We start from the raw sequence: 144179 nt of genomic DNA, 5'->3' as shown, positions 1-144179 counted from the left end.
CTTGTGAGCAAAAGTACGCTAAGTGGGATTGGGGTGGGGGATAAGGTGAAATAATCCCAAATAATTACATACTTATTTCTTCCACAGTTTCAGAACGATACCTTGATCTCATGAAATCTATATAGTTAATTCAATCAGAAACTTGGTTATCCTTTTCAAAGAAGCAATCAAGTAAAGCAAGTCATTACAGCAAGCAGAAACCCAAATCAAACTGGGGTAAGCAGTGGAGAAGATTGATTGGCATATGAAGTTGAGGAATTCAGAGATAAGTTCAACTTCAGGCACGGGCTGCCTGTGGCTCAACTTGCCACACTGTTGGCTAACCCAGGCTGGCTCTCTTTGTGGCTACCAATAAACACTGAGTGACTCACTCACTTATCTACATGCAGCAAATAATTGAGAATTGTTTCACACCCACTCTCTAGAGCTGAAAGATGGAAGACACTGATTGCCTTAAACCAATTATAGATCACCTCTTTTACTTGACAATAAGCCTTTCCACTCAATTCACATGGGGGGCACTGTTACCAAGGGAGAAGGAGAAATGTGTGTCATGCAGACAATTAGCTTATAGCTACCATAATTCAGAATCTTTAGTGGTAGAACTTCAGAGAAATATGTCTATGGGGACAAAAGATTACCTGCCAGTGTGTTTCTGGGGATTATCAATCAGTGCTGGGATGGACTTGGCCAGAATGTCAGAGAGAAGACAATATGCAAGATGTTATGCATGAAAACTTGGAGATAGTGGGATTTTAAAATATATATACACATTTTTAGGGGGCTAGCATTGTCATGTAGTGGGTTAAGCCACCACCTACAACTCTGGCATCCCATATGGGCACTGGTCGGAGTCTCAGCCTCTCTACTTCTCATTCAGCTCCCTGCTAATGGCCTATGAAGTCAATGGAGGATGGCTCAAGTGCTTGGGCTCCTGTCCCAACATGGGAGATCTGGATGAAGCTCCTGAACCCAGCTCCAGCCATTGTGGCCATTTGGGGAGTGAACTAGAAGACTAAAGATCTCTTTCTGTCTTTTCCTCTTTCTGTCTCTAACTCTGCCTCTCAAATAAATAAATCTTAAAAATTATTGCATTTGCCAGCGCTGTGGCACAGTAGGTTAATCCTCTGCTTGCAGTGCTGGCATCCCATATGGGTGCCAGTTCTAGTCCCAGCTGCTCCTCTTCCAATCTAGCTCTCTGCTGTGGCCTTGGAAAGCAGTAGAGAATGGCCCAAGTGCATAAAAAAAAAAAAAAAAGACCATTGTAACCCATAAGCTGTACTTTGGAAATTTATATTCATTAAATAAAAGTTTAATTTAAAAAAAATTATTGTGTTTAATTTTTAAAAAGAGTATCTATTTCTAAATTTTTTATTTATTTGAGAAACAGAGAGAGCTCACATTTGCTGGTTCACTTCATAAATGCCTTCAAAAGCCACTTCAGAGCTGGGCCAAAGCCACTATCTGGACACTATCCAGGGCTCCTATAAGCGTGTCAGGAACCCAGTTACTTGAGCCATCAGTGTTGTTTCCCAAGGTTCACATCAGCAGGAAGCCGAAGTCAAGAGCCTGAGCCAGATAGTAAACCCAGGTACTCTAACGTGGGAGTCTCTAAATTTGTTGACTTTGTAATATACTTTCTTTAAAAAGCATATTTTGAGTCCAGTGCCATATAAACAGCTGTTAAGAAAGGTTAGCCTTGGCCGGCGCCATGGCTCAGTAGGCTAATCCTCCACCTGTGGCGCCGGTACTCCAGTTCTAGACCCGGTTGGGGCGCCAGTTCTGTCCTGGTTGCTCCTCTTCCAGTCCAGCTCTCTGCTGTGGCCCAGGAAGGCAGTGGAGGATGGTCCAAGTGCTTGGGCCCTGCACCCGCATGGGAGACCAGGAGGAAGCACCTGGCTCCTGGCTTCGGATTGGCACAGTTCCGGCTGTGGCAGCCATTGAGGGGTGAACCAACAGCAAAAGGAAGACCTTTCTCTCTGTTTCTCTCTCTCACTGTCTAACTCTGCCCATCAAAAACAAAAAGTTAGCCTTGACTAAACAACTTTAGGGTGTCACATGTTGCAATTGTGGTAGTGGGTCTCCAAGAATGACCCCTAATGAACCACTCATGACTACTCTTGGCTACTCCTGGTAGCCATGCTCTTGATGTGGCCCACTCCCCACTCTCACATTGAATCTGGGGTGGCCTGGGAACTTATGTTAGTCAATAAAATGAGAGAAATAACCTTGTAATCCTGACCTTTTAGATGACTGAGCTTAAAGTGGTCTTCCATTTTCTCTTTCTTAGAATATTTACCTTTGGGGGCTTTGAGCCACCATTTCAGTCTGGATATCATGTTGGAGAGACTATGTAAGGAACAGGGACTATGAGACTGGAGAGAAAGAGATGCAGCTGGCAAGCATCCCAGGTCAATCTCCAAATAACTCCAGTCTCATCCACCACCCAACTACAACCTAAGTCAAACCAGAGAACTGCCCAGTTGAGATCAGTCAACCAACACAAACCTAAATATACTAAAATGTTTGTTGTTTTAAGTTACTAAGTTTTGGAGTGTTTTGTTACATGCTACAATAGATGACAGAAATGAAGTTCCTAACAAAACAGGGAGTAAGATACAAATATTTCAGTGTTTGATTTCTTGTTTGGATGTTTCCTTGCTTTGCTTGGTGCCATTTATTAACTTACCATGTGGGGTTTTCCCTATGGAAATTTTACTATAAAAGCCCAAATCTTGGGGCTGGCGTAGCTAGTAAAGCCATCACTTGCAATGCCTAGCATCCTACATGGGCATGTTCTGGCTGCTCCACTTCCAATCCAGCTCCCAGCTAATGGCCTGTGAAAAGCTGCAGAACATGGCCCAAGTGCTTGGGCCCCTGGGAGCCACATGAGGGACCCAGGTGATGCTCCTGGCTGCTGGCTTCAGCCTGGCTTAGCCCTGGCCTTTGCAACGATCTGGGGAGAAAACCAGTAGATGGAAGATCAATCTCTCTCTCTGTCTCTCTCTTCCCCTCTTTATAACTCTTTTAAAACAAAAAAGAAAAAAGTGTGTGTCTTCTTATCTAGTAAGAGAGATGAAACTTCTCTTGAGATCCAAATCTTTATAACCTATTTTTTGTTGTTGTTTTGTTTTCTGTCTCCCAGCATTTCTTCAAAACCTCTGATTGCAATTCTCTAAGGAAGCAATCCTTCTACTCACAGTTCACGCTAGATCTACTCTGGCTCAATTGGTGACTATGGGACATAGGCATAACCAATTGGAGCTTCCCTTACACTAGTCACAGTGATTGGCTCAGGGGATGACAATGATTCAAGGTAATCAAAATAAATTTAACTTTCTGGTCAATTGAACACATACAAGCATTTATTTTCTTCCTTCTTTCCTTCCTTCCTTCCTCCCTCCCTTCCTCCCTCCCTCCCTCCCTCCCTTCCTTCTTCTTTTCTTTATTTATTTGAAAGTCAGAGCTACAGAGTGAGAGGGAGAGACAGAGAGAGAGGTCTTCTGTTCACTGGTTCACTACCACAATGGCCATAGCTAGGCCAGGCTGAAATCACAACCAGGAACCAGGATCTTCTTTGAGGTCTCCCACAAGAGCAGCAGCAGCCCAAGCACTTGGACCATCTTCTGCTACTTTTCCCATGCCATTAGCAGGGGACTGGATCAGAAGTAGAGCAGACAGAACCTGAACCGGTGCCCACATAGGATGCTGGTGATGTAAGCAGTGGCTTTAACTGCTATGCCACAACTCTAGCCCTCAAGCATTTTCTTTTCTACTGAACTTGGAGTGAGCATCTAAACAACAGAACTAAAGCTTAGACATTGTACCCACAAACCCATGCATGCTGGGCTACAGCCTCAACTTCTTTTTCAAAGGCCAGATGTGTGTACTCAACAATTTGCTTAATAGTTCCATTTAAATGTTAAATAGGTGTCATAACTTAACATGTCCAAAAGCAATTCTTTGGAAACATCACAAACATAGGTTTTGAATTGTTTTTTCCATTCCATAGAAGATTCTTTCATTGACCCACTTTCTTTGACCAGAAACCATGATGTTACCTTTTATTTTTTCTCTTCCTTTCACATCACACATCCAAACCATCAGGAATCCTTCCCAATGTACCCTCAAAGAATATCTAAAATCCAATTATTTCTCATTGGCTTCACTAGGTTTTTTCAATCCATTATTTCTTCTTCCCTCGATTATTATAATAGCATGTATTATATATCTGTTTGCTCATGCCTTCTCCTTTCTCTAGAAGGTTTTGAGTACACCGATGAATGTATGAATGTAAACTCATTAAATGGATTTTTTAACACAACTATGGGTTTATTCATTGTCCTAAATAAATGTTGTTTTACTCTTTATGCCTATAACAATGAATTATACATAGCATGTGTTCAGTAATTATTTATTGATTTGATTAATAAATATACACAGAAAAGAGTAGCCAGATTATGGAGAGAAACAATAGTTTGAGCTCCCTGATTCAAGTGAAGCTGAAGCCTTATCATTGAATTCTACAACTACATGGTTGGGCCAGTTTTGAGTTGAATTTCCAGGAAGAACTTGCAACTGAATGAATTTTTTTTGACAGGCAGAGTTAGACAGTGAGAGAGAGAAAGAGAGACAGAGAGAAAGGTCTTCCTTTTGCCGTTGGTTCACCCCCCAAATGGCTGCTACGGTCGGCGCACTGCACCAATCAGAAGCCAGGAGCCAGGTGCTTCTTCCTGGTCTCCCATGGGGTGCAGGGCCCAAGCACTTGGGCCATCCTCCACTGCCTTCCCGGGCCACAGCAGAGAGCTGGCCTGGAAGAGGGGCAACCGGGACAGAATCCAATGCCCCGACCGGGACTAGAACCCCGGGGTGCTGGTGCCACAGGCGGAGGATTAGCCTGGTGAGCCGCGGCGCCGGCCCTGAATGAATCTTGAAACACTAACTAACTAAAGGTCTCTAAGCTTCTTTCTCAAGCAGCAAAAGGCAAAATTATTACTATTTTCCCAACTTACTTTTTAGGTTTTTTTTTTTTTTTTAAGATTTACTTATTTGTTTGAAAGGTAGAGTAACAGACAGAGAGCTATAGAGAGAAACCTTCTGTCCACTGGTTCATCCTCCTATGGTGGTAATGGCCAAGACTAGGACAGGGCAAAGCTATTAGTCAGAAACTCCATCCAGGTCTATCACATGGACAACAGAGGCCCAGGTACTTGGACCATTATCTATTGTTGTACCAGGATATTAGCAGAGAGCTGGATTGGAAGCAGAGCAGCCAGGGTTCAAACCAGGGCTTCAAGGGCGAGTGCTGTGGTGCAGCAGGTTAAGCAGTTGCCTGCAGTGCCCAGCACCCCATATGGGCCCCAGTTTGAGCCCCGGCTGCTCCACTTTGATCAAGCTCCTTGCTAATGTGCCTGGCAAAGCATCAGAACATGGCCCAAGTGCATGGACCCCTCCACACACATGGGAGATGTGGAAAAAGCTCCTGGCTCCCGGCTTCAGCCTGGCCCAGTCCCAGCCATTGAAGTCATTTGGGAAGTGAACCATTGGATGGAGGAATTTCTCTCAGTATGTCTCTCCTTTTCTCTCTGTAACTTTGCCTTTCAAATAAATAATTTTAAAAAAAAATCTTATGAAATACTTTAAAGAAAAAAGCAGACAGTTGCTTAACCCACTGTACCACCATGCCAGTCCCCTTAGCTACTTTAATAGGGCTGTTAACATTTGTGAGGCTCAAATGAGTTACTGTATGTGCAAGTACATTGCTGACTTCTATATAGTTCTGCACATGGGTGAGCTATCATTTCTCACAATTATGTGAATAGTTTTTTCTAAGATTTGTTTATTTGAAAAGCAGATTTACACAGAGAGAGAGAGAGAGAGAGAGAGAAAGAAAGAGACAAATAAATAGATCTTCCAACTGCTGGTTCACTCCCCAAATGGCTGCAACAATGGGCTGTGCCAGGCTGAAGTCAGGAGCCAGGAGCTTCTTCCTTGCCTCCTATGTGGGTATAGGGGCCCAGGTACTTGGGCTTCTCCCACTGCTTTCTCAGGCACGTTAGCAAGGAGCTGGATCAGAAGTGGAGCAGCTGGGACTTGAACCGGTGCCTATATGGGATGCCAGCGATGCAGGTGGCAGCTTTACCCACTACATCTCAGCTCCAGCCCCCAAAAATAGAATCTCAGCATTAAAAAGAAATGTGGACTGGCAAACTATTATTCACAAGTTATCAGAAAGCCATTCTGGTTACACAAATGTTAACTCAAAGACAAGATACAACCCAACTCCACTCTGAACTCAATGGGATGATGGAAAACTAAGAAGAAACTGCTTTACAGGTTTAAAAAATGAGGATGGTGGGGTAGGGGGCAGTGGAAAGGACTTTGAGACAAATAGGCCCAGTCCTCCTTCTTTCCTAGGAGAAGCCAAGAAAATGTCAGTTCTGTGTTCAAGGTCACACAACTACTTTTAATGGCAGTGTCAGGACCAGAAACCCAAGTTTCTTGACTTTTAATCTCATACTTTTTCCAACACCACAAATGCAAAATTTCACTCTTCTGATGTTTTTCTCCTTGTTTTTACTTCCTCTAAATTTTTAGAGATAAATTATAGTTTTGGAGATCAAATTTGAAGTCTTTTCCATTGCAGGATTTGACCTATGGAACAATTTGTATTCAGAGGAAGGAGAGAAAGAGGAAAAGACTCATTCCAATATTCTTGGGTTTTCATGCCCAGAAAATCTTAGAAGTTCAAGCCATTGGCTGCTTTCTATTTTTCAAAGACCTGAAACACTTTTTCTTCCAAAGTCTTTTGGCTTTAAAAATCTTTAAATTACATTGTTCTTGCATCCATTCTGAAAAGCCTTTTCATAAACACTGAACTATGTAATAAAAGAAGAGGAGGAAAATCAACTTTCAAAGTGTAAGGAAAAGACATCCACAGTACTGTGCGAAATGTGAGGAGGACATTAATGAGTAGAAAAAAGAGGACACAGCCAAGTTTAAAGATCTGGAATCAACTATTCATGGAGCTGTTTCTAGGATAAGGATCAGACCTTGGTAAAATTATAAAAGTGGTGACATAAACTTTGGTACCTTAGTCTTATTTTCTGTTACTTTTCAAGAGCCATCATCATCAGGCCCTCCAGGTTCCCACCTGTGACTCTCAAGTTCTTCATCCCATTTGGAATAGAAAAGGAATGTCAAGAGATCTGCAGTTGTGTGCAGATTTGTAGCTCACAAGATGTACTTCTGAGTCACTCATACCTTAGGGATTGCCTCAGCCACAGGGAACTATCTCATCTAAGGTGTACCCCTGCTATGGTTTAGATATAATTCATATTATATCTAACTTGGTCCCCAGTGTGGGGTGTTGGGAAGTGGTGAGAACTTTAAAAGGCAGGGCTTAGCAGAAGGTCCTTAGGTTGTCAGAGGCACTGTTCTTGGAAGAAATTATTGAGTTCTCATAGGACCTTGAGTTGCTTCCTGAGAGAGAAAGGTTATCATAAAAGAGCAAGAATGGTGCCTCTCGCTGCTCTTGGCTGCCTGTTTCATCATGTAACCTTTCCCTGGTTGTGGGATCCCACAACACGATCAGCCAGAAACAGAGAGCTGCCTGATCTTGGACTGTGAGCCTCCAGAAATGTGAGTTAATTAAACCTTTTTTCTTTATATTGTACCTAACTTCAGGTATTCTGTTATAGCAACAGAAAATGGACCAATATACTCTCTTCCAAGGGCAGTCCATGCTCATTAACTTATCAACCCCAGTGGTTTTCAGCACAATTCTGAAGGCCCATTATGGCTTCTGACATTCCCATGAACTGGTTGAGTCTATCATTAGCCCCACATCACAGATTTGTCTACCTCTGCTCCTTCTCCTTCCTTTCTTTAGGCATTGAATTCAAGAACATTAGCCCAGGAAACATCAAGCACACTCCACTCCACCTTAGGGTTTGCTTCCCAGAGAACACAGGCTATGGAATGACTCCTCATCTCCTTGTTTCAGCTACACTGGGAATTCCTCAGCTCCTAAATGCCTGATGGCACCTCTACCAACTCTCCCCAGAACTAACTTGACAACTTGTTTTCTGTTGGTCACACTGCCAGGAAATGCCCTCCAGTTATTTGCTAAATCCTACTAGTACAGGTTATATATTTTGGATCGTGAAAATAGTACCTTGGGCTGGGGTAAGGGTCACACCTCCTGTTTGGGTTAGATGAACAGAAATATGGTGGTAGCATACTGAGACAGCTGTTGGGTCTGCTGAAATGGGGTGATCACATTCTAAGACACAGGATATGGCATGCTACCCTGTCTACCCTGGCACCACTGAAAAGTGTGTGGGTGAGCCTTTGAACTGCTGAATCATTGCTAAAATACCAGAGGTCGCTAGAGAATTGGTGAAGTCTCAAATGAGATTCACAAGGCAAATAGATATATAGTTTTTGAGGCTTTGTTTTTTTCAAAATTTCCTACTTTTTGTACAGATTCATTTACATTTTGGCCTTGTTACAACTCCCCAACATTGTAGATACATGAGGATGCTTGAGAAAGTTCATGGAGAATGCATATTATTTTTGAATTCAATTTTCCTACAAAATTTTTGAAGTACCCTCATATATATACTCACATTACTTTATTCTTTTCTTACAAATATTTAATTTTTAAAATTAGCATATGGGGCTGGCACTGTGGCACAGTGGGTTAATGCCCTGGCCTGAAGCGCCGGCATCCCATTTGGGCGCTGGTTCTCGTCCCGGCTGCTCCTCTTCCAATCCAGCTCTCGCTATGGCATGGGAAAGCAGTAGAAGATGGCCCAAGTCCTTGGGCACCTGCACCCCTGTGGGAGACCCAGAGGAAGCTCCTGGCTCCTGGCTCCTGGCTTCGGATCAGCACAGCTCCGGCCATTGTAGCCAACTGGGGAGTGAACCAGCAGATGGAAGACCTCTTTCTTTGCCTCTGCTTCTCTGTAACCCTGACTTTCAAGTAAACAGATAAAATCTTTAAAAAAAAAAATCTCAGGGGGGATCATTGCTTCTAAGTGGTTGGTCTGTGCTCTACCAAGAGTGCTTTAATAGGATTAAGCTCTAGTTGTCCACAGTGGTAACAAACACATGTTTTTTGGCTTCCTTCCCTTCCTAGTCTCACTTCTCTACCCTCCCATCCCATCTCCTGGTATCTCATCTCCATCAACACACAATTGCCACCCATATTCCTCTCAGGTTCTGCTTTGGGGAGAGCTGAAATCGTTACATTTTCTAATGCCTGGTGAACACAAACTTCTCTATATGATTTGTCTGGGATGGAGACATTGCCAAGTTCTAATTGACTGAAGTATCTAAACTCAAGTCATCAGTGCAGATTTACAAGTGTAAAATTTGTGCTAACTCATTTCGTAAAGTAATATTGTCAAGTTCTTATATTTATTCCACATACAATTGCATTTATTTTTCAAATAATTCTCTGAAAATGTCATCTTCAATGGATTCTGGAGATAAAATAATAAAGCATCTCTAAATTCATAGCACTTTTCTTTAAAAACAGCTAAAAACATGCATGTTTATTGAAGCAGTTATATGAACAGGATTAGTATAAATGAAGCTGGATTATATTTCCCCACAGTGACTATCAGTCCTAGAGGATGTGTTGCAATAGAGAAATGTCTACAGTGGCTTTGAGAGGCTCTAGCACTTGGGACGATACGAAATGAGATGACTCTTAATGAGCAAACCCATGAGTCTAATAACCAACAGCACCCAACATCAGGCTATGAATGGCAACTGCAGGCCCAAAATAAAGAGAAAACACCATATGTTCCCAGTATGGGAAGACTGCTGTGCCCCACTGGTGTTATCGGCAACACCTGCACTCCCAGCTGGGGAGCATTACTTAATGGTGTCATCTTCAAAAGCAGAGGACAGAAAACACAGCACAAAGAAGAAACAGAAATGTGGGCAGCTGGGGTTGGCAGTTTATTAGGAGGCCCCTGAGCTTAAGAAGCTGGATTGGAGCCAGCATGTCCTCTGTTTCCTGTGCTGGTGTTCCTAGGACACATCCTGGCAGCCACCCATCCCTTAGCAAAGATGTTTGAGAACTCCCTCCTTCGCGACAACCTTATCACTTCTTTCCCATTCTTCAACTCATCCCCAAAACCACACAGTTATGTTCACTTAAGAAGAGGCAGTGGCTTATAATAATTTCTATTTTGTGGCTATAACAAAGTGACAGAGACTGGGCAATTTAAAAAGAACAGAAATGTATTTCTTACCATTCTGGAGGGTAGGAAGTCTAACATCAAGCAATTGGCATTTGGTCTGCTGAAGGCCTTGCTGAGATGACTTCACATAGCAGAGGGCAGGAGGGCGAGGTAGCTAACACTGTGTGAAGCCTCTTTTACAATCATTTCCTAAAGGCCCCATCTGTAAATAGCATCACACTGGCAACACCTGAATTTTGGAGACAACACAATTAAACAAAATTTGTATTTTCCTTCTCCATTGGCTCAATTTCTACTATTATTCATAGTCTAATAGATTATTAGAGTTGCAGACCTTCTTAAAAATACAAAATAGAATTGGAGCTAGAGATAGCAAAAGTGAGCACAAGAAGGAAAGGAAGGGGGAGAGAGACAGAGAGAGAGACCATGTTCATTCTTGCAGCAAGCCAGACATCCCAAAAGCCCTTAAATGGTAACTGGTAAATATTTAACTCAGCACCTTTAAATCTCAAGGCGGGGGGGTTGCCGGCGCTGTGGCGTAGTCAGTAAAGCTGCCGCCTGCAGTGCCAGCATCCCATATGGGTGCCAGTTCGAGCCCCGGCTGCTCTACTTCTGAGAGAAAGCGAGAGAATAATCAGGTGAAGGTGGTAAAATTCCCAAGTTCCCAATTGGGAAATATGGATGAAGTGCTTGTAGAAGTTATTTATCCTATTCTTGCAACCTTAATCTTTGAAAAATACTAAAAATCATATATTAAAAAGGTAAGCTAAGGCCGGCGACGCGGCTCAATAGGCTAATCCTTGCTGCAGCACCAGCAGTCCGGGTTCTAGTCCCAGTCGGGGTGCCAAATTCTGTCCCGGTTGCTCCTCTTCCAGTCCAGCTCTCTGCTGTGGCCCAGAAGTGCAGTGAAGGATGGCCCAAGTCCTTGGGCCCTGCGCCCGCATGGGAGACCAGGAGAAGCACCTGGCTCCTGGCTTCGGATCAGCAAGAAGCGCTGGCTGCAGCGGCCATTGGGGGGTGAACCAACAGAAAAAAGGAAGACCTTTCTGTCTGTCTCTATCTCTCACTGACCACTCTGCCTGTCAAAAACAAACAACAACAACAAAAAGAGTACTGCTATAATTATGTATAATTATGGTTGCAGTTAAAAGCCTATTTGTTACCAAGGATAGAACATTTTAAAACTTTTTAAAAGCTTTTCTTTACTTTCATTGACGTCAGAGTCACATAACATAAAATCAATCATTTAAAAGTATCTAAATCAGAAATATTTAGAAATCTGAAAATGTGTACAACTACCATTTCTATCTAGCTCCCAAACATTTACTACCTCCAAAGGAAACCCTCTACCTACTCAGCAATTACTCCCCACCTCATCTTTCTCTAGAAGCCAGTGTTCTGCCTCTTTGACATTGTTGATTCTGGACATTTTACATAAATGAAATCATTCAATATTTTTAACTTTTGTGCCTGGCTTATTTCACATGGCATAATGCTTTCAAGCCTCACCCATGTTGTGGCATATAGCAGAGGTTTTTTTTTTTTTTTTTAAGATTTATTTATTTATAAATAAGAGGCAGAGATACAGAAAGAGAAATATTCTCTCTGCTGGTTCACTCCCCAAATGGCCACACTGGCTGGGGCTGGGCCAGGGCAAAGCCAGGAGCCTAGAACTCCATCCAGGTCTACCACGTGAGTAGCACAGCCCCAAGTGCTTGAGTACTCTTTCACTGCTTTCCCAGGTGCATTAGCAGGGAGCTGGATTAGAAGTGGGGCAGCCAGAGCTTGAACCAGCACTCATATGGGATGCCAGCATTGCAGGTGGCAGCTTAACCCACTGAGCCACACACAACACTGGCCCTCGGATCATTTTTTAGGGCTGGATCCTATTCCTTTGTATGTATATACCACATTTCCTTTACCTTGTCATCTGTCAGCGTATCTATGGCTGTTTCTACCTTTTGGCTACTGTGACTAATGCTGTTACAAACATGGGTGCATATATATTAGAACATATAAAATCTTAATGCTTGTTAATGTCTATTGATGACTTAAAATATAAACTTACCTCTGAAGCGTACCCAAGCTTAGCCTTCTCAGACACAGGAAAAGTATTTTGTGCTTAAGCAATTTTGGATTGGGTTTCTTATGAATTGAAAGAATTCTGACTATAGCAAAATTGTAAAATATTTTTGAAAAAGCAATCATTTGGTTCTATGGAAAAAATCTGCTCATTAAGAATACCTTTTGGAAATGAGACCAAGTAAAATTTTCTGAAGTTCAAAGCTCTCCTGTCCCCAAGGAAGCTTGAAATGAATAAGAATTGGAAACATTTCTGAACTAGTAGAATGAGCTCAATGGAGCACAGGACATTCTTGAACCATGTCTACCACCACAACAGTATAATCATAACACACAGTCTTGAACCAGAAACTTTTTGTGAGAGCCAGATTTAAAGAAATGCATAGCACTTTAATTACAAGATCATCATAATTTTAGAAACCCAATCTTTCCTAAATCAACAGGTAATCCTTTTTAGCAACTTGTCTGAACAGAAGTCTCCAAGTGCTCATGCTACCTTTTATTTCTTCTTTCACCATTTGCTTTCTGCCATCCATCTTTCATTTCTTGTGGTTAGAAGAATTATAGCATTTTCTTTTCCAAAAACTTCTAGGAATTGCCTTAGGTTTACTTGGTGAAATCTTGCACCACATACGCTTCTTCATAAGAATATTTTTTCTTCTCATTTCTATTGAAGAAAAACCAAGTAATGAGAGAATTTGTCTGCTGACAACCTATCTTTCATTTAAAACAAACTTTCATTGCTTTCAGTTCATTTTGATCTTGGGGTCCTTGACTGTCTTGGTTAACCAAGATACAAGTTTGATCTGAGCTCTATCCAGCCCCCTCTATATAACCAGTGTGGTGGATGGACAGTGGAGTTTGTATGTCCTTCTGCCTGTCACTCTCTCCACTGTTCCCTCAGGGTGACTGTGGATCAAACCAATCAAATTTCTGCTTCCAGGGGTGGGTATTTGGCCAAGATCTCTTTTTTAAAAAATATTTATTTACTTATTTGAAAGGCAGAGTTGAGAGAGAGAGAGACAGAGAGAGACAGAGAGAGAGAATCTTTCATCTGCTGGTTCACTCCACAAATGGTCGCAATGGCCAGAGCTGGGTTGATGCGAAGCCAGGAGCTAGGAGTTTCATCCAGGTCTCTTATGTGGGTGCAGAGGCCCAAGTATGTGTTGCATCTTCCACTGTTTTCCCAGGTTCATTAGCAGGGAGCTGGATCAGAAGTGGAGCAGCTGGGACTATAACCATCACCCACACTCACATGGGATGCAGGTGCTGCAGTTGGTGGTTTTATTCACTACGCCATAGCACCAGTCCCTGGCCTAGATCTTAAAGATGCTGTTTGGGATGCCTACATTCAGTATTGGAGTATGTGGGTTCAAGTCTGTCCCAGCTCTGCTCTAATTTCAACTTCCTGCTAATGCACACCCTGGGAGCAATAGGTGGTGGTTAAATACTTGAGTCCCTACCACCAATATGGGAGACCTGGATTGAGTTCTAGGCCCCTGACTTCTGCCTGGCTCAGCCCTTGCTGTTGCAGGCATTTGGGGAGTCAACCATCAGATAGAAGATCCCTCTCTCTCTCTCTCTAAATTAAAAAAAATGCTGTTTCCAGAAATGTGATTTTGGTACAAGATATTCTAGTTCAATGTGTGCTGTTTGCTTTAAACTGAGATTAATTAATTTAGGAATTATCAGTAATTTGGGGGATTTGTGTTTTGCCTTACAGCCAGTAACTGGTGATCTGAAAAGTAAAAGGAAAGGAAAAAGGAGAGGAAAAGACAAAGAGGAGAGGGGGTAGATGAAGAGAAAGGAAGGAGGAAAGGGAAATGAAGAGAGAAAGAGAGAAAAAAGAGGGGGAGGGGAGGAGGAGGGAGGAGAAAAGGATAAGAGGTAGGGAGAGAGAAAGAGATGGAAGGAGAGCAGGAGAAAGAGATAGATTTTCTTAGCTTACATAACTGAAATGACAGAAATTTCATTTCAGGTGAGACTTGATCATGTGGGTCAAAGATATTCCAAGGACCTATTACTTTTGCATTTCTTCAGTATGCTGAGGTCACAGTGGTTGGTGGAAGCCCTCAGAGCCATGTGCCTGTTTTCTGTCATCCAGAAGAAAAGATCTCACTGCAGTTCAAAGAATCATCTTGACTGTTCTGACATGAGGCTCATGCCCATCTCAACATCAATCATTGTAGCCATGGAGGTGGGGAACTGGATGGACTATATTTTCTGGATGACTCTTTCTTCAGAGTCAGAGCTGGAGTTAGCCGCCCATATCCAAACAGATCCCCAAAGAGAAACCTTGGTAAAGAAATTATATGTTAGGAAGGGAATCAATGAATATTTATCATGTGCATCTTCCAATTTGGTCAGAAACTTCCACATCTTTATAATTCCTCCTCTTTTTTGAATATTAGCTTGATTTGGACTCTGGCAGTTACATCCAAAGAGTATTAACTAAGAAATCTCATTAGAATAGTTAAAAAGAGAAAAATTAGCAGTAGCCTGAGTTTTAGAGGAGAGGCTGAACAGAGTGGGTTTGCATCACACACTTAGCTCATGCAAAAAGACAGTAACAGCTTCAGTTGCTAGGTGGATCTGCCCTTTCTACACTCCATTTGGCATGGCAGATATAAGTAGCTCTCCCCACAGCCAGTCTTGGTTCTGTGTTTCCTCCCATGATGTGAGCATCTTGCCAGCTATGATATAATTCCAGCACACATTTCATAAAAGATGCTGTACATTGACCTCTACTTTCACTAGCAATCAACAAAGGGAATGGAAATGGTTGGGGGAAAACTGGCCAAACAGCACATTCTCCAAGATGGCATGTTTCTAAAGGACTTTAAAGATAACTTTCTTAATGGACTTCCAAGAACATTTTTCTGAAAGGTTTTTTTGTGGAACATTTTGCTCATTTATATGTAGGATTCCGCCATACCTGACATAACTATCACGAAGATGAAGCTAAGGAAAACAATCAATGGAAGAAATAGAGTGTCCTTGTGTTTATGAATATGACCAGTTTGATGGTTTTGCCCATATTGACCAGTTTTTTAAAAACTATTTGTTTGAGAAGTATAGTGACAGAAAGAGAGAGAGAAGAGAGAGAGATCATCCCGTCCACTGGTTTACTCCCTAAATAGCCAAGTCTGGATCAGGCCAAAACCTGGAGCCTGTAACTCTTTCCAGGTCTCCCACATGGGTGGCAGGGACTCAAGTATGTGAACTGTCATCTGCTGCCTTCCCAAGCACATTAGCAAGAAGCTGTACCAGAAGAATAACTGGGGGGGCAGAGGAGGGACGGTGCTGTGGTGTAGCAGGTAAAGCCACCACCTGCAGTGCCGGCATCCCATATGGGCACCGGTTTGAACCTTGGCTGTTCCATTTCTGATCCAGCTCTCTGCTATGGCCTGGGAAAGCAGTAGAAGATGGCCCAAGTCCTTGGGCCCCTACCTCTGTGTGGGAGACATGGCTCCTGGCTTCGGGTTGGTGCAGCTCCGGCCATTGGCAGACAATTGGGAAATGAACCAGTGAATGGAAGACCCTCCCCTCTCTCTCACCATCTTCTTCTTATTCTTATTTTTTTAAAGATTTATTTATTTATTTGAAAGTCAGAGTTACACAGAGAGAGGAGAGGCAGAGAGAGAGAGAAGTCTTCCATCCAATGGTTCACTCCCCAGTTGGCAGCAACGGCCGGAACTGGGGCAATCTGAAGCCAGGAGCTTCTTCCAGGTCTCCCACATGGGTGCAGGGGCCCAAGGAAGGACTTGGGTCATCTTCTCCTGCTTTCCCAGGCCACAGCAGAGAGCTAGATTGGAAGTGGAGCAGCCGGGTCTTGAACCAGCGTCCATATGGGATGCCGGCGCTTCAGGCCAGGGCGTTAATCCACTACACCACAGTGCCGGCCGCTTTGCCTCTTCTTCTCTCTCTGCATAACTCTGACTTTCAAATAGATAATCTTAAAAAAAAAAAAAAAAGAAGAAGAAGAAGAAGAAAAACTAGGCTCAAACCAGGTACTCTAATATGAAAGGCAAATGTCCCATCCGGCATCTTAATTGCACCATAACATTCACTCATCTCTACCAATAAATTATTAAAATAGACTCTAGCACACAGTTAAAACTTAATAAATATTATAAAAGGAATGATTCAATATATATAATCATATATATGTGTATATATATAAAATCACATATATATAGATAGATAGACTAATTCACCAAAATGGTCATACTTAGTGTAATAATCTAGACCCAACATGCTTAAATGCTGTTTAGGATATTTAACAGAGAGAGGTGTCTTAACTTCAAATGCCACTTCTGCCACGAACTATTTGCGTGATCTGAGAAAGGTTACATAATTTCTTTGAGTCTCAGGTTTCCCCACCAGTGAAATGGAAGAATAAATGTGTACTCTACTTGTTTTCCAGAGTTATTAAAAAGCTGTGGCCTGGGCTCTCTGAGGCAGCCTCTTGACGTTTTTTAGGGCAGGATAAATGCTATACAGAAGGAAAAATATTCAGTGTGGAAAATTGTCAGAGCCTCCAGAGATATTCAGTGGACAGTTTATCCAGCCTAACAAACTCTTGGAAGCTAATATAAAATCAAGTGCAGAAATATAACCCAACAGAATTACAGATTCTCCAGCATCTCATAGTAATCCTAATGGAGATGATATTTTTAGTGCTATTTTGCCAATTCCCAGCCTATGATTTTTGACCCAGAAAGCTTAGGGGAGGTAGAATTTTTGAAAAAAACAGTCTACTGTCCAGAGCGAAGCCTAATTCTAAGTCTCCTAATAAAAGCGATGCTGGGAGCTAGCCATCCAGACCCAAACTTCCCAATAGAGAAGGTAAATACAGTAACACAAGCATGTAGTCTATCTTAATGGTGTGATGTGCACTGAAGTAGAATGAGGCTTAGGTTGTTCAGGCAGAGCTTAGTTCTGGGACAGAGAACCTCCTTTCCTGGTTAAGTTACTTTGTATTTTAAATCTATTTTTTAAAGTTTTTTTATTTATTTGAAAAGTAGAGATACAGAGAGAGAAGAAGGTGGGGCAGGGGGAAATATATATATATATATAGAGAGACAGACAGACAGACAGAGAGAGAGAGTCTTCCATTTGCTGGTTCACTCTCCAAATGGCTGCAATAGCCAGAGAAGAGCTGATTCAAAGCCAGGAGCCAGCAGCCTCCTTGGGTCTCCCACGTGGGTGCTTTCCCAGGCCCTTAGCAGGGGGCTGGATCAGCAGTGGAGCAACCAAGGACTTGAACCCATATGGGAAGCTGGCACTGCAGACAGTAGATTAGCCTGCTACACCACAGTGCCAGCCCCATAATTTAAATATTTTAAAGGTATATCTGAAGCAGCTGTTGTGGTACAAGGAGTTAAGCCATCGCTTGAGTTGCCCACAGTCTTTAGGAGAGTGCCTGGGATGCAGTTCCATGTCTACTTTTGATCCAGTTTCCTGCTAATGTGCACCCTAGGAACCAGCAGATGACTTGGGTACTTGGGCCCTTGCTACCCACGTTAGAGACCTGGATGGAGTTCCTGGTTCCTGGCTTTGTCCTGGCCCAGTCCTGGATGCTGTGAACATTTGGCAAGTGAACTAGCAGGTGGAAGATCTCTCTCTCTCTCTCCCTCTCTCTCTCTCTCTCTCTCTTTCAAATACATTTTTAAAATAAATAAACTTAAAAAAAAAAAAGGTTTATCTTTTCTGCATCATCCTAAATCCTATCTTCAGGTAGCCACATGTTTCTCTCAAGAGTCTGACAAGGCTTGGGGCTAGTGCTATGGTGGATGAGTTAAGCCACTGCTTGTGACACCAGCATCCCATACTGGAGCACCAGTTTAAGTCCCAGACACTCCACTTCCATTCTAGCTTCATGCTAATCTGCTTGGCAAAAGCAGTGGATGCTGATCCAAGGTACTTAGGCTCCTGCCACCCATGTGGAAAACCTGAATGGAGTTCTAGGCACCTGCACCTGACTTCAGCCTGACCCAGCCTGACCCAGCGTTGGCCGTTGGGGCCATTTGGGAAGTAAACCAGTGGAAGGAAGATCTCTCTCTTTCTCTCTCCCTCACTCCTCTCTCTGTAACACCAGCTTTAAAATAAATAAATAAATATTTTTAAGAGTGTGGCAAGGCTTAGGAAGCAGCTGACAACTCCTCTTCCACCCTGTGAAGGAATGGTTTTCCTCATTTTCTGTCTTTCTGGGGAACGTGAATAACATAGGTACCTCCAGTGGCCTGACACACCCTCTATTGGAAGATACTTGGCAGAAATTGCTGAATACGCTCACCACAGACGCATCAAGAATGTTTCCACAGTACTGCTTGTAATTGGCCCAAGGGGAAATTCCATGACTTTGTTCACTATTGCTTTAGCATCAGAAAACTATAGGAAATTAGATTAGTTACAGAATCCAAGAGATTAACTGAAAACTCAGCTCAATGGATTTATCTGTTCCTCAAATGACTTGTACAATTTTCTTGTGAAAATTTAATGTTTTCAATAAACCCACATCCTGTGTTTTGGGTAAGATTACCAGCAAAGTTGTTAAGAATTGACATCATTTAACTGTCTCAGAAAACACTGGGTAGAAAGTGACAGAAGCTTTCTCAAGCTAACTAAGGTAAAAATGGACGTCACAGATCAAATGCAGTGATCACCGATCACCGCTGCACAGCAACCTCCCTTCTTTCCCTGCAGTTTCTTGGTAGTTCATCTCTGCATCCTTTGTGTATCTGTTCCCTCTCTTGCTTCTCTTTGATGCTTGATTCTTCAATTGCTTATTAGCCGACAGGTCATCAGTTAACCCCAAATGATAACTTTGGCTTGCATCAAAATGGCCATCCAGCTTGGATGACTGACTTTATTTCTCCCTCCTAGGAGATATCCTGTAAACACTCAATAAATATTAATTTACTTGGTAGACACTCAAGAAAAATAAATTCCCAAGAATCACTTGGTAGACACTCAATAAATACTAATTTTCTTTGCCCCTTTAGAGAACAAACACCATTTGAGCAGAAAGGAATCTTTGTTTGACAGCAGGCATATTCTTTTCCTTGCCCTCCACATGTATAATACTTCCAGTTGTGTAAGGCATACTTCCAGAAGACTTAGGAAATTCTAAGACCAATTTGGCAAATCTGCAAGATTCATGCAAGTCACCATTGTTTCTTAAATCAACATATTCTTGTGCCTGTGAAAATGTTTTCATCTTCATATCCCTAAGGTTGCAATTTATTATTTTATTATATGCTAGAATAAAGAATAATAAAAAACCATTCAACCCTCTACTTTAGGTTAGGAGCTCTGGGTTCCCCTTTGTATAAGCTATGCTACAGATAAAAGCCTTCAATTTATAATTGGGATTGAATTGAAATGGCACATGCCTAAAATCTAAATGCCAAACTTTCTTGTGGCAAGAGGTGGGTTCCTATGGAAACATGCAATAGGATGAGTGACCTTCAGCATAGTTCCAGAGATGACATGTATTACAATTTGCACAAGTCCAAGGACTAGCTCTTGCGGTAATACTCCTCGCATTCCTCATCTCTCATTCCTATTCATTCTACACATATTCTTCCCTCTTCGATGCCTAGGATGCTGACCTTTGCTGATCATAGTTGCTTGCAACAGTTTTTTTTGGGTTTTGTCAATGGGAGCCACTGGTAATACTGCCCTTAGATCCAGCTAACAGTGGCTCCAGCCTCATCCTACAGAGCATCACACATAGGCACATTCAAAACTATTTAAGAATGGACACATGGGCATTTCTGTCTCTTGGGAGACAGCATTATCATCTCTGTAAAAGTACTTGGAGTTTAAAAGAATTTGATGGTAGGAATAGACAACAACCTTTAACTTGTGGAACTCTTCCTCACTCGTCTTTGCTTTTCCAAGTACCTTTGGTCACATTGCTTCTCTGAACTGGCATTAATGACTCTAGACATTATTCAGCTTTGGTGAGGTTTAATGAAGAACAACAAAGAGGAAATTCTCTGCTTTTTCATTTGGCTTTGTTAGCATCCAGTGCTTTTTGGGCTTCTCATTTAAAAAGGAAGAAGAAGAAAAAGAAGAAAAAAAAAAGAGGTAGATATTGCTTTGGTCTACTTAACCCCGATGTCTTTTCTTCTTCTGGAAATAGAACCAACCTTCCTTTCTCCCACTGACTTACTGAGGTTGGGGATCGAGGGAGTGAGGTAAATGAAATCACCTTACTCAAGCTACACCAATCATGATCTCTGCCCCCAAGAATAGGCTACTTGGATAGAGTTGCCAAGATATGAGATAATTATTTCTGGGATAGCTTGGAGTAACATCCTTGGGAAGTTTCCAAGCTAATGTTGAGTGATATTTCTAGAAGCACCTGATTCCAGTCATTTGACCATTGTTTAACTCTTCCTTAAAATGCAAGAGCTGTGCATTATCCTAACAATGAAACTCTTCATTTATTTATAAGCCTTGAGCCTTCACTGACCTGAAAATGAGGCTAAGCTTGGCCCAACTAGGAGTTGGAGAGAATCAGCATAATCAGGAGATAGGATAAGACCAGTAGAACCTCTGTCCCTTTCAAGTTGGTCAGAGTGGAAAGACAGAGATATCAGAACACCCAATCATAGCCAGTCTTTGCAAAGGTCTTTCAGCCAAAGCAATCTGTCTTCTTAGTCACCAAATGTCACCAGTCAAATTATATAGACCAAGAACCTGGAAAAATCTACTTATGACATATTTCTACAACACTCACCTCTACAGTGGTAGAAACCTTGGCTATAATGTAGTCTATATGAGTAGTTTCAAGATCTAAAATGCAAGTAAAGTTTCCCTTTTTCTTATTTTATGCCATTTGACAATATTAAGATAGGACCTTAAATGAGTTGGTACAACACTGTCACATTTGAATTGGGATAAAAATTATCTCTAGAGGAATTACCAATGGAAAATCATGTTTGCAGCTAATTCCAAGAAAGAACTTGCTAACATTATGTCTAATGGAATGAGTTGGTGGGGATGTGGAGAAGAAAGAGGATATTGGGGCTGGTGCCATGATGCACTAGGTTAATCCTCTGCCTGCAGCACCGGCATCCCATATGGACGCCAGTTCTAGTCCCAGTTGCTCTTCTTCCAGTCCAGCTCTCTGCTGTGGCCTGGGATAGCAGTGGAGGATGGTCCAAGTGCTTGAGCTCCTGCACCCGCATGGGAGACCAGGAGGAAGCACCTGGCTCCTGGCTTTGGATCGGCGCAGCTCAGGCTGTTGCGGTGATTTGGGGAGTGAACCAACAGAGGGAAGACCTTTGTCTCTTTCTCTCACTGTCTGTAACTCTACCTTCAAATAAATAAATAAAATCTTTAAAAAAAAAAAAGAAAGAGGATATTTTTTGAAATGTAATAGTAATCAAGATATATTTCATTAATATTTAAAAGTACTCTATGAAATATGTAATATTAATATCACTGTATTAAAGGTAAAAAATCAGGCCTTGAAGAAGTTAAATCATTGGCCACAAATCACTTATAAGTAATAAGTGGCAGCACTGGGATTCAAAACCAGGTTGACCACAGCCTGGAGTTCCATGTTGGACACTTCAAAGCTGGTCTTGATTTTTATTGCATTTCATATATCTAGCCTCCCACCTCTGCCCTCTTCCCCAAAGAGTAAAAGAGACAGAGAGCTAACAAAATTAATTAACAAATCCTAATGAATTAAAATAATTCAACAGTACATTAGGGTAGATATTTGCCATAGGGGTTAAGATGACCTGGGATTCTCACATCAACACACAATTCCAGTTTCTTACTAATGCACACCCTGGAAGGAAGCAAGTGTTGGCTCAAGTGGTTGGGTTCCTGCCACCCACACTGGAGTCCCAGCCTGAGTTCCCAGCTCCTGGCTTTGGCCTGGCCAAGGCCTAGCTTTTGCAGACACTTGGGAATGAACCAGCAGATGAGAGATAAGAGTCCTCTATCTGTCTGCTTATCTTTCTGTCTCTATCTCTGTCACTCTGTTGTTTCAATTAAAGAAACAAACAATTAAATGTTTAAAACTCAATGGTATAAAACCAGTGAACCACAATACCAACTATTGTCTAGGTGCACAGACATCTATTGAAGCATTTACCCAGTATCTCTGTCTTAGAAACTGTGCAGAGAAAGGCCTGGCTGCCACTGACCATAACCAATGAAGCAAGCAATAGATACAAGGTGAGCCTTAACTTTGTCCACAATCACATTGACTCTGTAAACTTAGAGACTGGATTATTTTTCAGAATAATTGTATTTGATTTTTATTATTCAAAGCGATTTCAAACTAACAGAAAAGTTGCATGTCAGTACAATGATAGTTGTTTTTTTTCTAAACCGTATGAGAGTGAACCAACAACATTATGACCCATCTTCCCTGGACAAGTTATCGCTTCTTTCTTTCAGACAAAGACATTCTCCCATGTCATCAAAATTCAGTCAACAAAATCAGGAAATTAACACTGAAATGATGCTACCAGTTGCTCCTTAAACCTTAATCAAATTCTAACACTTGGGGTGGACATTTGGCACAGCAATCAACCTGCCACTTGTGATGTCTGCACTCCATATCCAACTGCCTGGGTTTGAGTTTCCGCTTCACTCCCAATTCCAGCTCCTTGCTAATGCATACCCTGGGAAGTGGGTGATGGCTTGAGTAGTTGGGTTCCTGCCACTCCCACCAGGATGGCCTGGATTGAGTTCTGGCCTTTTAGCTAAGATGCCCAGTTCCAGCTGTTACAGGCATTTGGGAAGTGAATCAGCAGACAGAAAATCTCTGTCCACATCTCTTTCTGCCATCCAAATAAAAACAATAAATACATGTATAAAGAAATTTCCACCACTGTCCAAGTAATATTCTTTATACCAAAAAGATCCAGTTCACAATTTTTTATTAAGTCTATTTTTAATTAAAACTACGGCTATCTAAAAAGTTTCAAAGTAAGTGATACCCAGAAAACAAAGTCAGATAAGCAGATCTCTAGGGAAAGTAGGCCTCTCCTCCCTTCTGATCCCCGAGGAAGTCTTATGCATACTTAACACTGTCTCCTATACATAAACACATACTTGTACATTGTTGAGGGCATATGTCTAAACCTCTCTTAGATCAGGGAAAAATAAGATCAGATGAATGAATTCATCCCTTAAGAACACTGAGTCCTGGGTCTTGCTTTGTGTCACAGTGGGTTAAGCTACCGCCTGTGACACTGGCAACCCCTATGAGTGCTAGTGCAAGTACCCACTGTTCTACTTCTGGTCTAGCTCCTTGTTAATGCACCTGGGAAAGCAGTAGAGGATGGCCCAGGCAGTTGGGCCCCTGCCACTCATGTGGTAGACCAGTCTGGAGTTAACCAGGCCCAGCCCCGGCTGTTACAGCACTCTAGGGAGTGAACCAGCCTATGAAAGATCTCTGTCCTTTGAAACTCTGTCCTTCAAATAAATCAATCTTAAAAAAAAAAAGTGTTATGAATGCTTCATTCCTGAATGCTGAGTATCCACAAGAACTTTATTGCTTACTCTCAAGAAACAGATGTTTAAAAATTTCCAAGTGAATACATTTTCCTGGAATTTTAACAAAATGTCATTGTTCACTCAAAGATGAGCATTCTATTGTGAATTATTTTAACATTTTATTTTCTTCTTTACAGACATTGAAGATCCTTTGTCATTTAGTTGTATCACATACTAGGTATATCATCCAGATTATTCCCTAAGTCATAAACTAATAGTATAAAAATTGTTTCAGGGGCTGGAGCTGTGGCATAGCGGGTAAAGCCACCACCTGCAGTGCTGGCATCCCATGTGGGCACTGCTTCAAGTCTCAGCTGCTCCACTGCCGATCCAGTTCTCTGCTATGGCCTGGGATAGCAGTAGAAGATAGCCCAAGTCCTTGGGCCCTTGCACCCATGTGGGAGACCTGGAAGAAGCTCCTGGCTCCTGGCTTTGGATCAGCACAGCTCTGGCCATTGCAGCCAACTGGGGAGTGAACCAGCAGATGGAAGACCTCTCTCTCTCTCTCTCTCTCTCTCTCTGCTTCTCCTCTCTCTGTGTAACTCTTTCAAATAAATAAATTAAAAAAAAAAAAAAAAGAAAAGAAAAAGAAAACTGTAGTGGAATGAGAAGGCTATGCCAAGATGGCTGCTTGGCAACAGAGTCTGCCTGGCAACAGGTTGTGATTGGATGGTTTTGGAAACCACATGACAGAGGAGTCTACCTGGTGACAGGCTGTGATTGGATGGCTTCAGAAACTGCCTGGCAACAGGGTGTGATTGGTTAGGGCATAGACCGCCCCTTGTAGCAACTAAAATAAACGAGTCTGCAGGCTGCTTGCCTCAGGCCTGCTTTCACCTGACTCCCGGGATCTGTGTGGTGACTCTTGCTCCTCCTCCCAGAAACGAATCCACTGCAACAGAAAATTATTTCAAAAATTATATTAGCTGGTTTACAATATTAAAAAGAAAATTTACTAAGCTGTTCTTAAGTTTGTATTATATACAATAGTATAAACTTATATATACAATAATATATATTTACCTTAATGGCATCCAGGCAAAAAGTTCAAAATTCATTTCTGAGCCATAACTAGAAGACAAAACTTTTAAAAATAACATTTAAGAGGCCAGTGCTGTGGCATAGTGTGTAAAGCCACCGCCTGCAGTGCTGGCATGCCACGTGGGCGCTGGTTCGAGTCCCGGCTGCTCCACTGACGATCCAGCTCTCTACTATGGCCTGGAAAATCAGTAGAAGATGACCCAGGTCCTTGGGCCCCTGCACCCACATGGGAGACCCGGAAGAGTCTCTTGGCTCCTGACTTCAGATCTACCCAGCTCTGGCCATTACAGCCATCTGGGGAGTGAACCAGCAGATGGAAGACCTCTCTCTGCCTCTGCCTCTCTGTAACTCTGGCTTTCAAGTAAACAAATAAAATCTTTTAAAAAAAGAACAGTTAAGTAATGGACCTGTAACTTAAAATGTGGAACACTGTTCAGGTCATCTTACTCCACTTACCCTGGGCAAAGGGGAGTAGCTTGTCGGTATCAATATGAGTGGAACAAAATGGACAGAATAAAGGAGAGGTGAGTGAAAGAGAATTCTGAGGATATTCTTTTTAAAAAAAAAAAAAGATTTATTTATTTACTTGAAAGTTAAGAGTTACACAGAAAAAGAAGGAGAGGCAGAGAGAGAGAATCTTCCATCTGCTGGTTCACTCCCCAAATGGCTGCAACAGCCGTAGCTAAGCCAATCCAAAGCCAAGAGCCAGGAGCTTTTTCTGAGTGCAGGGGCCCAAGGACCTGGGCCACCTTCTACTGCTTTCTCAGGCTATAACGAAGAGCTGGATTGGCAGTGGAGCAGCCGGGACTCGAACTGGTGCCCATATGAGATGCCAGCACTGCAGGCTGCGGCTTTACCCACTACGCCATAGCACCGGCCCTCTGAGGATATTCAAATCCTTGCCAGAGTGCTGATTGCCTTCTTCACTTTGGGTTCTTACTATGAGACTCTATAGGAGCCTTATAATAATCATTCACCCTCATGTGTTTTATATTTTTGCTTAAAGTTTCAGTTGGATTCTGTTTTATGCAATGTTCCCTAAGCAATGGATAGGGAATTTGCAGTTCAAACAAATCTGAAGGAATACACAATTCTTAGGTGGTTTCTGATACTGTCTGGGCTCTCCAGAAAAATTCTAAAATTGTTGTAGACTACAAGTCTAGAAAATAGATCCAAGTGGAAGAACACATGTAAGTCCAGTCATCGCTTTCAGAATTTTTATTTAGTTAAATAATGAGCTGCTGTCAGAGTAAACCTGTTTCATTTATTTCTTTTTTTAAGTGATTTATTCATTTGCTTAATCAGTCAACATTTTTTAAAAGGGTGTTTATTTAGAAAGGCTAAACAACACAGAGAGAGTGAGTGAGAGAGAGAGAGAGAGAGAGAGAGAGAGGAGAGATCTTCCATCCTCTGGTTCACCCCAAAAAGGTCACAACAGCCAGGACTGGGGCCAGGCCACATGCAAGAGCCAGGAATTCCATTCTGGTCTCCCACATGGGTAGCAGGGACCCAACTACTTGGACCATCTTCTGCTGTCTTCCCAGGTGCATTAGCAGGAAGTTGGATTGGAAGCAGAGAGCAGTCTGGATTAGAACAGCACTCTGATATGGGATGCCAGGGTCATAAGCAGCAGCTTAATACACTGTGCCACACCACTGTCCCTGTTCCATCTAAAAATAAAAATATTTGTTTTTTATTTGAGAGAGAGAGAGAGAGGGAGAGAAAGAGAGAATCTTCCATCTTCTGGTTCACCCTCCGAATGTCTGAATGGCCAGAGGGCTAGGCCAAGTCAAACAGCAGTCTGGAAATCAATCTGAGTCTCCTACATGGGTGACAGGGAGTCAAGTGCTTGAGCCTTCACCTGAAGCCTCCCAGGGTGAGCATTAGCAGGAAGCTGATATCAGAGCAGAGCTGAGACTTAAATCCAGACACTGTAATATGGGATGTCCCAAGTTGCATCTTAACCACTGATCTAAATACCAGCCCTTGTTACATCTTTTAGAGTTATTCTACATATTACAAAAATGTCTTTCTTCACTAATTCTTAGTTAAGTTCAATAGTTCCTCCACAATTGTTTTTTAAATGTCATGTACTTTATGGATCATTTCCTGTCATGTTCATCAGATGAACTTTTTGAAGTATTACAAAATATATTACGTTTTATTGGTACAAAAGAAAAGACACTGCTAATTGATTTTATTTTTTAGTAAAAACAAGTTCAAAAAACTCATGACAGTCTACTCAAGACAAAAGCATGTGTAGTAATGATTGATAATGACTCAATTTCAATTTTAAAAAATTAATGAAAACAGCTCAGAAGTCCAAAGCAGGCATTTCTCACAAGTTTCTCTAACAAAATACAATTTGTGAGTGTATTTGTTTTGGCACTGTCAGCAGTGTGGAGTTTTTTATGTCCACATTTTGGCAAAATTTGGGTAATGTAGAACCCACACTTAAGGTTGGGCACAGATTCTCAGTTACACTTTTTCATTTTCCCCTGTGCCTGATTTTGGCTTTCTCTTGGCAACTGTTACTTCATAAGCTTTTAGAGAGAGGTGATAATGTGAACCTAGAGATGCTGAAAATAGTTTGTAACTCTAATGCCAGTAGGGCTTACAGAACAAAGGTTCCCAGTTGCTTTCTAGGGAGGTTTGTCTCACTTCACTTGACTCATGTCCACTTCCAGAGATCTGGGAACCTTATAGCACTGAGCACCTTATTCCAGCAATTTCAAGTTGCAGTCATTTTGACCACAACATTTCTTTGAGAATACAGAAACAGTCTTAAAATGCAGTAAGAGAGTCCACTAACACTAAACCCCAATGCTATTACATTTGTCTTTGTATTAACTAATGTCTTTGTAAATATATATATATATATATATATATATGGAGAGAGAGGACAACAAATAACAAAGACTTGAGAGAATAGGGTCTCAAACAAAATAAGATTTAATTTTTAAATATTTTTATCATGTAACTGCTTCAAAAAAAAAGGCAATAGAATAATGACATGTTGGTTATGCTCCACAAAGACCTCAGTGATGGCAGCTCCTTCCAGTTTACTACTCCATCATCCCTAGATAAGTGTGGCTTTGTCTTCAGGATCCAAAATGGCTGCTAAAGCTAAAGTTCTAGCTATTACATTTGCATTGCCAGCAGAAGAGTGAAAGGCAGTAGGAAGTCCAGAGGTAAAATTTCTACCATACTGACTTCTGAGGAAGATTCCTAGAAGCTATCATTTGTTTCCACATCACGTTGCAAAGCAGAATGGGTCAAATAATCTTCATTTACAGAAAGTCCTTTGCTCAAATATATAGCTCTACGGTTATGGAAAACGGAGAGGACAAATATATTTCTCATGAATAGTTACTTGCAGTTTCTTGGGGAGCATGCATAACCTTTCTCCTCGTCTGACTGGCTCAGTGATCCCACGTACTATGTGGAGAGTTTTCTCTGATGACCTAGGGTGTTACGTAAAGTCTTGTTAGCAAAGAAGAAAGATTCACTAAGGTAATCTCAAATATATTGAAGCCTTTACTGTAATATACAATTGTTCTTTGGAATGCCTGGGGGTTTATTCTAGGATACCCTGTGAATATCAAACTTTGTGTATGCTAAAGTCCCTTCTACAAAATGGCATAGTATTTTCACATAACCCACAAACCTCCTTCTAGTATATTTTACAACATCCCTAGACTACTTACAATATCTAATGCAATGTAAGTGTTACATAAATAGTTGTTATATTGTTTGGAGATTAATGACAAGGAAAAAAAAAAACCCTGTACATGTTCAGTACAGATGTAATTTCTTTTTCCAAATGTTTTCTAACAGATGTGGAATTCATAGATACAGAGAGCTGACTGTAACACATTTTCAAAAGTTGGGGATAGATTTTCATCAAACAGGTTTTAACAATACAGGGGTACTTCAAAGAGTTCCTGGAAAATGGAATTAAAAGAAGTTTATTTTGATGCAAATTTTTTGAAATCTGTGAACATGAGTATTTCCAGATATGCATACTCTTTCAGAACTTTGCCCCTTACCATAGGGAATAGATTTTATGATTCCCTACCCGAGAAGACCTTATCACTGCCTCAACTAGCAGAATGAATGGCAGCAGTTAACAGTCTGTGACTTTTTAGGAGAGTTCATAAATAGCGATACAGTTCCCATTCCCTTTGGAACTCAGCCATCATGCTCGCAGCTGATAGCACTAATTTGAATGCCACATCAAAGGACCGTCTTGGAAGCAACCCTCTAGCCCTCAGGGTGGCCACCCCAGCAGATGCTATGTGAGAAATAGGTGAATCTCCCCAACAAAACCCTATGTAAATTGAAATTCTCAAGAAAATAGATGATTGTGGTTATTTTAACCATGATATTTTGGGACTATAAACATGGATAACCAGAAACTTCAAGACTCAAGGAAATTATTTTAAGATTTATTTATTTATTTGGAAGACACACAGAGAGAGAGAGAGAGAGAGAGAGAAAGAGAGAGAGAGAGAGAGAGAGAGAGAGAGAAGAATCTTCCATCCTCTGGTTCACTCCACAAATGGCCACAACAGCCAGGTCTGGCCTAGGCCAAAACCAGAAGCTAGGAATTCCAACCTGGTCTCCCACATGGTTGGTTGGGACCCAATTACTAGGGCCACCTTCTATTGCCTTCCCAGGTATATTATCCGAAAGCTTAATGAAAGCAGAGCAGCCAGGACTCAAAATGGAATGCCAGTGTCACAAGCAGCAGCTTAACCCACTGAACCGTAACACCAGCCGCCAGTGAAATTTTCATGATCAGGAATAGCTGGACGTCACAGGTACTGGAACATGAATATAGGAAGAGGAAGGCCTTTCAGGATCTACTATGGTTCAGGTGACTAGATCATGTTGGTATGTTTGGGTATCAGTCAGGATCCAATTAGGGGACAGAAACTATTTAGACAGAACCCTCTACTAATGGGCAAAGCTGAATGAGTCCCTTTCTTCAGGGCAGAAGTCCAGTGCCTATTGCTGTTTGCTTAATAGGCTGCACTGTGAGGAGACATAGAAGCAGCACATTGGTGGGACTTGCTGGGCAACTGACTTTTGCAGACAGAGAAGAAACTTTCCTCAAGGAGTTGGATGCAGCCAAGAGCGACAACTGAGTGAAAACAAAGTTTGGTTCCTCAGAAAGATCAATAAAATTGGTAAGACTCTATGCAGACCAACTATCACAAATAGATGTTTGATTTTGTCAAAGAAACTAACGAGCTAGATAGAGAAATGTATCATATTTAAGATTTGGAAAGATCAATATTATTAAGATTCAATGATTGTTTACAATCATTGTTGACTACTGTTGAGAATCAATGTTTTTTTTTTCTCACACTATTTGTTGCACTCTTTATTTACTGTAGGGTTAATCTTATGAATATAAAGGAGAATGAAAATATATCTTTGTAAAAATTAAGAGTGGGAATAGGAGAGACAGGAGGAAGAAGGGTGGGAGTGTAGGTGGGAGGAGAGTAGAGTGGGAAGAATCACTATGTTCCTAAATTTGTATATATGAAATGCATGAAGTTTGTATACCTTAAATGAAATTAAAAAATAAAAATAAAATTGGGGAGATTCCAAAAATAAGAGTCATTAAAAAATAAAAAAGCCACCAAAACTACCTTATTTGCTGAATTGTGTCCTTTTATTATCCTGAATTTCACAACCAGGAATCATTTGCGAAACCTAGAGTTGTTGATATAGAGTAGTTTAAAAAGTTATTTTCCTTTATCTGAAAGGCAGAGGACAGCATTGTGACACAGCAGGTTAAACTGCCACCTGGGTCAATAGCATCCCATACTGGCATATAGTTTCCAGGCCCACTTGCTTCACTTTCAATCCAGTTCCCTGTTAATGTGTCTGGAAAAGTGGCGGATGATAGCCCAAGGGCTTGGGTTCCCTGCTGCCCACATTGGAGAATGAGATGGAGTTCCTGGCTCCTGGTTTCTGCTTGGCCCAGCCCAGTTGGCAGTAGCCATTTGGGGAGTGAACCAGCAGATGGAGGATCTCTCCGTAACTCTTTGAAGTAAACAAATCTTTAAAAAAAAAAAAAAAAAAGCAGAGAGAGAAAATCTTTATTTGCTTGTTCACTCCTCAAATGACTGCAGTAGCTGGGCCTATAACTCCATCTGGGTCTGCGTATGGGTGGCAGGACTTAATCACTGTTGCCTCCTAGGGTTACAACAGCAAGAAGTTAGGTGGAAAGTTGAACAGTTGAGACTCAAGCCAGGCACCCAGACATGGGATGAGTATCTCAAGTGACAGGCTAAGTTGCTACTCCTCAATGGTGGCTCTTTGTTTTCATATTTTTTCTAAAATATCAACTCTTTGAGAAAAAGAGTCAGGGCTGTGTATAACTTACATGTTCAACTTACTTGTTTTAATTATATGCCTGACAAGTGAAAGAAGACTATAATTAAATGCAGTGATTTAAAAAACAGAGCTCAAAGACAACAAAAAAAACCAAACCAAACCAAATGAAACCAACAAAGGCCTCAGTTTCATAGGAACCTTAAAATCAAACTCTTGAGTAATCCCCATGCTATGATTAATGAAATGGCTTGATGAGAACAAAACTTGAATATAATGAAGTATGAAACATCACAGAAATGTTTAGACTATTCCCATAAACATATTAAGATTCATAAAAAATTTAAAGATTCACGACATTTCAGTGCAGAGTAAACATGGGAAGTTTATAGATATATCAATAAGAACACCATTTAATTTGGCTAAATAAGCTAACAATGTCAGTGCTTCACAATTAAATCATAATTCCCTGTTGAGACATGCTGTATTTTTCTATTATAAAACTAGTTTTGTATAATGACCAACTTAAACATTTTTTCTCTTCCCATTTCACAGACTATTTATACTCTCTTCATAATTTAGTTATCATTCACTTTTTTTGCATACTTTTACTCTTCAGTTTACATGTCTATACCAAAATTGTCAAGTTTATTTTTTTTTTTCTCTCAGCACTCTACCAATCAGTTCATCATACAGGTCTTCTGCTTCTTCAGCACTCTTGTATATTCATCATTATAAGCTAAATAATTTATTTTCACATTAAATTCTTTTTTTGAAGATTTATTAATTTATTTGAAAGGCAGAGTTACAGAGAGGCAGAGGCAGACAGAGAGGTCTCTTATCCGCTGGTTCACTCCCCAAATTGCTGCAACAGTCGGAGCTGAGCTGCTCCAAAACCAGGAGCCAGGAGCTTCTTCCAGGTCTCCCACGCAGATGCAAGGGCCCAAAGACTTGGGCCATCTTCCACTACTTTCCTAGGCCATAGAAGACAGCTAGATCAGAAGTGCAGCAGTCGGGATTCGAACTGGGGTCCGTATGTGATGCTGGCACTGCAGGCAGCAGCTTTACCTGCTACACCACACCAACAGCCCTAAGTTTATTATTAACCACAAACCTGACCAGGTTCCTCCCACCTGTAAGAATTTTATAATTTTCTCCAAGTGATCATTCTGGTCTTATTTTCATTTACATATATATATATATATATATATATATATATATATATATATATATAAAATCAGATATTCCTGTTCAAGTGGTTAGTTAACAGTTTAAAGAATCTAGACCAGATGAGACCCAAAAGTGTTAAGGCCTTGAAAAGGTGTGCTTCATTTTCATTTTAAAAATAATTAAGATTTCCTTAAACTCTACAGAAGGACATTCACCCTTCCAAAGCATTCCAAAAATGTCAAGGACAGAAGAATTTTCTGTTGCTACAAATAGAAAAGCCACTGCAAAACTCATGAACATTTCAAATGTAATTATGAGCAACACAAACCTGGAACCGCCTTTATATGGTGTTGTCTTCCAGAATCAGTCAATTCATATTATTTTTCTTAGTTTATTTGAGGTGTATAAAATAAACCAGCGTTACACAAAATTTTTAAAAATTTTGAACTTTTATTCATAAATTACTTACATCAACAAACACTGAACATGACAAACAACATGGCTTCTTTTACAGTTAGAAAAATAAATAATTTTAATAGCAATCTAAATCTGCCTTCTGTTTCCACAGAAATTATTGTATTACACATATAGATTTTCAGAATGTTCCTGACCTTTACACTGACTTAAGAATAGATACTGCTCTATTTTTACATAGAATTCTAAACTGTCAAAACCAATTCATAGTAACTTTCTACTAGGAGGCACTGAACTTCATAAAAAATACAAATTTTATAAATTTACTAATTCAGATAATTTGGTTTATTATGATTAATCCACAAAAATATAAAGTCCAAATGTGTCAACTAAAAACATGGTAAAATAATCATGTATAAAGACAAAAATTTACTATGGTGAGAGTAAGATTAGATTCATATTCTGGAAAGGTAGCTTTGTTCCCAATATTCCTTGTACTATTTCTGTATACTTTAAAACAACACAATCTCAATCCAAAAATGAGTAATATCCAGTTATTTGACTCTTTGTTTTTTTCTTGCTTGAAACTGCTCTGTTTTGTTTTTTACAGATTTAATCAGCATTGACAAGGCAGGATCAATGGACTTCTTTTGTGATTCTTTTTCTTTCTCACTTTCTTTCTTCTTTAATGCTTGGGTGAGTTCTTGTTCTTTTTGTTCTCTTTGCCGGGCTTTCTCTTCAAGGATTTTTTCCATAGCTTTTGTCTTCTTGAAATTAGGATCTGAGGGATCCAAATTGAACAAGTGGGAAGTATACATTGCCTGAAACCGTGCATCGCTAACATTCACCTGCAAATCCAAAATAAATAAATTAGAAAGGTAAAATTAGTAAACCCAAAGGCCAGAAAAGGGGTCAGATATACAATGCCTGAGTTGTTGATTATATAAAATTTAAATCTGAGCATTCTGCATTTTTCATCTTCAACAGTTTTAAGGCCTATCCATGGACCATAATGTATAGGGCACACTGTTCTTAACACACAATGACAATTTACTTGAAAGGGAACTATATTGTGGGTCATACATGCTGTGACCTGTAACTATAATGATCACCTGGAATGAATCAATATAGAAGTAATTCTCATGGCAGTGTCTCCCCATGTTTGTAGGGTGAAACTGATTTCATAACAGCATAAATATGCCGATTAGGCACATCCTGCTGGAGTTTCTCACAAAGTCACTGCATTCGGAGCACATTTTAAGAAATTTTAACCTTGGTGCCAAAAACAAGTAGCTACTGAGAGTGATTCATAGATTAAAAGATTTAAAGACTATGACGGGAAAGAATCCACCTCTGAAGCCAAGGTCTGGTCAGACACAAGCCCCAAATTTATCTTCCATCTCTCTAGAAAAACATTGTGGTTTCACATTTGAAAGTGTACACTTCACTCCAGTCAGGCTTTTGAGTGTTTCCGAGCACAGGCGTGAACAGGAAGAAAGGGAAACGTGCATCCATCTGGAGGCAGAGTGTAGCTGCTACCTAGTTATAGTGAGACCAGCAGACATGATACCCAGAAGAAAAAAACTCATGGAAAAATTTTTTAGGCATGATCATTAACATGTTCAGGCATATCTTGTAACAGGATATTTGATTACAAATCACTCTTTGATATCATATTCTCCATTCTTTCAATAATTTCACACACCTTCTTCTGGGTCTGTTCTGTCTTAAACGTTGGAAGTCATTATCAGTTCCTAATAGCTGTTTATAGTTTTTCTGCAGAGTGCTCAAACTCATGCATTGGGTTTTTGTAGCCACTAGGAATATGTACTTAGCAAAAAAGAGGAAAAAGGAGTGAGGGAAACAAAAAATATAACAAAAAAACAACCATGGGCTACTGTGCTGGCCGCTGTATGCAGTGAAGGCATGCCCAGATGTGTCTTGGGTTTGCTTAGGCACACCTTTCTCAGTGTGAACATCACACTAACACATGTGGTTTCAACTTCAAGAGCGACATATTTTTGGTATAACATGACTATCAAAATATGTTTTATGTTTTATCTTTATCTGGTGCTCAAGAAAAGAACCAGTGATTTGATCCACTCTAGGGAGGAACTGGTGACGCTGGACTAAAAGATGGTAGCTTTTGCTCTACCATCAGCCCTTCCTAAGATGTTTTCAAGGGCAACTAATTATACTCAGTTTCCAGCTCTAGAGCTAACTTTAGATTCAAATCCAGCTTTAAGAGGCTAACAACTTGTATCCCTGGTTACCTCAAAGTCGTCCTCCAGTAATTCCTTCTTTTTCATAAGCTGTTTTTTCTTCTTTTTGCTCAGATTCTGGTGCTCCACAATCTTGTCATAATTGAAGTGTTTTTTGCTGTCCTCCTCCTCATCCATCATGAGCAAAGCCATTTCAGCCTTAGAAGAAGAAAAAGCTCAAATGTACAATGATTTTTTTTTTTTTTTAGACTTTGTTTATTTGAGAAGTAGAGTTACAGACAGACAGAGACAGTCTTTCATCCACTGGTTCACTCCCCAAATGGCCACAACAGCTGCAGCTGAGCAATCCGAAGTCAGAAGCGAGGAGCCTCCTCTGGGTCTCCCACATGCGTGCAGGGGCCAAGCACTTGGGCCATCTTCTACCGCTTTCCCAAGCCATAGCAGAGAACTGGATTGGAAGAGGAGCAGCCAGGACATGAACTGGTGCCCATATGGGATGCCGGTGCAATAAAGGAGGCTCAGCCCTCTGTGCCACAGCACTGGCCCCTACAATGAGTTTTTCCACCAAAGAAGAGCCTGGGGCACAGATATCTCTGTAGGAAGGGAGACTCCATAACTAAAGCTCCAGTGTAATATCTGGCATCTGCAAGCTGACTGCAGATTGCTGAAACTCATAGCAATAATTTAGAATCCTTAAAAGTGACATCACTGAGAGTAGGCGAGGAGTGTAAGTTCATATTTAAAAATGAGACCACAATTCAACTAGTGTAACTTGGTTAGTAGGCTGTAGGAACAAGATTCCCCAAATTCCTCAAAAAAAATTTCTTACTTTCACTTTCTCTTTTTTAGCACTGACAGTAAATCTACCAAATGATACTATTATCTATTTTGTGATGCAAATTATACTCTCTGAACGTGTACCATTTTAACGAGGATTTCTTTTGCATTTTTTGATCTTAACTTTTCCAATTTCAATGATTTTTTATAAATATTTATTTATTTACTTGAAGGGCAGTTACAAAGAGAGATCTTCCATCAACTGGTTCACTCCCCAATGGCTGTGACAGCTGGGTCTGAACCAGGCCAAAGTCAGGAATGTGAAACTCCATCAGGGTATCCCATGTGAGTGGCAAGGGCGCAAGTCTCAACCCATCTTCCACTGCCTTCCCAGGCACATTTTTAGGGAGTTGGATCAGAAGTGGAGCAGCCGGACTCAAACTGGTGCTCTGATAAGGGATGCTGGCATAGAATATCAGCAGTTTAAACTAATGAGCCACAGTGACCCAATTTCAAAACATTTCTATGAAGGTAGTATTTTTTTTTTTTTTTTTTTGGACAGGCAGAGTGGACTGTGAGAGAGAGACAAAGAGAAAGGTCTTCCTTTTTGCCATTGGTTCACCCTCCAATGGCCACCACGGCCAGCGCGCTGTGGCTGGCGCACCGTGCTGATCCTATGGCAAGAGCCAGGTGCTTCTCCTGGTCTCCCATGGGGGGCAGAGCCCAAGCACTTGGGCCATCCTCCACTGCACTCCCTGGCCACAGCAGAGAGCTGGCTTGGAAGAGGGGCAACTGGGACAGAATCTGGCGCCCCGACCGGGACTAGAACCCAGTGTGCCGGTGCCGCAAGGCGGAGGATTAGCCTGTTGAGCCACGGCGCCAGCCATGAAGGTGGTATTTTAATATTTATTCTGAAATGTAGTATGTTTCCCCTGGATAGGTATTTTCAACTAACCAGGGGATTAAACGGGAACCCTCTAGAATTAAGAAAATAACCATATATACCAAAGAAAATATAGAATAAGCTCCCAGACCTTTGTGAATCTTCTAATATTACCATTCAAGACTACTTTAATTTCCTTTCAGTCTGTCACTGGCACTTGCAGTGGCAATGGCTTTCTTAGAGTTATTTCTACAAAGGAATTTTTTTGGTTGCCTGTGGGTAACTTTATGAGTATTACCATATATACAATGAATGGAGAATAGAACGGTCCACAAAGATGCAGAGACTGAGTGTTCACTCAGGTTCACACCTAGACAGTGATATAAACATCTGCAACAGGGCAGTGATTTTACTTACTTATTTATTTATTTCATCTACTTGAAAAGTAAGGCATAACAGAAAGAGAGACAGGAAGGGAGAGAGGGAGAAAGCCTTTATCAGCTCGTTTACTTCCCATATGTCTGCAACAGCCAGGGCTGGGCCAGGCAAAAGACAGGAACCCAGAACTCCATCCACATGTTCCATGTGAGTGGCAGGGGCCCAAGCACTAAGGCCATCCTCCACTGCCTTCCCAGGAGCATCAGCAGTAAGTTTAATTGGAAGTAGAGTAGCCAAAACTCGAATGGATGCTCCAGTATGGGATGTGGGTGATCTAAACGGCACTAAACTTGCTGTGTCACAATACCTGCCTCTTAGGGGACATTGCTGACTTCAATTTCTTATCTCAATAAAAATAACCGTGGATCTCTGCAATCACTAAGTCATAAGGATCATGGCATTTCCAAGAAAGACTTAATTTTGGTTATAGAATTTATGTTGTTCACAATAATAAAAAGAAATTAGCATGCAACAAGACATAATAGAGAAGTATGTATTATAGAGAACAGCTTCAATTAAGGCACCTGATATTATTTTTAGGTCTACATAATAGCTTTTCTATTTCAACTATAGTAATAACTGAGCATCTCATAATAATGAGTCACTTTTCTCTTAATCATAAAGGTGCACAGGTTGAGACCGATTTTAACATTGTAATAATTGGAAGAAATGATGTTCTGTAAAAAGGCAACTATGCTGTCAAAATATTAGTTATGTACCTTATAATTTATTAATAAATTAAATTGTTAATATCATTTATTTTTAAAATTTGGAACAGTAGAAACTCATGTGTATGACTTAATTTAAATTCTACATATCAATTATCCACTAAGCACATAGTAATCATTTCATTTTACCTTTTGTTTCTCCAGTTCAGTTTCTTGCTCTGGAGATGTGTCATCTTTTGGAGACTTCACTGATTTTTTCTTTATACCTAGCCCAACAAAACGATGTAAGAGGATTAAAAATTATAGGGCTATCAGCAGTAATCTGTTTACTCTATGAACAAAGGTCAAAGACATTCAATCTTTGTTTAAAATCTTTGTCAAATTGATAAGAATCATGTATTGCTATATAGTTTTATACATTATATATAAATATTACATTTATAATATATACAATATAATATATATTATAGTTTTAATGATTTTGTGACTAATTTAAAATTTACTTTATATGAGTGAAGTTGAACATCTTTTCATTTGATTATGGTTTATGGCCCTTGCCTATTTTCTTGCTGTACTGTGGTCTTTTTACTTTTTATTTGTTGAATTCTTCATTTGGTGGAGCCATTAAGCTTTTGACTAAATGCAAATTATATATAATGCAAGTTAAAATATGCTATCTCAAAAAATAAATATTAAGTTGAAAAAAGACAAAAGACATTTAGAAATAATCTTAGCAATAAATATGTCATAACTAAAGAAAGAAAAAACATGACTTAAGGAAGACTACAGTTATGAACAGAATAAATACAATGCTTCTGCTGATGGTGAATATTATAAAGGAATTTTCTCTGAAAGTAATATGTAATTTACATTATCAACTAACAAAGAAAAAACACAGAACATTCCAAGATACAGAATAAGCATTTAAAAAATTCAGTATTCATGCTTGATTAAGGCAATATATACATTTAATGAAATTATAAATAAAATCCATTCAAGGATATTTCTAAAAAATTAGTAAGACAGATTTAATGTACTGTTGATACAATATAATGAAATTCCTAAAATCAGAATAACAATTGCTCTATTATACACTGAAGACAACAAAACAATATAGCTTAGTATACACTATAGTATATATCATTGGAAAAAGAAGGGAGTATTCAAAACTGGTGCTGGATTATTTGTTTCATTCTGGAAAAAGGAATGGAGTTCTAGCTTTATCTCATAATATACAGAAAGGTACAATACAAATAGATTTAAGAGTTAAACATTTACAACAAAGCAAAGAAACTACAACTCAAAGAAAATACAAGGAAACAGCTACCTGATCTTACATAGAAGAAATATTTTCTTACTGTAAGAACACTAGAAGGAACTGTAAAAAAAAAAAAAAACCCAAGTGATATGAATATATAAACTCCTGATACTGTGCTAGGTTTAAGTCCAGTCCTACCATGTTCTAGTTGTGGTAACTTACACCAGTGTCTGAGTTTTTTTTTTTTTTTTTGACAGGCAGAGTGGATAGTGAGAGAGAGAGACAGAGAGAAAGGTCTTCCTTTTTGCCGTTGGTTCACCCTCCAATGGCCGCTGCGGCCGGCGCATGGCACTGATCCGAAGCCAGGATCCAGGTGCTTCTCCTGGTCTCCCATGTGGGTGCAGGGCCCAAGGACTTGGGCCATCCTCCACTGCCTTCCCGGGCCATAGCAGAGAGCTGGCCTGGAAGAGGGGCAACCGGGATAGAATCCGGCGCTCCGACCGGGACTAGAACCCAGTGTGCCGGCGCTGCAAGGTGGAGGATTAGCCTGTTAAGCCGCGGCGCCGGCCTGTCTGAGGTTTTTAACAGTAGTACTTATTTTATAAGATTATTGTTAAAACTTACTGCATTAGTAAGTGTGAAGAGTGCAGTTACTGCCTGGCACATGATGCTATGTAAGTTCTTACTATTACTGTTATTGCAGTCTGACTGCACATACCTAAGATATCTTGGGTTCCTTGATGATGGTGTTGATTTCCTATTTTTTCTTCCTTTTTTGTGTTGTTAGAGTGGGAGAGGTTCAAAGTCAGAAGGTATCAGGCTACTAAAATAATTTGTCTCAGGCTTAGTAAGTGAGAGAACCATGAATCAAACCCAAGCACTGTGGCTGTGGCTCTTTCCTGGTAACCACTACACTACTATATGTCATTCTCCCTGTAACAGCCCATTCCATTTAAGATGTATTTTGTTGTGAAATAATAAAGTCGAAGTATAATAAACATACAAGGATGGCTGAATACCTGCAATTAGTGGGGGAAAACTGGAAAAGCAAAGCCTGAAGTTGAGAGAGGCGGGGCTGGCGCTGTGGTGTAGCAGTTAAAGCTGCCACCTGCAGTGCCAGCATCCCATATGGGCACTGGTTCGAGCTCAGCTGCTCCACTTCTGATCCAGCTCTCTGCTATGGCCTGGGAAAGCAGCAGAAGATGGCCAAGCCCTTAGGCCTCTGCATCCTCATGGGAGACCCGGAGGAAGCTCCTGGCTTAGGATCAGTGCAGCTCTGGCTGTTGTGGCCAGTTGGGGAGTGAACCAGCAGATGGAAGACCTCTCTCTCTCTCTCACCTTCTCTGTAATTCTGACATTCAAGTAAATAAAATAATCTTAAAAAAAAAAAAAAAGTTGAGAGAGGTTTCAGAAACTGTTCTGTGTATTAAGTCACCAGCAGTACTGAAGCAGACTCATGTCTGGTAGACATGCCTATGGAAGACAATATGCCAGCATTAAGAGTGCTGCCAGGTTCATGCTAAGTGCTATGAAGGCATCTGGTTTATACTTCTTGAAAGAAATATCTGATGTTTGCAACCCATCTCCCTAAAAGTAAAAATCTTTATTGTCCTATCTGAAATGTTTTTCAGGAACTGATGTATTTCCCGTAGGATTTTTTCTCTTTGTATATGCATTTATATTATGTACATGTTATCTATCCACTTTGATAGGGTCTAAACTCCCATCTTTTCTGCTCCTATGCTCTCAAGTCATGAGCGCCTTTTCAATGAATGGACAAGTGACATATGCACATCATTATTGTGTGGTAATGAAAAAAATCAGGCTGTATCAGGAGATAAAGATTTTCACATACAGCTGTGGAAATAATTTCAAAGAGCCCACGATGAACTGCTCTGGATTTTACAACAACCTGGTGAAAAGTCATAAAAATAAACTTGAAAGGAAGACTGCAGCAAGGAAGAAGAAATACAGAACTTCCAAGATGGTCAAGGCTAAAAATGATATCCATTTTACTGTGATGAAAATTTCTTTGCTCACAAAAATTTACTATGTGCTAGGCAGAACAGTTTAGTCAAAAAATAAATAATGTGTAGAGATTCTTTTTCTACTGTTAACAAGATCATAGTAAGAGGGCACATCTTAAACTGCTTTTTCTTCTCTGGAACTTTTCAGATTTAAGTTAGATACAGAATTAGGGAAATGAAAATTCCTCTCCTAAAATGTTATCTTTATTTTTCAGTGAATCTTCTGGTAAATAAAAAAACCAGGATTGTATATATATGGACTAATTTTAGTAAGTCAAATACCAACAGAGACTGCAAATCAAATGTTAGGACTGTTTTAGTTGAATAAGTAAATCTAAACAATCCTTACTGAAGCTACCACTGCTTTAAGCAAAACAAGTAACGGAATATATCAACAGAAAAAGATGTGTAACAAAACAAAACAAAACCCACAAAAAATGATCTGTAAAGGAAACTTTTCATTATTTGTAATGTTGATAACTGTAATCATTTTAAAAAAAAAAACTTCCTCTGGGGGTGTGGTGAGACAGAAGTTGAGAGCTCAATGGAGGGAAGATGTGGTCTCGGTACTGACCATAAGCCCTTTGGTGAGTGGCTTTAGTTCTTGCATTCAAGATCACCTGCTCATAATGAGAAATAGCCTTCCTCCAAAGCCAGCCATTCTGGCTTTCCTTGGAAATCCAGTAATTTCTCATGCCCAGCTCATGTGGGTAGTGGTGCTGGCTCTGGTCTTTATAACGTACTTGAAGAATTACAAAAAGTAAAGGGAAGCCCATTAGGATTCAGTTTTTATCAGTTATCATTTGGCCCTTGAAGCTATTCATCTATGCTTCCTGAGCTTCAGTTTACTCATCTATAAACTGGGTTGAAGTATGGATTAGAGGACAGAATGTAGATAAAAGCATTTGTAAACTGAAACAACTTAGAAGTATATTGCAAGCACACAACATACTACTTGTTGAATGAACCAAATACCTGTACTGTATTATTAGATTTTCATGGTGGTCTATTAACTATCTTAAGGCATCAAGACAAATGAAACATTATAATAGTGATGTGGTTTATTTCAGTTCCACTCCTTCAAAAGCAAAATCTTCAGGGCTTGTGTGGCATAGCGGGTAAGGCTGTGATACTGGCATCCCATATTGGGGCTGGTTCGTGTTCTAGTTGCTCTGCTTCTGATCCAGCCCTGCTAATGGACCAAGAAAGCAGTGGAGATGGCTCAAGTGCTTGGGTTCCCTGAATCTACACGGGAGACCAAGAAGTTGTTCCTGGCTTCTGCCTTCAGCCTGGCCCAGCCCCAGCTGTTGCAGCCAGTTAGGGAGTGAACTAGCAGATGGAAAACCTCTCTTTCCATCTTGCCCTTTCTCTCTGTGACTCTGATTTTCAAATAAATAAATATTTTTTAAAAATCTTCTTAAAAAGTTTATGTAATTAGAGAACAAAAAGCAAGTTTTTTCTAATATTCCAATTCTAATAGAAAAAATAATTTGAAAATTTTCTAATTTGAGAGGCAAGGAGAAAGGCTGCATTCAAGAGTGCACTTCCATCTGCCGGTGCACTCCTAAATGTCATAATGGCTAGGGCTGGAGCCAGGAGCCCAGAACACAAGCCAGGTCTCACACAAGAGGATCCCAGTTATTTGAACCATCACTGCTACCTCCCAAGTCTGTACTGATAGCAAGCTGCAGTCAGGAGCTGGAGCCAGGATTAAACCTTCAATGTTGGATGAGGGCATCTTAACATTTAGGCTAAATGTCTGTTTCAAAGAAAAAATAACTTTTAAATCCTCTTAGAAGTATATTTTCAAAATTTTCATTTGAAATCAAGTTTGCAATTTTAGAGGAAAAAATAAAGAAAAATTATAAAAGATCTCTGGCATTAATAATGCCTTCTAACCCAAGTTAAACCCAGCAGGTTCGGCAACAATCCATGAACACAATTCCTCCATTATTTTGAAAAGTGTGTAAGTTTGGGGCTGGCACTGGATAAAGACGCCACTTGCAGTGACAGCAGACCATTTGAGCACTCGTTCGAGACTGGGCCGCTCCACTTCCGATCCAGCTCCCTGCTAATGTGCCTGGAAAAGCAGCAGAGAATGGCCTGTACTTGGGTCCCTGTACCCACATGGGGAACCTGGAAGAAGCTCCTGGCTCCTGATTTTGGTCTAGCCCAGCTCTGAATGTTGTGGCCATTTGGGGAGTGAATCAGCAGATAGAAAATCTCTCTCTCTCTCTCTCTCTCTCTCTGTAACTCTAACTTGCAAATAAAAAAATAAACCTTTCAAAAAAAGTTTATAAGTTTAGCTCTACAGGTCTGCCTATGGCAAAAGTTTTTCTTGACAATAATGAATGTGATATTGTGGTGATAAAGTAACACACTCAAAAAGTCATCTGAGTTACTTCATATCTATGTTTAAAAAAATGAAAGCAGCAAACAATTACCTTATTGAGTAACCTGCCTATATCTCCTACTGAAATACCAATACTAGATTTGGTATTTGAAAATCCAATACTGGATTTGGTATTTGTTTAAACTCCTGAATTCAGTTTCCTGCTAATGCAGACTGTGGGAGGCAACAATGATGGCTCAAGTGAATGGGTTCTTGCCACCATGTGAGAAACTTAAATTGAGTTCCCAGGGCCAGCGTTGTGGCATAGTGGGTAAGGCTGCCACCTGCAGTGCTGGCATCCCATTTGGGCGCCAGTTCAAGACCCGGCTGCTCCACTTCCAATCCAGCTCTCTGCTATGGCCTGGGAAAGCAGGAGAAGATAGTCCAAGTCCTTGGGCCCCTGCACCCGCATGGGAGACCTGGAAGAAGCTCCTGGCTTCGGATCGGCGCAGCTCCGGCCATTGCAGCCAATTGGGGAGTGAACTAATAGATGGAAGATCTCTTCCTCTCTCCCTCTCTTTCTCTCTGCCTCTCCTTTTCTCTGTGTAACTTTGACTTTCAAATAAATAAATAAATCTTTACCAATAAATACATAAATAGAGTGCCCAACTCCCAGCTTCAGCCTGGGCTAAGGTACCATATTGTGAGCATTTGGGGAGTGAACCAATGGATGGGAGCTCTCTCTTTGTCTCAAAAAAATAAAACTCAGTCTCTCTTTTTTTAACCTCCTTATTAGAATCCATTTCCCAATCGCTTCTCGGCCTTTTGGCTAAGATCAAGTGTAGTATCAAGTGTAGAATCCATTTCCCTAAAGTTATAAACCCATTTGCATGTATTCTCTAAACTGGTGGCACACATCCTATATTGGAGAGTCTGGTTTGAGTCCTGGCTTTGCTTCCTGCTAATACACACCTTTGGAAGCATCAGATTATGGGTCCAAGTCCTTGAATTCCTCTTACCAGATGCAAAGCTGGGATTGAGTTTTGGGCTCCTGACTTTGACCTGGCATATCCCTAGGGCTTGTGGCCATACGGGGAATGAACCAGAAGAAAAATCTTTTTTCTGCCTTTCAAATAAAATGACAATAAATGAACTATTTTCCTAGATCATGAACACATTCATCATTGTGCGGACATCATGGAAGGTACTCACACAAAATGAGAGGGCTATGACATTATTAGGTGACACAGTCAAATGGACTACCATCGTATTTGTTCAGTCATTGTCCTAAATGTTGTATTATACATGACTGTATCTAAATATTTTCTAACAAATGCTGAAAGTAATATGGGAGGACTGGAGGATTCTGACACTCAATAATTGTTTGCTGACTGAACGACTTCATAAACGAATGAGGGTACACAGCTTTGCACTGTGCCTATGAACAGCCATGCCTGGCACTGTTTAAAAAGGGTTACATCCCGGGGACCGGCACTGTGGCACAGTGGGTTAAAGCCTGGCCTGAAGCGCTGGCATCCCAAGTGGGCGCCAGTTCTAGTCCCAGCTGCTCCTCTTCCAATCCAGCTCTCTGCTATGGCCCGGGATAGCAGTAGAAGATGACCCAAGTCCTTAGGCCCCTGCACCTATGTGGGAGACCTGGAGGAAGCTCCTGGCTCCTGGCTTCGGATTGGCTCAGCTCCAGCCATTGTGGCCACCTGGGGAATGAACCAGCGGACGGAAGACCTCTCTGTAACGCTTTCAAATAAATAAAATAAATCTTTTTTTTTTTTTTTTTAAAAAAGGTTACATTCCTTCTGTGGATCAGCCTGAATGTGTGGTTTTGCTGGTTTTCTCCTCTGTCTAGGCCTCCCAAACTGCTTTGTTGCATACTCCACAGTCTTGCATCTGGTGTGGACTTTAGACATGAATTTTCCATCTTTTTTCATTCTTGGCTATTCAGACTGCAATACTCCCTTTAAAAGTATGGCCATTCTTTAATCAAGTGCCTTAGGCAGTAATCCTTTTCAGAATTATGTTTCTAGGCCATCATCCTACCTTACCTGCCCATTCAGGATATCTGTACTTCTACAAATAAATGAACAAATACATAAATCATTCAGGAAAATGTCTCATATTTCTGTCACTAAATATACATATTTACCCACATTAGTACTTCTTGTCTCCTTCCTGGTTCCTTCCAAGTCAATCTCCTCCAGCTATGTCCTAGGATCTACCCTTGCCCTCACAAGGACTTCACCCTTACATTCACCTCCCCTATTTTCTGTATCTCAATTACTTCTCTGCTATAGTAATCCAAATAGATAAGAACAAATCCTATCAGCTAATACCTTAAAAGAAAACCTTCTTTACTTTTTATATGTTGAGCTATTTTTTTTTTTTTTTTTTTGACAGGCAGAGTTAGACAGTGAGAGAGAGACAGAGAGAAAGGTCTTCCTTTTTCCATTGGTTCACCCTCCAAGTGGCCACTACGGCTGGCGCATTGTGGCCAGCGTGCTGCGCTGATATGAAGCCAGGAGCCAGGCGCTTCCTCTTGGTCTCTAATGTGGGTGCAGGGCCCAAGGACCTGGGTCATCCTCCACTGCACTCCCGGGCCACAGCAAAGAGCTGGACAGGAAAAGGAGCGACAGGGACAGAATCCGGCACCCCAACCAGGACTAGAACCCAGGGTGCCGGCGCTGCAGGCGGAGGATTAGCCTAGTGAGCCACGGCACTGGCCGTACGTTGAGCTATTTAGTAGAGTTATTAAGCCTTTGACTATAACATAAATTAAAAGTACATTATCCCAAAAATATAAATATTTATATAAATATAAATAAAGTTGTGGTGCAGTGGGTTACGCTGCCACCTACAGTGCCAACATCCCATACGGGCTCCTGACTGTTCCACATCTGTCCCAGCTCCCTGATAATGCTCCTGGGAAAGCAGCAGATAATGGCCCAAGTGTGTGGGCTCCTGCACCCATGTAGGAGACCTTGATGGAGTTCTAGGCTCCTGGCTTCAATCTGGCCCAGTCCAGGCTGTTGGCGGTCATTTGGGGAGCAAACCAGAAGATCCAAGATCTCTCTCTGTAACTCTGCCTAACAAATAATTAAATATTAAGAAAAAAAACCTAAGTTTTTTTAAAAAGAGAAAACCTTCTCTTTACCCACATTCAGTTATTGCTCCATTTTTTTTTGTTTCAGAGTGACACTTCTGAAAAATTCTGCCTTTACCTCTTCACTTCTTACTCATACTGTACTACTTAAAACCAAAAGTAAGGGCACCCAATGATCTCTCCACCTCACCAAGTATAAGATACTTCTCTGTATGCTTAATGGTACTGACACAATCAATCACAACTCTCTAAGCACTTTTCTCCCCTTCTGCCCACAAGACACTTACTGCTTTTTTCATAGCTGTTCCTTGGTTTCTTAAGTTTCCCCCTCACCTTCCAGGTAGCACCTCCTCTGGTATGACCTTTTGTAGGCTTCATCTGACCTCAGGGTTCAATCCTGCATCTTATCAGTGCTTTCTCCTTTCAATCTCATTATTTGAAGTACTATACATTTCAATTTTATATGCTCCTGACTTGTAAGTATGCATTTGTTCTGTGACCTCTCTACTGATTTCTGAGACTCATGGTGTAAATATCCAATTGACATCTCTATCTGGATATCTAATTGATATCTCAAAATAACTATGCCCAAAATGGGCCCATTTACCTTACTTCCTACCCAAATCTATTGCTTCCATATTCCTTACTAACTCAGTAAATAGAAAGGCATTCTGCCAAAGACTCAAACCCAAGAGTTATGCTGAATTTCTTCTGTATCCAAATACATTAGTAAATCTAACTCCAAAATACATCCAGAATCCCATTCGGTTTCCTCTGACCAATTCCATTAATAGGATGCTGTCTGAATCATCAACACCTTTTATCTAGATTCATGCAAAAGTCTGGTTTCCCTATTTCTTTCTTCGCAGGAGCCAGAATAATAAAATACAACACACACACGCACACACTAACTAGATCTTGTCACATCCTTGCTTAAAGACTGCTCACTAGCTTTCCATTGTCAATAAAATCCAAGTTTGTTGTCATGACAACAAAGCCCTGCAGGTCCAGCTCCTGTGTTGCAACCATACCGCACACTGAAGTTCCTCTCTGACTATGCTTCAATCACACTGTTGTCTTTCAATCCCTACAACACTACACAATGTGTTCTTTGTCACCTCGGTTTTTCTGCTAATTTCCCTCTCATTTGCAGTGTTCTTCACGCCAACTCTTTATGCCTGATACCTCATTTTACAGATCTCAGGTCAAATATCATCAGCTTAGAATCTTTCCAGGCTTCAGCCTTCTCTATGAATAGTGATCCCCTTTCCCATTTCATAGCTATACCTTCTACATTACCCTATTCCTTTCCTTTAAAATGTTTACCACACTCATATTCTGATTTATCTGCTTAGCATGTCTTCCCTAAAACCAGATCATTAAGAGATGGAATCTTGTTTGTATTATTACTACACCTTTTCCCTTAAAACTTTTGATACTAACTTTAGAGAAGTTTGTTTACAACTTAAACATGCTGATTCTAAGAAACTGGTTACCTCAAGCCATCAAACTATTTAACTTAGTCTTTGAATGCTACCCTGACTTCTGCTGTCTAACCTGATTTCATATACCAAATGAAGCATTTTGGATGGAGAACAAGGAAACTATAATGCTTCACATTTCTCCATTTTAAACTTGATTTTAGCCAGAGGATAAAGCTAAAATCTATCTTCTTCTAGAAATGACCTTTCAGGTATGATAAAAAGCAGAATACGTGAAATTTCCATTTCTCTTTCCAATTCATAAGAATCTCACATCCTATAATAGACTTTATTCATCTTGATCTCCTTTTCATCAATAAAATGTCAGAGCTAAAAGGCTATAACAACCAGGAAATAATTTTGAGTAATTTTGACTTTCCTGTTGAGAACTATTCTGCCGCACTAGTCAGGAGGGACAAGCAGCAGGAAAACTTCATAAAATCCTTCTCTTTACAATGCCAGCTTGGACTTGCTCCAGGAGCAAGTCTTTTGGGGTTCATGTGTGTGGAATAAAGATCAGGGGAAGGCAAAATGCACAAGAGCAAATGGAAAGTGCTTTCAGCGGCCTCTGAACTGACTTGTTCAAATATAGCCTGAACCTTACCAAATGCATTTACACATGCCGAAAAGGTAAGAATGAAAGCATTCAGAAAAGAATGAGTGGTGTACATGCAATCGAAACAAGGCTCCTTGGATATAGAAAATGAGTTACCAGACAATTTAAACATTCAAAGAAAAAGTGGAGCTAAAAGCTCACTTTTAGCTTTCATTAGGCAAGATAAATCCAAATGGGATAAAATGAAACATAGGTGCTTTTGTATATTTGAGTAGAAAAAGCTTTTATATAATTCCACATATAGATTTCTAAAAATTAAAAAACATTATACTAAGTGTTATACTAAAGATATAAACAAATTCAACTTATACTTTTAATTCTTCATAGCCTTTACAGAGAGAGACAGAGACAGAGAGAGAATGTGAGTTAAAACGAAAAAAAAAAAAAACAGCGAAAGCACAAAAGATGACTTTTTCTATTTTCTCTCATCCTTTTATAAAGTCAATCTGACCAGCTATAATCTTTCCCAGAAAGGAAACCCTAATAAACTGTTAAATTAACCAAGTTACCAAAATCCTCCTAGGATGAAATTATTCCTTATTTATGTATAGAAGACATGTACGTAGACCCTTCCTAGGCCAATCAATATTTGGAGCCCAAAGGATAGAACTGCTTATAAATCACTAATGAAGCTACACAAATTCTACTAATCTTAAAAATAATGATTATATTATTTCCACACAAGTCATCTTTTTATTTACATTCCAACCGAAAACTAAAAATATAGGCTGGTTTACCTATTTTTTTAACTTCTTCAGCAAAGTATGGGTCGTTCAGATCAACGTCAGAGGGAAGTTCATCTTCACTGGCTTCTTCAGCAAGGGCCTTCAAGTTGAATGCAAAAACACATAGTTTCACTACTTACTATAAAGACCACAACAAATGTATGTGAAAAAAAAAACATGTATTTCTTTTAAACTAAGCACTTCAATTTTATTAAAAGTTTTTTAAATACACTAATATGAATAACTTCCAACCAAGTCAGTCTCTTGTTTGTTCAACAAGTAATTATGGAATATTTTATAAATGCAAGAGATTATGTTGGCCTTTGGGGGAAAAACATTATCAGATACATAATTTATGCCCTCAAAATTTTATTATCTATTAAAGGTAATTACACATATAAACAGACATACATAAATAACAATACTTCATGATAGTGAGTGCCAGAAGAGATATAAATAAAGTGATAAGATATTTAAAAGAGGAGAATACTTTTGGCTGGTGAGCAGTGAAGACATGCAGCCTTATTCCTCATTAAATTGAGAAATGGTAGTGACTATCAGCAGCCTGATTAGTGCACTGTGGGTTATCTCTTAAATTATTATTTAAAAAATTAGTTTGCCGGTATGGGAAGACAATGATTTTTATTATGGATTTTTAAAAAATGCACCAAAACAGTCAGCATAGTGTAACAAATACCTTGTTCCCATCACCTTGATTTTATTTTATCTATAGTGTACACCTAAAAACTGTTTGGTTCTTTTAAAATAAGTCTATTGGTTAGGTTTTCCCTAATCAAATTTGAACAGACTGTTCTTTAGATTGGTATATTTAAGGTGAGAAATCAAGTCTATAAAATAGAACCAACATCAGATTAACCAGGTGGAGTTTATTTCCAGGAATCCAAAACATCTCTAAATCATTTTAACAAAAATATTTAGAATGTATTATTGCTAAATATAACCTTGCATAAAAGAAGACCCACTAAGTGCTTAAGAATATACATTTTGACACTATCCTTTTAATATCAAGTGCTTCTAAGAGTATTTCACCAAGCTTTTACAATGATTCAGCAGTAACCTATCTTTAATGTCAATAATGGAACATATATAGCTAACCACATATATACTCATGCATTTTATCTATAGTTTAGATAAAAATAATGAAAACAATGGCACTTAAACGTGTATTCATTTCTTATGTAGTAATTTCTCAGAATCAAAACTGAAATCTTCAAGGCGGGAAAGAGGCAGAAATATTTTTTAATTTGAAGAGAACTTGTGCAACTGAAAGGGATTTGTTGGAGTTATCAAGTCCAACATGGAACATGGAAGTGAGAAAATTCTGACACTCAGCAAATGTATTCTGAATACTGTTTTCTTATAAAACAGTCCAACTTTAGCCCAATTAAGGGAAAAAGTAAAAGCTCAAGATCAGCTCAAAGCTCCTAGCAAATTAAAATAGAACAGTTGTTAGAAGTCAAAGTGACTATTTTTCTGACCCCATAAAGACCCGTTTGAAATACCTGACAAAAATGGTTTACTCACTGTGGAGTCATTCATTTAAAAGATACTCTACGGCCGGCGCCGTGGCTCAGTAGGCTAATCCTCCGCCTTGCGGCGCCGGCACACCGGGTTCTAGTCCCGGTCGGGGCACCGATCCTGTCCCGGTTGCCCCTCTTCCAGGCCAGCTCTCTGCTGTGGCCAGGGAGTGCAGTGGAGGATGGCCCAAGTGCTTGGGCCCTGCACCCCATGGGAGACCAGGAGAAGCACCTGGCTCCTGCCATTGGATGAGCGCGGTGCGCCAGCCGCAGCGCGCCTACCGCGGCGGCCATTGGAGGGTGAACCAACGGCAAAGGAAGACCTTTCTCTCTGTCTCTCTCTCACTGTCCACTCTGCCTGTCAAAAATAAAAAAATAAAAATAAAAAATAAAAATAAAAAAATAAAAGATACTCTACTGACAACTTAGTTTTAAAGGAAGTTCTAGGGAAGAAGAAAGGTCAGTTACCAATGGGGGTAGGGCTCTTAACTCATTTCGCCATTTTACTACCCATTTCCACAAACTGACTACAACAGAGGTATACAGAAATGACAGTACAGTAGAAAGAACACTGGACCATGACACCATGGTTCCTGGTCTTGGACTGGCTATTGGCAAGCTGTGTAATCTCACTACAAAGCATTTAATTTTCTTCAACTAGAAAACAATAGGGTTGGAATAGAACTAATAATTTAATTTCCCAGTTTGTAGAATTTTATGGTTATCAGTGACTGATAACATCAAAAGGCAATGACATTACTGGCAGAATGTTGCATTTCAAAGACAAAGTATTTTTAGTGGCAAAACCATAAGGGATCTCTGTTATTTAGCGGACTCTAACCATGGGAAAGATGTTATTCCCCCAGATGATGGTAGTCAAATCATTATCTTTCATAGATACTGTATTAGCACAAAATGAGTATTCTTGATAAAATGATTTAATTATAGTACGATTAAGTCATATAATACTGAAAAGTGAAAAGCACAGGTTGAGAAATGGCACAATTTTATTACATTAAAAACTTCCATATGTGTATATTCTCAAATAAATAAGTCTGCATGCACCTCTTTTACCCAAAAATACAGAACAGAATCACACTTCTTTACACACTGGTATCAACCAGTGTATTTTACTCAGCATGAAAATGAAAAATATTAGAGCACAGTGGGTAAAGTGGGCTTTTCTAGGTTTTGTATAGCTTTATATGGCCTCACAGAAAAGATGGAATTTCATTTTCTTTTCTTACAATTGAGATCATGGCAAGGCCTACTCCAGCCAATGGCTACATTTTGAACTAATGGTGCCAAGAACCTCATGCTTAGTGATACATGGTTTGTATTCAATAAATATGTGATCATAATTAACACAGATACCTTCTGTTTCTTTTTCAGTCTTCTTTTCTCCTTCTTCTTCTCTAAAAATTGTTCCCAAGGGGTCAACTTATCTTTTCCTTCCAATTTGTTTTTGACCATTTCTTCTGCACTTTCCTTAAGACCTGAGGAAAAATCAGAAGTTTCATTTAAAATGTTATATATATAATCACTTTAAAATGTAATTTACAAAAACACAAGAAAATAAAAATAATTTACATATGTAAGAGAGTAGAAAATAATATGCAATAATGAATATGTGTAATACTCCAAGATCACAGAGTGACACAGGATCCATTTCTCTAAAAGCTATTTCCTAGTAAAAGTAATAATAAATACAACCAAACAAAATCAAATGAACCAACAATTAAACCCAGCAAACTGATAAATGGTAAAAACCACAAGAGAAAAATCATATATTTAGGTTCAATCTTCATTTCTCTATACTAATTTTGAGCCTCTAAGAAAAATTCTACAATAAAACCTCATTAGTTTATGACTGACTAGCAATTAAGGTTTTGCATAAAGGCGCTGGCATTGAGGCACAGTGGGTTAAGCAGTCATTCAAGATGACAGCATTTGGTTTGCATACCAGCTGCCTCACTTTCAATCCAGCTCTCTGCTAATGTGGCTGGGAAGGCAGCAGAAGATAGCCCAAGTATCTAGACCCCTGCCACTCAAATGGAAGAGCTGGATGGAGTTCCTGTCTCTCAGTTCAGCCTGGCCAAGGCCCTGCCACTGAGGCCACTCAGGAGAGTCAACCAGCTGATGGAAGATCTCTCTCTCTCTCCCTCCCTCCTTCCCTCCCTTTTCTTTTGAATAAATAAATCTTTAAAAAAATTAATTGATTAGTAAGAGGGTGTCCATTAAAATACCCCAGGAGCTAAAAGCTCCAATCGGCACAGCGCTGGATGGAGTTCTCCTACACTGAGGCCACATAATTAGAATCAAAATGATCAACTAGTTTAGATTCTACTTTATACAGTTTAGTTCTTTCAATGCTGTTATTTGATCTTACTTTTCCATTTCTCAAGGTCTTTGTTTCCTAAGAATATCATAATTCTCTTTTCTGCTGATGAATATACAGACCCTGAGTATGTTGGCAATCTGCTTAAGAACACATATCTAGGAAGCTACACAGTTGGAATTTGAGATCCTGGTTGTCTTCTATATGATATGTCTAAAATACTGTTCTTTAAATATAGAATAAAGAAATGTACAGTCCAAGAATAAAATCTAAAGCTTTGGACTTCAGGCTTTTTTTTTTGACAGGCAGAGTTAGACAGTGAGAGAGACAGAGAGAAAGGTCTTCCTTTTCTGTTGGTTCACTCCCCCAAATGGCTACTATGGCCGGCGCGCTGTGCCGATCCGAAGCCAGAGCCGGGTGCTTCCTCCTGGTCTCCCATGTGGGTGCAGGGCCCAAGCAATGGGCCACCCTCCACTGCCTTCCCGGGCCACAGCAGAGAGCTGGACTGGAAGAGGAGCAGCTGGGACAGAATCCAGCGCCCCAACTGGGATTAGAACCCAGGGTGCAGGTGCTGCAGGCGGAGGATTAGCCTAGTGAGCTGCGACGCCGGCCTGGACTTCAGGATCTTTATCTGAAAACTGCAGGTAGTATAGACCAGAAGCATTTAACTCTCCTTCCCACATGCGCCTCAAACCTTGCTGCCCCACCCAGAACAAAATATTTGATGGAACAGATCCAAATACATAAATCAACTAAAGTAGTGCCTTTGGGCCTTAAGCCCTCCTAAAACAGTTTGAAACAATTGGAACAAATGATCTCTAAAGCCCTTTCCTTGTCTTTTCATCCAAGACTTAATCTCCAAATTTCAATGACTTAGAAGAGTTAAATTATATGCACACTCAAGATTATGTAGATTTGTTTTTATGACATCCTGCTGGTAGGATCTGATTTACCAGATGCCAAATCAGAAACACAACTTTCAATTAAAAAATGTTTCTTAAGAGAAAAACACAGTTCACTTTACTAACTAGTTTTCAGGGGAAAATGTGGACTATACAAAACCAAGTCCAGATCACTGAACGATTGAATAGATTAACAGCACCTAGGATATATAAACTGAGGTCCTCATGTAGGAGAGAAAAGCAATTTCTGATAAACTTTTAGATAACAAAATAATTCACTATTATGCCTATAAGTCAGCACATAATCAATGCAGTCTCAAATTTTAAATGCATGTATTAACAGCTATGATGTTTAAAGAATAATCTTTATGGTATTCTACTGCAATCTCATACATTTATAAAGATTTTATTATTTAAAACATTAAATTAAATAACAGATATTTTAAATATTTTTAAAACAAAAAAAACATTTTGTTTAATTTGCTGAGGAAGTTCACAGCATGGATATCTTGAGAATTTGACAAAAGCTATGGACTCTCTTCTTGGAACACTACACTGGAGAAACCTGTATACAATGTTCATAGGGGGCACTTACGCAAACACAAAGATTATTCCTGAGTGAGGATCCAAGTGCCTTAGGCAGACATTGTCAGGAGCTAAAGAGGCCCAAGGGGAGGACAACAGTCCATCTCTCTCATGAACTCCATTGCTATTTGTAGGTTTTACCTTATGGTCTCTGAATTTCAGTACTATTGTCATTTGGACAACAAAATTCTGGGTTGTAAAAGGCTATCATATGAATTGTGAGGTATTTAGCCACATCTCTGGTTTTGTTTTACTAGATGTCAGTGTCTGCAGTAGCAACAATAAAAAATGTCTCAACATTCATTGCTACACATCTTTTTGTGGGGACAAGAAGACCAACTCAACAAAAACAAAAACACAAAACAAACAAAAACTTAAAGGACTATGTCATAATTTGTACCACATAAGTGATACGCTGTTTTATCTGGTACTTAACTATACAAAGTGTTTCCACTTTAGAAGTTTCTTTTTTTTTTTTTGACAGGCAGAGTGGACAGTAGAGGGAGACAGAGAGAAAGGTCTTCCTTTTTGCCATTGGTTCACCCTCCAATGGCCGCCACGGTAGGCGCGCTGCGGCCGGTGCACCGCGCTGTTCCGATGGCAGGAGCCAGGTGCTTCTCCTGGTTTCCCATGGGGTGCAGGGCCCAAGAACTTGGGCCATCCTCCACTGCACTCCCTGGCCACAGCAGAGAGCTGGCCTGGAAGAGGGGCAACCGGGACAGGATCGGTGCCCCGACCGGGACTAGAACCCGGTGTGCTGGCGCCGCAAGGCAGAGGATTAGCCTACTGAGCCGCGGTGCCAGCCACCACTTTAGAAGTTTCATCTAAGTATGCCTTCCAACTAGCCTAAAAGCAGCTTACAGTCACCTTTTGTATTCTACAATATTTAGCATAGTGCCAGACATGCAGTACATACTTAATAAACACTTAATTGATCTGTCTTGAAGGAGGAATTCTTACTTCAAGCCAACTTTTTGATCTTTCAAGTTGGAATGTATTCTCTTCAACAGAAAATTAATCAAAACTTAGGATCTAAATAGATGACCTTTATCCCTAAGTGGTTCACATGGCTTAAAAAAAAAAAAAAAAAAAAAAGAGTAGGGGGAAGGGACCTGTAGCTCTAGAATAATACATGAAAAGTTTATTCTTAAGTAATTTTTCTGGTATTTAGTTTTTTTACAACAATAAAAAAGAAGCATCTTCAGTTAAACACACTCTGTAATTTTTTGCCTGGCTCTCACTTAATACATCAAAATAGTAAAATGACAAACACATTGCAATGAATTAAAACACCACCATGATAACTTAGAAATGCTTTGTTCTCTCTGTCATCATGAGGTCATTTAAATCTCTTGCCACAGATCACAGTTGTTTATGTTCTAAGTTCTTAAAAATATGCCCATCCCAGAAGCCTCTTGGCATAGATACAAGAACATTCTTCAGAGACAGTTTTTGCCTCATTTGAGAGCCACCACTATGTGACTGGAAACAACTTCATTATAACTGTTTTTACTTTTGCATAAATTTGTTTTTAAGTGTATACCCAAGGACTTAACTAGTTAAAAATAACATCAATAATCCTGCAAATAAGGGGCAAAAATCCCTTTCAAAGCTAACCACAAACACAGATGACTCAATTATGACAGTAATAATTTAAGCAACATCCATTCAGAATTATTTTGGCAGTTTGCATACATACAAAAATATTTTTATTATCCTTACAAAATCCATTAAAACAACAGTATACATTTTTCCTGACATCACTCATTTGAAATAACTGAACTCTTCAAAGGGAAGCACATGAAAAACTTGATATAATTCAACCAGATATTATAATTGGCTTTGTTTATAAATATAAAACAGGCATTATATGATTTCTGGTATTGGGTGCAAGTGGCATGTTTTATTTATGAGGCCTTAGAAACCACTGAGAATATTTATAAACATGGCTGAATCTCTTTTTTTGATTGTATGTTATAAATCATATCATGTAACACTCAATTTCAAATTTTAAAGTGTAACCACTACCACTGAACCTCCAAACTTGGAACTTGTTCTAGGTACAAAGTTTTACAAAAGAAAATCACCCTGAAGAATACTGTCATCAAAGGCATCCTTTCAAACTGATCTGATATCCCCAATGGTATAGCAAAAAGGACACATCTACTCATACTACAGGGATCAAAGGTATACTTGGCCTAGATAAATAAAGTAGGTATCAGCCAATGCCATTTTTTATATAATCCATGGTAAAGTGACTTGCACAACAGGGTTATCTTTACAGCATAGTAGATAAGCCACATTATCATTCTTTCTAATGAGAAAGATGAAGATTTGAGGTATTGTGAACTTGGCTCATGATCTCCTAACTTCTTGTTTGAACTTTTGTAAAGATTTATTTCCTAAACTCTTACAGCATCGTGTTCTTCTGTTTTTATTATTTATCACATTTGCAATTTTATATTTGTGATGAAAAACATTATTAATATTAATGATCTTATTAGGATGCAAGTGCCATGAAGACAGAAGCCATATTTTGTTTTCCTCATGAAGGTAACCCAAGTGGCTAGTGAAAGACCTGCACTTATAAATGTATGCTGAGGGGCCGGTGCTGTGGCATACAGGTAAAGCTGCTGCCTACAGTGCCAGCATCCATATGGGTGCTGGTTGGAGTCCCGGCTGCTCCACTTCTGATCCAGCTCTCTGCTATGGCCTGGGAAAACAGAAGATAGTCCAAGTGCTTGAGACCCTGCTCCTGCATGGGAGACCTGGAAGAAGCTCCTAGCTCCTGGCTCCTGGCTCCTGATTGGTGCAGCTCTGGCCGTTGCAGCCTCGGATTGGCGCAGCTATGGCCCGTTGTGGCCATCTGGGGAGTGAATCAGCAGATGAAAGACCTCTCTCTCTCTCTCTCTGCCTCTGACTCTCTGTAACTCTGCCTTTCAAATAAATAAATCAATCTTTAAAACAAACAAGTAAATAAATAAATGTAAGCTGAACAAAAGAGCAACCAAATGGGAGAATGTGTCAAAGTAGTTCTCAGTCTTACGGACTGGGAACAATAATGCAAGAAATTAAAAAGAAGAAAACTAACCTTGAGAACAATAGTAAACAGCAAAAATTACCACTTAGCCAGAGCTAACAAATATCCTTTGATTGCTCTTAGTACTATTAGAATACTGTTGGGGCCAGTGCCTTGACACAGGTTAATCCTCTGCCTGCAGCGCCGGCATCCCATATGGACGCCAGTTCTAGTCCCAGCTATTCCTCTTCCAATCCAGCTCTCTGCTGTGGCCTGGGAAAGCAGTAGAAGATGGCCCAAATCTTGGTTCCCTGCACTTGCATGGGAGACCAGGAAAAAGCTCCTGCCTCCTGGCTTTGGATCGGCACAGCTCTGGCTGTTGTGGCCATTTGGGGAGTGAACCAACAGAAGGAAGACCTTTCTGTCTCTCCCTCTCAGTGTCCGTAACTCTACTTCTCAAATAAAAAAAAAAAAAAAAAAAAAAAAAAAGATTTTCTGTTCTAACTTCTATATGGAAAAATAGACAGCTAAGAACAAGGAATAAGAATAAAAGGGCATAGGTAAGCTGCTCAGAATGAAAAATGCTTTTATGCAACTGTTATTTTGCATCTCCCAAAACATTCAAAGAAGCAGTCACAAAAGATATCCCATACGTAATCACTGAATGAACGTTATCTTTTTGGTCTTTTTTTTTTTTTTAATTGTTCACTGAGTAGGAATTGTTGGACATGTGTCTTGAATCTGAGGCTTATCACATTCAACCCTGTTCTAAATCTTTACTCTCCCTAAAAATGATGCCTTCCATTTGAGAAGTATATTCAACTTACTGTAAATTGAGCTGCCCCTGCTTCTTAGAATCAAATGTTCTTTAAAAGTTGACTTCAAATACAAGAGAACATTTGGGTCTCATTATGGAGCTATTGTTTCCTGTACTTGCTTGTAATTTATTTGTATGTTTTCTTTGCCTTTCAAGCAGTTCGCAATCACAATGTACATAATATCAAGCTGTCCTAATAGACTAAAATTCTGGCCAAGTCTGGTGAACCCATTCTGCTAATTAATTTACGTCAAAGAAGACAGAAGAACTACTTGTTCTGCTATTTTTACATGTTTATAGACAAGATAGAAAATACATGAAAACTTTGAAATGAGTGATTAAAATGTAGGAAAACAAAGGGAATTTCTCAGAGTCTACTTCACATATAAGAGGGCTCAAACAGAAATGTTAAGCTAGCTCAGAAGCAGGAAATTTACCTTGGGGAAGCACACTAATCTTTCATGGTCTTATATGGATCTAGGGTTGTAACGGGCTGCTGCCCAGGCAGACTGGAGACAAAGTTTGGACCTTGATCACTGTGGGAGTCCCCATCAGAGACCACTACATAACTAGAATCCTTAAGGGTGTCCTTCAGTGGGTGCTGCTCCTCCCCTCAAAACTCAAATGCATGCCCGTTTGGGCTCTGGCTATGGGCAGAATAAGAGAAGTAAAAATATATTCCCCCTCTCAATTCCCTCAGAGAATTTATAACCACAAGCCCCCAAATTCCTGGGTTTGTGGCTGGAATTCTCACTAGTTGTGTGGCCTAAAATAATAATAATAAATCCCCAAATTTTGTTTCAACTGGTCATGGATTAGAAATGCCTTTAGGCACCGGCAAATACTCTCTGAAAGAAGCACTTTTGACCCAGGCTCCTATGAATTCTCACAGGCAAACAAAAATACAAGAACAATGAGATCATAATCAAAACTCACAGTGAACTAGAGTAAGCAGAAACAAAAAATTAAAATCAGAGATTCAAAGATAATGGATTTTGGAATTATCAAATAATACAAATACAACATCTATAAAAATGTGGAAATTGTCAAAAGGATGAGATAGGCTGGCATTTGTGGCATAGTGGGTAAAGCTGCTGCCTGTGATAATGGCATCCCCTATGGCGATTGGTTTCAGTCCCAGCTGCTCCTCTTCCAATCCAGCTGCCTGCTAATGACCTGGGAAAGGCAGCGGAGGGTGGCCCAAGTACTTGGGTCCCTGGACCCATGTGAGAGATTGGATGAAACTCCTGGCTTCGGCATGGCTGTTGCGACTACATGGCAAGTGAGTCAATGGATCAAAGATCGAGCTCTCTCTCTCTCTCTAACTCTTTCAAATAACTAAATAAATCTTAAAAAAAAAAAAAATGAAGACAGCTGGAAAAAATAATGAAGCAAAAACATTACTGAAATGACAAAGTCTATGGCTAAGTTCAACAGCATACTGTTTAAAAAGAATAAATTAACTGAAAGATAACTGAAGAAATCACCCAGCATGCTATATATGTTCAAAGATATAGAATATATGATTTATCAGATACAAAGTGAGAACGTACCACATAGGAAGATTTCTGGAATGATAAAATAGAGAAGATGAAGAAAACATAATACTTTAAGAGAAAATGCTAAGTTTTCAAAACTGATGAAAAAAACAATTAATTTCAAGCAAGACTAAGTAAACTAAGGGACAAGCTACAGATCTGTCAGATACTTCTCAGTGAAATTCCAAAACATCAGACAATGGATCTCTCTTCAATGCTAAGGACACAAGACAGCACTACAGAGCAAAGTAATACCATTTCTGACAGGACTAAGAAGTGGGTCTTGGAGGATTAAGATAATGAGTTTTTTAGTAACAATGGTTTTCTTACCTGCTCCTCTGTCAACCAGGAATTAGAGTAGCCTTATAAATTTGCCACTTCCCAGAAAAGGAGTTATGAGGACTGGCTTGTTGTACCTATGGAAATAGCAGATAACTTCCCTTCCCTAATCTACAACATAGTTTCACTACTCAATCTGTTTCCAGGAATAATGTCTTGTCTTTTATTCCCATTTTGATCATCATCAAACACCTTTAGTCATCAGATTCCCCCTAATATCCCATGTTCTAATTCCCAGAAGCTATTTGCACACCACTCTTCTGTTTCTTTCTCTCCTCCATCTCTATCAACTCTCTACACCAAATGTTATGGAATTCATAGTACATCATCAGTAAAAACTCATTACGTCTCTGAACATTTTCTTTATCTTCTTGCTTTAACCAAACCTTGGCTCTTTCTTGAGGATACTACATTCTGCAGTATTTCACATACTGTTTTTGGTTTGCCTTCTTCACAGAACCCTCACATCAACTGGCCTAAATATGGGGTAAAAGGGAGCAGGCACCATGGCGCATTAGGTTAATCATCTGCCTGTGGCACCGGCATCCCTTATGGGTGCCGGTTCTAGTCTCGGTTGCTCCTCTTCCAGTCCAGCTCTCTGCTGTGAGCCTGGGATAGCAGTGGAGGATGGCCCAAGTGCTTGGTTCCCTGCACCCGCATGGGAGACCGGGAGGAAGCTCCTGGCTCCTGGCTTCGGATCAGCGCAGTTCCGGCCGTTGCGGCCATTTGGGGAGTGAACCAACGGAAGGAAGACCTCTCTCTCTCTCTCTCTCTCTCTCTCTCCCTCCCTCCCTCCCTCCCTCCCTCCCTCCCTCCCTCATTGTCTGAAACTCTACCTGGCAAATAAATAAATTAAAAAATCTTTAAAAAAAAAACATGGGGTAAGGGGTGGTCACTAGTGCTCTTATTCCAATTCTATGAATGTGGTACTTGTTTAGGGAAGGGCAGACTTACTGGTCCATAAAAACAGAGAGCCAACTAAAGATCTGTACAGTTCTAGAACTCTGTACACAACAGAGCTGACGTGTCAGGTAACTTGGGGGTGAGGGAGAGAAGGGATTATTCAATAAATGGAAAAGGATAAAGATGGTTTTCTGAGACACAGGGTAAAAATGGATCCCTATCTCATATAAAAAAAATCAAGGACTAATGCTGAAAACCTTGAGTCTTTTAGTAGAAACTAAAGGAGAACACTGCTGTCATTTTCACAAAAAGGATTTTCTAAATAAAGCACAGAAAATGCTAATTACAAAAGATAAAACTTGGGGCTGGTACTGTGGAGTAGTGGGAAAACCTGCTGCCTGCAGTGCCAGCATCCTATATGGATGCCATTTCAAGTCTCTGCCCGTTCCAAGTCCAACCCAGCTCTCTGCTATGGCCTGGGAAAATGGCAGAAGATGGCCCAAGTGCTTGAGAACCTGCACCCACGTGGGAGACCTTAAAGAAGCTCCTGGCTCCTGACTTTGGATCAGCCCAGCTTTGGCATTGCAGCCATTTGGAAAGTGAACCAGAGGATGGAAGACCTCTTTTTCTTTCTCTCTCTGCAATTCTGCCTTTCAAATAAATAAATAAATCTTTAATAAAAATAGAAGATAAACCTGACAATTTTAAAATCAAGTAGCTTGTTCATTAGATGACACAAAAGTAGGGAAAGGAAGAGTTACAAATTAGAAGATATCTGGTAGCCTGTAAAAGACAAAGGATCAGTATATGTATAAAAAATTAAAGAACTCCTAAAATCCAAGAGAAAACATAAGCAATACAATGGAAAAATGGCCGAATCACTATTTTACCAAGGAAGAAACCTGTAAGGTCCAACCTCATTAATGTTAAGAGAAATGCTAATTAATCAATGATAGGAATTTAAGTTTAGTGTTAGTAATGTAAACTAATACTACCACACTTCAAAGCTGAACATTCATATACCCTATGACCTAGTAATTATAATCCTAAATAAACAGAAAAGTTTAAACATGTACTGTAAGACATTTATTGAAATATTCCTAACAGCAATGATTTATCACAGTAAACACGTAAGAACTGAAACATATGCCCATGTAAACTGCAGTACAACAGTCAAATGAACAAACCCAAGCAACATTAAGACAAATCTTAGCAATATACAAGTAATGCTATGTGAAAAAAAGGTTCAAAAAAGATTTTAAAATATCCCAAATACTTCCCCATTCTCCCTATCATATTAATAGCTTTAATGACTACAGTTCATGTAACATACAACTCATACAACTCACCCATTTAAAATACTTGATTCAATGGTTTTTAGTATATTCATAGATATGTACAACCACCACCAAAATTTTACAACATTTTCATCTCCTCAGAAAGAAATTATTACTCTTCTTCTCCCAAGCAACCACTGATATACTTCCTTTCTATAACGTGTTCCCTGTTCTGGACATTTTACATGAAATATGCAATCTTCTTGTGATTGGCTTCTTTCATTCATGCTACAGAATTTATCAGTATTTCACTCTTTTTTGTTATTAACTCTCACTTCTTAAGAATGCTTATAAGAGATATACATCTATATACAATGCTACAAAAATGACATATAAATGGCAAAGTCACATAAAAAGGTGCTCAATGTCACTAATCATCAGAGAAATAAATGCAAATAAAAATCATAATAAATATCTCATAGATCTTAGGATAGCAATTATGAACAGACATAAAATATCATGTGTGAGGAAAAGGAAACACTTGTACACTGTTGGTGGCAATGCCACTGGTATAGCCATTAAGAAAAACGGTATGGAGGTTCCTTGAAAAATTAAAAATAGGATATAAGATACAGGAATCTCACTTCTGAGTATAAGGGAAAAAAAAGCAAGTATTTCAAAGAGATACATACAACCTATTCACTGCAGCATCACTCATAATGGCCAAGATAAGGAAACATCTTAAGTGACCATCCATGGCTAAATGAATAAAGAAGGAAATCCTGCCATCTGCAACACCATTATTCTCAGTGAAATAAAACAGACACAGGAAAACAAACACTGTAAGGTCTCACTTATATGTGGAAACTAAAAGGGCGATCTCACAGAAGTTAAGTATGAAACAGTGGTTGCCAGGGGGTGGGGAATAGGAGAAATGGGGAGTTGTTGGTCAGAGGGTACAGTTTCAGTTACAAGATGAACAAGTTCTGGGGATCTAATGTATAGCATGAGTGGTGATGCATACATTAATTGACGTGGCCGTGGTAATTATTACATAATAAACACATCACACAATATGTTCAATACTTGTCAATTAAATATTTAAAAGTCAAGAAATGAATACTGAAATCTGGATGATGGTTACATAAGGCAAACGGGAGCCAAATAGGTAAATAAATGTAAGTTGTTGCAAGGTTCTAGGTTTTGCAGGTGGCTCACTTATCATGAAAAAATAAATAAATAAAAGAGGGCCATGCTGGACCCAAGACGAGAGAGCATTCTAAGCCAAAGTTAACATCTAATCAAACTAAGGGGCAAGTTTAATGAGTTTAATCATTTGCTGTTCAAAGACAGAGATAAAAACATAAATCACAAAGTTCCCAGGAAAAGGTCTCTGCAAAACATGAGTGATAAAAGATTAGCCTAAAAATCAGAACTGATAAAAAATCATGACAAAAAAATCAGCCCAGAATAAAATAACAACTCATATGAGACAACAAGACAGATAAGATTATATAAAACGGTCCAAGACATGAATGGACATTTCAAAGGTGTGGAAACACTTGAAGAAATGTTTCTCATTAATACTCAGGTACATGAGTAATTGTTTACAAAGCAAAGTCCGTTCACATCACTATTTCCCATCTCACACAAAGTAAAACCTAAAGTCCATAGAGAGATCTACAAAACCCTTTGTGATCTGGCTATCTCTCTGACCTCATCTTCTACTCTTCATATCCTGGCTCATTCTGCTCTGCTACACTTGTCTGCTGGACACATCAGAAATGTTTTCCCCTCAAGATCTTTGAATTTGCTTTACCCAGGAAAACACATGACATGCATTATCAGATCCCACAGGTCTTTAAGTATCACTTTTCTCAATGAAACCTTCCATGACTGTTCTATTTAAATGCTACTCACTCCCACCACCCAATTTCCTATTCCGCATCTGGCCTTCATGTTTTTGCTTCCATAGCCATCAATCTCCAGGAAAAATAGTATATATATATATTTACCTATTTGTTTAGCAACTCCTTTTCTCCCATCCCCAACCCTTCTGCACTTCAGAAGGTAGTTAGAACCCAGGGAAGGGTTAGATTTTTGTCTATTTTGTTCATTGCTGGATCTCCAGTGACAAGAATTGAGTCTGTCACATGCTAGGTACTCTATAAATATTTGAGAACACACCAATTGAGGCCATAATGAAATATCATTACTTATATTCAACTAGCAAAAATAAAAAAACTAATATCAATTAATGATAAAGATGAAGAGCAATGGAATGAACATTACTGGGGCAAGAATTTCAGAAAACAATTTGGCATGACTTAGTATAAGTAACAATGATCATCCTCCACAACCAGGAAATTCTACTTACATCCAAGAAGTTCCATGTATATCTATCTGAGCAATCTAATATTCACAAAGGCATTTTATGAGTGGTCTTCACAGAGAATGTGCAGTATGAAAAAAAAAAACAACTATGCAGGGACTATAAAATATTGTTCTGCACAAAAATGAATGTGTCTTTTGATTCCATTTCTCCATAAACTTTTTGAAGTACTCCTGTAATAGAATAAACTACAATAACTAGCAACAGAAGGAGTACAATGTGAGATATTAATACAATGCATTAATTCTATGCAGCAGTTAAAATGAATCAACCATGTCTGCACCTATGTGTATACACAGCTCTCAAAAACAATGATTAATATCAACAGGCAAACAACACAAGAATATACAACAGACACATTTATAATGTTTAAACTATAGATTGTTCAGGGATATTCAGAACTGTGGTAAAACTATTTAGAAAAGAATGATTAACACAAAATGTAGGTTTACAGTTTCCTCTGGTAAAGGAAGGTGGGTAATGTAATTGGGAGTAACATAAGGGACTGTAGACACTGGCAATGTTTGTGAGGACACTAATGTTCATTTTGTTAACTTTCTTTAAACTTTATATACACATTGTATATATATATATATATATATTTTTTTTTTTTTGACAGACAGAGTGGACAGTGAGATAGACAGGGAGAAAGGTTTTCCTTTGCCGTTGGTTCACCCCCTAATGGCCGCTACGGCTGGCGTGCTGTGTCTGGCGCATCGCGCTGATCTGAAGCCAGGAGCCAGGGGCTTCTCCTGGTCTCCCATGCGGGTGCAGGGCCCAAGGACTTGGGCCATCCTCCACTGCACTCCCAGGCCACAGCAGAGAGCTGGACAGGAAGAGGGGGCAACCGGGACAGAATCTGGTGCCCCGACCGGGACTAGAACCCGGTGTGCCGGCGCCACAGGCAGAGGATTAGCCTATTGAGCTGCGGCGCCGGCCATTGTATATATTTCTAAAGATTATTTTATATAATGAAAAAAATTTAAAGGTAGTAAATAAATGTTTACTCTGACAACTATGTGCTAAACTGGCTTTTATCTGCCTTTTTTCATTTAAACCCCACCAAAATGACAGGTAACTAAATTCAGATTTTCTGACTTCAAGCTTAATATGTTCTTTCCACAATCACAAGAAACTGTTAACACTACCCCAAATTCAGTTATGGGCAGGCTGTAATTCATGCACTGCATTTGAAAAAGTCACCTATAAAGTGGTAGCTTAAAATTCAGGGTTACCATGGCCAGCGCTATAGCACAGGTTAAGCCTCTGCCTGCAGTGCCGGCATCCCATGTGGGCACAGGTTCAAGTCCCAGCTGGTCCACATCCAGTCCAGCTCCCTGTTGATTGCCTGGGAAAGTAGTGGAAGATGGCCCAAGTGCTTGGACCCCACACCCATGTGAGAGGCCCGGAAGAAGCTCCTGGCCATTTTATTATGTTATCCACAATATTATTATGTTATCCACAATAGTAAAACCATGTCTGCACCTATGTATATAGACAGCTCTCAAAAACAGAATGATTAATATCAAAAGGCAAACAACAGAAGAATATACAATGGACACATTTATAAGGTCAAAAATAACAAAACTATAGATTGTTCAGGGATACAAGGATAAGGAACCTAAAGCATATCATGACAATAATTCATAACTTACTGATAAGAAACACAATGACGCAGATATTATAATTATGAAGATTAATTAGAAATATATTAAGTAAGTATAATCAGTGAAGCAAAACAACAAAAACAAAAATACAGACCAGGAGTATATCAATTTTTTTTTTTTTTGACAGGCAGAGTTAGACAGTGAGAGAGAGAGAAAGACAGAGAGAAAGGTCTTCCTTCCATTGGTTCACCCCCCCAAAGGCCACTACGGCCAGCGTGCTGCACCGATCTGAAGCCAGGAACCAGTTGCCTCCTCCTGGTCTCCCATGCGGGTGCAGGGCCCAAGCACTTGGGCCATCCTCCACTGCCTTCCTGGGCCACAGCAGAGAGCTGGACTGGAAGAGGGGCAACCGGGACAGAATCCGGCACCCCAACCAGGAATAGAACCCAGGGTGATGGCGCTGCAAGCAGGGATTAGCCTAGTGAGCCGCGGCGCCGGCCTCTATCAATTGTATGTACTTAGAGGGTAACATATAAAAATGAATACATTAAAATAGTAACCTATATGTTGCATGACATTTTAATTTTAGAAAAAAAAAAAAAAAAAAAAAAAGCAACAGGGCCGGCGCCATGGCTCAACAGGCTAATCCTCTGCCTTGCGATGCCGGCACATCGGGTTCTAGTCCCGGTTGGGGCGCTGGATTCTGTCCCGGTTGCCCCTCTTCCAGGCCAGCTCTCTGCTATGGCCCGGGAAGGCAGTGGAGGATGGCCCAAGTCCTTGGGCCCTGCACCCGCATGGGAGACCAGGAGAAGCTCCTGGCTCCTGGCTTCGGATCAGTGCCATGCGCCGGCCGCAGCGGCCACTGGAGGGTGAACCAACGGCAAAAAGGAAGACCTTACTCTCTGTCTCTCTCTCACTATCCACTCTGCCTGTCAAAAAAAAAAAAAAAAAGCAACAACAAACTGTTTAAAGTAGTCTGATTTTATTATTTTTTTTTATTTTACTTTACTTTTTTTTGACAGGCAGAGTGGACAGTGAGAGAGAGAGACAGAGAGAAAGGTCTTCCTTTTCCGTTGGTTCACCCTCCAATGGCTGCCGCAGCCAGCGCACGGCGCTGATCCGAAGCCAGGAGCCAGGTGTTTATCCTGGTCTCCCATGGGGTGCAGGGTCCAAGGACTTGGGCCATCCTCCACTGCACTCTCGGGCCATAGCAGAGAGCTGGCCTGGAAGAGGGGCAACTGGGACAGAATCCGGTGCCCCGACCGGGACTAGAACCCGGTGTGCCAGCGCCGCAAGGCAGAGGATTAGCCTGTTGAGCCACGGCGCCGGCCCAAAGTAGTCTGATTAAATCCTGCCAAATAACATCATGCAACATGTGTGAGGAAAAGTGATAGTTAGCCAGCTAGTTAGTATACAGACAGAATGACATACAAATAGAATAGTCAAAAATTCTGCCTTAAAGGTCAAAGAGGAATGGGGCTATACAGTCCAGTAGCTGGGATACCTGCATCCCACAATCTTGGTGCCTGGGTTCAACTTCTCGCTCCAGTTCTTGATTCAGCTTCCTGCTAAAGAGGACCCTGGGCAACAGTAGTGATGGCTCAAGTATCTGGGTTCCTGCCACTTCACATGGTAGTCTGGATTGACTACTCCCAGCTCTCTGCTCTGGGCCTGGCTTAGCCCTGAATGTTGTGGGCATCTGAGGAGTGAACCAAAAGATGGGACTGTGCTTGTGTACTCGTCACACATCTCCACCTCCATCCCCAGCCAGTCCTCTTCTCTCTGTTCCTCTCTCACATAAAAAGGCAAATATAGGGGCTGACGTTGTGGCACAGCAAGTTAAGCTGCCGCCTGCAACACTAGCATCCCATGTGGGTGCTAGTTCGAGTCCTGGTTGCTCTGTTTTTATTCCACCTCTCTGCTAAAGGGACAGCAGTGGAGGATGACCCCAAGTGCTTGGGTCCTTGCACCTATGTGGGAGACCTGGATAAAGCTACTGGCTCCTGGCTTTGGCCTGGCCCAGCCCTGACCGTAGCAGCCATCTGGGGAGTAAACCAGTGGAAGAAAGATCTCTCTCTCTGTAACTCTTTCAAATAAATAACATTTTTAAAAAGTTAATATAAACAAAGACCAAAGATTGTGTAACTTCAAAGCATAGCCATGGGCTGTGGGAAAACAAAGGAGGGTACTTCAAGAAATTCCTGAGAAAGCAGAATCAAAGAGTAGGCTTACTTCGGCGAAGCCTTTATAACATGCATTTTCCATCAATGTTTGAAGACCTCTGAACAAGCTCTCTCTTGGACTAACTTTGGGTAAGTGGCACCAAAATACTTCCAAGCAGAAATTGAAGCTCAGATGCCAACAGTACATCTATGTACAGGGAGGGAAGTATCTCATTAACAGAATCCTCCTAGATGCTTGAAACCACAGACCTGGATTATTTTACATATTTAACTGAGAATCACTTAAAGGCAAAGATGGAAAAGAAAACAGAAACATATCAAATAACCTGAAATTTCTAAGGCATGGTAAATTTATCACTTTCTGAAGCTATCAGGATGAAAATAATTCTTAGATTTTGCTTTATTTTTTTTAAAGCTTCTTGGCAAATCCTTTTTTAAAAGTTAAATCTTAATATAATTAAAGAGAAAAATTATCTTTCAAATAACCCAGGAAACATTGAGAATTTGCTACTAACTATATGGAAAAGACGTGCTGGCAACATTTTTAGACAACATTAGCTGCTTCCCATTTTTATTACATATTCCACAAATGATTCAAATGTTTTTTTCAACAGCATGAAGCTTTGACTTACTGCCCTACAAAGCCCTTACAGTCAACCTGTAAACTGGATGATTCAAGGATGGGGTACACACTTGAGTTTCAAAATTCTAGCCATTTACTAACTGTGTCACTTTGTACAAGTTATGATACTGTTCTGTGTAACCTGGTTTCTTCTCACCACCACAAAATGAGGCAAGTGCAAATTCTTTAAGTTTATTTTTAAGTTCAGGTTTTCCACTTAATGCTCTCTTCTATACTCAACTTAAAATTTTTAAATAACTTGTTATTTCAAAAGTTCTGACCAAGAAAACACTTTTATGAATATATTTCAAATAATGGATACACTGGCAATAAATAGAAAGCGATATAACCAAAAACAGATAGTGAACAGGTTTTGAGTTACCTGAAAATTATAATGTTTGAAATGGGACCAACAAAATGAATGCCCAACTGATTAAAAAACATTTTGTTTTTGAGTGAAAATGAATACAATGTTTCGTTTGCATGCCACTGATATCTTGGTGCTTATGCTTCCCAATAGACACTGAACAGAGGAGCAGAGATGCAATGAAGATGAAGGTGGGAAGAGAAACAAAGGATAAAAGAGCAGATACCAGAATAAAAATGGGATAACAACTGAAAAAGTAAGTAGAGTATAGGAAGAGCTACAATTCAAACTCATCCCTCAAAAAGTGGGAGTCAACATGAGTGAGACAAGGAGTCCTTGTTGCTTCTCCTTTGGTGTCCTTGCCTCTTCCACAAGAACCCTGGGTGTTCCTGACAAGATCTCTCTCATGACCTTTGAAGTTCCAGTACTATTAAAGATTTAAAGTAATCAAAATTAATCTCATATGTTCCTTATTCATATTTAAATCTGTCATAAGAAGTTTACAACTTCCAAATCATTCCTTCTGCCAAAGCAATGTTGAACATTTCCGCTTTCCACCCATCTTCAATGATGAAGTATTTCTACTCATTAATCAGTCACAGTCATTAATAAAAGCCCCTTTATCCATTCACCAGCTCACTTAAGTCTAAGTAAAACCTAGTTCTCCTCTGAGGACACCGCTTCCCCTGTATCTTTTTAATACATTTTTTTTTTTTTTTTTGACAGGCAGAGAGAGAAAGGTCTTCCTTTTGCCATTGGTTCACCCTCCAATGGCCGCTGTGGCCAGTGTGCTGCAGCCGGCACGCTACGCAGATCCGAAGCCAGGAGCCAGGTGCTTTTCCTGGTCTCCCATGCGGGTGCAGGGCCCAAGCAATTGGGCCATCCTCCACTGCACTCCTGGGCCACAGAGAGAGCTGGACAGGAAGAGGAGCAACCGGGACAGAATCCGGTGCCCCGACAGGGACTAGAACCTGGTGTGCCGGCGCCGCAGGCGGAGGATTAGCCTATAGAGCCACAGCGCCAGCCTCCCCTGTGTCTTTTTAAGAAGCTAACCATTCTCTCCCATACTCTGTCCTTCTTGCATCAATTCCAGTCCATAGTCTGTCTTTCCTCCACAAAGCACTCAATCTTGAATATCATGTTATTAAACTACACCATCTACTACCCCTGCTTACCTCAGATATCTAGTGAGTGTAGTCATTTTCACTTCTTGAGGATCTTAGCTCCTGGCTCAATGCCACTCTAATACTCCTGTCTTTACTCCTGGTAATATCAATACCCACATAGATGACCCTTCTAATACTTGAGATCTCACAGTTTACTGGCTTTCTTTGCTCTTATGCTTCTATGATCTATCTCGGAAACCCACTTCACAATCACAACCAAGTCATGTCATTACCAACAACTACAATCTCACCATAATCTTAACTGCAGGCCTTCTACTTTTTGACCAGCAGCTCTAGTATTTCCATTTTACTCTTTCTAGTACCCCTAGGCTAACAATTCTTTTGTCTCACAGAGACCTACAATCCATCGATCCTGTCATCTTTTTACCATCAGTATAACATTTCCCTCCTAAACCAACAAATTCATCAGAGTCCATCATTAAAATCACCCCCTTGTATTTAACTTAGAATTCCTCGACCCTGTCTCACCTGGTTATACTTGGTTGACAAATTTATAATCTGGTTTAATCCAACACTCCTTACTTCACGCTTACCACATCACTAAATATGGCTACACAAACTCCAGTCATCATGATGACTCATCTTATTTTACATGATCATGATCTTCAAGGATATTCTTTTTTTTTTTTGACAGGCAGAGTGGATAGTGAGAGAGAGAGAGACAGAAAGGTCTTCCTTTTTGCCGTTGGTTCACCCTCCAATGGCCGCTGTGGCCGGCGCATCTCGCTGATCCGAAGCCAGGAGCCAGGTGCTTCTCCTGGTCTCCCATGCGGGTGCAGGGCCCAAGGACTTGGGCCATCCTCCACTGCCTTCCCGGGCCATAGCAGAGAGCTGGCCTGGAAGAGGGACAACCGGGATAGAATCCATTACCCCAACTGGGACTAGAACCCGGTGTGCTGGCGCCTCAAGGTGGAGGATTAGCCTGTTAAGCCACGGCGCCTGCCTCAAGGATATTCTTATTAAGGCTAGGCCATCCCATTACATTTCCTTCTCTGGCACTCTCTTAAAGGACGATTTCACAACTCTTCTTTTTCAAACCTTTAGAATCAGGTGGGAAACCACTGGGCATTGGGCTGTTAAGGCCTGTGAAACTACTTGGTCTGGCCAGCCAAGGCAACCACAGGTGAGACTTGAAATTCAATAAACCTGTAGCAGGCTAATTTTTAAGTTGATAATTTTGTATGGCCCATAAGTGATGTTATAAATATCCAGTGGTCCGTGGCAGAAAAACTTTCTCTCTTATTCCTTCTCTCAGCTGATCACCTTACCTCCTATATCACTAAGAAAATCTAAGCAAACAGAAAAGAATCACAGGTCTCATCACCAAGTGTATGCATTACCCTCCCTGTGACCACATGCTTTGCCTTTTTCTTGCCTGTTACAATGCACATCTACTGAATGCCATTTCCTCTACTTGTACAAAAATATCCCAACTCCTTTCACCTACTTTAGGACATAGTTCTTTGTATTACATATTATGATTTTCTTATTATTTTTTAAAAATTATGTTTTTATTATTTATAATACATGTAGCACCATTATATTATTATATGACATACTATAATAATACATAATATTATATTATACTACTATAATATATATAACATCATTTATGGAGGATTCTTACAAATATTTTTATCCTCAGTTATAAGCAAACACTCAGAAAAACCTAGATTGTGGGATTCTATTAGCCAACAACTGTAGAAATTTTAAAACTGATGGGATCCTATCAAAATAAGAAATTTAACCACTACTATTATCAACAATAAATTCCCTTAGTGTGATAATGGAGCTGTGCTTACTGTAGACTGTGCTTTTGAAATACTTTGAAGTGTGTTTTAGAGATGAAGTATCATGATACCTGAAACTTTATAGTCAAATATTTTAGAAAAAGGAATTGCCTGTCCTTACTGTCTCTAACAGCTTGCCTTCCTAGTCACTCTTGAATCCACCCTAGTCACTTTCATCCCTCATCATTCCACCAAAGCCGTTCCATACCAGTGGTTGTCTCTACAGTGTTAAATTCAATGGTTATCCTTTATTGACCCATATTCTTTTTTTTTTAATTATTTTTGACAGGCAGAATGGATAGTGAGAGAGAGAGACAGAGAGAAAGGTCTTCCTTTGCCGTTGGTTCACCCTCCAATGGCCGCTGCAGCTGGCGCACCCCCCTGATCCGATGACAGGAGCCAGGTGCTTCTCCTGGTCTCCCATGCGGGTACAGGGCCCAAGCACTTGGGCCATCCTCCACTGCAATCCCTGGCCACAGCAGAGAGCTGGCCTGGAAGAGGGGCAACCGGGACTAGAACCCGGTGTGCCGGCACCGCAAGGTGGAGGATTAGCCTATTGAGCCACGGCGCCGGCTGGATTCTACGTGTTTTATTAGACATCTTAAACTAAACAGGTTTTACAAAGACAGAGATCCTGTTAAAATAAAAGTCAGAACTTACTGTTCTTAGCTCAAAACTCTCCAATATCTTCTCATTCCACTCACAGGAAAAGTTCATGATCTTACAATGTCCTACAGACCTTTGTATCAGGCTGTGAGTTACCTCTTTGACGTCACATATCATTCCATCCTATACCCATTCCATTCATACTCATACTATTCTCCTTACTACTCATTAAGCACAACATGGTAAACTATAGCTTCTAAGCCACTCATATTTCTTCTGCTTGCAGTTTTCATGTGTACAGCTCACTACCTGACCTCTTCTTCTTGTAGTCTCTGTTCAAATATTTTTGACTTTTTTTTTTTGACAGGCAGATTTTAGAAAGTGAGAGAGAGAGAGAAAGGTCTTCCCTTCCGTTGGTTCACCCCCAAATGGCAGCTACGGCCCGCGTGCTGCGCCGATCTGAAGCCAGGAGCCAGATGCTTCCTCCTGGTCTCCCATGCGGGTGCAGGGCCCAAACACTTGGGCCATCCTCCACTGCCTTCCTGGGCCACAGCAGAGAGCTGGACTGGACAAGGAGCAACCAGGACAGAATCCGGTGCCCAACGGGGATTAGAACTCAGGGTGCCGGCGCTGCAGGTGGAGGATTAGCCAAGTGAGCTGCAGCGCCGGCCTTTGACTTGTTTTGTCATTGGTCTGTCTCTTCCTTACCAGAATATAAGATAAACAAAGGACAGGGATTTGTATGTTTTGTTTTCTCAGTGTCTAGAATAATTCCTGGCACTGAGTAACTGCTCAGTAATTATTCGATGGATTAACGAAGGAAACTGAAGGATGCTGAGAAAAAAAGACAACCTTTTTACTAGTGTTATTTAAACCACACAGCTAAGAAAAAACAGGACTGGGAGGCTGCAGCTGTGATGGAGAGGTTTAAAGCCCAGGCCTGTAGTGCCGGCAGCTCATTTGGGTGCTGGTTTAAGTCCTGGCTGCTCCACTTCCAATCCAGCTCCCTGCTAATGTGCCTGGGAAAACAGTGGAAGATGGCACAGGTCCTTAGGTGCCTGCACCCACATAGGAGCTCCCGGCTTTGGATTGGCTCAGCTCCGGCCACTGTGACCATTTGGGGAGTGAACCAGCAGATGGAAGACATCTCTCTCTCTCTCTATAACTCTGTATTTCAAATAAAATAAATATTTTTTAAAAAAGGAAAAACAGGACTTTTATCATATTTAATCTCTTTTAAGGTTTTCCACAAAGAAACGTCATTAGTTGTTCATGTTCTGAATAGAACTTCATATATATTATTTAAACTGAGCTTGCATCATGTATAACAAAGAAGTATTATGCAGATTCAAGAACCATTAATATAATGGAGGTTAAGTAAGATACAAAACTAACTACAGAGGGCAGGTGTTGTGGCGTGGCAGGTAAAGGCCATTTGGGTGCCAGTTGGAGATTCGGCTGCTCCACTTCTGATCCAGCTCTCTGCTGTGGCCTGGGAAAACAGCAGAATATGGCCCAAATCCTTGGGCCCCTACACCTGTGTGGGAGACCCAGCAGAAGCTCCTGGCTCTTGGATCAGCTCAGCTCTGGATCAGCTCAGCTCCAGCTGTTGTAGCCATATGGGGAATGAACCAGCAGACAAAAGATCGATCTCTCTTTGTCTCTGTCTCTCTCTCTCTCTCTGCCTTTGCCTCTCTGTAGCTCTGCCTTTCAAATAAATAAATCAATCTTAAAAAAAAAAAAACTGACTACATTTTATGTATATAATTAAAAATATGTATTTCACAAATTCCCTAGTAAGGCACATTCACTGATGAAACCCAACATGATAGTTACATGTATCATATATTATCTTACTTACTTATCAGAATGAGTCAGACAAGATAGCTACAGTAACACATACAAATAACGAAATATAATTTCTTTTAAAAATCTCAAAATGAACACTTTTACTAGTCTATAATCCTAACTTATAAAGTTGTATTTCCATAGGAACTAAAATATCAATAAAATAATTCATTCCAACTGTTATCTGTCTCCCCTAATATTTTACCCTCAAAAAGTTAAATTACTTATTTCATTATATTACATAATCCAACATAAAAAGATAGGAAACTGGAATAGTCTAAACTAAAATTCCTATTAAAAAATCAAACCAAACCATAGTCCAATAAATGACTAAGAGTCTCCCAGAGAGCCAAGCCACAGAAGAACCAATGAATGATACAGTGTAATTTCACACTGCCCCTCTGTGGTTTACAGAGGTATAACATCACAAAAGTCCTGAAGTTAAGGCTATTTGAAAACACTTGATCCTGAAGACATGAATTTACCAAAATATACACTTGATATGAATAGTACTTTTGTATTTTACAAGGTATTTTTCTAAATATTTAAAGTTAAGCAAATAAAGGGCATTATTAGTAAAGATTAAATTGCGGCTCAGAAAGATTAGCTTAATTTTCTCATAATATATAAAAGACTTTTTACATTTTTACACTTACATGTACATAGCAAAGATTAACAAGTAATAATTCCCTAACAGAGACTTTAAAAAATGACAGTTTATGACTTTTAAGACTGTGTTATACGTTAGAATATCAATTTTACTCTAATCAATTAAAAGTAAAAAGAAATATATACCGAATAGTGATGATAATTCCATGAAACTAGCACTCATAATGATTGCTGAAGGCACTGTAAGCTGGTATAACACTTTTGGAAAGAAATTTGACAATAATATCAACACATAAAAAGTGTTCATGCCCTTTCCTAGTAATTTTGTTTCTGGGAAGCTAACCTATGGAAATGATTCAAGATATGGAAAAAAACTGCAGAATATTTATAACATCCTAGATACTTGGCATCTGAGATTTAGATACTGGTAGCCTCAACAGTTCGAGAGAAGATCACAAGTTGATGTATGACACATGTAACATTGCAAGGAGGCCACATAACTAAGTAGAGATTTAGAGTGAGTCTGACTGCCAGCATTAGCTTCTCCTTGTGGCCTGATTGTTCTCTACTAGTCTTGGAGTGCACGCAAATATTTCTAAAGTGGGAGAAAAACATTTCTGTTAAAAAATGGTTTTTAAAATTAAAAAAGGCCTAAATAAGCAAGTCAATTACTTGGCTAGAGATGAGAGTGAAGAGATCTAAGAAAAGACTGATATTTGTCGGCTTCAGATCTGTCATGTTTCTTTTCAGTACTATAGGTCTACTTAGTGAAAGATTAGGAATATGATCAAACATTCAACACAGAAATAAATTAAACTGCAATCTACCTAAACAGCAGTTGAATTAGTGGAATTAAAAATCATTTTTCATTTTACACTCTCTAAATATCTGATACAATATTTACATTATAATTCACAAAGAAAAATGTCAACATAAAAATGTACTGTTAAACAGAAAACAGTTTCCAATTCACTTCGTAGTGTCAGCACTACCCTGAAGCCAAAAGCCAACAATACTACAAAAAATAAAAACTACAGATCAATACTACACGTTAGCACAAGCACAAAAATTTGTAAGAAAATATGACTAAATTGAGTCCAAGTGTATACATTTACAAAAAAAAAAAAAAAAAGAGTACCTTTGCCAAGCGCAGTTTATCTGAGGAAAAATATGTATGAGTATGGTTTAAGTCTTCCAAATAGACACAAGTATAAAAGTCACTTTTTGGTATTTGCTCTATGCAAATGTAATCATAGACAAATGTGTATCTAGTCCACTTAATGTAGGAACCTATATCACATATCTTTACTATAAAACTGGCATGTGTATTATACAAGCCTAAAATATTAGCTATAAAACTTCTCAAGTTGATTTTAAATCTCCTTTCTCAAATAAACTGATCATTTCAATTTAAAATATATTCATTTAGGGGGGCCGGTGCTGTGGTGCCAGGGTTAACGCCCTGGCCTGAAGTGCCAGCATCCCATATGGGTGCTGGTTCAAGACCCAGCTGCTCCTCTTCCGATGCAGCTCTCTGCTACGGCCTGGGATAGTAGTAGAAGATGGCCCAACTCCTTGGGCCCCTGCACCCACGTGGGAGACCTGGAAGAAGCTCCTGGCTCCTGGCTTCGGATCGGCGCAGCTCCAGCCGTTGCGGCCATCTGGGGAGTGAACCAGCAGATGGAAGACCTCTCTCTGTCTGTACCTCTCTCTATAACTCTGTCTTTCAAATAAATAAAATCTTTTTTTTTTTTTTTATTTGACAGGCAGAGTGGACAGTGAGAGAGAGTGACAGAGAGAGAAAGGTCTTCCTTTTCTGTTGGTTCACCCCCCAGTGGCCGCTGCAGCCGGCATGCCAGGAGCCAGGTGCTTCTCCTGGAAGCAGGAGACCCTGCAGGTCTCCCATGCGGGTGCAGGGCCCAAGGACTTCGGCCATCCTCCACTGCACTCCCGGGCCACAGCAGAGAGCTGGACAGGAAGAGGTGCGACCGGAACAGAATCTGGTGCCCCGACCGGGACTAGAACCTGGTGTGCCGGTGCCACAGGCAGAGGATTAGCCTATTGAGCCACAGCGCCAGCCATAAAATAAATCTTTAAAAAAATAAATAACTAAAAAAATTTTTTAAATAAAATAAAATATATTCATTTATAAATAACCTGAATAAGCTCATTCTGACATGAGAAACTACAACAACATATCTGACTTTGAAGAATCAACATTTTAGAACCATACAGGCAAGGGCCTCAATTAAAATTTTTTGACAAACATTTCTAAGTGGTACAATTATGCAGCCATATTACAGAGATATACTGACATAGGGCCCTTAATCCCTTAACATAGTCCTCATCCTCTTCTGCTGGAGAATGCCAACAACATAGAGAATTACTCTTCATATGAAACTGAGATCTAACTTAGTTCAACTTTTATCAACTGGTAGTAGTACTAACTTCTGAAGTAATAAAAGAGATTAAGTCTTTACATATTTTGCAAGTGCTTGAATTTGGTATTCATGGGAGGTTCAGGAACGAATTCCCTGTGGATCCCAACGGACAGCTGTATATAAACAGCAGTAATGTGTAAAAATAGGACTGGTTGCAAAAATACATGCTGATTTGCCCAGAACTGTTGAAAAAATATGTATACTGGAGAGTAATTCCAGTTTATCCTAGCTTTTATCTTTGTTTAGCTTTGACATTGTTTTAATTAGTATAGTACTGCTCTTCTTTATTGTTTTTTTTTACTTTTCCCAGTAAAATTGAGATGGAAGGCTATGTAATGCATACTTTACATTAATAAAATCTCACAAATCATGGACTTAAAGAGATATAGGGAAAAAAAGGTCAATTAAGAATTACAATATTTTGAAAAGAAGTATAATACTCTCATTCAATTATTTACTTTCATTTTTATTTTACTATTTGCTTTAGTTATTTGAAAGGCAGAGAATCAGAGAAAGATAAAAAGACCTTGCATCTGCTGATTCACTCCTCTAATGCCCGCAACAGCCAGTGCTGGGCCAGGCTGAAGTCAGGAGCCAGGAACTCAATCCAGGTTTCCCATATGTGTGGCAGGAACCCAAGTATTTTGATTCATCACCTACTACCTCCCATGGTACATATTATCAGGAAGCTGGAATAAGCTGCATAGCTGGAACTTGAACTCAGATACAGGATGTGAAGGTCCCAAAGAGCATCTTAACTGTTGTGCCAAATAGAACACACATGGTGCCTGGATTCAAGTTTCTGAATCTTGAGAATATTGGAGTCAAACCTAGGAAAAGTCTACTTTCATATAAGGACTGAGTAATTCGGAGTAAATAAAAAAAATCAACTTGAGAATAAGCTAGCAAGAGTCACTAATGTCCTAAGTGAGTTAAACAGTGTATGCAAAACCATGTTAATTTCCTCACAAATATGATTCTGGAAAGTATGTTTCCAAAGAAAAGTTTGCTTCTTTTTCTTTATTTCTAAAATGCACTCAGCATCAACAAAAGGAGAAAACAGTATCTAGTCCTTACCTGGAACCCACTTAATTTCCATTTCCATATCATTTTCTTTGCCTTTCTTTTCTTTTTCTTGAATAACCTGCAAAAGCTGCCTGTATTTAGCAATTTGTTCTTCATCGTCCTTTTGACTTTTCTTCATTTTCCCGTCTTCTAAATTGATCTCATCATCACCTACCAACAATAAAACATCAGTATCATTCTTAAAAAAATTATTTATTTGAAGGCAGAGTTACAGAAAGAAAGAGAGAAAGAGAGAGAAAGACATCTTCCATCCATCTGTTCACTCTCTCCAGATAGCTGCAACAGCCAGTGCTGTGCCGGTTGAAAGCCAGGAGCCAAGAGCTTCTTCTAGGTCTCCCACGCTGGTGCAGGGGCCCAAGCACTTGGGTCATCCTCCACTGCTTTCCCAGGCCATTAGCAGCAAGCTGGATCGGAAGCGGAGCAGCCGGGACTTGAACCAATGTCAAAATGCTGGCCTCCCAGGCAGCAGCTTTACCCACTGTGCTACAACCCGGCCCCAAAAATCAGAGTTGCTAAATACAAAGAAATAATTCACTTCTAACTTCATTGTTTAGATTTCATGGTCACTCCATGAAAGATGCTGTCAAATATACTGTAACCACAGAATATCAAAATCAGACAAGCTTTTGAATATTAAGTGAATTAAAGACTTGTCTTGCACATAATAAAAATTGGTTGCAATGTAAGTTAGCACTGTTACAGAAGTATAGTTGTGATTTTCCCTTTTTATGAAACTTCAAGTTTCAAAATAATTCTGCAGTCACAATCATCCTTGGAGTTCTTTTCCCTACAAGCTGCAAGAGAGTATAGATGGCATTTTATCTTCTCATTATGTTCTTCACTATCCAGTAAAGTGACGTTAGGATGTCCTGTCAATAAAAGGACATTGAATATTGTTGGGATAAATTTGATACAAGGATTCAACTGTTCAGGCTGGGCTGAAGAGAGGAGATAAGGAAGTTGTTTATAATCTAATACTAAGAACTTTGAGTCCTTCTCATTTTGACTGTGAATACATTTGCTTAATTTCTTTAATGTGTTAAGGATAAAAATGAATTAACTATGAGATTATTCAATTACATTTCACTGTGTGAAAACGCACATTTCCCAGCTTGATAAAAATAATTAGAATAGAGGGGCCGGTGCTGTGGCGTAGCAGGTAAAGCCACCGCCTATGGTGCCGCCATCTCATATGGGCGCCAGTTTGAATTCTGGCTACTCCACTTCCCATCCAGCTCTCTGCTACAGCCTGAGAAGGCAATAGAAGATGGCCCAAGTCCTTGGGTCCTTGCATCTGTGTGGAGACCCAGAAGATCCTGGTTCCTGGCTTCAGATTGGCACAGCTCCAGCCGTTACAGCCAACTGGGGAGTGAATCAGCAGATGGAAGACCTCTTTCTGCCTCTCCTTCTCTCTCTCTGTAACTCTTTCAAATAAATAAGTCTTTAAAAGTAAAAATAATAATAATAATAATAATTAGAATACAAAGGCAAAGTGTAAGATTTGTGGGTAGCAAATACCAAAGAAAGCTCATACATGAAAAGTTTATTTTTTTTTAAATAGTTCCACTGTAATTCTCTAAGTCAAACATACAAATTACAAACCTGGATTTTAATTCAAAACATACAAACTTTTTGAATTGACTAAATGTCCTCAGTAAGGGAATATGTAGAAGCAGCATAATGAAGCCCTTCTTTTCAATGACTATGGTTAACTGATCACCAACAATGTTTAACATTACTGAACACTGAGTTGTGAAATACCAATACCAACAGATTGTCCTTACAGCTTATAAAAGATGATATGGAAAAAAAATTGGTTAAGTAAATATTTTCTTTTCTTAAAATGAATAAAAAATGGTTTAAGACATTTTTTCCATCCGATCACACTTTTACATTTTCACTCAAACAGCTGAAATTCATTTTTTTCCTGTTTGTGCTTTGTGCCACAATAATAATGTTGGATGGAATTCTGTCATGTATCCCGTAATTCATGGATAAAACATCAGGAACACATTAACAAAATGGCAATGTATTTCTTTCTATTAAAAGCTTACTTCTGAAAACATAATTAGAAGCAAGCTCCTTCCAGGTTGAAATTTTAGTGGTAAGTCTCTGATGGCTTACTTTAAATTGATTTTTTCCAGTACTAAAATTTTACTTTCTAAAGCTTTAAAATGTGGGATAGCTCATGTAGGTCTGTTTTTCCCCAATTCAAAGACAATACTTTTTGAAAGCCTTAATACTATTTAAGGGAAAAAATAATTCTAACAATAAGCCACCCTCTTATGCTCTCCTATATAACAATAACTAGGAACACTTCATAACTCCAAGATATTCAAATATACTTATGTATTCAACAGAGGCACTAAATTACAAAGTGAGTTTGCAGTCAGTTTAAATATTGAATAAAAACATATACTTTTAAAAACCTGAGTAGTGTAATTCAAATAAAAAGCCATTATCCTTAAAATTTTAAGAAGTAAAAACATATGCTACAACATAGTATGCTAAGCATCTTATGGATAGTATGTTAATCTTTCCAATCATGAGCCAGGTACTAATAAGATCCTCATCTCACAGCTATGGAAAGAAAGGCACTGGGAGCTTAGGAAGCATGACCTATGTAACTTCACCATGTTGTGAAGTCAGGATTTGAAATCAGAAGAGCCCAATAGCCCAAGATCTTAGCAATGTATTGATAAATTCATGCAGATTACTTTCCAATATCTGGTTTCCTAATGTCCATAATGTGATTTTAAAATCTGGTTCAGTTTTCCCAAACTGAAAAGTGTACTTGAAAAACTCTGACTCAATAATCAGAAGTATACATGGAATATTTTCCTTTATTTTAGAGCTCATAATGAAGAGAAACTATCCAGAATTTCAATTTAAAAAGTATAGATAAGTAAATACAACTTTTTGCACATGTTTAGGTGAAAAGAATATAAAAGATATCTGAAGAAGGATTCTGTTCTGTGAACAATAAAAAACAAAATGTTCCCTCAATTCTTTAGAATGCCAAAAAAATTAATAAGCAACAGCCACCAAAGCCGTAAAAAATGTGAAGGCTTTTGTGCCCAACATAACTACCACTGCAAATCATACATTTTCAAAGACTATTAAATACTTAAGCAATTATGTGGTTTTATTAATATGAGATGTCTGAACAAAGAAACTGGAATGATTAAACATGATTTTCCATTCCATGTATGGAATACTGTTCAAAAGTATTTTATGAAAAACAGAGAAATGAAGCACTGTCTACAGTAGTCTAAAAGAAACAATGATAGACCAATCATAGGATCTAAAAAAGTCAAGGTTTAATAGCCCCATGATAACACTGTAGATGCATTTTAGGATTTATTAAATATGCCAGTTAGGCTATAAAAACAATACATATGTAAAAGGAAAATCAAGAAGACAGCTATGAAAAATGTTAAGCTATAAATTAAAGAATATTCATTCTAGCTAAAATACATATTTAAATATTTAACATTTATAGTTCTTCACTTTCTTCAGTACTAAACCTCTAACTCATGATTGAGAATTCTTCTGTTAGATAAGAATGAAAATAGTGAAGGTAAAGGGAGATTTATCAACCAAGCAACCCAATTTCCAAATGCAGACATTATCTAATATAGAGAAAAATGATATAATGATCTTTTTGTTTGTTTTAACTTCACAAAAGTTATTTTTAAACAAACAGCATATATATTTTAAAGGCACACTACCAATCATTTCAATCTGCAAAAACAAACAAAAAAAAAAACCTAAGTAAAAATAATCTGAGAATTGCTACCACTAATAGCAATCCAACTACTGCAGATCAATCTTTTCACTGAGGACATCAAGTTGGATGAAATATTTTAAAAATCTTTTTACAAACTTCTAAGAAGTTAAAAAAAGGAGAGAAGCATTTCACAAAACTAATATTAGTGAAGAATTACCATGACAAAAATCAAGAAAGAAATATAAAACAGGATAACCTCAGTGTTAAGGACCTATTTTGCTCTGAGAGCATTTCCTACTTCCTGATTCTCATAAAAATCAGCTGTGAAATTCAAAAGCTGTTTTGGCAGCCATTCAGGGCCAAAAGGACAAAAGTTAAAGGCTAAGAAGACAGAATTTCAAGTAGTACTTAACATTAAGCAGGAACCCAAAAGGATTCACTCTTCAGGGAAAGGGTCATTATGAACCAGAACAGTCCTGTTGCTGACTTTCATCACCTGCAGAAGCTTGGAAACCACAAGCCATGAAATGTGGGAGTAATGTAGTCCTAAACTAACTACAGTAAATGAAAGATCTCTATTAAAACACTCTCAGGGCCGGCACTGTGGCATAGCGGGTAAAGCTGCTGCCTGCAGTGCTGGCATCTCATACAGACACCAGTTCCAGTCCTGGATGCTCCACTTCTGATCCAGCCTCCTGCTAATGTGCCTGGAAAACAGTGGAAGATGGCCCAAGTCCTTGGGTACCTGCACCCACGTGGGAGACTTGGAAGAAGATCCAGGCTCCTGGCTTTGGATTGGCCCAGCTTTGGCCATTGTGTTCATTTGGTGAGTGAACCAGTGGATGAAAGACCTTTCTTTCTCTGCCTCTGCTTCTCTGTAACTCTGCCTTTCAAAAAATAAATAAATCTTAAAAAAAAAAAAAAAAAAAAAAAAAAAAACCTCTCTTCTTAAACATCAAGCCAGCTTTCAAAGTAGACACATAAGTAAATGAAAGAGAAATATCTTGTAAAATAATAGAAACTAAAAAATATACGAAATATTGAAACTATCAGATAGTGACTACAAAAACATGCTCATTCCATTTATAGAAATAAACTGAATGGATAGATTCACAGATTCAACACTAGTGAGAAAAAAATTAGTGAACTGGAGGATTGGTTAGAAGAAAATATCCAGAATGCAATAATAAAAATATAGATAAAAAATATAAGACAGCAGAGATCAGGAAGATACAGTAAAGAGTTCTAACATATATTTAAATGGAATCCAAAATGACAGGAGAAAAACAATACACAAAAATACAATTTCCCAAAATGATTAAAGATACTATTCCACAAATTCAAGAAATTCAATAGACACCCAAGCTCAAAAAATAAAATCCACTCTTAGGCACATCATACTAAGATTGCAGGAAGGACAAAAAGAGAAAACTTTAAAAGAAGCAGGCATTTGTTCTAGTAGTTAAGATATACACATCCCATAGAGGAGAACTCTGCTTTGATCCTGACTTGTGACTTCCGTTTCTTGCCAGTGGAGATACCGGGAGACAGGAGTGATGGCTCAAGTAATTAGGTTCCTGCCACCCACATAGGAAACCTGGATTGCTATCCTGGGTCAGGCTTGGGCTGTTGCAGGCATTTTCAGAATGAACTAGTGAACAAGAGTTCTGTGTTTGTCTCTCTCATATAAAAAAAAATTTTTTTTGAAAAAAAATAACGAAAGCAGTCAAAGGAAAAATCCAGACAGTCTTCAAAAAACTAAAAAAAGTTAGACAGCTGAGTTCTCAAAAACAACAATGATTCCAGAAGCCAATAGAATGTTATTATCAATGTGGGGGTTAGGGAGCTGCCAAGCTAGAATTCTTCACAAGTGAAGGCATAGTAAGGATATTTTTAGACAAACTAAATCTCAAGAGAGTTGATACAGCAAACACTTACAAAGGAAACTCTCAAGGATGTGCTTAAAGAAGGAAAATGATCCCAGGCTGAGGTTTAAGATAGAGAAAGAAAGAAAGAAAGAAAGGATGTGGGTAAAATGGGGGCCAATTTAAACAATGACAGTATAAAAACAGCAATAAAAAGTCCTGTGGGGCTTTAATCAATCTAAATGAAGCTCTGTTTAAAAAACAAAGGATAAGGGCACATTTTACAAATTTATTGAGAGATTATATAACAGTATCAATCAAGAAGTCTAAAAGGTCAGGCTTCTTTTGTCAGGTCAGGTCTTAAAACGTTTATGGTTAAAGAAACTCAGGTTAAGAAAATAGTTAAAAATATTTCAGTCACCATCTATAGGTGTAAATAGTACTATGTATTTGGGTATGTTTTACCTATAGTGTATTATTTAGTTAGGGTCTTGTCTTTAAGCTACTGCCAAAAGACATTCCTATTAACAAGTCACTAAAAGACTAACAAGTACCTTGTAGTTCCTCTTCTATCTCCTCTTCATCTTCACTTGAAGAAGCTAAGTAGGCTTGAAAGTCCATGTCCAAAAGCTCTTCCTTTTTAAATTTCCTGTTGAGTGTTGTGATTCTTTCATGATCAGTCTCATCCCAAGTGATCTCCACCTTTCATGGATTAAAAAAAAAAAAAAAAAAAAAAAATCCACAAAAATGGAAATGTCAACAGCCTAAACTTAAAATACATTAACTTGAATGTTTAACAGTAAGTTAATAAAGTTAAGACATGCTAGGGCAAATACATGAATAATATGATTAATAAATTCTCCTTGTGGAAAGGGAGTCATTACCTTTCCCCTCCCAATTCTCTGCTCTATGTACAGGACCCCACTATTGTGAAGAAAACTTAATCAGCATATGAATTACTTATGCTGAAAAAATTAAGAAAATGTACTGGTGAAAAAGTTAACGTTATTATAAACTGGTGAAAACAAATTTCTTACCCAAAGTTTTAAGATACTGGGAGATCTATAAACTATGTGTTGGTAAAGCAACACAATTTCAGTGGAGTCTATTTTCCACAACAAATTAAACCACTAATGAGAAAGGTATCTATTAGTTAGAAATACCGTAAACCTTCATGACACAAGAATTCATGTACAATATGGTTAGTCTAGTGACTGGCTCCAGTCCTCTACTTAACCGCTATTCTCCTACAGGATCCTGATAAAGGTTGTATCTGTATCAGAAAGTAGATCCCATGTCCCAGGTTTTTTTTTTTCCCCCTTCTCCCCAGATAAAGAAAACAAAAAAGGCACCAATTAACCAAAAGAGCCTTAAAAGTATTGCCACTGGGTTAGAAATACCAGCTAGTCCCAGGATTCAGAATTATCCCTGTTCTGCCCATTAAGTCTGATCTGATTACCACCAAACTGCTGTTGCAAATGGGACAGACATTAATATAGTCAGGTTGCAGGAATAGAAGAATGACTGGCTAGCTGGACAGGCTGGCTCTGGTCATTATTTTAGTCCTGAAAAGAACATGACCATACATTTTATGTGACTGTTTTTTTTTTTTTAAGATTTATTTATTATTTATTCAAAAGACAGTTACAGAGACAGAGGCAAAAAGAGAGAGGGAGAAGTACTCCTCCGCTGGTTCTCTCCTCAAATGGTCTCAATGGCTGGAGCCAGGCCAATCTGAAGCCAGAAGCTGAAGCTACCATGCAGGTATAGGGCCCAAGGACTTGGACCATCTTCTACTGCTTTCCCAGGCCACAGTAAAGAGCTGGATCGGAAGTGGAGCCGCTAGGATTTGAACCTGTGCCCATATGGGATGCCAGTGCCACAGGCAGCAGTTTTATCTGCTATGCCACTGCACCAGCTCCCTATGACCAAGTCTTTTAGACTTCACATATTGCACAACAGTGGCATTCTATCATATTCAATAATTAATCAATGCCAGCACAGAAGGTGGCAGATACAGTAGCTCTTTCCCTGCCATGAGCCCCTTCTCAGAAAAACACAGTGGAGATCAGTGTTGTGGTGTAGCAGGTTAAGCCTAGGCCTGTAATGTTGTCACCCCATTTGGGTACCATCTGGAGATCCAGCTGCTCCACTTCCCATCCAGATCCCTGCTAATGCACATGGGAAAGCAGCAGAAGATGGCCCAAGTACTTCAGCCCCTGCACCCAAAGGGAGACCCAGAGGAAGATCCTGGCTCCTGGCTTCAGACTGGCCCACCTCTAGCTGTTGCAGCCATTTTGGGAGTGAACCAGCAGATGGAAGACCTGTCTCTCCCTCTCTGAACTCTGTCTTTTAAAAAAAAAAGTATGCATGCTACAAAAAAAGAAAAAAAAATTAGTTGAAGAGTATATGAGAAGACAGAAAAGAGAAATATACTATAGTGAGCATCTGACTAAGCCTTAAAGACATAAGAATCTGAAAATATGTTTAAACAGATGTCATAAACAATGCAAACACACTTGTGTTTCATTTCCATTTCTATTTGCACCTTTAAATATAAAGATGCTTCTTCTCAAGGCAACAGAAACCAGCAACATATTTTTAAAAGTTAAGAAATACCGTTGATGTTCCCATTGCAGCAGACGTGAAATATTTTGGTTTATATGCTGTTAAATCCACTTCTGAGGCTACGTCCTTGGGCTCATCATCAAAAGTAATATCATCTGGTATAAACCTAAGAAGCAAAGAAAATATAAATTTATTTAAACATACACTGCAGTGATAAACAACCAGATTTTAGATTGCTAACTAATTAGTTGTAGTTTATATATACATACCATATAAGTCACTAGAGAACACACATGTAGAAGAAGCAAACAATGTTTGAAATAACCTTGGCACAAAATCTCTGAAATTCATAAGCTATAATTCTGTACATCTGAAAGAACGCCATGCAGCTAGAAATACTGCATTAGAAGTTAAAGAGGAGTGAGCACACGTGGGGTCCCTCAAGTTTTAAGAAGACTGACTCCTGACAGCAGTCACTTGCTTGCTTTATGATATTTTGAAGGTCAAACAGAATTATTAGTATATAAGTACTGTTAATATAAAGTATCATAAACAAGAAATGTCACTGAAAATAAGGAAAACTTAAGGAAAATCTTCAAGACTAAAAGATCTTAACAATATTATCTTGGAATTTTCATCTCACAACTAGCTTTTAAATGTGTATCTGCCACTATTATTGATAATTTTTAGGCATCAGGCTAGGGAAAAAAGTCAAATGGTAAATAATCTATGGTTATAGTCAGGTTCTGTAATTTATTTTTTTTAAAAGATTTATTTTATTTATTTGAAAGAGTAACAGAGAGAGGCAGAGACAGAGAGAGTCTTCCATCCACTGGTTTACTCCCCAGATGGCTGCAATGGTCGGAGCTGCGCTGGTCCGAAGCCAGGAGCTTCTGGGTCTCCCACACGGGTGCAGGGGCCCAAGGACTTAGGCCATCTTCTACTGCTTTCCCAGGCCATAGCAGAGAGTTGGATCGGAAGAACAGCAGCCAAGACTAGAACTGATGCCTATATGGGATGCTGGCGCTTCAGGCCAGGGCTTTAACCTGCTGTGCCACAGCGCCAGCACCCAGGTTCTGTAATTTATATAGCTCTTATTTCCACAGAGCAAATGCTGTATATTTTATCAAAAATGAGTTTAGGATAAAGGAATAATTAAGATTCAGTAGTTTTATATAATAGTCTTCTCCAGCTACACTTTTACACTTAGTGTAAAGAAAAAACTGATATAATATATGACATAATAAAGGAAGAAATGTACATTATTCCCCCATGGTCAATGACCTTATTTTCCAGGTACCAGCAGAGATTATTCTAAAACTACATGGAAATAACCATAAAGGAAACAAAGAACCAAAAAATCCTGAAAACATATTAACATGAATTGCTGATACCCAAAATGTTCAGTAATTAATATTTAGACATTCAAAACCAGAATTTACTATTGAAAAGTACTAACAGAAAATTAAATGAAATATCTTGCCTGATGAGATCATGCCATTCTTGATATATACTGTTTTTATAGCAAATTATCAAGTCAAAATTTCTTTTTTGTATTTTTCTACCAGACTAGGTATCTTTGAAGCAAGAAAGCCTCAGTGACAATGAAATGATGGATCTTTTTCTGACATACCTCATTTTGAGAATAAAGCCTCTAACAAACTAGAATCAAAGAGATTTCTACTCAAAATGTCATAGTAGAATGGTTTACTGGGCTCTAAAGGACTAGGTTAATGATAAAATACTATAGTGGGTCTGCTTCCTGTTTTCTTAGAGCTGACATTCACAACCATCTAAAGATTTTAGTGCAGGGTCAGTGAAGCCTGAGCATGTGGTAAAATAATGCCCAAATCTGAAAACAATGCCAGCATCACAACTGACTAAAATAGCACTTACAGCAGTGCTATTCAACTTTCTGTGATGATGGCAACTATTCTGTATCTGGTCCATCGAAAATGTGACCATTAATTACTTGAAATATATCCAATGTGGCTAAGCAATTGAATTTAAATTTTATTTAATTTCAATTGAATAAATGAACTAGAAATTATTAGTGACTACTGTATTGGGCAGCATAGATCTACAGATGAATCTCAAGTTGAACAATAAATTCCTCTGCACCTACATCAATGCTTTTATATTTTTAAACATTACTTCACCTGGTTGCTAGCTCTAAAACAGAGCTGCAAAGAAATATCACAGCACATAGTGCATCACCTTAAGCACACACTGACAAGTTCAAAAGAACAAAAGTAAAAAACAAAAAATAAAAGGACACAGGTGTAGGAACAATTCATACATACTTTAGCATTTTCTTGTTCATTTTCTTTCTTAGGACTAATGTTCTATAAAATGCAGGGTTCATTCAAAAGCAAAAACCAAAATGAAAACCAAACACAGAACAGCAGAAGGTAATACCAGTTCAAATATCTTACTTGATAAAAATCATCTATTTTTTTTATTTTGAGAGGCAATGAAAGACAAACAGAGGGAAAGGGAAAGAGGGAGAAAGTGAGAGTGAGAGAAAGAGAGAAACAGAGATAGAAACAAAGCATTCTCCCATCTGCCGGTTCACCAACCAAATACTTGCGATTACCAGGGGTGGGCTAGCACCAAAGCTAGGAGCTGAAAAACTCAATCCAAGTCTCCCACATGAGTGACAGGAACCCGACTGCATAACCCTCACCAATGCCTTCATATGTCTGTATTATCAGGAAGCTAGAGTTAGGAACTGGAGCTAAGCATCAAACCCAGGTACTCCAACATGGGACACAGGTATCTTTTCTCTTTTTTAAAAATTTATTTGAAAGATATATTTACAGAGAGAGGGGGAAAGACACAGGGAGAGACAGAGAAAGAGGTATCTTCCATCTGCTAGTTCACTCCTCAAATGGCCACAGCGGCCAGTGTTTTGTCAGGCCAAACCCAGGAGCCTGAAGCTTCTTCTGGGTCTCCCACATGGGAGAAGGGGCCCAAAGACTTGAGCCATCTTTCCTTGATTTCCCAGGTACATTAGAAGAGATCTGGATAGGAAGTAGAGTAGCCGAGTCTTGAACCAAAACCCACGTGGGATGCCAGCATCACAAGAGGTGGCTTAGCCCACATGACTATAAGCAAAACAGGGGCAGGCATTATACCTAATGATTAAAAATGCTGGGACACAGATATTTTAACCAGTGTCATTAATCATTAGGCTAAATGCCTGCCCCTGTTTTACTTCTTACAATCATGCTGCACTATAAAATTAAATGGGTAAGACACACATTATATTACCTTAGATCTATAAATGAACAACTGCTTTCAAATTCCAGGCCATCACAATCCTCATAAATTTTACTCGCTGTTTCAGGAGAATCACAGTCTACTACAGCATAATAGTACTTCAGTCGTTTGAACTGATAATCTCTCAATTTTTCTCTAGAGGTCCTAAAGGGGGAAAAACTCATTGAACTTACATAAAGAAACACAAAAACCTATCTCTTTAAAAAAATAAATGCAACTGTCACAAGAAAACTATATTACAAGCTGGCCTTCATTCCAAGACATTTTTCCTTCATGACTATGCCTCCACAAACATTAAATACTCAAGCTCAATTTATTATTTACTATTCTTTCAAGGTACAGATTTTGGATTAGAATCTGATACTCAGAAAAGCAGAGTGTGAGAATTATGTGCTTACTGATAACTTTAGCTTCATTTCTTAGGACAATCATTGTATTTGTTTTGCTACCACATACTGCCTTCTCAAGTAAAACCACTGGGCAGGATCAGTATGTTGTAAAATATGCTTAGCAAGCATTAGTGCTAAATACAAGGAAACTCGTGATTTTGCAAAATGTTTGTTCTAGATTCATGTATCATCAAGTCTAAAGAGTTACAACTCTAATTTCAATTAACTACAACTTATTGTTTCAATGTCTTCATCTACCAACTCCTGCCACCAATTTATTAAACTACTTTATTCATTAAATGTACATACAGCTCCACCTAGTGGCTTTAAAACTTTTTTTCCCCTATACTGCACTATAACAAGGTTTATTTAAGAAAAAATATGTAATGTGAAAATGAATAGAACTTCAATTCCATCTGTATGGAAAGTAATATCTTATAAAAAAGCAAAAACTGATGCAGAACAAGGCTGAGCCAACTGAATCAATTCAATTATGAAATGTTTTTCAAAAACCTCAATAATTAATTTCATTAATATACACATGACATGTTGGAATAGTGTGTCACTTCTGACAGACTTTAATTTAGTATGCAAGCTATTTTAACCATGAATGGCACAAAAGTAAAATTTAGTCCAATTAAGGTCCTAAATTAGTGACATGATTTTATGAAGCTCAGTTTTACATTTTACAGTGATACAATACCAATCCTTTTCAGGGGCATCTTCGGGAATACTTAGTAACTCCACTGGTCCTTGAACTTGCTCTTCCTTCATCCTCTCCTTCCCAAACTCTGAAGGATATATCTGAACACAATAAATAAGATCAATGTAATTTATACATTCTTTTTTTAAGATTTATTTTCATTTCTTTGAAAGGCAGAGTTACACAGAGAGTGAAGGAGAAGCAGAAAGAGAGAGGTCTTCCATCTGCTGGTTCACTCCCCAGATGGCCGCAATGGCCGGAGCTGCGCTGATCCAAAGCCACAAGCCAGGAGCTTCTTCCAGGTCTCCCACACGGGTGCAGGGGTTCAAGGACTTGGGCCATCTTCCACTGCTTTCCCAGGCCATAGCAGAGAGCTGGATCAGAAGAGGAGTAGCCAGGACTAGAACCGGTGCCCATATGGGATGCCAGCGCCTCAGGCCAGGCCCCTATACATTCCTTTCTATACAATATCCAGAACAGTCAAGGTTAGGAGCGCTTAAGAGTCACAACTGACTTAAAGTGCAAGGATGACTCACTTCCAAAACTACTACAGGAAGGTAAAAGAATCATGAAGCATTTCCTTTAAAGTAAGTCATTCTGGCCAGAGAGTCACAGATGTGCAGCTTGGGAACAAAAGTAGATTTAGCTCCTCCACACACAAAATAGGGCAAGATAGTTTTGGGAAAGAAGGAAAAACAAAGAAGCAAAACAGGATTCTAAGCTCAAGGAACTCTTAATGTAAATATATACTTGAAAAATGACTGACTTAAAGTTTATATGAAATACACAAGAAACAAAGTAATACATAAAATAAACTGATTTTGTAATACTCTGCTTTCCTCTAAGTTGTATCATTTAAGCAACACTTTTACTTATTTTTAACTTTTGTTTTTTTTTGACAGGCAGACTTAGACAGAGAGAGAGAGAGAGAGAGAGAGAGAGAGAGAGAGAGAAAGGTCTTCCTTTTCCGTTGGTTCACCCCTCCCCAAATAGCCGCTATAGCCGGCTTGCTGCACCGATCCGAAGCCAGGAGCCAGGTGCTTCTTCCTGGTCTCCCATGCGGTTGCAGGGCCCAAGCACTTGGGCCACCCTCCACTGCCTTCCAGGGCCACAGCAGTAAGCTGGACTGGAAGAGGACAGAATCCGGCGTCCCAACCAGGACTAGAACTGGGGTGCCGGTGCCACAGGCAGAGGATTAGCCAAGTGAGCTGCGGCACCAGCCGATAATTTTCTTTTAAAAGTTCAAATCTGCTTTCCCAGAATGAAAGATCAGAAGTGGAGGCAAGACTTGACCCGAGGCACTCCAAAGGGGATACACCAAAACACACAGCACCAAAACTTTCTTTTAAATAAATTCTTCAAACAGAAAAGAGCAGAGTTCATGGCATATTATCATACAGACTAGATAAGGTCTTAGTATAAGAAAAATATTCACTTTCACTGGAATTTATTTTTGTCTCAACTGCTTTCAGTCAAGAAATAAAATTTTATTAAATTTCTAATGTTTTGATACTACTGGGCTTTATACACATTTGCTTTTTTGAACTGTCTGAAATTTGCTACTGATAAGTGTGTGGGTCAGTCTTTATTATTAATGTGAGTTGTACACAATAGGTTTGATACAGAAACTTTACATATTTTATGTAGTAGCATTTTGGGACATAATGAGGTGAGATGATGGAACTGAACTATGTTCTCCATTCAATGACATGTCCATTTGTCTCAACAAAATGTACAAGAAGTCTATTTTAACCTAAATCATGTAATGAATTCTACTACCTGTTTATTCAGATTCATAGATTTGTTCCTTTCACCCAAACCTATTAACCTTCAAAGCATCATAAAATGTTTAGATACTATAACCAGTAGGGTTAATCCTTTCTTATCATTTGAGAGACTAAGACAGCAACAGAGAGAGAGAGAGAGAGAGAGAGAGAAACACTGCTATCCACTATCCCATTTCTTAAAATGCCAGCAAAGGGCCAGCGCCGCGGCTCACTTGGCTAATCCTCTGCCTGTGGCGCCGGCACCCTAAGTTCTAGTCCCGGTTGGGGTGCCGGATTCTATCCCAGTTGCTCCTCTTCCAGTCCAGCTTTCTGCTGTGGCCTGGGAAGGCAGTGGAGGATGGCCGAAGTGCTTGGGCCCTGCACCCTCATGGGAGGCCAGGAGGAGGCACCTGGCTCCTGGCTTCAGATTGGTGCAGCACGCCAGCCGTAGCAGCCATTTGGGGGTGAACCAATGGAAGGAAAACCTTTTTCTCTTTTTCTCTCTAACTCTGCCTGTCAAAAAAAAAAAAAAAAAAAAGCAAGCAACTGAGCCATCACTTCTGCCTTGTAGGGTCTGCATTAGCCGGAAACTGGAACCAGGAGTTAAAGGTGGGCACTGAGACCAGAGAGTCCTACAGGGAATGCTGGCATCTCAACTAGCATCTTAACCACTAGGCACAATGCCTGCCCCAAGGACTAGTCCTTTTGCATCAGCTTGATTTCTCAAAAACATATTACTCATTTTTTATTCCTTTGAATGATTATTGTTCTTTCCAGCTTTCATTTGAACTCGGATTTTGATAGAAACTACACAAAAACTGTATAACTGACATCTTTAAATACTGAATCACAGTAATAAATCTTCAGGCACCAGACTAAATCAGAAAGCTCTATGTATCCACCAGTTCCAAGTCTCTGTGTTCAAAAATTAGTGGCTCAAAAATATTTTAAGGAAAAAAAATACTAAAAAGTTCCAAAAAAAAAAAAAATTGGATTTGTTATACCCCAAGCATAACAGTGAATCCATTTAAACAAGCCGACATATTTGCACACATCCCTGTAGCCTCCTGCATTTCACAAGTTATCAGTTTCTCTCTAGCACTCAATGCTGAGTGCTGGGGCCAGCGCTGTGGCACAGCAGGTTAAAGCCCTGGCCTGAAGTGCCAGCATCCCATATGGGCGCCGGTTCTAGTCTCGGCTCTTCCAATCCAGCTCTCTGCTCCTCTTCCGATCCAGTTCTCTGCTATGGCCTGGGAAAGCAGTAGAAGATGGTCCAAGTCTTTGGGCCCCTGTACCCATGTGGGAGACCCAGAAGAGGCTCCTGGATCCTGGCTTCGGATTGGCACAGCTCCGACTGCTGCAGCCATCTGGGGAGTGAACCAGTGGATGGAAGATCTCTCTGTTTCTACTTCTCTCTCTGTAACTCTTTCAGTAAATAAAATAAATCTTAAAAAAAAAAAAAGCTGAGTGCTGTTTACCTTGTGGTTCATGCACATATTATATTAGGCCAACAGTGGTTGCAGGTTGAATCTATACTGACCATATACAGGCTTTTCTCTATTGTTCTGATTCCCCAAAGTGTTTACTTTATACAGTATTTAAATTGTGTTAGTTATTGCAAATAATCTGGAGTTGATTTAAAGTATAGGGAAGGATGTGCAAAGGCTACATACACATACTATACCTTTTTACATAAGGGACTTGATATATGTAAATGTGGGTACCAAGGAGGGTCCTGGAGCCAATAATCTCAGGATAGTGAGGTACTACTGTATTTAGTGTGAACTCCACTGCTACAGAGGGTACTATCATTACACTATCCACTCGTCAAATGAGAAAACACATTTGAGAGATTAATAAAGTGCCCTTGAAGGCCAGGCGCTGTGGTGTAGCGAGTAAAGCTGCTGCCTGAATTGCTGGTTTCCCATATGGGCGCCAGTTCGTGTCCTGGCTGCTCCACTTCTGATCCAGCTCTCTGCTATGGCCTGGGAAAGTAGTGGAAGATGGCCAAAGCCCTCCGGCACCTGCATCTTCAGAACAGCGCAGCTCTGATCATTGCGGCCATCTGGGGAGTGAACCAGCAGATGGAAGACCCCCCTCTCTCTCTCTATAACTCTGCCTGTCAAACAAAATAAATAAATCTTCAGAAATAAAACAAAATAAAGTGCCTAAGATCACACAGTACTTAGAAGAATCAAGATTTGAATTCGGGTCTGTCATAATGCAAAGCCTGAATTCTTGACCATTATGCTGGCTCAAAATATTCTGTCTTGGGGAGAGCGCTGTGGTTGAGCAGGTTAAAGCCACAGTCTGCAGTACCAGAATCCCATATGGGTGCCAATTTGATTCCCAGCTGTTCCACTTCTGATCCACCTCCCTGCTAATTTGCCTGGGGAAGCAGAGGATGGCCCACGTCCTTGGGCCTTTGCATCCATGTGGGTGATCCAGAGGAAGCTCCTGACTCCTGGCTTCGGCTTGGCCCAACCCTGGCTGTTGTGGCCATTTGGGGAGTGAATCATTGGATGGAAGATCTCTCTCTCTCTCTGTGTAACTCTTTCAAATAAATAATTTTTTTTAAAAAAATGGAAACTATGATTTTAAAAAATAAAACCAGAATTAACTTAAAGTATCTAGAAATATTTACTTCAAAATAAAATCAATTCTTACCTTTACAGAAAATACAACACCTCCTTTAGGTTTAAATGAATTAAACAAAGCCAGCAAATCTTTTGCTTTTAATCGATCCCAGTCCATGTTGCAAACTGCTAATCGATGTGTAATCTGAGAAAGAAGAATTAAACATTACATAATTTGTATCATTCTCAATGCTTGAAAAATAAATATTCTAAAAATGTAGTGCTGTCTTTCCTCCAAGTTCAGAAATATTGGTAGTTATCCAAGGGGTTTCAATGTGCAAAAGAGAATCTGAAATGAGTGCAACAATAGTAAAATCATAAGAGGTAAGCGCTTTCTCTTATTTGGTTCTTAGTTATAAATAAGAATATAAGCTTGAGCTGATGTTTTTATCTATTGAATTTAAGCTATTTTGTTATCCTTGCATGGGTGGGGAAGTTGAGTATGTTACCCCATAGCATTCCCAATAGGTATAGTAGAAACAAAAATACACACTGCTAGATAAAGTATTTCCTAAACATTTCATGTTTTTAATTGTTTCTAAAACACTTCTTCCTTATATGCTTAGACATCTTCCAACTTATATAAACGTAAGTATATTTCACATCAAGAAATTTTAGAATCAAGAATATTACCACCAAAGTTCCCCCCCCCACTTAATTTAATGTCATCAATCCTACCACCCATAAGAACTTACATTGCGTTATTCAGAAGGAATCTTATTCAAAAGGTTACCTCATCAGCCCGAGGAGCATCTTTATCTAATTCTCTCCAAGCATGCTCAAATGTAGGTTCTTCTGGAAATAAATCTGGCAAATCATCTTCATCTTCAGAACTAGTTTCTATGTTTCCTTTACCTCGTGCAAGATCAGGGCCACTGTCACTTTCATTATCCTCTTCACTGTCCTCTTCTTCATCTTCCTCATCATCTTCCTCATCATCACTATCATCATAATCATCAGCTAAAGTATCATCATCATCATCGTCATCATCATCATCATCATCATCAGCTGAAGTTCTAACAACACCTGAGAATTCATCTTCAGATTCCTCATCACTTCTCATTTCACTAGCACTTTCTGAATCTTCCTCCAAGTCATCTCCTTCAAACATTTTACCATTTCTTGAGTTTTCAAAACAGTCACTGTCTCTTGCCATTATATGTGGAACCACTGCATAAATATTAAAGGAGCAGAAATTAAGAAAAAAATATATATATGAATTTAAGAGTCCAAATTATTTTGATATCAAATCAGGTAAAGATGTAACTCCTATGAAACAGAGTTAAGGAGAATATAAATTCAGTAGAATTTATGCTTAACCAAGTTATTTAATGTAATTCAACACATATCCAGGTTATACAAGTAGATCCACGTACTCAAAAATTTATGGAGTGCCCGCTATGGGCCACTGCTCAATCACTGGCAAAAGAAAGGTAACCAATTCCCTGACTGAAATTTCCAGTTCTATGAAGGGGACAGATGGGCAAATATCAATAAAATAAAATCAATATACATATATAAAATGAAATTAGAACTAGAATAAATTCTGATAAGAGGTATTATGCTGTCAGCATATTTATAATGGGGTTCTCAGAACTGAGTGATGATTGAGCTGCTATTTAAGGTATGATGAAGAATTAGGAAGTCAAAATTAGACTAAAACATGAAGGAAATTTGTTCCAAACATCAAGGAAAGCATCTATAAAGGTCTATTAACAGAGAAAAGCCCAATACTCATGTTTAAATTGTATATAACAAGGAGACAAGAACACAAATGGAAGTCAACAGTTAGGCAGGAGTCATGCCATCCAAAACCACGGAGAAGTAAAATTTTTCAAGACAAGGACATTAGATTTGCATATTGAGATCACTGTGGCTTCACTGTAGAAAAGTGACTGGAGGGAGTTAAGAGTGTATAAAAATAGAATAACTAGAAGAGCAGTACAGCACTCCAGGCAAGAAATGAAGGTACCACTATGTTGATATATGTGCAGAAGTAGTGACTGAATGGATTTTAGAGCCAGTTAGGAGGTAAAGCCAATAGTACTCAGTAATGGGAGATCTGATATGGAGAATAGGAGACTTGGAATTGCCAAATATGAGTCTTTTATTGACTTGTAGAGCTAAAACAAAAAACTAGTTTGGTGGAGGAAGATTATACATTCTGCTTTGGACATGTTGAATTAAAAGTGCTTTTGTGTCATCCAAGAGAAAATATCAATAATGCCATTTGTGTTAGGAATCTACAGTACAGAGAAGTTTGGGTTGGAGATAACATTTATGACTCATTTATATATAGTTGAAAACAGAAGCTTTGATATGGATGTTGCCAGCTACAAAGAAAGAGAAATAATTATTCTGCTAGATCTTGAACTTTGTAAATGCTATGGTTAGCAACATACCAAGAGTGAAAAACTGTCCTTATTTAAATTGGATTTTCAGCTCTCATAACTCCGAATGGGCTCATGTCCTATTTCTAAAGTAACCATATGCTTCTCTCTATTGTGTGTGTAGATATATCTTATCTCATATATTTTGTTTAAGCTTTAACTTAAATAAATTAGGGGCTGGCACCTGCAGGTAAAGCGGGTAAAGCTGCCATATGCAGCACCGGCATCCCATATGGGTGCCGGTTTGAGTCCTGGCTGCTTCACTTCTGATCCAGCTCTCTGCTATGGCCAGGGAAAGCAGCAGAAAATGGCCCAAATCCTTGGGCCCCTGCACACACCTGGAAAACCCAAAAGAAGCTCCTGGCTCCTGGCTTCAGATAGGTACAGCTCTGGCTGCTGCAGCCAATTGAGGAGTGAACCAGCAGATGGAAGACACCTCTCTCTCTCTTCCTCTCCCTCTCCCTCTCCCTCTCCCTCTCCCTCCCTCCCTCCCTCCCTCCTTCCCTCCTTCTGCCTCTCCTTCTCTCTGTGTGTAACTCTTGAGCTTCAAATAAATAAATAAATATATATATATATTAAAAAAAAAAAAAAAACAGGTTAAGTCTCAGGTTGCAATGCTGGCATCCAATATGGGCATCAGATTGAGTCCTGGCTGCTCCACTTCCAATCCAGCTCCCTGCTAATGAGCCTGGGAAAACAGCAGAGGATGGTCCAAGTCCTCAGGTCCTCGTACCCAAGTGAGAGACCTAGATGAGGTTCTGGGCTCCTGACTTTGGCCTGGCCTGGCCCAGCCCCAGCTATAGTGGACATTTTGGAAGTGAACCAGCAGATCAAAGACCTCTCTACCTCTCTATCTCTGCCTTTCAATAAACAAATAATTTTTTTAAAAAATCATAGTTCACTCACTGAAAACAGATGAGTGAATAATGAACAAAAGACGGTTTTGCAAGATGACTTAATTGCTAACAAAATACAGTGCCTTGGGGTCTGCACTGTGGTGTGGTGGGTAAAGCCACAGTCTGCAGTGCTCACATCCCATATGGGAGTTGGTTCAAGTCCCAGCTGCTCCACTTCCAACGCAGCTCTCTGCTATGGCATGGGAAAGCAGTGGAAGACGGCCCAAGTTCTTGAGCCCCTGCACCCGCAAGGGAGACCCAGAGGAAGCTCCTGGCTTCAGATCGGTGCAGCTCTGACCGTTGCGGCCAGTTGGGGAGTGAACCAACAGAAGGAAGACCCCTCTCTCTCTCTCTCTGCCTCTCCTTCTCTTTCTGTGTAACTCTGACTTTCAAATAAATAAATAAATAAATAAATCTTTACAAAAAAAATAGTGCCTTCTCTAGATTGTGGGACCAACATAAATTACTGCAAGCAACATGGAAGGGTAAAAAGATTCACAAAATTGAGTTACAGGAGGGCCGGTGCTGTGGTGCAGTGGGTTAATGCCCTGGCCTGAAGTGCCGGCATCCCATATGGAAGCCTGTTCGAGATGGCTGTTCCAATTCTGATCCAGCTCTCTGCTGTGGCCTGGGAAAGCAGTGGAAAATGGCCCAAGCCCTTGGGCCCCTGCACCCACGTGGGAGACCTAGAGGAGGCTCCTAACTCTTGGCTTCAGATTTGTGCAGATTCAGACATTGCGGCTATTTGGGGAGTGAACCATCGGATGGAAGACTCCCTCTCTCTCTCTCTGCCTCTCCTCTCTCTGTGTAACTCATTCAAATAAGTAAATAAATCTTTAAAAAAAAATTGAGTTTCAGGGACCTGCTGGTTAAGCTGCTGCCTGCAATGCTGGCATCCCATATGGGCGGTGGTTTGAGTCCTGGTTGTTCCACTGCCAATACAGCTCCCTCACAGCATGCCTGGGAAAACCAGTGGAAGACGGCCAAAGTGCTTGGGCCCCTGTACCCACAGTGCAGACCCAGATGAAGCTCTTGGCTCCTGGTTTAGCCTGGCCCAGCTATGGCCATTGTGGCCATCCGGAGAGTAAACCAGCAGACTGAACACCTCTCTCTCTGTCTCTTGACTCTCTTTGCAACTCTGCCTTTCGAATAAATAAAACTTTGTATCTTTGATACAGCCTCATTCCTCAAGGTAGATGAAATCAAATACATAAAAAGATGATGTAGTAACTTACTATACAAAGTCAGTGTCAAATCAGCTTTGCAGCCACTCTCAGTCCAACCTAGTCTGTAGTCTGTCTAGTTTCAGTAATTAGACTCCTACTGCTTCTCATTCATCATAAGGTTTACTGCCCGTTTCTACTACAAATGCAATGGGATCTCCATTTACCCCATTCCTAACTCCTGCCCTTTACCACTCCAACTTCTTGATTCCTACTATTTAGAATTCTGTTCACTGTCTGAAACATCCTATGTTATCTCTACCTGTTAAGATGAGTCTGCTTTCCTGATGCCCACCTATCTTGGCCCCTGTAATCATAGCCAGCCTTTGTCTAGCTGAACTACCACCAATTTTCTGTTACAGCATCAACAATCAGCAGCATCAACATTTAAAGTTTCTTGGCTACCAGAGGTGTCACACATTTCTATCAGACAGTGCTACTTTAGAACAGAGCCTCTGCAGAGTTTAGCAGGTTGTTATGTCCACAAAGGCATTTACAAAGCAGCAAGAAGGACTAAAATCAAAGCCAACTTCCACTCACCAAGCCAAGCACCACAGAGCAGGACTTACGGGGAAATAATCTGAGCCTTTTCTCAAAAATGCTGTCCTCTCAATAAACCATCAGTTGTGGAAGTGCTCTATGTTCAGAAGGCATGGCTTTTTCTAACTTGTACTAAAGTGTCATATAAACTAGCAATAACCTAGAAGTGGGGGACTATGCCTTATTCATGTTTATGTCATACGTTAGTTACTAAGTATGTAGTTGAATGAATTAACGAACAAGCACCCAATTCTACATACCGTCTTCAGACACATCTCATTGTATATGACACCATCTAATACTTTATCTGGTTACAGAATTTAGCTTTCACTAATGCCCATCACAAATCAAAATCACTGTTTAGGACTCATGTCTGTCTGCTAGCACCAAATCAAAAATAAATCATTACATGATATTTTTTTCTTTCATAGCTTCCTATTTCCAATTAAGCATTCCCAATATACTAAGAAAACGCTTATTAATATGTTTACTTTTAAAAAACAGAGTAGTGTAATAATGAAACATCAAAGAACTCATTCTTTCCAACCAACCTGATCTTGTCTTGGTACACTTGATCTTGGGAGATGTCACAGATTCTGATGCACCTGAGTCTACTGTCCTCAGTTTTCCTTTGGAGTAAGAGTCTCTACTATGCTGAATAGTATTTTTCCCTTTAGTACTCTTTCTTACAGATTCTTCACTATTCTTCTTAAGACTTAATTTTGAATCTATCTTAGATTTATGTGAATTTTTCATTTTCTGAATTCCTTCAGAATTATTTACATCATTTTCAGTTACAGAATCCTTTTGATTAATTTTCTTGGTTTTTTTCTTTTTCTTCTCAACAAGAGTTTTGGAATCTATTTCTTTTTTAGTCTGAGGCTTTTTCTTCTTTGCTTTCTCTTGGCTTAAAGCTTTGCTATCTTCATCAGAGAGATCAGAATCAGAATCTGAAAGGTCATAGAAACGTTTCAAGTCCTCTGTCGTACTGTGGTTGATGGGGCGTCCTCTTTTATCCACAGCATAATTCAACTTGAACTTTTTGTCATGAAACATGGCTCGAAATCTCTTGTCAATTTTGACTTTTCGATCCTTTTCTGGCATTTCCCAAAATCTTGGGTCCTTTGCAACTCTCCTAAACCGCTGGTCACTCATTATTTCTTGTTTGGATGACATTTTTAAATGTTAATACTAAACAACCTGTGAAGAAACCAAATACTAAAAAACAAAACAAACATCACAGAAATGGTTAATAATATAATTAAATATGTTTGAAAAACACATTGATTCACAATGTATTTTAGGTAAAATGTATACATAAGATAAAATTAACATAACTGTAATTTTATCTCCCCAACTTATTCTGAGTCAATACAGAAATGCTTAAAACATAAAAATATCCTCTTTCCATTACAGGTCATTTGGAGAAAACAAATTTAAGGCAAACCAAGTAGAATGCCACAGCTTTATGGAGGGAACAAATGTTTATTAACCACTGCATTCACTTAAAATTTCTATTCTTCTAGTTGTGTAATTGCATGTGGTGCAAGTTAAAAGCTAATATAATTTAAATATCGTCAAGCCTCAACTGATCAGTTGCTTTTTCAAATTCCAGTCCCATTATTTCTGTTAATCCTTTCCTCCTGTTCTTCCCAATAGCTTTTAGCTCTACAAAGCTAGTCACCTAATTAAAAAGACAAAAACGTGACCAGCGCCGCGGCTCACTAGGCTAATCCTCCACCTGTGGAGCCGGCACCCCGGGTTCAAGCCTCAGTTGGGGCACCAGATTCTGTCCCGGTTGCTCCTCTTCCAGTCCAGCTCTCTGCTGTGGCCCGGGACTGTACTTTTCTTAACTTTGAAAACATCTTAAACATTAAGTAGGAATCACCAGTTTCACTGATGCATTTATGTACAATAGGCATATTACAACACTTAATTATTCGAGCAGCCTTATGAGGTAGGCACTACCTTATCTAATTAAGATAACGCATTGTAAACGTTTAGAAAGAAAGCGTTCCATAAATGTCAGCTACTGGAAGAGAAGGGAAGGCGACCCAACTTCACCTATGCCGCATGCCGTCCCTGCCATCCCCTAATGTGGAAAATACCTGAGTCTCTTTACTCCCAAACGTCAGGGAGCAGATAATGGCCTGGGTCCCTGGAGAAGCGGCCCTGAAGAGAACCAAGAGTGTGGAGCCCGAAAGGCTAGGGAGAGCGGGCGAGATCCTCACAAATCCGAAGGAGTCCCTATCGGACACAAGTTCTACTCACTGTGGACCCCTTCTCCCCGAAACCATTTCTACTCACCGCCTCAGAGTCTCCCGAAGCCTCACGTGTGACCCACACCCACAATCCTCCGGTGGACGCTCCGCCGTAACGGCAAGCAACCTGGGCCAAATTACTTCCGCTTTTCTTTGCGCGAAGTTCTCGTCAGCGGCGTAGCTGAGGAAGTTGCTTCAGCGCGTGCGCACGACGGAAAAACCCCAGGGCTAGTAGTAGTGGCGTAGCCGCTGGAGATGCTTCTGCGGGCTGGGCTGAGGCGCTTGTGGCCGCGATCTCGGGCCGCGGGGGTCTCTCTAGAAAATCGGAGCCGAAGCAGGGCAGTGGCCTCTGGCGTCTCTTCCCCTGGCGGCACTTCGCCCGGAGCCCTAAATATCTTCGATCGGGAATTGAAGAGGAAACAGAAGAACTGGGCGGCCCGGCAGCCTGAGCCGATCAAGTTTGACTACCTGAAGGAGGAGGTGAGCGCGCGGGATTGCCGGGGAGGGGCCGGCTCCGAGCCCGTGTCCGCGTCCGGAGCGAAGCCCTTCTGCCGGTTGACCTTGAGCAGCAGCGCTGCCTCTCTGGGCCTCTGCTAGAAGACTGCAGAGATGCTGGACTCTGATATTTGCCATGTGCTTTCTGTTCATTCATTCTCTCACTGACTCAGTACCACGACCGGGGCAGCCAGACCACTGCCCTCATACGTTTGGGGTTGGGATGAGATACGTGATCTTATTGTATGAGTAAGGTGAGGGAAGGGAAGCGAAGTCTAGTGACCACAATGGTCGGGCAGAGGACGCGCTTGAGGAATTGGCGGTGAAAGGGCTTGCAGGCAAGGCGAGCCGCAGAGGTGGAAAAGATCTTGTGGAGGTCTGCAGTGAAGCTCCAGGGAGGGCGATAGTGGGGGGGCTCAGAATTGGCCCAAATCTTCAGAGACCTGTGGGATGAGCACTTTGCATTTTCTTTCCTGCCTGTGCCGTTCATCTAGAACGGTACCTGTTGGCCATAGGTAGCTTTTGTAATGTGGCTAATGCAATTGAGATGTGTTGTTAAGTATTAAATACACACTGGATTTTAGGGACTCGGTATGAAAAAGATTTGTCAGATAGCTCAATAACAGTTTTTGTGTTGATTACATGTGGAAATGGTAGCCTTAGTGTGTCGGATTAGATAAAATACACTAAAATTCATTTCTCTCATTTCTTTTTTTACCTTTTTTATGTAACTTGGCTACTGAGAAATTTTAAGTGATGCACATGGCTCCTGTTATTTTTGGACAGCACTGCTCTAAAGGATGCTGAGGTGCTTGAATGGTTTTAAGCAGTGGAATGATGTGATCTGATGTAAGTCTTAGGAAGATCAAATTCAGATCTCTGATTTGTGCCAGTTTGAGAGGCCTTGTCCTTTCTGCCCAGGTGGATTATGGACTGAGGGTCTCTACTCTCCGGACATACCACCAATCTCAGGCCTCAATAAATGATTCTTCAGGAGTGGAGCAACATTGGAGTCAAGTGTAAGAACTCTTACAAGACAATGTGACAACATTTTTTGAGCTCCTATTCAGCAGAGATCTGTGCAAGCACTGGCCTGACCCATGATTGACAATGGATCTTCTCAGGGAGCCTTGGATGAGACAGTTGCCCAGAGATTTGTAATGTCTATTGCAGAGATAGAAAGCTAACCACCAGTAAATATTTTGTATGCCGTCCGTAAGGCATGGTGTCTATATTGCATGCTGATCCTGCCAGTTGCTGGTTTCTTCCAGAAGGGTTTGTGAGGTCCTAGTTTCTCTTCTCCAAAAAACAGTGCTTGCATTACAACTTGACTGAGGCCTTGCCAATGTGCAGATCTAGAATAAATAAATAGAGTGTATGAGATTTCTTTCTATAATAAGCAGAAGTTAGTAACATTAGGAATTATGTGCAAAATGGATTCCTCTGGCAGAAGACTTCTACTCTACCTGAGCTCTTATCCTGTTTTCCCCCAAAAAGCAAACACACCTGTGATCTGAACTTTCAAATTTTTATGAGAGAATGAGTAAATGTGAAGAATATTAGACTCCCACATCTTTTTTTCCTGCTGGAGGGAGGTAGCCCAGCAAAAAGCAGTGCTTCCCTTATGACCTCTTTTAAATTGAGATGAGATGGGAGGGAGGATGAACTTTCTTTAGATTGAGCTTGTTCTAATTTTCAAAGGTCACTCAAAAATTATTTACTTATTTATTTTTATAGAAAATTTTTATTAAATAAATTTCGAAAGTATAACTTTTGAATTATAGCAGTTCTTCCCCCCGTAACCATCCTCCCACCCGCAAACCATCCCATCTCCAATTCCCTCTCCCATCTCATTCTTCAAGAAAAATTATTTATTTAGGAGTACTGCAAAATTTGTTGCTAGTCATCAAATAATAGAATCTTTATTAAAAGAGCACTTGCACATTCATCTGTAATAACCCCCCCCAGCTGGCTAAGTACTTTTTGCACATTCATGTATCTATGGGCAATAATATGCCTGTTGATTTTCATTATTGTGATTCAGTATGGCCTAGAATATAATGCAAAAGCTAAATATGTTTTTTAAATATTTATTTTATTTATTTGAAAGACAGAGTTACAGAGAGGTAGAGACACAGAGAGAGAGGTCTTCCATCTGCTGGTTCACTCCCCAGATGACCTCAACAGCTGGAGCTGTGCCGATCCGAAGCCAGGAGCTTCCTCCAGGTCTCCCACGTGGGTGTAGGGGCCCAAGGACTTGGGCCATCTTCTACTGCTATCCCAGGTCATAGCAGAGAGCTGGATCGGAAGAGGAGCAACAGGGACTAGAACTGGTGCCCATATGGGATGCCGGCACTTCAGGCCAGGACATAAACCCACTGCGCCGCTGCGCCTCAGCGCCGGCCCCAAAAGCTAAATATCTTGAGAATGGTTAGTCTTGATTTCGTGTAATTGCCTTCTTAAATTATTTGCCTCAATTTGTTTCCGGGGATATTTTATTATACTCTGTCCTGGATTTGAAAAGAAAGTTGCTGTGGTGAAATAGGAAAAGGAGTAAAGGAAGTACTTATCATCATGTTGAAACATAAATAACCTATAGGTTATTGTATGCTGCTGTACTGCTTCCCTGTTAAACCTATTAAGTGTAGGTCCGGCGCTGTGGCATGGAGGGTTAGATCTCTGCCTGCAATGCTGGCATCTTGTATCGACACCCGTTTGAGTGTCAGCTGCTCTACTTTCTGATCTAGCTCCTTGTTATTTCTGCCTTTCAAACAAAAAAAAAACATACTCAGCTTAACTTATATACATCCTTGCCTCTTGTAATCCTTTAGGTTGGAAGTCGCATTGCAGACCGTGTATATGACGTAGCCAGGTAAGTGATATTTATCATAATAACATACAATAAACTTCTGGAGGAATACTCAAGTGAGAAAATGTAAAATAATGTAAAATCAACAAACTGTTTTAGTCATATTTTAGATACATCCTTACAAATGAATGAGTTTATTTTGGATGTCTGTGTTTCCAAGTCTTGGGAAGAGTTAATTTTGTAAGGTAAAAAAGGTGCTTCATTGTTGCAAATAGGCAACAAATTTCATTTATTTCATTAGTTACATTATTTCAAAGATCTGAAAGAGAGCTATTATAATCATTCACTAAAATTTTAGATCATTTGTGATTTCATAAGAGAAGTCTTTTTTTTTTTTTAAATTTTTTTTTTTGACAGGCAGAGTGGACAGTGAGAGAGAGACAGAGAGAAAGGTCTTCCTTTTGCCATTGGTTCACCCTCCAATGGCCGCCGCGGTAGCGCGCTGCGGCCGGCACACTGCGCTGTTCCGATGGCAGGAGCCAGGTGCTTCTCCTGGTCTCCCATGGGGTGCAGAGCCCAAGCACTTGGGCCATCCTCCACTGCACTCCCTGGCCACAGCAGAGAGCTGGCCTGGAAGAGGGGCAACCGGGACAGGATCGGTGCCCCGACCGGGACTAGAACCCGGTGTGCCGGCACCACAAGGCGGAGGATTAGCCTATTGAGCCACGGCGCCGGCCAAGAGAAGTCTTAAATGTAAATCCATTTGTATTTTACAACTGCTTTGTTATAGCACTAAGCAGAACATTCAAATATATGAAAGAATCTGTGATTATGGCTAAAAGCATATCTTAAACTAACATTAACATTTTGGAATTAAATTATTAAAAATGCTAATCTAAATATCCTTGCGGTAATATTCTATTATTACAAAAATGTAGTTTAGGAGGCGGCGCTGTGGCGCAGTAGGTTAATTCTCCACCTGTGGTACCAGCATCCCATATGGGTACCGGTTCTACTCCCAGCTGCTCCTCTTTTCATCCAGCTCTGCTGTGGCCTGGGAAAGCACTAGAAGATAGCCCAAGTGCCTGTGCCCCTGTACCAATGTGGGAGACCAGGAAGAAGCACCTGGCTCCTGGCTTCGGATCAGCCCAGCTCTGGCCTTTAAAGCCATCTGGGGAGTGAACCAGTGGATGGAAGGCTTCTCTCTCTGTCTCTCTGCCTCTGCCTCTCTGTAACTCTGCCTTTCAACTAAGTAAATAAATCTTAAAAAAAAAAAAAAAGGAAAAATTAGTTCTTAATTATTTTATTTGCTGTATTATTTCAGACAATGCATAACTTCTGTGTATCTTTTTTAGAGATTTCCCCCTTGCTTTGGATGTTGGCTGTGGAAGAGGTTATATAGCACAACACTTGAATAAGGTATATCTATCTGATAATTTACTTTGAGAAACAAAACATTTTAAGGAAAGACTTCATTAATCAATTCAATTTGGATCATATTTAGGTTTTGATTATATTAAAGCTGCTAATAGATTATTTTATCTAGTATCCCTACTGGTAATTTCTTTAAATCTATTTTGTATTTTTTGTATTATTTGTATTTTGTATATTTGTATTTTTTGTACTATTTTGTATAGTTGTATTTTGTTTGTTCAAACACTTGAAAATTTGCAATGAAAATCAGAGTAATGTTCATATATGTTATTAAGCAAACACTTTTAGCTAGACGGAATATTAATTTCAGCAGGTAGTTAGAAATCTTTCTGTATAAGTTTCCTTTGTTAATGTTCCTACCATTTTATTTTTCATTTCTGATTCAGACCGTAAAGACATCCTTTTGTTCTCTTGGCCCCTGTACGTAAGACACAGTGATAGACACAAAGACTAAAGTGGGATTGCTATATAAAGTTTACTTAGTTAAAAACATACACTTGACTAGCGTGAGGAAGAGAGAGTAAGGCCCCCCAAACACTTATTAATAATAGTAAATACCACAGAAATGGCACAAGCATTAATGTGGAACAAAAGTTAAGGGAAGGAAAAATCAGTAGGTGAAATCTCAGAGCAAAGAATCTTACCTGGGATTTCAAAGAATTTATACTGGTAGTTTATAGCTTTAGAAATCAGAGCATGGTAGGAAAAAGGCTGATAGGATGCTCTAAGGTGTGATACAGTGATGCTTAAGGAAGACTAACTTGAAAGTAGTATGACAGGAAGGATTGAAAAAGTGGCAGGATAGAGCAGCAAATCAATTCAGAGGCCATGTGAGAGATAAAGACCTGCTGCCACCTAAGTTGGGGCAGAGATATAGTTGATGGAATGTATGAGAGAGACCTAATAGAATCAAGAAAACTGGATGACTGATCAGATGTTGGCAGGAGAAATCCATTGTTCTAGTTTTTTGCATCCAAAATCGTATTCATTTATTTCTCTTGTGTCCTGTCCTCTCACACTGAATCTATTAGCAAATATTATTTGGATTTCAAAGTAGATCTATAACTCTGCCACTTCTTACCATCTTCACCGTTACTGTATTGGTTCAAAATACCATCATCTCTTGCCAGTGGTCTCCCTGCTTCTACCTTTGTCCCTAACAGCCTGTCCTCACTTGTAACCCTTATAAAACACAAATCAAATCATTGTTAGTCTTCTGCTCAGAATTGTTGGCTTCTCATCAAACTTAGTAATAACCCAGGGTCCTTGTCCTTAAGGCCTTCAGTGAGCTGGTTCTTCAGCATTTCTCTGACTTTATTTCATTCCTCAGCCCTGGACTCCTGTTGTATCTCCAACAGGCAAGGGCTTTGCATTATGTTTGTTCTCTATATTTTTCTCCATGATACCAATATGTGGCTTAGTTCCTTACCTCTATCTGGTCTTTGCTCAAATGGCCTCTCATCAAAGATCCCTTTCTTGACTATTTTATTTTAAAATAGTTCCTACTGGCCGGCGCCGTGGCTCACTAGGCTAATAATCCTCCGCCTTGCGGCGCCAGCACACCGGGTTCTAGTCCCGGTCGGGGCACCGATCCTGTCCCGGTTGCCCCTCTTCCAGGCCAGCTCTCTGCTGTGGCCAGGGAGTGCAGTGGAGGATGGCCCAAGTACTTGGGTCCTGCACCCCATGGGAGACCAGGAGAAGCACCTGGCTCCTGCCATCGGATCAGCGCCGTGCGCTGGCCGCAGCGCGCCTACCGCGGCGGCCATTGGAGGGTGAACCAACGGCAAAGGAAGACCTTTCTCTCTGTCTCTCTCTCACTGTCCACTCTGCCTGTCAAAAAGTAAAAAAAAAAAAAAAAGTTCCTACTTTGTTCCAGTGAGTAGTTTCCTTACTTGTTTCCATAGAACTCTAATTTCTTTTTTTTTTTTTTTTGGGAGTGGGGGGACCACATTAAAAACAACTTTTATTTAATGAATATAAATTTCCAGTGTACAGCTTATGGATTACAATGGCTTCCCCCTCCCATAACTTCCCTCCCACCCACAACCCTCCCCTCTCCCGCTCCCTCTCCCCTTCCATTCACATCAAGATTCATTTTCAATTCTCTTTATATACAGAAGATCAATTTAGTATAAAGATTTCAACAGTTTGCACCCACATAGAAACACAAAGTGAAACATACTGTTTGAGTACTAGTTATAGCATTAAATCAAAATGTACAGCACATTAAGGACAGAGATCCCACATGAGGAGCAAGTGCACAGTGGCTCTTGTTGTTGACCCAACAAATTGACACTCTAGTTTATGGCGCCAGTAACCACCCTAGGCTGTCGTCATGAGTTGCCAAGGCTATGGAAGCCTTCCAAGTTTGCCGACTCTGATCATATTTAGACAAGGTCATAAAAGACAGAGTGAGGATAGTAACCAATGGTCCTAAGAGTGGCATTTCCGAGGTTTGAACAATTATACAGTATTAAGTGGGGAAGAGGACCATCAGTACACACAGGTTGGGAGTAGAGCCATTGGTGGTAGAGTAGAGGTTATGATTACAAAGGGATGAGGCCCAAGTGTGCTAGACAGGGTCTAGAACAAAGGACAGAGTCATTATTAGAGGAGCTAAGAAAGGTGCTGTCTAAGCTACAATTAAGTTTTCTGATTGAGAGGCAAATAGAACCTGATAGAAGGGGCTTGATAATAATCTGGTGGGCTTTAGGCCTTGTAAGTTAAGAGGCCCAGACCTATCTATCTCTTCACATGGGGTATATCCTAAGGGAGGTGTGAACCTCCTAGGGGAAGGCACTCTGTTGACTTTCATTACTTGGCTGGCCTGGGAGGAGAGCTGGCCAGGTAAAGGCAGGGGGCATCTCTAACAAGAAATTTACAGTTCTGCCTGCAATGTTGCTGACCCTACTTGACCATCCCCTCAGCTGCAGTGGTCACTTTGGAAGTTGGGCTGAGTGAAGGGCTTTTCAGCTTAGAGCCAATAAGATCTGTGGCTCTGACCTGGGCATCCTTCGACTCCAGGGCAGGTCCATTTCCAGTGATCCAACTCTTGGCAGAGCTGCCAGGGCTCTTCACAAGCTGACTTCTGCTGAAGCCCAGGCTTACCACATTGAAAGCACTGCAGTGGACTGGCCTGTTGGGTCTCCTTGAGGGCAGATCACTGTACAGATCAGCCAGTAATAGGCCTGCCATCCATTGCTTCTGATGCCTAGCTTTCTTTTCCTCCTGGTTTGTGTTAAAGCAGACCAGAGGATGCAAGTCAAGGGAGTGCCCGTGTCCCATCTCTAATCTTCGGTGGCCTGAACTACAAGTCTATAGTCACAGGCATGTTCTGTAGTAGTTTTTCTAAGGTAGACAATGCCCATGAGGAAAATTATATTCTCACTTTAAAACTTTCTTTCCCTTTTGTCTGAAAGGGAGGTTTTTTCTACTTACTGTATACTTCGCTGATGGCGAAGTGAGTCTAGCTATGAGATTATTATTTAAGTTCTTATTTTGGCTATGCTATTACAGAAAAATGTTAGCCATCTCTTTTATAAGGTCTAAAGATTAAATTGTGCGTCCTACAGATTCCTTCATAATAGAATTAGTTTCCTACCTTGAAGAGAATAGAGAAATGAAAGAACAAGTTGGGCTTAGAATAGAGAAATGAGGGAGCAAGTCCTAGATCGCTTGCTGACAATAGCAATATCACATGAATACTTAGCAAACCGTTTCAACCATTAGATAACAACTTAAGAAAACATTTACCGGAAGGTCCAATGCCTTCTATAAATTTTAAGAATCATGTATTTGAAAACACCTCTTAAATATCTAACATGGTATAGTTTGTTTAACCAGTAAACTTAAGCACAACCATATAAAATGTTTTTAGTTTCTTTCTACCAACAAGTTTAAAACATATGATACACAGATTCAGGTCACACAAATTAAAATGTATCTTTGATTGATTTTAGCAGCTTAAATTTATGGACAATCTTATCTATAAGCCATTTAAAATAAAACTCTTAATAAAATTTCCTATGTGGACATACAATATGTACACAGATATAACATAGCATAATAGACCAATATAGCAATTTTAATGATAGCTTTTAAAATCTTTAACTCTTTTTGTAGATTGCCAATTGATTTGAATTGCTTTTTGTTTTTAGATTACTTTAACACATTGCTTTAACAGAGCATCAGAGTTTAATTCTATGTCAAAGAGAAATTGAGCTTCCTGTGATCTTTTGCTGTGAGGTTTCCTTCCTTTACCTTCTTTCATATTGGTGACCATGTTTCTGTGTTTCTGTGTGTAACACATCTTTAAGCATCTTTTGCAGGGCAGGATGAGTGGCAACAAATTCTTTCAGTTTCTGTTTGCTATGAAAAGTCTTAATTTCACCTTCATTCACAAATGAGAGCTTTGCAGGATATAATATTCTGGGCTGGCAGTTTTTCTCTCTTAGTACCTGGGCTATGTCTCGCCATTCGCTTCTAGCTTGTAGGGTTTCTGATGAGAAGTCTGCTGTGAGTCTAATTGGAGATCCTCTAAGAGTAATCTGACGTTTCTCTCTTGCACCTTTTAGAATCTTTTCTTTATGTTTCACTGTGGTGAGTTTGATTACAATGTGTCGTGGTGAGGATCTCTTTTGGTCATGTTTATTAGGGGTTCTATAAGCTTCCTGTACTAAGATGCCTCTGTCCTTCTCCAAACCTGGGAAATTTTCTGCTAGTATCTCACTGAATATGCCTTCTAATCCTTTCTCCCTCTCCATGCCTTCAGGAACTCCTAGAACCCGAATATTAGGTTTTTTAATAGTATCCTGTAGATTCCCTACAATATTTTTTAGATTTCTAATTTCTTCTTCTTTTCTTTGATTTGAGTGTTTCCTTTCCTGTTCTCTGTCTTCTAATTCCGATATTCTCTCTTCTGCTTCGCCCATTCTGTTTTTAAGGCTCTCTAATGTGTTTGTCATTTGATCTATTGAGTTCTTCATTTCATTGTGGTTTTTTGTCACTATCACAGTTTCATGTTTTACTAGTTGTTTCATTTCATTTTGATTCCTCCTTAATATTTCATTTTCATGAGAGAGATTTTCTATCTTGTCCATGAAGGATTTCTGTAGTTCAAGAATTTGTTTTTGAGAACTTCTTAATGTTCTTATCAATTTTTTGAGATCCTCTTCTTGCATTTCTTCGATCTCATCATCTTCATAATCTTGAATTGGGGTGTCTTTTTCATTTGGGGGCGTCATAGTGTCTTCCTTGTTCTTGTTAGCTTGGTTTTTGCGTTTGTTGTTTGGCATGTTGGAGATATTTGGTTTCTTCACTGTGGTGTTTTTTCTTGTTACACTATGGCTCTATATTAAGTGGACTGTCTGCTTTCGGTGGAGCCTTAGAGGCTTGAGATGAGTGTGGACTGAGAGCTGTGTTTGGTTCCTCAGGGTTGAGGGTGTGTCAAAGATGACACTCCCAGGTTAGGTGTGGTAAATCTCTCTTTCTTTCTTTCTTTTTTTTTTTTTTTTTTTTTTTTTTGATTCAAAAGGGAAGTAATTCCGCACAGCTGAACGTACTTGGAGGTAGTTAGCAGGCGAATGATATACCCACAGGAGCCAGAGATCGGAAGCTCTTTCCCAAGGACCACACAGGGAATCTCTGCTGCCCTCGGTGTGGGCTCCAATTCTCCTGCAGTGTCCCACTGGATTGCCAAGTTAGATCCTAATCTCCTGTTATTTCACCCCTCCCCCCAGAGTCAGGTTTTTCTGCTAGGCTCAGGGCCGGTGCAGACCTGAGGTCGCCCTGCTTATGACGTATGTCTAAAATGGCGCCTGCTCTGTCTTGCTCGCCTTTGAGAGGTGAGCGGAGAGAGAGAAACTCGTGTCCGTATCGGTCACTTTTTTTTTTTTTTTCCTCTCTCTCTTCTAGTTAGCCTGGTGAACTTTTCCCCACGGAGTTTCAAGCCTCGTTCCCTCTAGTCTCCTCTTTCTGCTTTCCCGCTGGTGTCTCGGGCTACTGAGGTTCGGCTCACCTCGCGTTCCAGCGCTGGTGTGTTGAGTCTGCCGCTGGTGTCCCGAACTTGGGCTCCCACGCTCTCCACACAGGTCCACTGTGAATCACTAGTTCCGGAAGAGTTTCTGCTGCTGTTTCTTCCCCTACTCTTCCTTGACCCTGCAGTATCTCCACTTTTATTAACCTGTGTGTCTTGCTGAACTATCAATGTGCTCCCTTCCTATTCCGCCATCTTGCCCAGAACTCTAATTTCTGATGTATGCTTATTTATTTGGTATCTATCTTTTCTTACTTGACTTGCTCATTTTTATTCACTAGTAACTTCCTAGTATCTACACCACACAATGAAGATTTATTAAATGGCTACTACATGAATAAATGCAAGAGAACCTTAAAGTTCTAGTCACTTCAGTACTAGAAAAAGTCTATACTAGAGAAGTGGTGCAATGAGGAGCAAAGGAAGCAATGAGGAACAAAGGATGATTCCTATTTTAGATTTGTGTCTGAGTCTGAGATGACAGTGGACTATATTGGTGTTAATGTCTGGCAGGTAGTTGAAAATGTGGAACTGGAATTGAGGTGTTGAGGTTAGGAGCTCTCACTTGAAGTTCAACATATAGGGGTTCAGGATTGAGCTCTGCCACTTATTGTTTGTGTACCCATGAACCATTTATCCAGTCTCTCCATACCTCAGTTTCTGTGAAATGTGGGCAATAATGCCCATCTTAAAGGCTGCTGGAAGGATTATGTGAGATAAGTAAGTGACAAAATGGAGACCATTGTTCATATTTGGAAGTCCCTATCCATGGTGGCAATGAAAGTCATGAGTATGTGCACTCTTGGGGCAAGAATATAGAAAAGAACCTTCCAGGAGTGTATTTAAGGATGAGAAAATGAGGAGGAACCAACAAAGATTTTGTGAGTAGTGAGATAGACAGTGTCTTAGTAAAGTTTTTTTTTTTATTATTATTATTACTGTTATAAGAAGCAGACATCCCTGAAGTCATTTTAAATACAGCAACATTTGTTACACAGAGCCTTTTAGGTAACTCAGGGGTCTGGAAGTAGAGCCAAGCCTTATGAGGAGAATTTGAAACATCAGAACAATATCCCTTTTGTTCACCTGCTCTCTCAGATTACACGGATGCTACGTGTGTTGCCCTCATTCTTTTTCTCTTGTAGATTCTGCTTCATGTTCAGCAGTGTGTGTGACTCCCATATGAATACCCCACAAGCAGTAGTGAGCTCATACAGTCCATGAGAGCTGATTATTAATAGCCAACTCTGTGTTCAGTGATGTTGTGTTGATAGCTTGAAATCAGCCATGGTAAAAGTACTTACTCCATGTAAGTTAGCAAATGCTACAAATCAATCCCCAACCAAGGGCCATTTATTAAATACTTCCTAGCACACCTCTTCCGAAGCCACAATGCTTATATGCTCTTCTGACTCTGTCCTCCTTTCTCTAGGTCTCTTAGTTCAAATTTTCACATGAAGAGACAGGAACAGATAGTTTGGTTGGCTTAATTGTTCACCCTCACATGAGAGCCAATTGTGTACATCTCTTCCCAACTCTACCTTTAGCAACATCATGATAGTTAACACACAGTCCATATTGTTGGAGTAGTTTGTATTGGAAATCAGTAAACATTACAATTCAGGACACTGTTTTTGTGTTTTTTGAGAGTTCGTATTTAAACATTTACTTGCACACCTGTTATCCTCAGGTAATCAGCAGTGACCAGGTAATGGTGGGGTTTTATGATAGAGTATATCCTTTCTAAATCGTTGGCAGAGACATTCATTATGAAGCAGGGATAGTGGAATAAAAAGGTAGAGGAGGAGAGCCAGAGTAGAATATACTGAAGGAGTTTCTAGGAGACCACCCGTAGGGTTGTGCTTCAGGGAGGTCAGGTGAAGCAGAACTGAGAGCCCTAAGAGCAGACTGTTGTAGTTGGTGCAGGAGCCCATTTGTGATATTTAAAGATAGTTTTGGAAAGCAGTGGAAGGGAAGCTAGATTACTGAGAACTGCACAGAAAGACCTTAGTAGTTAGAGTTGTGGATTATAAGTGAAACAACTGGGAAGTATGTAGAGGTGAGATTTTTCAAGATTGAGGGCTTTGTCTCTGTTGTATGGTGAGGTAAAGAGACAGAAGATAGAATGAAGGTTGGTAGAGATGGAGTTAGAGCAGGATCCTGGAGGAAAGAGAGCTGAGTGAAAAATTAATCTAGGACAGAAATCTTGCAGTACCCTTTGCTGGTGGAAGGATGAGAGGATGAAGCAGGCAAAGTGAAACCCCTTAAACCCTACCTGCAAGTCTGTGTGTCATTATTTGTAAAATCTGAGTGAACAACTAAAAGGTAAGGAATTCATTCCAGGTCCTTTGTGGCCCAAGAATGAGAAAAGTAGCCCTCAGCATAGCATTGCATAGAGAAGTTGATGCAGAAGTCCTAAAGCAGGAGAATTAAGTAAGGAGGTTGATCATGCACACCTGTGTTCTCTGTTTTATTAAATATAGTTAAATATGTGAAATGAAGGGTTGGTTATCTGGATATATTGAAATGTATATAATGGTATATATTATACTGGTATTATACAGAGAGATTTCCTAACAGAACTGAAAATCAATCTATAAGTATCATTTTCTCCTTTAGGAATCCTATCCATTTATTTGTTATAGGGTGGGTGTGTTTATTTTGGTTTTACATCTTATCAGCTTTAATTATTCCATTGCAGGAAACTATTGGAAAGTTTTTCCAAGCAGACATTGCAGAAAATGCTTTGGTAGGTATCTTTGAATGGAAATTTGTTTTTCCCCTGGATTTAAATATAACACACATGAAGCGTGTTATAGTATAGAAAACATAAAGGAAAAGGGAAAAATCACCACTACTCCCACTACTTTGAGGGGCTGCTAGTGACATTTGGTCTACATCTTTGCAGATGTTAACTGCCACCATATGTATAATTTTATATACATAGTATTTTACTAACGTTTCTTACTTTTAACAGAACATCATTTTTTCTGTCAGTATATATTGTATATGTCTGAGAGTACCATCTAATATGTATAATCCTTAGTTTGTTATTTAAATTCTGTTGAAAAGCACTTAGTATCTTGTTTCTCAATAACCAACACTGCCATGGACAGCCTTGCATAAAACAACTTTGTGTGTTTAATTTTCTAATTGGGCATATGTTCTTTCTTGGTAATAAAATTAATGAATTCATTAAGACTCATTTCTGAGTTTCTTTTTAAAAAAAAAAAAAAGCATTTATTTGTTTTAGAGGTAGAGTTACAGAGAGGAAGAAGCAGAGCCTGAGAAAATTCTTCCATCTTCTCATTCAGTCCCTAAATGGCCACAATAGCCAGGGCTGGGCCAGGCCAGAGCCAGGAGCTTCATCTGGGTGTTCCACGTAGGTGCAGGGGCCCAAGTACTTGGGCCATTTTCCACTGCTTTCCCAGGCACATTAGCAGGGAGCTGGATCAGAAGCAGAGAAGCCATGACACGAACCAGCTACCATATGGGATCTGACACTGCAAGTGGCAGCTTAACCTGCTACACTAAGGTGCTGGCCCTGTAAGTTTTTTTTGTTTTGTTTTGTTTTTTTTTCTTAAAAGATTTTATTTATTTGAGAGGTAGAGTTACAGACAGACAGAGGGAGAGACAGAGAGAAAGATCTTCCATCCACTGGTTCACTCCCCAAATGACCGCAATGGCCAGAGCTGGGCCTATCCAAAGCTAGGAGCCAGGAGTTTCTTCCAGGTCTCACACGTGGGTACCGGGGTCTAAACATTTAGGCCATCTTCCACTGCTTTCCCAGGGCATAAGCAGAGAGCTGGATTAGAAGGAGCAGCTGGGACACAATCCGGCGCCTGTATGGGATGCTGGCACTGCAGAGAGGGCTTAGCCTACTACCCCACAGCTCCGGCCACAACTGGTATTTCTTGTGATTTTTTGTAATAATTTTTTTTTAAAGATTTATTTATTTACTTGAAAGTCAGAGTTACACAGAGAGAGAAGGAGAGGCAGAGAGAGAAAGAGAGAGGTCTTCCTTCCGCTGGTTCACTCCCCGATTGGCCGCAACGGCTGGAGCTGTGCCAATCCAAAGCCAGGATCCAGGAGCTTCTTCCGGGTCTCCCATGCAGGTGCAAGGGCTCAAGGACTTGGGCCATCTTCTGCTGCTTTCCCAGGCCATAGCAGAGAGCTGTATCAGAAGTGGAGCAGCCAGGACTCGAACCAGCACTCATATGGGATGCCAGCACTGAAGGCGGAGGCTTTACCCATTTCGCCACAGCACCGGCCCCTATAATAATTTTGTGATGTGCCTGTACTTTGTCCTTCATCTCTTTTACCCTTCACATGTTATTCTAGGTGGTTTGTAAGAGCTTGTTTACCAGGAATTATTAATCCTTAATCATGTTTGTTGTATTTTCCTTGTTTTTTACGTTGTTTTTTGATTTTTGAGTTTTTTAATTAGTTTATCATTAAATGTCAATCTTTCCTTTGTAGTTTCTAGTTTTTGAATTGTTTTTTCTTAGACTTTTTAAATTTAACAGTATAGAAAGGGTCACCTATATTTTCATCTAGTACTTAATAACCTCAGTTATTTCACTGAAATCTTCAACTTTCTGGGACTTTTTGTGTGTGTGTGTGTGAGGTATGAATCCTGATAATATTTTCCCAACCAGTTGGCCAGTTCTCTGGCTGATGTTAAGTGTCATAAAATATTTTCTGAGTGCCTTCTGTATGCCACCTTTTTTACCTGATAGAAACTGCAAATAAATACAGCATTAAGCTTAACAATGATTGTATTAATAATTGCAACTATATAAATGTTTTTGATTTTTTTTTTTTAACCATTAGAAAAATTCCTTAGAAACAGAAATTCCTACTGTCAGCGTTTTAGCTGATGAAGAATTCCTTCCCTTCCGAGAAAATACATTTGACCTCGTGGTTAGCAGTTTAAGGTAGGTAATCCGTTAAAAACACATATGTTATACTTGTAAATAGATCATTTATGCCATAACATTTTATTCTTTTTATAGTTTTTATTCTTTTTTTTTTTTTTTTTTTTTTTTTGACAGGCAGAGTGGACAATGAGAGAGAGAGTCAGAGAGAAAGGTCTTCCTTTTGCCATTGGTTCACCCTCCAATGGCCGCCACGGTAGGCGCGCTGCGGCCGGCGCACCACGCTGATCCGATGGCAGAAGCCAGGTGCTTCTCCTGGTCTCCCATGGGGTGCAGGGCCCAAGGACTTTGGGCCATCCTCCACTGCACTCCCTGGCCACAGCAGAGAGCTGGCCTGGAAGAGGGGCAACCGGGACAGGATCGGTGCCCCGACCGGGACTAGAACCTGGTGTGCTGGCGCCGCAAGGCGGAGGATTAGCCTAGTGAGCCGTGGCGCCGGCCTTATAGTTTTTATTCTTATGAGGTCAAAATAGTAAGTAATGAAATAAATTCTTAATAACTTTTTTTTTATGTTGGGAATACTTTTTTATTTTATTTATTGCTAAAATTTAGAGGAGTGTATTTTTTTTCTATTCATTTGAAAGAGCAAGAGATCTTTCATCCTCTGAAACTCAATCTGGATCTCCCACTTCTGGCAAGGACCTAAATACTTGAGCCATCACTTGCTGTCTTCCAGGATGCACATTAGCAGGAAACTGAAATCAGAAATAGAGCCAGGACTTGAATCCAGGCATTTTGATATGGTTTGCAGGCATCCCAGTCAGCATCTTACCCCTGTGCCAAGTGCCGTCTCCTTAATAACCTTTTTTAAAATCATAAACCAGCTTTGTTAGTTTATGAACTATAAGATTTCTCTGGTAAAATTAATGGATTCTTTGCTCCCTAGTGGAGAAAATATGATGTAGTCTCAAGATTTTTTTCTTTGTCTTTTCCTACAAGTTTGTACAACTTGCTTTAGCTAATTTGTGATAGAGGGCTTTCCTCCCTGATGTAACTTACTATTTTGGAATTGATATGGATGGCTTCGGTATACAATGTTAGAGCAGTTGTATCATAAACACATCTGGCAAACAAAGGAATGCTGAAATTTCCTTCACGTTTAATTCTTCTGCACAGAAATGTGGTCCTCAGTGTTAATTTTTTTGTTTCTTTTTACCATGTTCCTTTGCATCTATTATACAACCATGTATTGTAAATATTTATTAAATAAATTATAATATGTGTGGCACTGATTTCGATGTTTCGGAGGAATACAAACATGAATTCATACAGGGACCTAGTTCTCAAAGAACTCAGTCTGTAGAAAAAATAGAATATTCTTGTGATATCTTATTTCTTCTTATAGTCAAATCGATTTTGTTTCAGAGGTTTTCTGATAGTTGTGTTTAAAGTGATAATCATCACAGTCTTCCCAGGACTTTGCCAGTGTTAGCATGGAGAGTCCTATGTCCCAGAAAACCTCAGTCCCAGGCAAAGTAGGAGAATTGATTATCCCTGCTATCTTCTTCAGTGAGTTGTGATTTCTTCCTAGCTTTTTGTATATGTGCTGAAAATTTTTAGAAAAAGTATTCACATTCTGTTATGAAATAAAAACCAGAATTTTGGTTTAAAGGAAGGAACTCCTGGCAGGAAGTCAGAACCCAAATTTTAACTTTAAATGATCTGCTTGCCATTTGAAAGTAAGTTAATTCTGTTGCTGTTGTTTCCTCATAAGTATGATAGGGCTTATCATAGGATCTATTTCGTTTTAAAGGTATTTGTTATCAGGAAGCATTAGGAATCATAAATGGGAGTTCCTCACAGTATGGTTTGAAATGGGTATTCAGTTCTGCCCTGCTATCAGGAAAGCTTGACTGTTTTCTGCAGACACTGAAAATATGATTGTTGCTCCACAAATAATCATACATAATCATACCCTAGGAGACAATAAAGAGTGTCAAAAGTAAATTCAAGAGATCTTTTCTATTTTGGTGTGTAGAGCTGAGGTTTTGTTTGGATTTTATCTTTTTCATTGCCATAAAAATATGTGGAATACACTACACACCTATTGGAATGGCCAAAGTCTAGAATACTAACTAAACCAAATGCTGGCAAGAATGTGGAGCAACAGGAACCCTTCTTTAATCACTGCTGGAAATGCAAAATGGTACAGTGACTTTGGAAGATAATTTGAGCCACTTTGGAGGGCAATTTGGCACTTCCTACAAAACTAAACCTATTTTATCATATGATCCAGCAATCATGCTCCTTGTTATTTACCTAAAGGTTTATGCCCACGCAGAAACCTGCACACGAATGCTTACAGCAGCTTTTTTTACAATTGTCAAGATGTGGAAGCAACCAAGATGTCCTTTGGTGTTTGAATATACAATCTAGTATTTCAAGTCCATGGAATATTCAGCACACAAAGAAATAAGCTCTCAAGGCATTAAAAGATATGTAGGAAACTTAGACACATATTACAAAGTAAAAAAGGCCAACCCAAAAAAAAAGACTGTACTGTGTAACTCTATGACATTCTGGAAAATATAGAACTCTGGAAATTGTGAACAAGGTCAGTGGTTGCCAGCTGTTAGTAGAGGAGGAAGAAATGAATAGGCAGGGGACAGAGGGTCCTTAGGGCAGTGAAACTACTCTTCATGATACTATAGTGGTGGGCACATATCATTGCACTTTTGTACAAACCTATAGCATATGTTATACCAAGAATGGGCCCTGATATAAACTGTGGACTGTCGATGATAATTAGTCCTTGTAAGTTCATCAATTGTTAACAAATAAGCCACTCTGTCAGAGAAGGTTGACCGTGGTGGAAGCTGTGCATGTGTGGGAATACAGCATTTATGGGAAGTCTCTTTACCTTCCTCTCAGTTTTGCTGTGAACCTCAAAACTGTTCTAAAAATAATAATAAAATATTAACAACAACAAGGAGTGGGGTGTTATTTATTAGAAAGCCCACTGAGTTACACTTTTGGTGAATAAAACTGATTTTTTTTCCTTTTTTTTAAAAAAAATAATTTATTTATTTGAAAGAGTTACAAGGAGAGAGGAGAGACAGAGAAAGAGGTCTTCCATCCGCTGGTTCACTCCCCAGATGGCCGCAACAGCCGGAGCTGTGCCGATCTGAAGCCAGAGGCCAGAAACTTCCTCTGGGTCTTCCCATGTGGGTAGAAAGGCCCGAGGACTTGGGCCATCATCTGCTGCTTTCCCAGGCAATAGCAGAGAGCTGGACTGGAAGTGGAGCAGCTGGTCCTCGAACTGTCTTCCTTCCACATGGGATGCCGGCACTGAGGCAACAGCTTTACCAGCTACACCACAGTGCTGGCCCTGAATAATACTGTTTTCCTTTGGAAAAGTTTATATCTGCTTATGATTTTTAATTTTTCCTAGCAAAGTAAGACTTAGAATACTATAATTCTGTGGTTTACTTGCTGGATTTAATTGATAAACCCTTTTGAATATGTCATTAGGTGCTAGTTTTCATCATTTTCGTCAAATAAGATCTTAGTATACCACTCTTTGGATGAAACACCTGAGGAGAAATGACTTATACTTTATTTAGATGAAGATAATTAGATAATCAAATCAGATATTTTTCCTTAAGCAAAGTGATAAACTGGCATGAAGAATTATCTTCTTTGACTGAAAGATTTCCCCCAGACATGTTTATTATTTTAAAACCTGTATGAAAAGGTCAATGAGTTTTAGTATGCAATTTCAGACTTCAGAATTAAACCATATTTATATCTTATCACTATATAAATAATGATATTAATTATACTTATTTTCAGCTAAAACAAATACATGTTTTCATATTTTAGTTTGCACTGGGTGAATGACCTTCCTAGAGCACTTGAACAGGTGAGGAAACTTACATTGATTCTACTTTTTTGTTTTATTATTAGAAATTCAGAGGTGCCTCCATAGTCACAAACCATTTAGCAGGAAGCTTCATTAGAAGCAGAGGTGCTGGGACTCGAAGTCGCACTCTGATATGGCACATCGCATTCCAAGTGGCAGCTTAACCCATGGTTAAGCCCCTCTTTTGTGTGTGTGTGTGTGTGTGTGTTAAGTAACCCTGTAAGATATCGTCTTCTTTTTACTTCTTGGAAAACATGCCTGGAGAAGTCAGTTAAATTGAAGGGAGGTTGTTTTAATGGTTAGAGCATAAGAAACTGAACCAAGGAGGCAATGGTAGGAGTTAAAATGAAGCAAAATATTTTAGGATTCTACAGAAGAAGAGTCAACAGTTTGATGGCTTGTTAGATCTGAAGATCAAAGAAAGGGAAGAATCAAAGCTCACCTTAAAGTTTTTTTAAAAAAAATAATTTATTTATTTATGTGAAAGGCAGAGATACAGAGAAGCAGAGGCAGAGAGAAAGATCTTCCATCCACTGGTTCACTCCTCAAATGGCTGCAATGGCCAGAGCTGGGCCCATCCGAAGCCAGGAGCCAGGAGCTTCTTCCAGGTCTCTCACGTGGTTGCAGGGTCCCAAGTACTTGGGCTATATTCTGCTACTTTCCCAGGTGCAGGGAGCTGGATCAGAAGTGGAGCAGCTGGGACTTCCACTGGCACTCAGATCAGCAGCTTTACCTGCTGCGCCACAGTGCTGGCCCTATCACCTCAAGTTCTAAATTTGGATAGTGGGGGCAAGAATTAGCAAAAGGTGGGGGGATGTTAATGATCAGAAAAGAATAAAAATAGTAAATAACAGAAATATGACTATTGGAAAGGGCATTTGGTTAAAGAAGAGGTGTTTTGCATGTGGAGAGAGTGAGGATACTGAGTTTGCTGAGAGACAGATGTCCATGGGCAAGGTAGTTGAAGATGAGTTTAGAATTCTGGGAAGATAGGCAAAAGATTGAGATTGGAAAGTCACCTTCATGAAATCGTGGGAGTTGATAAGCCTGTGGGGTAGAGAGGGGCTGCAGAGAAGTGAGGACTTATCTTAGGTACTTTATTCAGTGGCAGGAAAGGGAACTAATGGTAAAAGCGGAAGAGAGAAACAAAGATATTGCAGTTTGTTTGCTTATATATTGCTTTGTATTTGCTTCATAATCAATGTAAATTTAAGATGGCTTTGAATAGACTACTGTGATTTTGATTCTGGTTTTCTTCAGAGTCTACCTTTTCTAGTGGTCCTCATTGTTGAGAATAGTCAAACTCAATACTAGTTAGATTGTAGTCTCGAAAGTGAGCAAACATTCATGATTCTGAAATTCACTCTGGCCACTGTTTAGCTTATGATAGCAACTAAAAAATGTTTTTTGTTTTTAAGTCTGGAAAATAAATGAATTCTCTATCACAGGAATGTGTTAGTCACTAGCTTATGCCCGCGAATCATGCTTTCTGTATAGATAGCTTTTTCTACATATCAAGCCTTGCCAATTTAGTAGCTTAAAGTAACTATTTAGCTCACAGATTTTTGTGGGTTGGCAATTTTGGATAAATATATTTGGGAAATTTTTCTGGGACTTGCTTGGTTCCCCCAATGTCTCTGATCAGCTACTAGATTGTCTAGGAGCTGTCTGTTTTAGGATGGACTAAGGACAGCTGCTTCTCAGTCTCTTTCCTCTGCTGGACTGGCTCAGGTTCGTTTATAACATGGTGACCAGAAGAAAGCAGGTCAAAGCATGCAAGGCTATTTGAGGACTAGGCTTGAAACTGGTACACTGTTATTTCTACTGCATTCTTTTGGTCAAAGCAAGTCACAAGGATAGCCTAAATTCAAGAAGAGGGAAAAAAGACTCCATCTCTCAATAGGAGTTGTTGGAAAATGACACTTCAGAGGGCATAGGTATGGGGAAGGTTGTGATTTTTTTAATCTACCACACTTAAAACTATTGTTTCTTTCAATATTTTTCTGATGGTAAGAGTGGGTTGTGTCTATTGTAAAATTTGAAAATATCCAGCATATTCTTAGAGTTAATAGTGATAGTATTGTCTCTCTTTACAAATACAGTATACAGCAATCGTGTTCTGACAGTTGATCATTTAGATGTTATTTATTAGGTTGTTTGGCAAAATAAGATCAGTAGTTATAAAATGTTGATTTAACATTTCTATATGTAAAATCTTGAATGGTTTTGTTGTCTTGTATTTATGACAGATTCATTACGTTTTAAAACCAGATGGTGTATTTATTGGCGCAATGTTTGGAGGCGACACACTCTATGAGCTTCGGTGTTCATTACAATTAGCAGAAACAGAAAGAGAAGGAGGATTTTCTCCACATGTTTCTCCTTTCACTGCTGTCAATGACCTGGGACATCTACTCGGGAGAGCTGGCTTTAATACACTGACTGTGGTAATTGTCAAGGGAACCGAGTAATCTGATGATTGCACATTGTAGAAACAACTTCTTTTCATTTTCAAGATAGAAAATTATATATCCATAGTACTCTGGAAAGATTTGAGGTATTTTTCTCCCCTACCTCTTCCTCCTCTTTTTTTTTTTTTTTTCTTAAGGAAAAGCTCTTATCAACCATGCTCAGTTTTGTATACACCCATCTTGATTGACATAAAGTAGGAATGTGAAATTTTTAGTTGTTTGTTACCTGAATAGCTAAAAAAAAAAAAAATACTATGTTAAATTGAGACTGTTTTCTAAACATACTAATACATCAGAATCTTCAAATCTAGATTTGAGTATATGATAGGAATTAGAGCATTCCAGATGATAGGAAAAAAATGGGATACGTGGGGGCATTTATAGTACTGCTTCCACCACTAGCCCTTGGCTGAAACAGTGCTATGTGAAGCAGAGATGAAAATGGGTGGTTTGATCAAGGTTAGAGAAGGTAGGATGTGTTCTGCTCATATAGAGTCATTGCAGAAGAAACGTGGAGTCAGCATGGCACTGTGACGGGATAGGGCATTGGTAGCCAGTTAACTGTAACTTCAATCCTGACCCTGTCCATTTAAAGCTAGGGGAATTTGGGTCATTTACTTCACTTTGAGCATTCATTTATTTTCCCTTTTTTTTTGAAATATAAGTCTTTTTTGTTTATTTGAAAGGAAGAGTTACAGAGAGAGGGTGAGACGGAGAGAGAGAGATCTTCCATCTGCTCGTTCATTCCCCAAATAGCTGCGACAACTGGAGCTGGGCCAGTCAGAAACCAGGAGCCAGGAGCTTCTTCCAGGTCTCCCACATGCGTGCAGGAGCCCACGGACTTGGGTCATTTTCTTCTGCTTTCCCAGGTGCATTAGCAGGAAGCTGGATGGGAAGTGGAGCAGCCAAGACTCTAACTGCCACTCATATGGGATGCTGGTACAGCCCTGCTAACCACTATGCCACAGTGCTGTCCCCAAGCATTCATTTCTTCTAAACATGTAAATGCTGTTCACCTCAGGTGGCTGTTAGTTTTAAATAAGATAAAGGGTACGTAGCACAGGAGCCATGGTAAATGCTCAATAAATATTAGCTTCTACCTTTCTCCTTCCCAACCCTCTACTGTAGCACTTTGTAGGACTAGGCTTCCAAAGGGGAGTCGTCTGTAGAGGTAATGACTGCCTCTTCCACCTCCCTCCGATAGCAGAATCATTCTAAGGACATCATTACTTTCTTCAGAGGTCAGTTGAGTAGACTTATTGTGTATGATTTTTTGCAAATTCTTCAGGCCTAGAAATATCTCTAAACCTGATCAGAGACAATTGGAATTCCTTGATGAAGAAAGTTTCTCACTGTGTGATTAAAAATGATAGGCTTGAAATTAGAAGTTGTTTGTGGAAATTGAGTGTGAATATCTTTCATAAAATCAACCAACCAAAAATAGGTTGTAATATCCTTCCTTGTTTTGATAGAAAGTAAAGGGCATGGACCAGCAGGGCCTCTGATGTTGGAAAGGGACCTCCAGGAAAGGGAAGAAACAACAAGCTAGAAGAATAGGCTAGGAACTAAAGTCAACCCTCAGCACTTCACAGCTGTGTCTGGGATTGACCTTTTATAAACTTCTAAATGACCTGAATCAATAGAAACTGTGTTCTGAGGTGTTTGAGCAGCTGAAAATTGGAAAAATGCTTAATATGAGTGATCTGTTTTGTAATGAAAACAAGCATTGTTAATACAGGCAGTTGTGTGTTGAAGATCACTGTAGTTTTAAATATATTGTAAATTATTTAATTAAAACACACAAACTCTACAGATGAAGTGAAAGTCTGTTATCCCCTTAATCCCAAAAGTCTTAGTTGTCTTCTGAGAGTAGCAGCAGTTCTCAGAATTTTGGTCAGGATGCTTCTTCTCATTTAAAAATTATTGAGGACCTTAAAGAGCTTTTCTTTATGTGTTTTATGTATCTCAGTATTAACCACATTGTTTTAGTATTTATTAATCCATTTAAAAATAGCAATAATATACCCACCATTGCTAACCTATTTTTATGAAAAAGAGCTGTAATTTTCCAAACAAAAAAATGGAAAGGATATCATTATTTTACATTTTAAAAAATTTCTTTAATGTATATCAGAAAGTTTATGAAAAAGTGGAATTTGAAAATAAATTTAATGCAAAAATTTTTTAAATCTATGCAGAATTTATTCATGACATGTATTTTCATGAACTTTTTGAAGACCCCTAGCATGCCTTAGTGAAAGAGAGCTAAATTCTCATACTTGCTTCTGCCTTGAATTCTATTGCTACACCACATGTCATGTAGCTTCTATAAAATACCACTGTGCAGTAAGAGGTGGAAAAGGCAAATAATGTCTTAGTATTATTAAGAAAATAATAAGAGTCCCAGGGACTCCAGGACTCATACCACCCTTTGAGAACTGCTGCTGTAGTGGTAGCTACTGTTATTGATTTGGCATGTAACGTTTAAGTTTCTTTTTTTTTAAGAATTACTTTGCCTTTCTTTATATATACAATCATATATATGTACATATTTCTGAAACTTGGTTTTAACTTGTAGCAATATATTTTAAAGAGTTCTCTAAATCAATGTGGATATATCTGACCTCCTTAACTTACGCATGTTGCTTATTTACACAATTTTACTTAACTGTTTCCCTATTAATGACATTTAGATTTGTTCTAATTTTTTTTTTTTTGGCAGTAGAAACAATGCTACAATCCATATCCTTCTATTCAATTTTATTTATTTACTTTTACAACAAACACATATTGAGTACCTTTTAGGTGCCAGATACTATTTCAAGTACTTTGGATATGTTGGTTCTTGGATTTATAGCAGGTCTGTCAGTAAATTTTAGAAGATCTAATACTAGGACATTGTACACAAAATTGTTTTTTGTTGTTCATATGTGGAAAAACGTGTCCATGGTTTTTATCAGATCTTGAGAGATCTGATGTGGCTGAGAGTTAATAAGAAACTCCTGGTATTAAAGCCTTAATTGCTAATATTGCCTTTACTTACACTGCCAAGCAACAGGCCCACTACATCCTCCCCACCACACACACACACACAACTTTTAGATAAACAAACACCAGATGCTGAATCTTCTGAGAAAGAAGCTTTTTATGAGCTTTTAAGAAGAAGAGGGAGAGGAGCCAGCATTGTGACATAGTGGGTAAAAAGCTGATGTCTGCGACACCGGCATCCCATATGGGCATTGGTTTGGGTCCCAGCTGCTCCACTTCTGATCCAGCTCCCTGCTAACCCACCTGGGTAAAGCAGCAGAAAGTGGCCTACGTACTTGGGCCCCTGTACCCACGTGGGAGACCTGTATGAGGCTCCTGGCTCCTGACTTAGGTCTGGACCAGGCCTAGCTGTTGCTGCTGTTTGGGGAGTGAATCAGCAGATGGAAGATCTCTCTCTCTTTCCCCCTCTGTTTCTCTGACCTTCAAATAAATATGCGAGTCTTAAAAAAACAAACAAAAAGAGATGAGGGAGAAAAAAAAAAAAAAACAATAAAAACCCAGATCTATCTTCCTGTTCAGAAAGGGGTTTGGTAATTTATAGAGTGAGGATGCATGGGGTATAATTAGACAAAATCTAGTGATGGGATAGGTGCAGAGGAAAGGAAATATGGAAAGAAATTCCTGTGAGCATGTGCACTAACAAATCATACTTTTACATATGTTATATGTTCAAAGACAGCTGCTCAAAGGTCATCAGAGATGTATCATTTAACAAAACCACCTTGAGGTAACTCGGTGGTCAGTCTGAATTGCCCCGCAGCTCCAGTCACAATTCTGGCTGCAGCTGGTCTGCCTGGCTCCTCCTTTTTTTGTCCAGAAGAAATTTGTGCTTGAGGCTAGGAGGTGCCCAGAAGCACCAGGATATTTGGGGTGTATCTGTGATCTCTACCACTGTTATCAACAGTAAACCCCTACATCAGGCTTCAGACGGAAGGGGCAGTCATCACTCTATAGTTCATTTGAGAAATAAGCTGCATGGTGTCAACAGAATGCACATTTCCTCAGCCAGTGTTGTTAAGCGGCATTATTCAAACTTCAATGAAAATGTCCTTGGAGATGATCATATTTAGCTTGGTTCTGGGTCCCAGATGTTAAGAAGGATTGATAATGACTCTGTATAGGGAAATGTAGTCAAAAAATGTATGAATCTCTAAATTCTGCCTAGAAGACTAGCTCCTTCCTCCCTACCCCACCTTCTGAAACTGTGATATCCTAGAAAAATTTTCAAAGTCTTAGAGAAGAGGGTGATAGTTTGTCGAGTCCAGAATAGATTTCTTCTGTGTTGTTTCCAAGGAAAGAACAAGAACCAGTTGATGGAATTTTAGGGAGATTTTTCTCACAGTGGAGAATACTCTTGTTTGGCAATTTGAGATTTTCATATATCAAGCAAAAGCCAGCTGGCACCGATAAGGATATTAAAGTAGATTACTCACTTACCATGAGAGATTGGTCCGGATAATCTCTACAGCCCTGTTTCAATTCTGGATTTTTTAAAATGATAAATATCAACTTTTTATTTTTACATAGGACACTGATGAAATTCAGGTTAACTATCCTGGAATGTTTGAGTTGATGGAAGATTTGCAAGGTAAGGCACTTTAAACAATATTTTTATCCTTTTTGAGACACATATTTTGAAAGCACACTCAATGGCAGATAGCGGATTCATTGGTGTGGAGAAAGCAGAAAATCTTCATGGAGTTTCTGTGCAGTACAATTTTCTGAGGTTTTCTATATCCTAATTTTACAAGTGAGCAAATTGAGGTCTTGAGAAATTAAGTATCTTGTCTGTGATTGCAGTGAATCTGGAGTTATTATTTGAATCCAGAGTCCTATATTATGTACTTAGTATGTTTCAAGTTTTTAAACATTGAAGTAATTGTGTAAACTCAGTCAGGTGCTTTGATCTTAAAGGTACAGGTGCCTGTATTTTTAACCAGACTAAGTTATAGAATATTTCCAGCCCCCTAGAAGATTGCTTTGTACACCTTCTCAGCTGCTCATCTGATGGTTTTAAATGGGCCATGTATTATCTGGAACTCTTTACTAACATTTACCTGAAAGAGGCTTTGCCACTTTTGTTTTGGCTGTAAAGCCTTTTTACAAAAACTGCATGTTAGCCTTTCATGTCTCTTGCCCTTAGGAGGATTAGAGGAATTATCTAAATATAACTTGTAAAATGCTATTTACCAGAAATAACATTTCCTGGTTGCTTTTGTTTTTATTTTTTATTTTTTTTATTTTTATTTATTTATTTGACAGGCAGAGTTAGACAGTGAAAGAGAGAGAGACACAGAAAGGTTTTCCTTTTTCCATTGGTTCACCCCCCAAGTGGCCGCTGCGGCCGGTGCATTGCGCCGATCCAAATCCAGGAGCCAGGTGCTTCCTCCTGGTCTCCCATGCAGGTGCAGGGCCCAAGGACCTGGGCCATCCTCCACTGCCTTCCCAGGCCACAGCAGAGAGCTGGACTGGAAGAGGAGCAACCGGGACAGAATCCGGCGCCCCAACTGGGACTAGAACCCGGGGTGCCGGCACCACAGGCAGAGGATTAGCCTAGTGAGCTGCGGCGCCAGCCTCCTGGTTGCTTTTATATTCATTTATTTGCCATGTATTGAGCATCTGGCATGTGTAACCACAAAGCCACTGGTGAAAACATATAGTTCCTTGTCTTAGACAGCTGATATTTTAGTAGAGAGAAAGGGACACACAGAGGTAAATAGACATATGCGTTCAGCTGTAAAATGAGATCCTTTTGTAAAGCACATGAAGAAACCAAGAGAACAGGTCACTGATCCCACCTGGGGAGTCAGAAGCTTTTGCAGAAGCAGCAGCACCTAAGCTAAAATGAGTTTACTTTTGCCAAGAATGAAGAGGTAGGTGTAGTTTTGAGGGGACAGGCATTGCATTCCACACAGACGAAATAGCTAGTGTAAAATCACACAGGCATCAGAGGACATACAGATGCTTTACTCTCCTGACAAAAGAACTGGATGGTAACTCAATGTTGCTTGAGTGTGTAGAATGATGAAATGATGAGACTGACCTACAATTAGAGTCTTCTGGTGTTTGGGGGTTGAGATTTGTGGTTTCTTGAAAGAACTTTACAGAGGAGAGACAACCATATTAGTGTTGAAAAGCTCATCGACCAGCATTATTTTTAAGGTGTAATTTCTAAGGAAGATAAGACTAGAGCTAGCATGGTTAATCTGACTTGTTACATATGGGGAATCTGAGACACGGGTAGAAGTTAAAGAACTTCTTCAAGATGATGTGGTTAGTAAGTGGTAAAGCCAAGATTTCAGTCCATTCAAGCAGCCTGATTCATAGCCTGAAATCACAACCCCTCTGCTCTGGAAAAGTCCCAGGCAGACAGGGTTAAATGAATGGTAATGGGATGAAGGGTGGAGCTGAGCAGCTGGGGAGACTTCCGGGTGTGCAGCTTTGCCAACTGATGAATGGTGTCACCTTCACACTGGTTTTCAGTTTACAGTTACATTTGTGTTTACATTTTTTTTCTTGACTATGTGTCTCATTTAAGCTGCCATTATTATTAATTCACAGAAGAAAAAAAAGTCCAGAATATTGACCTTATTTTACAAAACAAGTTGCCTATCAGCTGATGAAAGCATGAAAAATTTTCGAGGCTTTCACAGTGATTTTAAGGTAAGTTCAGTTCTTTTTCTTTAAACAATACTCAGTATTGTTCCTACTAAGTCATAATTAAATTAAGTTTTTTAATAATAAGTTGGACTTAACCTTAAAAACACTGTGAGAGTATTAAACAGTTGCCTGCTGGCTAGATTTTTCTTTAGTCCCAAAGGTTAGAAGTCCTGAATGATTTTTAAAAGTTAACTAATTATAGTTTCCTCTGGTGGTGTCCATATCTGGGATATAAGCAAGCCATGGCAACAGGACACTGAGGAAGAGTGTAGAAAGTACTACAGTGGTCATCAGCAAGTCTTGCAGTTTGCTCACTTGGTAGGGTTGATACTCAGAGTATTTTCCAGTAGTGGGTCTGAAACACTAGCACCAGAAGCCCTCAGAGATCAGCTGGTCTGGCCTCCTGGACGACTGTGGTGCTCCATGGCTGCAAGAACAGCAGCTGTGTTTTTCTTGATGATGATTAATCCTCGAGTTTGGGTCTGTTGTTCTTCATGAATTGAGGCTGTTGTACTCAGAGGAAGCAGCTCATTGATTTTAGTAGCAGACATTCATTAGAGAATAATAGGAATTATTTACGATTGGAGAGAAGAAAAAGGTTTAGTTTATTAATTGTTTTTAGTAAAACTGCTTTTGGTAGATTATTTTTAAATTATTGAAGAATACTAATACTAGGAATCTCTTATTTGTTTCTTAATTTACAAAAGTAGAAAAACAAAATTAAGAAAGTGACACTTGAGGCCGGCGCCGTGGCTCAACAGGCCAATCCTCCGCCTAGCGGCGCCGGCACACCGGGTTCTAGTCCCGGTCAGGGTGCCGGATTCTGTCCCGGTTGCCCCTCTTCCAGGCCAGCTCTCTGCTGTGGCCAGGGAGTGCAGTGGAGGATGGCCCAAGTGCTTGGGCTCTGCACCCCATGGGAGACCAGGATAAGCACCTGGCTCCTGCCTTCAGATCAGCGCTGTGTGCCAGCCCCAGTGGCCATTAGAGGGTGAACCAAAGGCAAAAAGGAAGACCTTTCTCTCTGTCTCTCTCTCTCTCTCACTGTCCACTCTGCCTGTCAAAAAAAATAATAATAATAATAAAAAAAGAAAGTGACACTTGATCAGGTAGTGAAGCTTAGCATACAGGATAAATATAAAGGATTACTGGTTTTGAAATTCAAATTTTGGAGATTCAGTTTTAAATGTGGCCTTTCATAATATGGGCTTTTTTTTTTTTTTTTTAGAAAAATCAAACACATTATTAATTTTTGGTGACTAGAGAATGATATTTATCCTAGCTTTTTATCATCAAGTAGAAGTAAAGAAATCTAAAAGTAAATTTTAAAACAAGAGAAGTGACTCTGACAAGAAAGCACATAATTCTTTCTCAATCTGGGTTAGTAAAATCTGAAAATACTTAACTACAGTAGCTGTGGTGCTGTCTCATGAGTCTCAAAGCCCTCATCCAGGTGTCACCATCATACTTACTAGGGTTTAGGGGTGAGGCATTGTGGCACTGTCTCATCCTCCCTCAAAGAGCAGCGAAAAGAAGTGTCAATGTGGCCTCCATGGAAAGGCATTTGTCAAGACTGAAGACTCACCCTGGGGGCCAGTCCCCTTGCTTTTGCCCACCTGGCTTCCTTTAGACTGTTGCTGGCTTCTCTCCTAAAATTGACTGCTTCTCCTGTCTTGCTGTTCCAGAAGGTTCAGTGGTTTGCTTCAGAATCACAGGGAAGCTTTGCTGTAATCTGAAAGCCAAATGGGAGTTAGGTTATTTTGCCTGACTACTGGAGATTGGAGTTGAGTATGCTGTTGTATGACATAGGGTTAAATCTGTGATCCTAAACTGCTCAGGCTATTTGCTGTATTCTCTCAAACTGCTTGTGCTGTATTTCTAGGTATGGGTGAAAGTAACTGTTCTTGGAACAGAAAAGCACTGCTGCACCGAGACACAATGCTGGCGGCTGCAGCTGTGTACCGAGGTAAGACCCATGCAGAGGCCCGCTCACTCCACCTGAGGCACACTGAGGAACCTGGGCCACGTCCCGTGGATTCCCTTAACACTTCCAGTGCTTTTCCTTTTCTTGTTAAGGGATCATCAGATATTGTGTCCTTCCTCTGGATCTTTTTCCATATAGCCTTTATCATTTTTTTTATTATCAGTGTCTCAGCACTAAGAATTTTTCATATGAAGTATTCTTAGAATTCTACAAGTATAGAGTTATCCATTTTTCTTTGGAGGACATGACTTCTATTGAACAAGTGTTTTTTCTTGTGTTTTTTCGGACTTTACAGAAATGTATGGAAATGAGGATGGTTCAGTACCTGCTACGTATCAGATTTATTACATGATAGGATGGAAATACCATGAATCACAGGTAACATTATGAAGACAGATCCCTTCCCTTAGTGGGTTCATGTTTCTGTTTCTGTTTTATAGCTTATTAGAGTGGAGTGTTTTTTATGTAAGTCAGTGTTAAGGGGGTGAATCAGGGCCATGTATATCTATGTCTAATATCTTTAATCTTTCTCATTATTTTCAGGCAAGACCAGCTGAAAGAGGTTCTGCCACTGTGTCATTTGGAGAGCTAGGAAAAATAAACAGCCTAATGTCACAGGAGAAAAAATCCCAATAAATATTTTATTCCATGTTAATGTAGTCTAGATTTTTCATCAGAAGTAAGTAACTTTCACATCTAAAACTGTGACATTTTGAAGCAAGAAACAGTCTATAAGCTATTTACTAACAGACTTCTCTAATAGTTGACCTAATAATACAGATGTATTTAGTATCCATTTCAGTTTCATGTTGTTTCTGTTTTCATGAGGATGTTGTTATACAGTGATTTGGGTATCTTATTGCAGATTTAGCCTGAAAGCAAAGAAAATATTTCTTGAGGAGGCTACTGATAGGTTCATATATATACATGCCTTCCTCAATGGAAAAATATCACTTATGGTAACATTTTGTACCTTTTTCTGCTTCTGGCCTTTTGTCATTTCTTTGGGAAGACCACAGCCATTGGTATGAGGGTAGGAACAAGTCAGTGGATTCTTCAAAGTTCTGGCCCATTTAGAATGAAAATAGACTTTTTAAAAAAAATTTATTTATGTATTTGAAAGTCAGAATTACACAGAGAGGAGAGGCAGAGAGAGAAAGAGGTCTTCCATCTGCTGGTTCATTCCCCAATTGGCCGCAACGGCCGGAGCTGTGCTGACTGAAGCTGGGAGCCAGGAGCTTCTTCCAAGTCTCCCACACAGGTGCAGGGGCCCAAGGACTTGAGCTATCTTCCACTGCTTTCCTGCCATAGCAGAGAGCTGGATCGGAAGTAGAGCAGTGCCTATATGGGATGACGGCCCTGCAGACAGCGGCTTTACCCACTATGGCACAACACCAGCCCCTTTAATTTTTATTTTACTAATTTGAAAGACAGAACTTTCAGCACTGGTTCACTCTCCAAATGCTTGTAACAGCTGGGGCAGGACCAAGCTGAAGCTGGAAGTCAGGAATTCAATCCAGGTCTCCCACATGGGTGGAAGGCACTCAGCTACTCAGCCATCATGTGGCACCTCTTAGGTTGTATGTTAGCAGGAGGTTGAAATTGGGAGCAGAGCTGGAACTGAAGCCTAGGCACTCTGATATGGAATGTGGCCATCCCAGCTGGTGGCTTAACCAGTCGGCCAAATGCTCATCCCCAGTTTTTTATCTTTCTAACAATTCTCAGCTTTCTTAGTAGAATATTAGTTTTGTTTTATGCCATAATTATATATGGAATGGTGGAGTGAGTCTGTATAGAAATCTACCATAGGCTCTCTCAAAAATAAACTCTATTAGTATAAAAAAACAAAAGTAAAGCAAAATTAACACAATCAGTTGAGGTCCTTTATTGCTTAATGTGAATGACAGTAGTGAAATTATTTATTTTAATGTGGTTGTATAATTTTTTAGTTAATCTGATTAAATATGCTATAAGCTTTAATTTTTCAGAACACATGGGAAACTCATTTTTTTTTTAACATGGTAAGAGGTCATTCTTTTAAGCAACAGAATTTTAAAAGTCTAGTCAAAAAATCTTCATAAAATGATTACATTCTTTTCTTTTCTTTCTTTCTTTTTTTTTTTTTTTTTTTTTTTTTGAAAGGCAGCATAATGACAGAGTAGGAGAGAGAGAGAGAGAGATCCATCTTGTATTTTCTGGTTCACTCCCCAAATGTCCACAACAGCCAGGTCTGGGCCAGGCCAAAGCCAGGAGCCAGTAATTCCATCCTACTCTCCTACATGTGTGGCAGGGGCCCAAGCAATTGGACTACCTTATCAGGAGCATTAGCAAGAAGCTGGATCAGAAGCTGAGCAGCCAGGACTCAAACCCTCAAACCGACACTCCTGTATGGGATGCTGGTGTTGCAAGCAGCAGTTCAGCCCACTGCACCACAGTACCTGTCCCCCAAAATATGTTACATTTTAAATGGCATTTGAAAAACCAGTTTCTTGATAACCCCACAGTTATAAAACTCAAGTTGTACCATATTGCTTATTCCCAGACTTACTGGACCCAAGAATAACGGGGCTTCTTTTTGCCTCTTTTCCATCATTTCTTGTTAGCTATCTATTGTCAGTCTTAACAATTGACAAAAATGAGCTTTTGTGAGTCTAGTAGTTCTTCTTGCCCCTTAGGATCTGCCATAAGATTGAAATGGAGATGGAGATGTTTCTGGAACTAGTAAAAAGGTAGAAAAGAGGAACTAGGTTCTGGGATTGATTCTCCTTTGAATTAAAATGCAGGTGCTTCATTGCTTCTTTAAACAGATTCTTACAAGGTTCCATATGCCAGACACCCAGCTATTCTCTGGCTCTCCCACTTGCCAACTAACAAGGTTTCAGTATGTGGAACAGGTGACATCTGTTGGCTACCCGGAGATTTTTTGGCTCATTTTCTGGTTCACAGCAGTATTCTAAGTTACTGGCCTAGAGAATTACAGATGTAGCAGTATATATGAAAATTTACGTTTAGGAAACAAAGATTGTTTGCTTTATGTAAAGAAAGAACTTGTGTACAGTTTGTTCTATTGGAAGGTACTCATATACATCAAGCATGTGATAATGATTATAAAACGTTAAAAGTGTGTAAGCTCATGAGGTAGATTTTATGTCATTTTTCAAATATTGCTGGTACCATTTTCGTCCACTAGGTGGAATCAGTTATAGAATGGCCTGTATTGAGGACTGGTTTAGTTTTTAGACTGATTATAAATGTGTATTCCCTATGTCGAAATGCTCTAAAAGTATTTTACCATGGATTAACTACTGTCTAGGTAAGAAGTGAATCTTAATAGATATTTGGGAAAAAGAAATATACTTGGAACAGTGGTTACAGTTTTATTCCTTCATAAATTGACATTAGACTCTCCTACCTAAGAAGAAATGTTTGGAACTTTTTTGGAGTGGTAAGGGGGACTTATTGTTGTTAATAAGATGAAGTTTATCTTTAGGTAACTTATCAGTGGACCCCTTCTAGAAATTAGTATATGTTAATTCTCTGCTTGGATACTTACTCTATCATGCTGGTTAAAAAAAACATTTAGTTGAAAATAATGAAGGTTCAGTGAACAGTGATACACTGTTGTTAACAGATAAGGAAATGCTGCTGTGGTGGTTTTAAATTTACTCGCAGGTTTTTTTTGTTTGTTTGTTTGTTTTTTGATTTGTGTCTCTTTAAAACCTGGAGCTATATTTCCCTTCTTTCCTCTCCCCTGGTTTGATTTCAGGCTGGATTTGGTGACTGCGTTCCAACAAGTAGAATAGATAGTGGGTCACTTCCAAGACCAGGTAATAAAAGGCATTGCTCCCTCCTCGCTCTCTTTGGGCCATTCACTCTGGGGAAAGCCAGCTACCATGATGTTGAGTCTGCTCATGGAGGGGAACTAAAGGGGAAGGTCTGTTCTCCTGCCAGAAGCCACGTGAAGGAGCCATCTTGGAAGCGCATCCTCCAGACTCAGTCAGCTTTCAGGTGACTGCAGTCCCAGCCTGCCCCACAACAGCCAGCCAAACCACTCCCAAATTTCTAACCCACAGAAACTGTGAAATAGTACATATTTGTTGTTTAAGTCACTATGTTTTATAGTAACTTATGACACAACTATATTTAACCAACATACTCCCTTTGGGAAAAGTTGGGTGCTTGGGGTATGCTAAGTTGTTACTTTAAGTTAAAACAGCTTGCTTATTTAAAATTAGGTGAAGGGAGCAGACATTTAGTCTCATATATAGTCTCTTAGTTAAGAAGCTTGTGTCCTGCAGCAGAGTGCTTGGGTTCTATTTCCAACTCCTGACTCCAGCCTCCTACTAATGCAGATCCTAGGAGGCAGCAGTGGTGGCTCAAGTAATTGGGTGCCTGACACTCACGTGGGAGACATGGATTGAGTTCCTGGCTCTCAGCTTTGGTCTGGCCTCTCCTGGGTCATTGTGGGCATTTAAGGAATAAATCAGCAGATGGAAGCCCTCTGTCTTTCCTTTTGCCTCTCAAACAAATAAATTTTCTGAATAAAATGAAATTAGGTAAAGTTAACATTAACAAACATATTTTTAGAAATCAGACTTGAGATATTCTTGCCTGCAGGTTTGTTTCCATGGTACCTCAAGACAACTGACCTCCCAAGGTACTTTCACTAGGTCTCAATTTTATTTCCTAGGACCATCAGTATCAATTTCCTGGAAGCTTTACTCTGGTTAGTCCCAAAATGAAACCAAAGAATTTGGAAAAACTTTGCCATTGAGAATTCAGTGAGTTACACAACTGCACATGGATTTCTCAGTTCCCATGTGTCAAAGCTGTTGAGTTGCTGACAGCTCATTATCAGGATGGACTGGTGACATTGCACACTTGTTACCAGGCTCTCAGGTGAACACAGTGCTGAAGAAATAGTAAGAAATTTTTTATTTTTAAAAGTTGTATGTATGTGTGGGGCCGGCACTATAGCACAGCGGGTTAAAGCCCTGGCCTGAAGCTCCAGCATCCCATATGGGCACCGGTTCTAGTCCCGGCTGCTCTTCTTCCAACCCAGCTCTCTGCTGCAGCCTGGGAAAGCAGTGGAGGATGGCCCAAGACCGTGGGTCCCTGCACCCATGTGGGAGACCTGGAGGAGGCTCCTGGCTCCTGGCTTTGCTCCAGCCGTTGGCGGCCATCTGGGGAGTGAACCAGCAGATGGAGGACCTCTCTCTCTGTCTCTACCTTTCTTTGTAACTCTTTCAAATCAATAAAATAAAAAATCTTTAAAAAAAATATGTATGTATGTGTTTATTTATTTGAAAAGCAGAGTGACAAAAAGATATCTTCCATCCACTGGTGCACTCCCTAAATGACCACAGCAGCTATAGCTGGGCCAGTCAGGGACCAAGTACTTCATCCAGGGCTGGCGCCGTGGCTCAACAAGCTAATCTTCCGCCTTGCGGCGCCGGCACACTGGGTTCTAGTCCAGGTTGGGGCGCCGGATTCTGTCCCGGTTGCCCCTCTTCCAGGCCAGCTCTCTGCTATGGCCGGGAAGGCAGTGGAGGATGGCCCAAGTGCTTGGGCCCTGCACCCGCATGGGAGACCAGGAGAAACACCTGACTCCTGGCTTCGGATCAGCGCGATGCGCCAGCCACAGTGGCCATTGGAGGGTGAACCAACAGCAAAAAGGAAGACCTTTCTCTCTCTCTCTCTCACTATCCACTCTGCCTGTCAAAAAAAAAAAAAACTGCATCCAGGTCTCCCCCTTGAGTGGCAGGGACCCAACTACTTGAATTACCTTTGCTGTCCTCGCAGGCACGTTAGCAGGAAGCTGGTTCAGAAGCAGAGTAGCTGGGACTTGAACCCACACTGATATGGGATGCCATTATTGTAAGTGGCAGCTTAACTCACTGTGCCATGCTAGTGCCAGTAAGGGCTTTACAAAAACTATACTTCATCCTTGCCAGCCATTGCTAAAACCAGAGGAACTTCCTGTGTTTGCAGTTGTGTCCAGGGTAAACCAGTTGGCCTCCAGACTACTAAGAAATTTCATGCACGTGTTCAGGATGCCCATTACTGGTTTTCTCAGAGCTTAGTATCCAAAGAATAATGTGGAGCAATTACCAGATCTAGGAGTGAGGTGTCCTCGTGCCTAGATTGTGAATGGGAGATTGGGGAAAGCAGAGTCCCAAAGAACTTGCCAGCCTTTGCCATACAAGAGTGTGGAAGTAGAGGAAAGGGCAGGGACTCACAGTCACTCAGTTTAGGTTCAGTCCTAGTGATGCTCATTCCTAACACTCAGGCAGTCTCCACCTCTCTCACCTCGGGACTTTACAGGTCAACATTGCTGCTTTGGTGTTTGGTCAGTCTTTAAGGAGACTGCAGGCCTGTCTTCCAAGTTCCTCGGGGCGGGGGGGGGGGGGGGGGGGGGCTTTTTCAAACAAAACATTTCTGCCTTCCTCCCTTTGTTTGAGAATTGCCCCCAAAGGGGGTCCCAACACTGAGCTGGGATAACAGTGGTGAGCCTTTGGACTGGATGATCTCAAGAACTCTCCCTTTTCTACCACTAAGTAGCTTTCTCTTTGTAAGTTACTCCATTGATATAGCCATTTTAGAAGCATTAACACAGTACTTACCAGAGAATAAGCATCATGCTTATAATTTCTTAGGCTTCAAAAGCCATGCTTATTATATGCTTTCCATGTCTTATGCACTAACTTCCTTTTTTATTTTTTTAACATTGAGTTTTGTTTATTTGGAGGGGAGATAGACAGGGAAGGAGATCTTCCATCTGCTAGTTCACTGAGTCCCATGACAAAGTAGACACAATTGTCTTCCTATCTTTGCAACTTCTCAGACTCCCTGATGACTTTTGGGACTCTTACTTTTGAAGATATCCTTGATTTCACCTGAGGATAAAGTTTAAGAAGGAAGCACAATATGACAGCCTTGGGTCTCTTAATCTTAAGAGTGGACCAGAATGCATTTATATTTTAAGTTTCTGGGCCACATAAGAGGGCTTCTTACATATTCAGTATGGGCTGCCTTCTATATTTTCCATAGAAGATGACAATTGCTCACCAAGCATTTAGCATTTGGGAAGCATTCCTGAATTTTGCATAAAGTTCCCAGTTATTTGTCCAGGTGACAAGATCCTGACTGAAAGACACGTCAGGAGTGCTTAGACTTTAGTTGGCAACATTCTGGAGGACAATATAAAAGAGATAGACACAACGGACTGATGTTGTGGTGTAGTGAGTTAAATCATGGCATGCAACAGCAGCATCTCATAGCAGAGTGCCGGTTCAAGTCCCACCTGCTCTGCTTCTGATCCAGCTTCCTGCCTAATGTGCCTAGGAAGGCAGCAAAAGATGACCCAAGTTCTTGGGTTCTTGGTACCCATGTGGGAGATGATGATGGAGTGCCTGGCACAGACCTGGCTGTTACAGGCATTTGGGAAGTGAACCAGGGAATAGAAGGTCTCTTTTTGTCTGTCTGTCTCTCTGCCTTTCTTTTCTTTTTAAAAAATGACATTTATTTATTTGAAAGGCAGAGCAACAGAGGGAGGAAGAAAGAAAGAGCCTCTAAAATTAGAAGCATTAACACAATGCTTACCAGAGAATAAGCATCATGCTTATAATTTCTTAGGCTTCAAAAGACATGCTTATTGTATGCTTTATATATCTGATGCAATAGCTTCTTTTTTTTAAGATTGAGTTTTATTTATTTGAGATGCAGAGAGAGAGAAAGAGGTCTTGCACCTGATGGTTCATTCCCCGAATGGTTGCAATGGCTGGGGCTGGGCCAGACCAAATTCAGGATCCATGAACTTCCATCTGGGTCTCCCACATAGGTAGCAGAGGCCCAAATACCTAGTCCATCATCCCCTGCCTTTCCAGGTACATTAGCAGGAAGCTGGATTAAAAGTGGAGTACCCAGGTCTCAAAACAAATACTCTAATATGAGATGCCAACGTCACAAGCAGAGGTTTAACCTGCTGCACCACAGTGCTGGCCCCTGATGTAGTAACTCTTATATTGATGTTAATCAGTGTTATGTGAGAAGGTAAGGGTTGGAGCAGGGAGAGAGAATTTCTAGAGTAAATATAGTGAGAAAAGCTCAGTTAAACAGGATTAAAGAATATCTTTCCTGTGAGACTTTTCAGAACTTTTGATATAATTGTAGCTCTCCCAAAGGAAGCTTGCATTTTTATAGCATCTTCCATACTTAATGGCCCAATAACCTTTTTATCAAGGATCATCTTGAAAGACCTTGAATCTATTTTTGGAAAGGTTAGCCTAGCACGATGGTAGGCTTGGTAAAGGCTTATAAAATAATTTGAGTAGTTCTGAAAAAATTTATAATTGGTTATTAGTCTATTCGACTACAAAATTATTTATGAACTTTCTCAAGGCATTCAGTGCAGTGGTTAAGTCTTGGCAACGTGTCCTCAGACAAATTACTTGATTTCAGTCTCCTCTCTGTAAAAGAGGGATGATGCTGCGACTGTATCCTCACAGGAAGGCAGTTGTGAAGATCAAATGAGTTAATAATGTATTCAGTTAGAACAGTGCCTGGCATATAATCAGCATAAAATGTTAACTATTATTATTCTTCACAGAGTGAATTTTAGAAAAGCTTTCAAGAATAAATTATTGACTTCTGTTGTGATGCTAGCTTACCATTTGTCTTACATAAAATTGCCTCTTGCTCACACTAAAAGATAGACTAATAAACAGGTACTGCTTAAAATCACTGTCCCTGTTTTTAAAAGAATAAATCACACAACCTCAGACAGCTATTTTGCTTGTATGAGAAAAATCCAAATAGAATTCTGACATAAGAGATCTGTTGTAATACTCTGTTAGGTGAAGAAGGTTGGACAGTTCTTTAGAGATGCTTCATCATTACCCAGAAATTATTTTCTAATCAGTGAAATACAAGTTAGGATAACTCACTTAGCACACACCACGAAAAAAATAGGAAGTAAATGTTTCCCCATCAAATGGTAGATGGTAGATGAAGTCCACTGGGCAGCAAACAAAAGAGCCACCTGAATACATCTCCCAGCCTGAAATACAATTCTTTTTTTTTTTTTTTAGATTTATTTATTTTGCTTGAAAGTCAGAGAGGTAGAGAAAGAGAGAGAGAGGTCTTCCATCCACTGGTTCACTCCCCAATTGGCTGCAACAGCCAGAGCTGTGTCAATCCGAAGCCAGGAGCCAGGAGCTTCTTCCGGATCTCCCACATGGATGCAGGGGCCCAAGGACTTGGACCATCTTCTACTGCTATCTCAAGCCATAGCAGAGAGCTGGATCAGAAGTGGAGTAGCCGGGACTCAAACCGGTGTCCATATGGGATGCCAGCACTACAGGCCATGGTGTTAACCCACTGCACAACAGTGCCGGCCCCCTGAAATATAATTCTATTCTTGCCACACATGGGAATATTTTAAAACATTTTTTCAGTTATGGACCTCTTTTAATTGGAATTGTGAAACTTTTGAGCTATAAAACATAGAGCAGTCTTGTTTTGTAGTTGAGGAAACTGAGTCCCTCAGAGAAGGACTGATTTGTCTCAGGTTGCCACATGTCAGCAGAGCAACAAAGCTAGAAAACTTGTGTCCCAGTTTTGTCTGGCAACCAGTGGCAGCCTTGATATCATTCATGCAAACCATAGCAGAGCTGCAGACCCTGCTGGTGCACCTGCCCTGCTCAAAAGGTAGAATCAGGAAAAGTGTGGCAAGTGAACATTATAGGGGTCCCCAGAGAATCCATCATATTCTAAAGGCCTTCAGTATTGTGTTCTTCATAAAACCCAGCATTGAATTTGTTTACAGCAGACTTCTGTGTTTCAGGTTACAATAGAC

At 39.8% G+C, this 144179-nt stretch overlaps 2 protein-coding genes and 1 pseudogene across 7 annotated transcripts; 2 read left to right on the top strand and 1 right to left on the bottom strand.

Annotated features, from left to right (window-relative positions):
* Positions 1-32846: 32846 nt before the first annotated feature.
* ESF1 (ESF1 nucleolar pre-rRNA processing protein homolog) lies at positions 32847-103724 on the bottom strand. 2 transcript variants are annotated; one of them, XM_062203856.1, is made up of 14 exons: positions 103639-103724; positions 101883-102549; positions 97016-97452; positions 96314-96427; positions 91881-91981; positions 90780-90932; positions 87558-87672; positions 85493-85640; positions 79335-79493; positions 52262-52383; positions 49362-49449; positions 37985-38061; positions 35081-35227; positions 32847-33655 (listed from the first exon to the last, which is right to left on the bottom strand). In XM_062203856.1, the coding sequence occupies exons 2-14, from the start codon at positions 102505-102507 to the stop codon at positions 33362-33364; spliced, it is 2580 nt and encodes an 859-aa protein (XP_062059840.1). In that variant the 5' UTR covers positions 102508-102549; positions 103639-103724; the 3' UTR covers positions 32847-33361. The 2 variants fall into 2 exon arrangements, with proteins under 2 accessions (XP_062059840.1, XP_062059839.1); XM_062203855.1 differs by lacking the exon at positions 103639-103724 and adding an exon at positions 103440-103606.
* On the top strand, positions 44222-44299 carry LOC133769309 (U2 spliceosomal RNA; annotated as a pseudogene).
* Positions 103725-103810: 86 nt separating the features above from the next.
* On the top strand, positions 103811-139520 carry NDUFAF5 (NADH:ubiquinone oxidoreductase complex assembly factor 5). Of its 5 annotated transcripts, XM_062203851.1 has the most exons (12): positions 103811-104072; positions 106919-106959; positions 108252-108315; positions 117066-117113; positions 119198-119301; positions 123124-123163; positions 125413-125610; positions 130210-130270; positions 134222-134305; positions 134619-134701; positions 134867-135002; positions 138090-139520. In XM_062203851.1, the coding sequence occupies exons 1-11, from the start codon at positions 103848-103850 to the stop codon at positions 134957-134959; spliced, it is 1041 nt and encodes a 346-aa protein (XP_062059835.1). In that variant the 5' UTR covers positions 103811-103847; the 3' UTR covers positions 134960-135002; positions 138090-139520. The 5 variants fall into 5 exon arrangements, with proteins under 5 accessions (XP_062059835.1, XP_062059834.1, XP_062059836.1 ...); XM_062203850.1 differs by lacking the exon at positions 138090-139520 and having other exon boundaries at positions 134867-135104; XM_062203852.1 differs by lacking the exons at positions 125413-125610; positions 138090-139520 and having other exon boundaries at positions 134867-135107.
* The last annotated feature ends 4659 nt before the right edge of the window (positions 139521-144179 follow it).

The sequence above is a fragment of the Lepus europaeus genome, chromosome 10 (genome assembly GCF_033115175.1).
Source record: "Lepus europaeus isolate LE1 chromosome 10, mLepTim1.pri, whole genome shotgun sequence".
In the NCBI taxonomy this organism is placed as follows: domain Eukaryota; kingdom Metazoa; phylum Chordata; class Mammalia; order Lagomorpha; family Leporidae; genus Lepus; species Lepus europaeus.
Note: the sequence above shows the minus strand (reverse complement) of the source record. Positions and strands in the feature narration are given on the sequence as shown.

Bases quoted from the DNA above. Each gene is read 5' to 3' on its own strand.
- NDUFAF5 (XM_062203851.1), top strand. From the start codon at position 103,848: ATGCTTCTGCGGGCTGGGCTGAGGCGCTTGTGGCCGCGATCTCGGGCC. The intron at 104,073-106,918 runs GTGAGCGCGCGG...GTAATCCTTTAG, and splicing joins TTGACTACCTGAAGGAGGAG to GTTGGAAGTCGCATTGCAGA. The intron at 108,316-117,065 runs GTATATCTATCT...ATTCCATTGCAG, and splicing joins TAGCACAACACTTGAATAAG to GAAACTATTGGAAAGTTTTT.
- ESF1 (XM_062203856.1), bottom strand. From the start codon at position 102,507: ATGTCATCCAAACAAGAAATAATGAGTGACCAGCGGTTTAGGAGAGTT. The intron at 96,428-97,015 runs GTAACCTTTTGA...CTTCTTTCTCAG, and splicing joins ATGCTCCTCGGGCTGATGAG to ATTACACATCGATTAGCAGT. The intron at 38,062-49,361 runs GTAAACCAGCCT...TTGTTGGGCTAG, and splicing joins TGAAGAAGTTAAAAAAATAG to GTATAAAGAAAAAATCAGTG.